General features: G+C 39.3%; 6 protein-coding genes across 9 annotated transcripts; 1 reads left to right on the top strand and 5 right to left on the bottom strand.

Moving 5' to 3' along the window:
• Positions 1-2392: 2392 nt before the first annotated feature.
• Positions 2393-11296, bottom strand: zgc:172076. The gene is made up of 9 exons (XM_052123588.1): positions 11179-11296; positions 10611-10657; positions 8690-8888; positions 6810-6970; positions 6350-6482; positions 5992-6148; positions 4100-4223; positions 2860-3049; positions 2393-2553 (listed from the first exon to the last, which is right to left on the bottom strand). Exons 1-9 carry the CDS (start codon positions 11210-11212, stop codon positions 2393-2395), a joined length of 1206 nt encoding a protein of 401 aa, XP_051979548.1. The 5' UTR covers positions 11213-11296.
• A 14497-nt stretch (positions 11297-25793) lies between these two features.
• LOC127640888 (TNF receptor-associated factor 5-like) lies at positions 25794-52303 on the bottom strand. 2 transcript variants are annotated; one of them, XM_052123587.1, is made up of 11 exons: positions 52185-52303; positions 44285-44508; positions 44121-44178; positions 43474-43575; positions 43137-43301; positions 42973-43050; positions 41132-41206; positions 40939-41031; positions 40725-40844; positions 38549-38717; positions 25794-27659 (listed from the first exon to the last, which is right to left on the bottom strand). In XM_052123587.1, the coding sequence occupies exons 2-11, from the start codon at positions 44500-44502 to the stop codon at positions 27094-27096; spliced, it is 1644 nt and encodes a 547-aa protein (XP_051979547.1). In that variant the 5' UTR covers positions 44503-44508; positions 52185-52303; the 3' UTR covers positions 25794-27093. The 2 variants fall into 2 exon arrangements, with proteins under 2 accessions (XP_051979547.1, XP_051979546.1); XM_052123586.1 differs by having other exon boundaries at positions 44285-44520; positions 52185-52301.
• Positions 52304-52664: 361 nt separating this feature from the next.
• LOC127641497 (REST corepressor 3-like) lies at positions 52665-68552 on the bottom strand. Its single transcript, XM_052124533.1, has 12 exons — positions 68355-68552; positions 68201-68257; positions 66021-66098; positions 65880-65932; positions 65319-65480; positions 61508-61632; positions 61334-61412; positions 60827-61045; positions 58205-58282; positions 58061-58118; positions 56010-56251; positions 52665-55925 (listed from the first exon to the last, which is right to left on the bottom strand). Exons 1-12 carry the CDS (start codon positions 68476-68478, stop codon positions 55584-55586), a joined length of 1617 nt encoding a protein of 538 aa, XP_051980493.1. The 5' UTR covers positions 68479-68552; the 3' UTR covers positions 52665-55583.
• Positions 68553-72128: 3576 nt separating this feature from the next.
• LOC127641149 (BLOC-2 complex member HPS3-like) lies at positions 72129-99113 on the top strand. 3 transcript variants are annotated; one of them, XM_052123943.1, is made up of 20 exons: positions 72129-72303; positions 72742-73012; positions 74578-74799; positions 76630-76917; positions 78074-78251; positions 78340-78422; positions 80387-80573; positions 81119-81200; positions 81481-81635; positions 85612-85713; positions 87183-87291; positions 87444-87631; positions 87741-87918; positions 88479-88712; positions 89291-89476; positions 90209-90403; positions 90527-90634; positions 95606-95812; positions 98739-98829; positions 98919-99113. In XM_052123943.1, the coding sequence occupies exons 2-20, from the start codon at positions 72796-72798 to the stop codon at positions 99044-99046; spliced, it is 3138 nt and encodes a 1045-aa protein (XP_051979903.1). In that variant the 5' UTR covers positions 72129-72303; positions 72742-72795; the 3' UTR covers positions 99047-99113. The 3 variants fall into 3 exon arrangements, with proteins under 3 accessions (XP_051979903.1, XP_051979902.1, XP_051979904.1); XM_052123942.1 differs by lacking the exon at positions 72129-72303 and having other exon boundaries at positions 72723-73012; XM_052123944.1 differs by lacking the exons at positions 72129-72303; positions 85612-85713 and having other exon boundaries at positions 72723-73012.
• Positions 99114-99304: 191 nt separating this feature from the next.
• On the bottom strand, positions 99305-118303 carry LOC127641147 (ceruloplasmin-like). Its single transcript, XM_052123941.1, has 20 exons — positions 118111-118303; positions 115407-115651; positions 114936-115148; positions 113640-113813; positions 113246-113500; positions 112608-112773; positions 108437-108576; positions 107368-107508; positions 107220-107264; positions 106403-106617; positions 104668-104818; positions 104353-104565; positions 103892-104099; positions 103180-103319; positions 102946-103074; positions 102086-102192; positions 101631-101850; positions 101353-101492; positions 100386-100548; positions 99305-99783 (listed from the first exon to the last, which is right to left on the bottom strand). The coding sequence occupies exons 1-20, from the start codon at positions 118266-118268 to the stop codon at positions 99743-99745; spliced, it is 3264 nt and encodes a 1087-aa protein (XP_051979901.1). The 5' UTR covers positions 118269-118303; the 3' UTR covers positions 99305-99742.
• A 4072-nt stretch (positions 118304-122375) lies between these two features.
• LOC127641292 (transmembrane 4 L6 family member 1-like) lies at positions 122376-128871 on the bottom strand. Its single transcript, XM_052124196.1, has 4 exons — positions 128651-128871; positions 126550-126621; positions 126320-126462; positions 122376-122972 (listed from the first exon to the last, which is right to left on the bottom strand). Exons 1-4 carry the CDS (start codon positions 128825-128827, stop codon positions 122777-122779), a joined length of 588 nt encoding a protein of 195 aa, XP_051980156.1. The 5' UTR covers positions 128828-128871; the 3' UTR covers positions 122376-122776.
• Between the last annotated feature and the right edge of the window lie 9419 nt (positions 128872-138290).

Here is a 138290-nt window from a genome sequence, read left to right as displayed (position 1 = left end):
GTGTATATTACAAAGTCAGATGGTTTGGATGTTTAAATCAGCTTGTTGGATTGCAGGTATTAGTACATGAGCATCTGCATTAACAGTCATTCCATACTACAGACTACAAGCTGAGACTAATGGTATTATGGGTGATGTTTCATACTGTAATTTGGTGCAAGAATGGGCCAGTTTAGTAATGCTGAGCCGTACTTTCCTTTCAAATCAATAATCGGCTTGAAATACAACTCTAAGAAATGTATTTATTAAACCATTTTATGCCTTTAATTTGTTTTATTAACTGTAGGAGTTCACCCAGAGAATGCATGACTTTTTGTTTCTTGTTGTTAAAATGTAACTTTTTAATTAGTGTTATGGTGATGATGATTATGATGATGATGATGATGATGGATTAAGACCACTCGTACTGGTACGTTTCTACTAGTTCTTTTGTACTGAGGTATCAAAGGTTAAATGTGCAATGCTGTCTATGTTGTATTACTGTAACGCTGATAAAAGAAGTTGCAACTGCACACTTTTAAGGGAAGATGAGTTTCCTTAGTTAAAGAGAATGAAAAAGTGTTTAAAAGGGTAAAGCTGTGATAAATTCAGAGAGGTGTCGAATGTTGACTGTGATGTTCCATTTTGTGACGGTACTTTACTGGGACAGATTTCTTTTTTGTTGTTGGTTTTTTATTTACGGCTGAACAGATGAAACTGTTCGGATGGGAAGCAAAAGATGACCGAGGTTCTCCAAAAAATGCAAATAACTAAACACATTTCATCCTTCTACATCCCCTTCCTGTTTATTCTCTTGATATAATACTGTACATTTCTACAGTAAATTCCTTGGGTCACTGTGGTTCAGTACCACTGGAGCACATTAAAGCTTACTTGAAATGAGTCTTTCAACTACAATGTCTTGTGTCCCTTTTTTAATTATATTACATGCTCTGCTGAATTTGTATTTATTTATTTAGCATTTTCTAAACTACATTTGCATAACATTTTGTTTGCAGCAGTCTGTGGTACAAATTATTGGCTGTAATGAAAGCCTGTAAATTTAAAGGCTACAAAAAAGCCAAAATTGTCGAAACTTCTACTGGGTGAATCTCACCAAAAATATCAAGAATAAAATCTAAATCACTACATCAAAAGAAAAAAAAAAGAAGAAATTAGATTTTGCATAAAGGCAAAGCCTTTTTTTTAGGGGCTACATTGCCACAGACCGGTCAGAATGCCCATGATGACCCCTGTCCACCTTCGAAAGCGGCAACAATATGCACACGAGTGTCGGAACTGCACCTTGGAGCAGTGGAAGAAGGTTGCCTGGTCCGATAAATCCTTTACATCACGTGGCTGGCTGTGTATGTGTGCAGTTTACTTGGGGAAGTGATGGCACCAGGTTGCACTGTGGGAAGACAACAAGCCGGTGGAGGGAGTGTGATGTTCTGGGCAATGTTCCGCTGGGAAAACTTGTGTCCGGCCATTCATGTGGATGTCAGTTTGACAAATGCCACCTACCTAAACATTGTTACAGACCAGGTACACCCCTTCATGGCAATGGTATTCCCTGATGGCAGTGCCCTCTTTTAGCAGGATAATATGCTCTGCCGCACTGCACACATTGTTTGGTAATAGTTTGAGGAACATGATGAAGAGTTCAAGGTGTTGTCCTAGCCTCCAAATTCCCCAGATCTCAATCCTATTGAGCATCTGTGGGATGTGCTGGACCAACAAGTCAAATCCATGGCGGCTCCATCTTGCAACTTTCTTGCCTTGAAGGATCTGCTGCTAATGTCTTGGTGCCAGATACCACAGGACAACTTCAGGGGTCTTGTAGACTCCATGCCTCTCCGGGTCGGTGCTGTTTTGGCGGCAGTTGGAGACCCAACAGCATATTAGGCCGGTGGTTATAATGATTTGGCTCATCATGTATATATTATTTAATTTTCAGTAGCCTACTGTAATTTTTTTAGCAACTTTTCAATACTGTAATGTGGAAAAATGTCATTCTTATTACCATAGTGTGAAAAAAAACCCTCCTTGTTATTACTCTAATGTGATCAAATGTAATTCTTATTAAACGTCATTACCGTAAAGCAAACAGTAGCCTACTGTAATTTGAAAAATAAAATCTATTTTTCATTACTGTAATATGGCAAAATCTTATTCTTTCTACCTTAGTATGAAAAAAATGCTACATTTGAGCCAGACTCATATTTCTTCATGTGATTCACACTTTTAGATTGAAACTACAACTGAAGAAACAACTCACATTCTCTACATTTCTGTCATATCAAGCAATTTACAATCATAAACGAAAAAGTGTTGCCCTTCTGTTTTCATTGCTCTGATCACCAGAGCTCAGATACTTCAGTTCTAATTAAACAAACAATGAAGATGAGTTGCTTTATTTCTGAGCAGGCACCAGGTCATCAATGCCGCCGTTGTTTTTCAGCCTCTTTTCCATACGAATGAGAAGTTTCACCCCATCCACTACTATCTGCATCAGCCCGACTTCATCAAAACCAATGGTCTGCAAGTTGCTGATTTTGTAAACACCCAGGCAGCCTGCATATTAATTAAAACAAGAAAACAATTACATTAAACCCACTAGCAAATATAACATACCATATTGAAAAAGAAGATGTAGTTGTTGTCAGATAAGGGCATAAAGTGCTAACAACATTTTTGAGACCTCTAAACAATCAGATTAGATAAATATATCTGCAAGCATCAAATAAGGGGCTAAGCACGGCAGTGTAAATTTCCTGACTTTTTACTATACGGTTACATGTTTTAATTTGGAGTGCCATGTTCCATGGCATGATTGATGCATGGTTAAGCATTTTTTTACTCTAGTGAGTTTTGCCGTACTAGTTGCTTCAATTTGAAGTCGTAGTCTGTCCAGTATAGAATCCAGGCGTTTGTTCTCTGCGAGGTGTAGCAGTTTGACTGTGACGCTGGCCTTTAGACCTGTGCCCACTTCAGCCGGTGAGCTGACCACCCAGCCCAGGTGAGGCTTCCAGATAAACGGATGCCTTAGTTTCTTATACAGAACCTCCATCTAAAAAGTCAAGTTTTAGATTTGGTTAGTTTAGGTGAGGCAGTTTACTATATTTATGGCATACCGCAAGGTTCAATATTAGGACCTTTTTAATTGAATTTTTCCAGAATAAAAAGTCAGTCAAAGCTCTGTTCCAAATGTGGCTACTTTTTAAATAGGCTGCTGCCTACTAATGTAGCATATTAACTACAATAACACATAATTTAAAGTTTTATAATGCTCTACATACATAAGGCAGCAGCTTCATGTAGTACACAAATAGTTCTCCTTACATAAAGCGCACAAGGCTTGACTCACAATTTGATTCCAATAGAGTATAATGTTAGCATGTTGCTATGCTAATAACACGATATGGAACCTTTTCACACGTTCGTGAAGCGGAAGTCATCATAGCTGGCTAAAATGTTTGTTTATCCATTTGCTCCAACACCAAGATATCGTAACTGATTTTTTATATTTATATTATAATACAAAGTACAATGTAATAAATTTACACTAAATATTAAAAACAATTTAAATATTAAAAAGTTAATGTTACATTTACATTGAAGGTGGTAACACGTCATAACAGTTGTGTGAATAGGGTCCATTCTGAGTCGATCCGGAATGCTCAAAAACAAAGTAAGAATAGGCCTTAAAATAAGGCCATAAGAATACATAACACCCATACAAATATTGCATAAAATAGTACATTTCACTACATATCTGTATCGATCATTTTTCGGTATTTAATGAAATGTATTATTATATATAATTATTATGTATTATGTAGTTGACATTTATCTGGACTTGTCCGCCATCTTGGATGGATTTTTTCATTGAGTTTGTCAAAGTTAATTCTAGTGTTGCATTCTTTGCAATAATACGTGTGATGCTTCCTTAGAATTAAGCAAAAAGAGTTATCTTAGAAACCAGAATAATGTTGCTGCCGCCACATCTGGAGCGTGTCTACGATACCTAAAATCCTGTCTACAGAGACAGCTCTCTAGGTTTCAGAACAGAGCCAGTGTGTTATCATTACATGGCATGAGATAGTCAATTGAAGGAAACCTTTAGCAGGTTGATACAGATAGTTTTAAATGCCTCTTGTAGGTTAGCATCACTTCTGCAAGACACCAGTTTTAGGTGGTCCTCCATGTTCACCCAGATGGCCAGGGTTCCATCCTTACTCAACCTGATAGATAGACAAATATATATATTAGGCAAAATCAAAATTGCTCTAACTCAGTCATTAGATATTAGACAACAGTTGGCACAGGGCCTTGTTTCTAAACTTGCTAGTCACACTTTTTACTCCTGTAAATATTTCTCAAGGTAGGTTTATTTTAGAAAGTAAAATTCTCTATAGATACATACCTTAAAGTCTTGGCTGCAAAGAAATTATAGACATTTAAACAATTTTTAATTCAAAACTGTTACAATTATTTAAATTACTTTTACTTGTGTGCATACAACTTCATTTGTTTCTGGGTCAAAGTGACTGAAATATGGGTAGTTGGTATTTTAGATTTTTTTTATTTAACATCAAAATTTTAGATACATTTCAATAGTCAATATTTAAGGTCCTGCAACTGGTTACCATTTTAAAAGTTCAAATGTTCCATGTAGGCTCTCAATTATTATGAGCTCATAAAAGTTGCATGCATAATAATAATTATAATCATTAGTAAAAATGCTTTAAAAAATAGTTTAAGATGAAGATGTATGTCACAATGAACAAGTCTTTAATGTCATCAACTACACATAGTATATTATTTTATAATGAACTATATGTATTATTTGGCATTAATATTTACTTTATATTATATATCATATTTAATAACACTAGAAAAGTTGTATATAGAGTATATATGAATATTAATAATAATAATAATTAGCTAAATGCTTTTTTTTTGTAGTATTGTAGTAGTGTAGTATTTCACACTGTAGGACATGTTATCTTCCCAAAAATATTTGTCATCTACATGTTTTATTTTATGAAACTATTTTTATTATTTGGCTTTATAATTTACTTTTTCTATATTATTTATATAATTTAAATAAAAAAATATATAGTTATACAGTATATTTATAATAATAATAATAATAATAAAATAATTAGCTAAATGCTTTTTAAAATAGTTTTTAATGCACTGAAATAACTGTATATATAGTTGTTAAAGGTGTTAAAAGTTAGTTAACCCAAAATTTTTATTTATTTTATCATTTACTCATCCCTCATGCTATCCCAGATGTGTATGACTTTCTTTCTTCTGCTGAACACAAAAACTAATATTTTGTATAATATCTCAGCCCTGTGAATGGTTACCAAAAGGTTGAAGCTCTAAATGCACATGAACGCAACATAAAAATAATCCATATAACTCCAGTGGGTAACTCCATGTCTTCTGAAGCTATATGATAAGTGTGGGTGAGAAACAGAGGAATATATAAGTAAGTTTTTACTATAAATTGTCCTCCCTGCCCAGTAGGTGGCAATATGCACAAAGAATGTGAATCACCAAAAACAATAGAAGAAGAATGTGAATGTAGAGATTGATAGTAAAAAAGGACTTAAATATTGATTTGTTTCTCACTCACAGCTGTCATATCGCATCTGAAGTTATGGATTTAACCACTGGAGTCACGTGATTACTTTCATGCTCATAATGTCCTTAAACATTTTGGTCTCCATTCACTTGCATTGTATGGACCTACAGAGCTGAAATATTCTTCTAAAAATCTTTGTTTGTGTTCAGCAGATGAAAGAAAGTCATAAACATCTAGGATGGCATGACGGTGAGTAAATTATCCAAATATTTTCTTTTTTTTAATTTTTTTTTTAATTTTTTTATTAATTTATTTATTAGGGACCATGTACAATTTCAAACATAAATGTTGCCATTTGATGCAGTTTTGGGTGAACTATCACTTTCAGCAGAGCTGTGTTCGATGAAACAAACCATAGGGCCCTAGCATCAGGCCAGTCCCGAGCCACACCAATCTTTATGAGAGATAATGGTGGAGAATCCATAACAACACTGCGATCTTCACTCTCATGACTGAGCTCATCGATGGAGTAAAACATTCCTGGAAGATCCTCACCCAGTTCACCCAGAACTACAAAAACAAAAAACAAGTTGTGTTACATTAGCATACAAATAATTTCTGATAACCCAGAGTATAAAAACAACAACAACAAAAAAAAACAATAATTAATAAATTAAATAACTAATTATTCTAAAAGTAGATTAATAATGTTACTTCCATATTGGACCCATTATAATGAAGTAGTAAAATGTAATTGAGTGAGTACAGTACCGGTTTTGGCCAGTGTGTGGAGCTGTCTGCGCTCTCCTCTGCTGCAGTGTGTAGGGAAGCAGTAATCCTCAATGCTGCGGCCTGCAGTCACCTCACAACTCAAAACATATGACCGGTCGAAGTCATCACCTCCCTAAACCCACATCAACATACATTTACACTTTCTCAGCATGCTACACTCTTGATTTAGTACCATGTCTAAATGCTAATTAATTTACCTAGAGGACCATTTTACTGCACTAGATTACTCTTTCATAACACTGGCGATTAAATGGTCTCAGTTAAATTTCATTTAAAGGTGAAGTGTCTATTTTTCATATTAAGATATGTCCAAATATACCAAGATTAATATGAATGGGCAGCTACTATATGCAATTTGTAAGTTGATTCTGCAGAAAACTATAAACACTCACTGTGAGTCTATTGAGATAAAGTGATCTCAATTGGGTTTTTTTCCTACCTTCAAGTTGTCATAATTGAAGTCGCTCTCTTGAACAGTGTTACTGGTGATCTTGTAGCCATGGTACCCCTCAATAATCTGATCAAAAAAGTCACAGAAGAGGATGTAGGACTGAGCATCTCCTGCTAAACACCCCACTCCTTTTGGTCCAGTGGGCTGCCCTGAGTTGCAAACAAAACAATCAAAAATATTTCCTCAACAGTGTCCTTGTCAGGTATATCTAAACTCTCCTGATGGTCAACCGTGGTGGTAATGTGTCAAATGATGCTGTTTGGAGATCAAGTTATGTTTGTGAACTCGCAACGGGAGAACTCTAGGACGGTGCACGTGAAGAAACTGCAAGGGGTTCGTGAAATGAAATAAGACTGATCTCATGAAAATGACATGACGGTGGCAGCATTTTTGCAAAATTATATGATGTGGTCACTCGTATCGTGGCATTTTCGAGGTGAATGGAGGGTAAATGTTAAGGGGTTTTTTTTTTCACCCCAATTTGGAATGCCCAATTCCCAATTTGCTCTAAGTCCTCGTGGTGGCATAGTGACTCGCCTCAATCTGGGTGGCAGAGGATGAATCTCAGTTACCTCCACATCTGAGACTGTCAATCCACGCATCTTATCACATGGCTTGTTGAGGGCATTGCCGCGGAGACATAGCACGTGTGGAGGCTTCACTCTATTCTCTGCGGCATCCACGCATGAGCCACGTCAAATATTATTTAGCAAAAATGTAAGTATAGTAATGTGATTCAATGAGACCTGGTTGAAAAAATTCTTATCAAAAGTATGTCGTTTTAATTATTTCCGCTTAACCAAATAATGTGACGATGTTGTGAAATGTATTAAAAGGTTAACTAATTTAACTCATAGGGGTTCGGCTGACAGTAAAAGTTGAGAACTGCTATTTTGCAGCATCGAGTCACAAATGAAGGTTTAAGGTTCAGTTCATCATCATGACGTTCATTCTCAACTGTGTTCTGCTTTGTCAGAGAGGTGCGGAAGATTATGGTACAAAATAGGGAACTTGAAAAGATTGTTTAGAGATATATTTAGTGTTTAAAAGAGAAAACTAGGGGATGAATCTCTTTTGACATGATCTTCCTGTGGTAATGTGTGTCTGTGTGGCTTAGATTTGACTGTGTGTGTGTGGGGGGGGGAATCAGCGGAATAAACATTGTAAATAATTACTTCATTAAAATCCAGAATTCCCAAAAGGTGTGTGTAAGGTCAGAGACTATTTTACAGAAATGGGCCATTTCTTTTAAAATGAATGGGAGAAACTGGAATGACCAATGTTCTACAAATGTAGAAAGGAAGTCCCACCTTACAGGTAAAAGATCCAATCACCTTTTAGATACAGATATCTCCTGTCAATAAACTCAAAACACTCATGCACATTAGCTATTCAAGCCAGGAATTTTTTTTTTTTTTTTAGCATAATCTGAGGTAACAAAGCACTATTTTTGATACCAGTTTTGTCTGATTTAATTGCTGATTTGAAATATGTTCATTGATCTTAATGTTGACCAACCACTTTGGAGATTTCGGTCTATCCCCATTCAAGTAGATAGGAACCGCGCTTGTATTCCGCTTGTTTACATAGACAAATAGCTGCCTGAGAGCATTCCAAAGATGGCCGCCAGTGGTCTGACTTGCTAAAAAGACTTTGGTAAGGTTTAGATTTAGGGTCAGGGTCAGGGTAGAGCATATAACATTAGCTTAATATTAAAACAAAAGAATTCAAATGAATGTTTTGGGACCACTGTATGTAACCACCAAATGCTGAGTTATTGAATACATCAGGCAGCACACGATCTCTGGCGTATGTTCCAATAGTTTTTTTTTTAACTGAAAGGTTTTATACAACTTCAGATGTCTCACCAGGATCCTCAAGGCCAGGGCGTATGATGTCGTCAAAAATGACCCCGCTCTCTGTGGCCCGATTGAACTGACGAGTGTACATGTGCAGGTTGAGGATTCGGCCCATGAGCGTGTAGTTCCTGTCCAGGTTTGGGAACTCATCTTTAGGGGATCCCCTCTTCAGATTGAACCTGCTCATGGGGTCACGAGGGAGCAAACTCTTGAGGAGAAAACCACATGAGACTGAGAGAAGGATGGACATGTATCATAAAATGTCAGAAATAAAAAACTGTCATCAGTTTATCACTACTCCTGTTGTTCTAAAGCAATATGACTTTCTTTGTGAAATATAGATGTTCACTGGTTCATATAGTCCTGGAATGCAACTGGGTAAACAGATTTGGTGTCCATGACGGAGATGCTCGAGCACAGGACTGGGCTTGAGCTTCAACAATGTGACTAGAGCAAGGAATAGAAAGACGATTTTAAAAATAATACTTGGGACAGGTGTTATGAAATATTAAGGTGGAGATGGAGAACTTTCATCACTAGAGTGGGGGAAGCAGCTGCTTTTATATCCTTGGGATATGATTGGTAGGCCTAGATGAACAATCTCGTCCCAAACCTACGTTTGCAACTTCATTGAGCAGAATGTTCACACTGCTCTGGTGTAAAAAAAGCATAGTGTGAGGAACAGACCGAACTTTAAGTCGTCATTCGCTCTCAAATCTCAGTCACGCTTCTGCATCAAGACACTCAAAAACCAATGACATTGGACACCATTGATGTCAAACATTTTTGAATAGGTTTCAGTAAATAACTTACATTTCGGCTTGTTCCTCACACAAATCTATTGAATGACTTAAGAAGAGGAATTGGAATTTAGCATATGGACTATGGACTACTTTTGGTCGTATGGACTACTTTTTTTGTGCCCTTATGGTGTTTTTTTTAATAGTTTTGGAGCTTGACAGCCCCTGGTCAACATTACTTATACTTCTAAAGGGGCACCCTTGCAAAAATCGAGAGTTCGTGGCAAATTTGCGGCAAACTTGTGGTAAATTGTCCATTGTTGCCAATGGTTTGCTGTAGGTTCACCACTACCAGGGAACAGCTGCAAAATTCTGGCGAACATTTGCGGCAAATCACATTTTTAATATAATATTATTTGTTATTTGCGATTTATTATTTACTTACACCCGAAGCCCTGGTCCGTTGCTCTGTCCGAAAACAAATGTGCATGCTCAAAGCCTAGTGTGACTGCCCCTAAGGAAAAAAATTAGCTAGGGCATTCTCATAACGAAATATATAACCAGTTCATAAAATTGCCCCAGATTGCCCAACTCTCATGGCAAGTCGCAATGTTTCATTCGAGATGGTGAAATCGTAAGATATTGTTTGAATTGGCTCGTATAAAAATGAATACCTTTAAATCCCGTAAAGAAAATTAACCAATAAACAATGTTATTAAAACATTTCTAAATTGAACCCAAACCTTAACCTGACCTATACAAAAAAACTTTTGTGTATCATGGAAGAAAGAAAACATCAGGGTTTGGAACTAGATGAGGAAAGTCTATTACAGGTTATTGACATACACCAGTCATTTGTATTGCATAAAAAAACATGGAACGAGCAAATTGTCTGTATTGTATCGATTTAAAATTCAATCTGTTGTTTGGTTGGTCTCTATGGGAATAAAAGTCATACCTTTTCATACAAGCCAAGTCATGCAAAATCTTATGATTTCATTATCTCGTTCAAACTATTACAAGCTGTCATGAGACTATGTTTGAGAGGACATTGTGATCTAGCAAAGATTAGTGAAACATGAACAGTGGAGCTACCACAGTTTTTATCTTCCTCAACCAGATGAAAGTACGGGACTTTCCAATCATGCTGGGCGTAAATGGGTTTGGTGTGTGTTTGTAAAGGGGAATACCTCAAGCACTGGCTTGTATTTTGACTCCTTTGGGTGCTCAGAAGGTGCTGAAAGAAAAATACCAAAAGGAAAGTAAAATTACGAACAAGGTCTAAGTTCTATCTTAGCTGTTTCTCCTAGACATCATTTAGTTTGAACGGAGAGCAAATGGAGACTTTGTCTCAAACAAGGCTTAGATTTGCCAAGATATCAAAGCCTGCGATCAAAAGTCAGAAATTTCAATATGAACTCATATTCAAATCATCAAATTCTTACAAGACCAAATTATCTGAGCTATGTTGTCCTCATTATTTTGTATTGTTCTATATTATAAACAGTAACTCTGTTCTCTACATGTTAATAGTTGTCTTGTTTGTGTTTTGAATTCACCTAGACAAAGTTGACTCAATCGACGCATAACTGAGATTCTCCTGCTATTTTTGGATTGTGTTTAGTGTTTTCTTATCTTATGTTAGGGGTTAATGGGGACTCTCAACACATCTCAACGCTTGCTTCTGAAGTTCAGTGATCAGTTCTTCTCCAACACTTGCAATTCTTTTGCAACATGCATGCAAGATGCGATACTTACGCTTGATCATCCACATTTTCTCTCTCTTCCACATCTTTGCAACTTCAATTGTGTGTGTATTCGCCCTGAGCTGAGTGCAGAAATGCAGAGACACTCCAGCTAGTCGTAACTGTTGACAAAAGCTCTATTAATAGCCATATAGTCATATGATCAGCTATTGTCCCATCACCCACCCCAACACATAAAGCACAAGCTTCATACTGGTGTCATGTTGCCTGTGATAATGTACCTATTTATATGGTTGTCAATGTCATACTTCATGTGGAGCTCAAGGGATGGGTGAAAACACTATCTATCAGCCTGCAATTTATATTGAGGAACAAGTACTGAGGGAAATTGTGGGATTTTGCAGAGGAAAAATATCTGTAGTAGGAATTAATCTCTGGATGTTCTTTGAGTGAAATAAATGGGACAACACTTTGAATCAGTAGCTTAAGCTAAAGGCTACTCATTACTTAAAGTAGTCACACTATGGTCAAGCTACTCTTTTAAAAAATGTGTTAGCTACACTGTTGCCCTATTTTTTAGAGGGCTAGTTCTAAGTGCAGCTCTATGCTTTATGTCATAAGTGCAAAGTCAGTGGGCATGGCCATGAAGTTTTGGTAGTTTTTATAGGCACAATTGGGTTTGGCGAAATTATGTGTGCAATGCACAAATGAGCTGGGTCAGGTGCAATTAAATTCTGTTCTTCTCCAGCAACGTCTGTGTCCTATTATACAGTGGAAAAAATGTATATGAACCCTTTGGAATTACCTGCGTGTATGTATACATTTGTCATTAAATCTGGTTTGATCATCTAGAGCAGGGGTCCTCAAACTACGGCCCGCGGGCCGGCCCCCACATTTGGACCGGCCCTCTGAACAATGCCATGCAGAGAAATATTTTTACAATTTAATTTTAAATATGTTTTAATCATATCATATTTGTGTTTGATAATACATATTGGCTTTCAAAATAAAATGTCTCTTAGTTATAATTATTAAAGTAGCCAAATTATTTGTTAGATTCACCCGGATTAACGTTCCATCGTGATCGAGCGGTGCACGCGATCCAGCAAGAAAATTTAAAGTGACAACAAAATGTCCAAACGGTTGGGAAAGAGAAAAGTTGATTCAGAATGCAGGGTATTTAACCAAAAGTGGACAAGTGATTATTTTTTGTTCAATGCAAAGAAATGGCTGTTTGCCTCATCTGTCAAGAAACAGTCTCCGTGTTCAAAGAATACAATCTGCGCCGACACTATGAAACCCGCCACAGAGACAAGTATGCGAGTTTACAAGGCCAAATGAGAGCAGACAAAGTGTCGAAGCTAAAAAGTGGACTATCTGCTCAGCAAAATACGTTTGTACGGCAAACCCAGTTGAACCAGTCATCCATTCGAGCTAGCTTTCAGGTAGCTAAACTGATTGCAACCTGCGGTAGGCCATTCAGTGATGTGAGTTCGTAAAGAAATGTATGAATGCTGTTGCGGAGGAGGTGTGCCCCGATAAGAAAGACGTCTTAAATGCGGAGATTGTCTGGTACAATCACCAGACGAATTGAAGAACTGGGGTATAATGTATATGCCCAGCTGAAGGAAAAAGTGAAAGAATTAGATTTTTTTGCATTAGCGCTGGATGAAAGTAATGACGTGCAGGACATGGCACAGCTGCTCATTTTTCTTCGCGGAGTTAGCTCAAACTTTGAAGTGTCCGAGGAGCTGGCAGCCCTAAAAAAGTCTCAAAGGCACTACGACAGGGGAGGATATTTTTGGTAAAGTGTGCCAAACGATAGAAAAGTTGGATCTAGACTGGTCTAAGCTGGCCAGCATCACGACTGACGGAGCTCCTAGTATGGTTGGCGCGTCAAGGGGACATAGTTCACACTGATTAGCCTAATACGCATGAGTAAGTAAATAATTTGATTTCAATAGCAATGAATATGAAAAAATGTCATTACGATAGTAATAATGCTCTTTTAATAGGCTATATATCACTTGATATGTATGGTGCATAAATAATAAATTAATCTAGCATTAGGAGGCATAATACTGTAAATCCATTTAAAATCATAATAAAATCTCCACAATAAATCACTCCGGCCCATGCCATTTTCTGTTAGACTACGGCCCTCCATTATAGAAAGGAAAAATGATGTGGCCCTCATAGAAAAAAGTTTGGGGACCCCTGATCTAGAGTAAGTTACAATAATGAAAAAAATTTATCTGTTTATCTAATAACATATATCTTGTACATATTGAATACATCTTTCAAACATTCATAGTGTAGGTTGGAAAAAGTATATGAACCCCTAATTACGTCAAAAAAAGCTAATTCGATTATTGAAACGAGATTGGAGGTGTGGGTTAGAGCTACTTTGACTTATAAAAAGCATTCAAACAAAGCATTTTGAGTTTGCTTTTCATATGATGCATTTGCAGACGTGGACCATACCTCACAAAAGAAAAAATCTCAAAAGATGTACGATCAAGACTCGTTGTTTTACATAAAGCTTGAAAGGTTTATAAAGTTATCTTAAAGAACTTATATATTCATCTGTCCACAGTTTGACACATTTTCAATAAATGGAGAGGATTTATTACTGTAGCTACTCTCCCTAGAAGTGGCCGTCCAGCTAAGATGACTCAAAGGGCACACCGCAGAATGTTCAGAATGCACAGCAGAGGTAAAAAAAGAACCCTAGAGTGACAGCTAAAGACTTGAATAAATCAGTGGAACTTGTAAACATCTCTGTTCATGAGTCTACTATATATGGAAAACACTATACATGCATGTTGTCCATGGCAGGGCACCACAGAGGAAGCTGCTGCTTTTCACAAAAACATTGCACACGTTTGAAGAGCACCTCTACGCTCCTCAACGCTACTGGGAAAATGTTTCGTGGATTGATGAAACTAAGGTTGAATTGTTTGGGAAGAACACACAGCACTACATATGGTGTATAAAGGGCACCGCATAGATAAAATCATCATCCCAACGATGAAGTACAGTGGAGGGAGCATCATGATTTGGGGCTGCTTTGTTGTTTTGGGGCCTGATTTGCTTGCCATCATTGAGGGATAAATAAATTCCCAAGTTTATCAAGATATCCTATACGATAATGTCAGGATGGCAGTGAGCCAGCTGAAGCTCAGTAGAATTTGGGTGATGCAGCAGGACAATGACCCTAAACATGGAAGTAAATCACTACAGAATGGACTCATAAAAAGAAAATCCTCCTTTTAGAGTGTCCAGATATTAACCCGAAAAAGATGCTGTGGAATAAACTCATGAGAGCTGTTCACACCAGACATCCTGAGAGTATGGCTGAATTGAAGAAGTTCTGTAAGGAAGAATGGTCCAAAATTCCTTCTGAACAATGTGGAGGTTTAATCCACAGCTACTGGAAACACTTGGTTGGGGTTATTGCTGCCAAAAGAGGAGCGACAAGTTATTATATCCACAGCACCGTGAATGTTTAATGGGATGTGTTTAATAAAGGCATGAAAGATTATAATTGTTTGTGTGTTGTTAGTTTAAGCACATTGTGTTTGTCTATACTTGTGACTTTGATTAAGATGACATCACATTTTATAACCAATTAATGCAGAAAACCAGCTAAATTGAAAAGGGTTCACATAATTTTTCTTGCCACTGTATAGTCAATGCTCGGTCAAGCACCAGCAATATAACAAAGACAGCAAATTCATAAAAAGCTGGTAGTGTTAATGGATGCACTGTATGCAATGAATTAGAAGAACATAAATATGGATTTACCTCTTTTATGCATTAATTACTTGTTCCCTATCGAGAGGTCTCTCCTATTGCGTAAGTAGCTTACGCTATGGGAATACTCTGTTTCTCGAGAAATATTGAAGTCTTTATGTAAAACGCATTGCAGCTGCACAGCAGAAAGTGATGAGCGAGGCAGCTCGGTCATTGGCTGTGCTGCGGCAACTGCTCGAACCAGTGACGGGGCGACTTAGAACGCGCGACCAATGGGGGCGCGTCCCACATTCGCGCGCTCAGAGCCTGCCGAAATTAGCATATGAGGGCTATATAATGAACGTCCCGTCATGCCAGTTCTTTTAGATTTAATCTCCTTCAGCGAAGACCTTCTTCCGGGCTGCCCCCGTGCTGCCACCTCTGTTCGAGCCGCGCAAGAAAAAGCGCCGCTCACAGAGGCTGCCAGAGCACCCCGACTCCGGTGATGTCACGCCGGCTCAGTCCCCGCGGGCATCACCGCTACCAGATGTCTCCCCGCCGCGGGTCCATTTCGCGAGAGCGGACCTGCACCCCTCCAACAAAGCGGTTGGGTGGGTCTCGTCTCATTCGGCACATCAGGGGACAACGACGGAAAGGATGACAGCCTCTCTCTTGACGCTGCATCCGACGACTGGCCGGGCTCGTTCGACCCCGCGCCATCGGCATCAGCGGACACGAGCACGGGCACCAGCATGGACTCGGAGATCGTCCGTATCCTGTCTAAGGCCGTGGAAGACCTCGGGCTCGACTGATCTTCTCCGGAAGAACCCGCCCGCAGCCGGCTGGATGAGTGGTTCCTGCAGGGGCGCCGGCAGGCCCCCCGACAGAGACCCTCTCCTTTCTTCCCTGAGGTGCACGACGAGCTCACAAAGTCTTGGAAAGCCCCTTTCGGCTGCGCCTAAAGCCTTCTTTCTCTTCTTCGCTCTCCTCAGTGGACGGCGCGAGAGAAAGAGGCTACGAGGCAACTCCGCCCCTAGAGGAGACTGTGGCCAACCATCTATGCCCACCCTCCACCGCTGGATGGAAGGCCAGAGCTTCTCACCCATCGAGCCGTGCAGAACCACATCAGCTCTCACCGGTCACGCATACGCTGCCGCCCGGTCAAGCTGCGTCAGCGCTGCATTCGATGGCGGTTCTACAAGTGTTTCAGGCCAAACTTCTCCGCTCTATGGACGAGTCTGGACCTGAACCCGACGCTTTAAGGACCTCGCGCAGTGCTACGGACGTAGCTCTGCGAGCCACAAAGGCCACCGCCCAATCCATTGGCCGGGCCATGGCTAATTTGATCGTCCTTGAGCGCCATCTGTGGCTAACGCTAACGGAGATGAAGGACGCGGATAAGGCACCCTTCCTTGACGCACCTGTCACTCCGAGCGGCCTGTTCGGACCTACGGTGAGAGATTTCATGGAGTGCTTCACTGAAGCAAGCTAAACTGAGGCACTGATTCGCAAGCTATGCATCACTTCCTGCCTAAGCGCTCCAGCTCATCTCAAAAACCGCCCCAGCAGCAGCAGCGAGCCAGGGCAGAGCCGCCCGTCTCCCAGCCGAAGAGCAGACCTGAAAAGGACGCTCGATGCCGCTCGCGTTCCGCTGGCCGAAGAAAGCCGCAGGAGCAACGAGGCCCTCGACCCAGAATCACCCTGAACACAGAGCCTCGTAAGTCTTCCTAGCAGCAGGAAGAAAGAGAGGGAGTACGCGTCTCGCAAATGCCGGACCGCTCCTCAAGAACATTTAAAACATTACCCAGTCCCCTTACAGGCGGCTGGAAATGTCTATACAGCAGTCAATGGGCCAGTCATAAAACTCGCTCACCTGCAATCAAACGCCGTTTTTCAGGGCGACACACAGAAATCACCAAAAGAGTCATTTTCTGCCTGTGTCACTAAGGGTTCACATGTCCACACTAAAGTGCGCATTCCCACATATCAATACTGTCCAAACAGTGCCAAACACCTCCCCAGCTCAGGCTGGATGTCTCAAAAATGTAGATCGTGTGCCTATTGTCATGTATGCACCACTACACACAAGCACTGTTCCCACAGTTATAAACACTTCCCCAGTAAAAACGGGAAGTGCTATAAGTGTAGCGCGTGTGCCTGCCGTATTGCACGCACCCCTACACACAGCTACCCACACAGTTTCAAACAGCTATGCCGCAAACATCACAGATGCAATGCGCGAGCTAAGAAACTCCCCGCTAAAGCTTTATGAATGTGGCGCGCGTGCCCATAATGATGAATGCACCCCCACTTCAAAACACTGTTCATACAGTTTCAAGCACCTCTCTGACTCATGCTGTGAGCATTTCGGAAATAGCGCATGTGCCTGTACTCTCACACGCACCTCTGCACTCGGCACTCAATACGGCTGCTCAGCGGCACCTGCGCCTCTGAGAGCCGTAGATTCTGTGTTAGCACAAAGCGATTCAGCCCATATCTGTGCGAGCAGAAGCCTGGGAAAAAATCCCCGACATGCCGAAATGGGTTTTGAACATAATAAAACACGGATACTCACTTCAATTCGCTCGCAGACCACCCCGCTTTTCAGCGGTGGTCGAGACGAGAGTGAGGAAAGATGTGTCACATGTTCTACGCACCGAGGTGCTCAAACTGATAGAGAAGGGCGCTATAGAAACTGTTCCTCCCTCTTTGAGCGAGGCGGGTTTTTACATTTTAAAAATGATCACGACAGATGCCTCCAAAATAGGATGGGGGGCCCTTTACGAGGGCAGGCCTGTTTCCGGCTTTTGGTCAAACCCGGAAAAGCGCCTACACATAAACTGTCTGGAAATGAAAGCGGTCGCCTTGGCTCTCAGAGCCCTGCTTCCGTACCTGCAAAACGAACACGTCCTGGTCCGAACGGACAACATGACGTTAGTTTCGTATATAAATCGCCAAGGTGGACTCAGGTCGAGCTCCCTGCACTCTATGGCCAGGGAGCTCATCCTATGGTCACAACACCACCTGCGCTCGCTAAGGGCAGCGCACGTGCCAGGCATCCTGAACCAAGGAGCGGACATGCTATCCAGAGACAAAGTTCTCCCAGGAGAATGGTCTCTCCACCCTCTGACGGTTCAGTGGTTATGGCGAACCTTTGGCGAGGCAGAGGTCGACCTCTTTGCCTCCAAGGAAAACGCGCACTGCCCTCTCTTCTTCTCAAAAAGCACGGACGCGCTCGCCCAAGTTTGGCCGAGCCGCCCCTTGTATGCTTTTCCCCCGATCGAGATGCTGCCTCAGGTCATCAGGGAGGTGAAATCAGTCGGATCAGGGAGGTGAAATGTGCAGTGCTCCTGGTAGCCCCACTCTGGAAAAACCAGACGTGGTTTCCAGAGCTGGTACAGATGATGCAATCTGCCCCATGGCCGATTCCGCTGAGGAAAGACCTCCTCGGACAGGCTAGCAGGATGATTCTTCATCCCCGCCCCGATCTGTGGGCCCTCCATGCATGGCCCCTCAACGGGTTCCCGAGAACCTCCCCAGTGGAGTTCTGAAAACCATTACTGAGGCGCGAGCCCCCTCTATGAGGTGCTTGTATGCCCAAAAATGGAAAGTGTTCAGTGACTGGTGTGATACCAAGAGCTTGAACCCCAAAACGTGCAAGATACCAAGTGTACTCGCCTTTTTGCAGGAGCTGCTGGAGGCGGGCCGCACACCCTCCACGCTCAAAGTCTATGTGGCTGCCATAGCGGCGTCACACAATCCTGATAAAGGACATTCATTAGGAAAAAACGATCTGATTGTTCGTTTCCTAAGAGGCGCTAGGAGGATGAACCCTCCTCGCCCACCTTCGGTGCCGATCTGGGACCTGGCCACGGTCCTGGACGCACTCAAAGGTGCCCCGTTCGAACCTCTCCGAACCGTGCACCTCAAGCAGCTCGCTCAAAACCACGCTCTTGCTGGCACTCGCTTCAGTTAAAAGAGTGGGCGACCTGCACGCGCTGTCATCAAGCACTGCTTGCCTGGAATTTGGACCTAACGACTGCAGAGTTGTCCTTAGGCCAAAGCACGGGTATATTCCTAAGGTGCTCTCTACACCCTTCAGAGCACAGGTGATATCTCTGGCAGCGCTATCGTCCTCAGCAGGCGAAGGTGATGCAAATTTACTCTGCCCGGTCAGGGGCTCAGAGTATATTTGGAACGTTCTGCCCTGTTCAGACAGACGGAACAATTATTCGTATGCTTTGGCGGCCGAACTAAGGGTCTCGCTGTCTCAAAGCAACGAATATCGCGCTGGATAGTGGATGCTATAGCGCTAGCTTATGGAGCCAAGGGCCTTCAATGCCCCTTAGGCATCAGAGCTCACTCTACGAGGAGCATGGCCTCCTCGTGGGCATGGTCGAGTGGGATACCCATTGAAGATATTTGTGCGGCGGCAGGCTGGGCCTCGCCTTCGACATTTATCAGGTTTTATATCCTACAGGTCCCCTCACTGCATTCCAACATTCTATCAGTCTGACTGTGAAATGAACTGGAGTATGTATATGCTGGGCATCATCTCCTCCCTTATAAGGTCCGTCTCTGACCGACTTAGAGGGTTTATTATGCGTACCAGTACACAAAAGCTCAGTACATGAGATATGTGCTTGTGTTTGTACAAGGAGCGCCCACCTTGAAGGCAAGGAGCCCTGTCATACCCCACTATATAGCTCGCAGCTGGCCGGCTCGTGGAATATCACTTTGCTTTAAGGCTCAGGCACCTGCCTCTGGCTTTATAGAGCGAAGTCAGCATGCACAGCGTTTTACATGGTGTTCCCATAGCGTAAGCTACTTACGCAATAGGAGAGACCTCTCGATAGGGAACGACTCGGTTACTAGCGTAACCTCGGTTCCCTGAGAGGAGGGAACGACAATTGCGAAAGCTGCCTGTCTGTGCTTGGTCAGTTCGCTTCAGTCGATTGAACCTAAAAGAACTGGCATGACGGAACGTTCATTATATAGCCCTCATATGCTAATTTCAGCAGGCTCTGAGCGCGCGAATGCGGGACGCGCCCCCATTGGTCTCGCGTTCTAAGTCGCCCCGTCACTGGTTCGAGCAGTTGCCGCAGCACAGCCAATGACCGAGCTGCCTCGCTCATCACTGTCTGCTGTGCAGCTGCAATGCGTTTTACATGAAGACTTCAATATGTCTCGAGAAACTGAGTGTTCCCATAGCGTAAGCTACTTACGCAATAGTCGTTCCCTCCTCTCAGGGAACCGAGGTTACGTTAGTAACCGAGTCGTTTTCTTTGACAATGACTTATTTTCTTCCACTGGCCCCATTTGCAGTGATTTAAAAATCACGCTATGACAACAGGTGGAAAAATACCAATATAAATTAATCATAAATATAATTGTAAATATAAACATAACAATAATAATAATTGAAAAATAAACCATGACCTTTAGATGGTTTAACACAAATATAATTGTATTTATTTATTTTTTTCATAAAACTGAAGTTTTATGAAGTTTTTATTTTCTGAGTTTGGAATCTCCAAACTGCAAATGCAGGAACTGACTTTAGACTTTGTGCTGAGATAAGACCTGCTTTTGAAAAGTCTTAGCGCTATAACCTATTTCAAATTGTACTCTTGACGCAGTAAATAGGAACAGCTGCTAATGAGGCATCTACATACAGTATGTGTGTATCTTCTCACATGATGTCACTTCCTCCCCTTCATAATGTCATTTAAAATGTCAGTTTACTATTATTTTTAGGTAAATCAGTGGTGTGTGACAGGGGAAAATCAAACCTCATGCACACAGATACTGTAAGTCAGTGTTTCTCAACTGGTTTCTCAACAATACCAAGATTGTTCCTCCATTGAAATGTTTTCAAGCGATTGAAGCCTTATTGAAGCCTAGTTGGCTTGCGCCACACTAGCATGAAAACCAGGATTCAATCGCATCGCATTTTCCAATGAGAAGCATATTTAGCGTGTATAAAGCGCCACACACAAGATGAATATCATTAAATATGCCTCGGTGGCCCAAAATTTCGCTTGGGCCAGTGATTTGATCTGCTCTTACCTACTCTATCTCTGGAGCTTGCACGGGTCAAACAGGCTTCCCTCGATTCCCTCGATACCACAAAATGTATGCGACTCATTTGAATTCTGGTGAGAATGTTCTAGTTTAAAGCACTATAGTGGAAATCAATGTTCTCAAACCGTTAGACATTATAAACAGCACTGACGAGGAAAAGAGACGACACTGTGCATGCACCACAATTAAGGTTTTTCAGAATAAACATCATTACCCTTACTAAAATGGATCACGATTTTACATTCTGACAGAAGTGTTACAGCTAATAATCTATTTGGTGGAATCTATTGGGCCTCATTTTTACTCTGGCAGGCAGCTGTAGTTAAAGTTTAGAAATGTTTTAGGCTACTATTTATTTTTATTTTTTTAGAAAAACTAGCTACATTGACCTAACCGCAGTAATGATGAGCCATCTGTGTTCTTAAATATGCTAATGGCATTACACTGTAAATATAATGGCAGTTACATAAAGGGCTTTAAGATCTGGACCTACAAGACTAATGGACAAATTATGGAAAAGATGTCCTCCTGCAATATTCGTTCTGTTTGAATTATGTTTGATATTAGGAAATTAACTAGATAATAAATATTATAGGCTCATATAAATAGGCTTATTAGCTAAAGTGTGTGTGTGCATGTGTGTGTGCACCTGTGAGGTCTAGGTGTGATGTGAATGCTAAGACTTCTCATTTTCAGGCAAATGTGTAAAAATCGACTTGCTCTTTATTAAAACTTCTTTGATCAATTGATCACCAAAACGGCAAGATAGTACAGTGATCTCATAACAGAAAAATAGAAATGAGAATACAAATTTAAATGTGTAAACATTTAATCTTGGAGAAAAACAAAACAAATAAAAATGGAAGTTAATTTATCATTCTAAAGATACTGCAATTTCAGTTTAAGACTAAAACAATCAGTGCACACACACAGTATCTTTTATATAAAGGTACACTCAGTACCTTTTGTCTTTGTGTCATCTTGGACTCACACTGACGTCTAGTGGTTTGGATGCAGCATCATTTAAAATCAATAGTTTTCAGTTTCAGATATCACTGTAGATAGGTATTATTCACAGTCAGTCATGATTACTTTAATTAATGAGTGAAAGTGTCAAATAACAGGACGGTTACTGAGATTAAGAGAGTAGTATTCAGCTGGTCATGTGATTTTAAAATGGCCGCCCCCATGTGTGGACTTTCTTCATGTAGAATAAAACAGCTTTTATAAGGTTACTTATATGACTGGAGTCTTCATTTTAATGTGAGTGCTCATGATTTCCTACATATGTTGCAAAATTACAATTTGTGTCTTGAGGAGTAAAACTTTTTAATGAGGAAAAAATGACTGAGTGCAGCTTTAAGACAAGTCGTTTGCATGTTAAAGATGTCCATGTTTTTGTCCACTAGATGTAAAGTAAAAAAGTAAAAGTGATACCAGTGAACAACTAAGTCGTGTTTGCTTATGTAAAACTCTCCACTGCTATGCTACGGTGTTGTGGGTGGTTGCCAGGGTGTTGCTATGTGGTTGCTACAGTATTCTAAATGTTTTAGCAAATGTCTAAGTGGCTGCTACTGTGTTCTGAGTGTTTGCTAAGGTGTTACGTGTTTTTAGCACATTTCTATGAATCCCTGTAGCTCCCGAATCTCTGTTATATTCTGTATTTAAATCTGTGGGATTTTTTGCCCATGTACTCATCTGTGAAGTAAATATTTTAAGTCTGATTGCTTAAAAAAGTAATAGCACACCTCTCATCAACAAACCACCTGAAAGGATTTTGCTAAAAAAACAGCTAAGACTTTCCAATTGCTAGATTCCCCTGCATTTCAACCCAACCATCAAACCCACTGTATAACAACTTCATATATTCAGCAATCCTCACCATCAGACCACTGATGTAGGCTCTAGGATGAGTGGCAAGAAGCCTTCAACAAAGTCCAGCTTGACTAAACTCTACAAGACATACAGTACAATGACCTAAATAGACATCATCACAAGTTTCATACACAAACTGTTTCTAAAAACAGCTCATTACAGGGATTACATGTAATTAGCGTTCCTCATCCAGCATGTTTTTGCTTCAGCTGTTGTCTTTACTCGCAAAACATTTTCACAAGACCACCCAACGTTGCAACCAATAATCCATCAATGATCCAACTGACAGCTCAATCGGAATAAAATTCCTTCATGTAATACACAATTAAAACAAATTCATTGTGATTCAAATTAAATGTATTTCAACTGCAGAAGTGGTGTAGCTCTTAAGTAAACAGTTAAATAAAATAATAATTTCTATTTAAATCTTTTAATCTAGGTACTTTCACAAAATGATTCAAAGATACGTTGCAACTTTAACTAACTTACTTAACAAGACTGAGAAAACTGACCATTGAAGAAGGTACGTTAATCCCTATTAAAGCGGCCCTTGTGGCAATGCAGAGAATGCAGTGCGTACTTGCACTGCATTATTAATTACACTTGGACGCATTTCAGAAATGTAATGATGCACAAAATCGAACTTGCATAGCTAGCAGCGTTTTGATTAATGTACTTTCAATTTCAAGTCTTTCAATGCTCAGAAATGCTGTTCAGAATACATGTGGTACACTTGTAGACATATATTCTCATTGGATTGCAGAATTGAGTACAAATTACATTCAGAACCTTCAAACTAATTGAAATGATTTGGATTGCTAAAATCTGTGCATGTAAATATAGCCATAATACAGCAAATATCTTCAGCCATGTATGGATCATTCTTATTATGCAGTACATGTTCATGTCCCCATATGTATTCAATATAATATTTCACTCGTACATTTTAAAGATGTAAATCATATTAGTTACTTTCTCATATTAGTTTCTCACGAAACCTGTCAAGAAAATGACCTTGTCATTACCACCAAATCAATATAAAAAAAATGCAGATTTTTTTTTTTTTGCATAAATACAATTTATTTTTTAATTTAGGACCATTAAGATTTTTTTTAAGCATTTAGCATTTTCAGAATATTTAAATTTAAAAAAATATCATAATGACCATCTTTTTTGCGTTGCAATAAATGAGAATATCATAATGATTATCTTTTTCCAAGTTGCGTTAATGAAAATATCATAAGGACCATATTTTTTGCATTGCGGTAATGAGAATATCATAATGACCATCTTTTTTGCGTTGCAATAAATGAGAATATCATAATGATTATCTTTTTCCAAGTTGCGTTAATGAAAATATCATAAGGACCATATTTTTTGCATTGCGGTAATGAGAATATCATAAAGACCATCTTTTGTGTGTTGAGGTCATTCAAATATCAAAATGGCCTTGTTTTGCATTTCGGTAATAAAAAATAATAATGGCTATCTTTTTCCACATTGCAGTAATGAGAATATCATAATGACATTCTTTTTTGCATTGCGGTAATGAGAATATCATAATAACAATATTTCTCTGCGTTGCGGTAATGAGAATATCTTAATGACCTTCTTTTTTCACATTGCAGTAATGAGAATATATTAATGACCATCTTTTTTTGAATTGTGATAATGAGTATTGTTCTTTTTTTGGCATTGCGGTAATGAAAATATAATAATAACAATATTTTTTGAGTTGTGGTAATGAAAATATCATAGTGACCATCTTTTTTCACATTATGGTACTATATTTCCAAGTAAAATGAAAATCGCTAAAGTAATTCCACTCTTCAAAAAGGATAACAAATACGCTTTTACTAATTACAGACCAATCTCTCTTTTGCCTCAATTTTCAAAAATATTAGAGAAACTCTTCAATTCTCGACTTGAAAAGTTTCTCGAGAAACATCATGTAATTAATGATGGTCAGTATGGTTTTAGGTCTAAAAGAACTACCTCAATGGCAATAATTGAAGCTATTGAAGAAGTTACTAATGCACTGGAGCAAAAAAAGTATGCAGTTGGTATCTTTATTGATCTAAAAAAGCCTTCGATACTATTAATCACTCAATCCTATTAAATAAGATGGAAAGATATGGAGTTAGGGGGCTGGCTGGAGATTGGTTAAAAGTTATTTAACAGGGAGGTTACAGTTTGTAAAAATTGGTCAGTATTTATCAGATACTCTTGGCATTGTTTGTGGTGTCCCCAGGGGTCAGTATTAGGGCCAAAACTGTTTAATGTGTATATAAATGATATTTTTAATATATCCAAAATACTGAAACTTATACTATTTGGAGATGACACGAATATATTCTACAGTAGTGCTGATTATAATGAGCTTGTAAATATGGTAAACAGGGAACTAAATATAATAAAAAAGTGGATGGATACAAATAAATTATCCTTGAATATAAATAAAACTAAGATAATGATGTTCGGTAATCGCAACAAAATGTCTAAACAGAGAATAAGTATTGATGGTACCCAAATTGAAATTGTGAGTGAGAATACATTTTTGGGAGTAAAAATTGACAGTAAATTGTCATGGAAACCCCATGTCAGACACATAAAATCAAAAATCTCCAAAAGCCTCTCAATTATAAACAAAGCAAAACTATACCTTGATGAGAATGCACTCCGTACTTTATACTGCACCCTGGTACTACCATACCTTATGTTTTGTGTTGAAGTGTGGGGAAATAATTACCGAACACAATAAATCCTCTGATCATATTACAGAAAAGAGCTGTGAGGATCATTCATAAGGTTGGTTTTCTAGAGCATACTCATAATCTATTTACACAGTCAAAGTTGTTAAAATTTGATGATCTTGTAAAATACAATACATCAATGGTCCTATATAAAGCATTTAACAACTTATTACCGCCTAACTTACAACGCTTTTTTCAAATTCCAGTGCGAGCTCATAACTTGAGAGGTTTTGGATATTTTTCATTACAAAGAGCCCAAACCACTCGTAAACATTTTTGTGTGTCTGTATGCGGAGTGAAACTCTGGAACAAACTGGACTTGCAACAAAAGCAATGTAAAACTATTCATCAATTTAAACTGATATATAAACATCGGGTCTGGTTAAGATACAGAGATGAGGATCTTTAATTTACATTGCTGTTGTACTCTGTCTTATAGTGTTAACATGTGCTCAATATTTCCTAACCATCGTTGGTATATTGTCCATTAATATCGTCGGTATATTGTCCATTACCATTGTTGGTATTGTTTCTTCTTCTTAATTGTTGGTACGGTTGTTATAATAAATACTTGTTACTTGTGGTAACGCCACCATGATACAACATTTGTAAACGATACGTAAGCAAAGTAAAATGAAGCTCAATGTATTAATTATTAAATGCATGGGGAACTGGGGTGGGATTAAATAAGTTGTCTTCTTCCCACTCCCTTTCAGGCAGATTTCGATCGTCATAGTTTAATACTGCATGTTTGTTTTATCCTGTATGACTTAACAATATTTGTTGCCTTGTACTTATGTGCCATTGCCTGAAATAAATGAAAATGAAATGAAATGAATGGTAATGAGATTATCATAATGACCTTTTTTGGGTGGAGGGCCATGAGAATTGGGGGGTAAATTGTGCATAACTGTCGTAAAAATAATAAACAAATGCATGACACTAAAAATAGGCTTCATTTTCTAAATGCAAAATATAATTTCGTATTTGTCTCTCTTTTTTTTATTTTGGAGTAAAATAGGACCAGGATATTTTCTTGACAGATTTCATGAGAATCAGCCACCTTTCAAACATAACAATAACTGAATCTGTAGACTGAAAAAACAAAAATTCTAATCAAAACAACATTTTAAAATAAAATGTTTTCTTGGGATTTGTTTTTTGGGGAGTGGGGGGGGGGGGGGGTATATGGTTTATGATATTGTAAATGACATCAACCTCCAGGAAGTGATTTCTTTAGTTATTTCTATGCTTAGGCATCTTGTTAAATTTCCCATTTTGACAAGGGCAAGTATAATATTGCCTTTTGTAGAAATTGTTCTTTAAATTAAAACTATTTTATTTAATTTTTTTTAAAGTTACAGAACTTAAAAGGTACTGCATAACAGGAACAACTCTTATAATGTTTTAAATATCTATAGGCAGCTTTAATAAGACACTATCTTGACTCCCAAGTTTACGATTGAAATTCGCCCCCCAATTCAGATGTTTTTTCCTAACATGAAAATGTGTTCCTAAGACTACAAGTCATCCAATCCTGTTGTGTCCACCTTCACTTTGATGAAAAGTGTGTCGTCTCTCACATAAACGGCATTCCGAGGTGCCTCCAAATCGCTATGAGAGATGAACCGTGGGAAACCAGTGGCCACATTAGCATCACATGTTGGACGCCGAAAGCTATCACAGCTAGTATCAGGGGTGAAAGCATTGGTCACGTGGTTGCGGGATCCGCTCTGGTCCAGCAATGTTAGCGTAATGTTCTGATGGAACGGCCATGGTAAGAGGGTGTCGAAGTCTCCGCGCATTATCATGACATAGAGTGAAAGATGGGTGCCTCTCCCTGAGCTGTCGCCGCAGAGGTACGCCCGCACGCTGAGCTTGTAGCCACTGCGGCTGCTGTAGAAAGGAATTGAGTTGAGTGGAGCACCGGCTTCTTTACGCCGCCAGTAGTCACGCACTTTCCAGATGAGCTTGCCGTCGTATGAGGTGGATTCAAGTTGGCGAAAACGCTGCTCATTACACTGCAGCTGTTCCACGTGGATGTCCAACAAACGAGAATGCCGCTGACACGTTTGCTCTAGCGCACCTGAGAGATGCAAACACACAAATACTGTTACTGAAGTGTTTCTACGAGGAACATTATTGTATGCTATTGTGTGGGGCTGGTAATAATTCTGAGGCCTGAAACATAATCCATTAAATCAGATGTGTTATTATTTGGGTAGATAGCTTTAAACAGGTTGACAATTTAGCTAACTTTTAGGGATGACAATTAATGTGTTAATTAAGGTATTTGTACTGATAATATTATTATTTTCATTCTGCTGAAATAAATGTACACCAGATTTGGCAGGATGGTCCCAAATCGAGAAGGGTTTGTCTATGTCCTGCAAGACAACTAACTGACATGCCCACTACACGTTGACACACACACACACACACCCCCCACACACACACACACACACACACAAATATTGCAAAAGTCTTTCAAGAGTTGGATGTCACATTTATACACCGTGTTTGTTGTGTTTATTAGGAGTCCTGCAGCAACCCTACACCCACCCCTTAACCTAACAACAAATATTTTAAAAAATTAAAGTTTGTAAAGTTGCTAGTTCTGTCAATTCTATAGTTCTATAAAGATAGAAATGAACTAAAATATAATTTATTCAATTAACATTAAATGTTTCCCAAAGTCTAAGTGGGAGTTTCACTAATTGAAAGAATTAGTCCCCACTTACAGTGCACTCAGGAAGTATTCAGAACCCTTAATTGTTTTCACATTTTATGTTGCAGCTAAAATACTTCAAATTAAATTCACATCAATCTACACTCCATACCCGAGTAATGACAACGCAAAAATGTCTTGGTTACTGTCATAACCTCCGTTTCCTGACGGAGGAAACGAGATGTTGTGTCGATGTAGTGACACTAGAGGTCTCTCTTGAGAGCCTCGGTTACCTCTTATCTTTGAGAAAAGGCCAATGAGAATAGGCAAACAGAATTTGCATGCCCCTCCCCCAGATATTCGGGTATAAAAAGAGGGAAGCGTGTGTCTGTTCTGACAGGTTTTGGGCTAAGGAGCCGAGAGCAAGTTCCCGGCAATTTCAGCGGCTAGTTCCCTTTAGTTGTGGCAAAAGGGACACAACATCTCATTCCCTCATCATTCCCTCCTCTGCCCAAGGGAGAAGCAGGTCCACTGACAGGGGGACTGTACCACAGAAAATACATCACAGGAGATTATTGGAGTAATCCTGTTCCAGTACAGGCAAGTCGGTGCCTGAAGTGGGTCTGGCTGCAAACTCCTCTGCTGAATTCGGAGCCAGAGGGCTAGGGAGGAAGGACATCCAGGGTCCATGACTTGTGAACTTGACTGGAGGAGTAGACCTACGTGTTCAGATCTGACAAAACACGGGATGAGAGTCGATTGTAAAATCTCTGGTAGGCCAAAGCAATGGTGTCCACAATCCAGTGGCAAGCCTCTGTTTGGAGACAGCATTCCCTTTCCGCGGTCCAGCAAAGCAGACAAAGAGCTGCTCAGAGCGTTTAAAGCTCTGCGTGCAAGCACCGGACACCGCAACGCTAAGGCTGGGTCTGCCTTCTCCCGGGGCAGCGCTTGCAGGTTCACTACCTGATTCCTGAAAGAGGTCGTAGGAACCTTGGGCACATAGCTCGGTCGGGGTCTCAGGATAACGTGAGAATCTGCCAGACCAAACTCCAGGAAAGTGTTGCTGACAGAGAATGCTTACAGGTCCCCAACCCTCTTGATGGAAGTGAGTGCAATCAGGAGGGCCATCTTCAAGGAGAGGGCCTTTAGTTCGACAGACTCGGTGCCCAAGAGGACCACGAAGAGATCCCATGAGGAGAACAGGCATGGTCTAGGAGGGTTCAGCCTCCGGGCGCCTCTAAGGAACCTGATGATCAGGTCATGCTTCTCTAACAACTTACCGTCCACTGCATCGTGTTGAGCCACTATGGCGGTTACATAAACCTTCAAAGTGGAGGGGGACAGCCGCCCCTCCAGCCTCTCCTGCAGGAATGAGTCACTGACCTGACTGTGCACCTCTGTGGGTCTTCAGATCGGGAAGAACACCAATTTGCAAATAAGCACCACTTTAGGGAATAAAGCTGCCTGGTAGAGGGAGCTCTGGCTTGAGTGATCATGTCTATGATGGCTGGTGGCAGACCGCTTAGATCTTCCGCATCCTGTCCAAGGGCCAGACGTAGAGGTTCCAGAGGTCTGGGCGCGGATGGCAGAGGGTGCCCCATCCCTGAGAAAGAGGTCCTTCCTGGGAGGTGCTGTCGTGAGGAGCGTGAGATCCGAGAACCAAGTCTGAGTGGGCCAGTAAGGGGCAACGAGAGTGACTTGTTCCTCGTCCTCCCTTACCTTGCACAGGACTTGTGCAAGTAGGCTCACTGGGGGAAATGCGTACTCGCACAGCCCCCGGGGCCAGCTGTGTGCCAGCACATCTGTGCTGAGGGGGGCGTCTCCGCAAGCAGGTTGGAGGTGTTTTCGCCCTGCACTGAGGTAAAGCGGATGCCGCTGAAGCGGAGCGGTGCCTGGCGAACTGAATCGCGTATCCGATTCGGATGGTCCTGGCCAGCCACTACGATGGGTTGGAAAGTGAAAGCCACACGTCCAAGCTCTGGGCGAGGGGCACAAAGTGGACGATCACATGTGACGTACATGTGACGTACCTGGAGAAGGCGATGTCACATCGGGGAGCGTTGCTTCGTCCCGAGGTGGTTGTGCTGAGGAGAAGCTTGAAGCACTTTCTTGCTCCGCGTACCCGGCCTGGGGCGGGTAGGCGACAGAGGAGGAGATTCTGTAGAGACTGTAATGAGTATCTATTATGTGATGAGTGCTGATTTATGCCTGCAGGTGGCAGTAATGTGTTATATAAAATGAAGTGCATTTGCTAGAGGAAGTGGTGGTAATGGAGACATGCTTGGTGTTCCACATGGAATAAAGACGCCAGTACCAGCCCTTCTTTGTATCTTTATTTGTTGTCTCTGGAACAATACATGGTACAAGAAGTGGGGTCAGAAAGGCTCAATGGATGCCATTAAACCACCGGGATCGTTGAAGTTGAGTGGAAATGTTGATGCACATTGGAGGACTTTCAAACAGCAGTTCGAGTTGTATGTTGTTGCTATCGGACAAACAGCGGCTGTGGATGAAAGAAAGATTGCCCTGTTACTTACCATTGCTGGAGCTGATGCCGTGGAGGTCTATAACAATTTTGATGAAGAGGCAGACAAGAAGAAACTGCATAAGGTACTGAAAAAATGTGATGCTCATTGTTTGTCAAGGAAGAACGAGACATATGAACGATATGTATTTAGAACACGCGTGCAGCATGAAGGAGAGGCTTTTGATTACTTTCTGACCGATCTCAAGATAAAGGCAAAGACTTGTAATTTTAATGAATTAAGAGATTCAATGATTCGTGATCAGATTGTTTTTGGTATCTCTGAGAAGAAACTGAGAGAAAGATTGTTACGAGAATCAGAACTCACTTTGGATTATGCTGTCAAATTGTGCCAGTCCAGTGAAGCAGCGAGACAGCAAGTGAAGCAGTTTGATGGGACTAATGGCGCCACTATGTCATTTCTGAGTGCAGAAATTGATGCCATTTCATTCAGAGGCAAGAGAAGAGGTAACTCTAGAAGATTCAGAGAAAATGACTATGAAATATTCTCAAGCAAGCGCTGTGGGACCAAACATAAGTTCAGACAATGTCCAGCTTTCGGTAAAAGATGTTCTCAGTGTAATGGCCCCAACCACTTTGCAAAAATGTGTTTTTCAAAAGACATGAAGCGGGAAAATAAAGTGCATGTAGTGGAGGAGGCAGATGACAGTGATTTGAGTGACTAATTTTATGTGAACATGATTTCTGAAGAGAAAGTAAATCAGGATGCTGCAACATGTGTATCAAGTGAGGATTCAGTCAAGTCTTCGATGTGGATTGTTCCTCTTGTGGCTAATGGGCCCGTAGTACCTTTTAAATTAGATACAGGTGCAAAAGTTAATTTAATTAACATCAGAGATGTGAAAGCATTGAAAGAAAAACCTCTAATTAAAAAACGTACCGTTCCCCTCAAAGCCTATAATGGACAACCAATTGAAACACGAGGAGTATGCAGATTAAAAATACAAGTAAAAGGAAAGATGAAAAGTTTGATGTTTGTTGTAGTTCCCAATGGTCATGAATCTCTGTTAGGAGATAAAGCGTGTGAAGACCTTCAGTTGGTTAAAAGAGTGTATCAAGTCAACAAGGAAGCTGTAGTTTTACAGACTGTCTGTGACAATATAACTGACATTGTCAAACAATTTTCGGATGTTTTTGAAGGTCAAGGCACATTGCCTTTTACCTATAAAATACAACTGAAGGATGATGCTTCTCCCATCATACATGCTCCTCGGCGGGTCCCTGCACCTCTGCGTGAGCCCTTGAAACAGGAATTGGATCGCATGACCCAAACAGGAGTTATACAACGGATTGAACAACCTACAGATTGGGTAAATTCTATAACTTGTGTGAAGAAGCCTAATGGTGACTTAAGAGTGTGCTTAGATCCTAAAGACCTCAATGATAGCATCAAAAGAGAACATTACCAGATACCCACCCGAGAAGAGATCATTAGTGACATGTTAGGAGCTAAGTTTTTTAGCAAATTAGATGCATCTCAAGGATTCTGGCAGATTCGATTGGATTCTGAGAGTAGCAAGTATTGTACATTTAATACTCCCTTTGGAAAATATTGTTTTCTTCGATTTCCTTTTGGAATCAAGTCAGCTCCCGAGATTTTTCATCGAGCCATGAAAACCCTTATTGAAGGTTTAGAGGGTGTTCGTGTATATATCGATGATATTGTGGTGTGGGGTCCACCCTTCAACAACATAATCAGCGACTAGTAAAAGTGATGGAAAGAGTTCGAGCACATGATTTAAAGCTCAATCAGAAAAAGTGTCAATTTGGAGTCACCGAGATAACATTCTTAGGTGACAAGCTGTCTGGGAAAGGTGTGGAGCCACACCCAGCAAAAGTGCAAGCCCTCCTTGATATGCCTCCACCTACTGACAAGAAGGGAATTCTGCATGCCATGGGAATGGTGAATTTTCTAGGAAAATTTCTATCAAATCTTTCAGCCAAAACTACCCATATGAGAAAGTTGTTACAAAATAATCAAGAGTTTGTGTGGACTTCAGTACATGATCAAGAATGGAAGCAGTTAAAGGAGATTCTTACTAATGAACCTGTCCTTGTTTTTTTTGATCACACACGATCAACTAAGATTTCTACAGACGCCTCTCAGGATGGATTGGGGGCGCGATCTATGACAGAGACTGAAAGACACTATTCTCAAATAGAAAAGGAGACCTTGGGTTTAGTATTTGGCTGTGATAAATTTCATGGATATATATACGGATTACCTACTTTTACAGTAGAAACAGATCATAAACCATCAAAAAAAGAACTTAAATGATATGACATCTCGCATTCAACGTATGATGATGAAATTACAAAGATATGATCTGAATCTTGTGTATACACCTGGAAAGTATATCATTGTGGCTGATGCACTGTCTCGAGCACCAATAGCTTCGGAGATCAGTAATATGGACGAAGTTGAACGACATGTGAGTATGGTGTATTCAGCTCTACCAGTTTCAGATGAGATGTTAAAATTGATCGCAGAGGAAACTGCAAAGGATGCTGAACTGCAGAGGGTTATTGAACATCTTCATCATGGATGGATCAAAGGCAAGTGTCCACAGTACTTTCCATTAAGGGCTGAACTGAGTGTGGTTGAGGGCATGCTGTTGAGAAAAAACTGAATTGTCATTCCAGTGTCAATGCGCCAAGGCATGCTTCGTCGAATTCATGAGGGACATCTTGGTATTGAAAAATGCAAGAGAAGAGCTAGACAAGCTGTTTTTTGGCCTGGAATTAATGTGCACATTGTGAAATACATCAGTCAGTGTGACGCTTGTCTGAGTCATCATTATAAACTGGCTAAAGAACCTATGATGATAGCTGCTTATCCTACTGAACCATGGCAAAAAGTAGGAACTGATCTTTTCCAGTTGAATGGTAAGGATTATCTGGTGGTTATCGATTATTATTCCAATTATCCTGAAGTTGAACAGCTCCGTCATACAACATCGAATGATATGATTCAAGGCATGAAAAGCATGTTTGCAAGGCATGGAATTCCTCATATTGTGCAAAGTGACAATTGGTCCTCAGTATAATACTCGTGAATTCAGGCTGTTTGCAGAACAGTATGGCTTTAAGCATACTACTTCAAGCCCCCTTTATCCAAAGGCAAATGGTAAAGCAGAAAAAGGGGTACAAATTGTAAAAAGGCTATTGAAAAAAGCCGCCGCAATCATGTCTGATGTAAATCTCTTCTGAGTTACCGTTCTTCTCCACTCAGTTGTGGATTATCTCCTGGTGAGTTATTGATGAACCGAAAACTGCGTGACACACTGCCAACATTATCCCTGAAAACAGAAAACAACAGCCTATCATTGAAAAAGATGCAACATCTTAAAGAGAAGCAGAAAGAATATTATGACAAGGGAGCTCGACATTTGAAACCTCTTTCTGAACGAGATACAGTTAGAGTTGACGAGCCTACTGGATGGAGAAAGAAAGCTACAGTTCTAAAAGTGGTAAACCCAAGATCATATCTGGTTCAAACTGAAGATGGCCAGACATTGCGGAGAAATCGACAGAGCTTGCTTAAGACTGCAGAGCAATGTCCTCCTTTGGATGAGCCAACCTTGTCTGTAGAAATGCAGTCTTGTGAAATGCCTTCTGTTGATCTGCAACATCATGAAATGCTATCTCCAGGTATGCTTTACTCTCCAGAACAAATTCCTGAACTTGATTTACCTGTACCAAAGACTGACATGCCTGTCTTACGGAGAACTAATCGAGTTCGAAAAGCTCCTGTTCGAATGGACTTATAAAAAAAATAAATAAAAAAAAAAGGGGAAAAGATGTAATGAGTAGTGATGAGTGCTGATTTATGCCTGCAGGTGGCAGTAATGTGTTATATAAAATGAAGTGCATTTGCTAGAGGAAGTGGTGGTAATGGAGACATGCTTGGTGTTCCACATGGAATAAAGACGCCAGTACCAGCCCTTCTTTGTATCTTTATTTGTTGTCTCTGGAACAATACAGAGACGACCTCTAGACTCATCACCACCTGCCGGCTTGAGGTGCGAGTGTGGTGCAGTTGGGCACATGAAGGCGGGAGGGGGCCTGACTGATGGGGGCCTGACTGCCAGTGCTCGGTGTCTGATCGCCGTGAGAACGGCAGTGACCCAGGGAGTGAGGAAACTGCTATGTTTGGTGACAATGTGGACAAACAAAGAAAAGGAAACAAAAGATTCTCCACCCAGCCCTCCACCGGGGGATGGAGTGGTCTGAACACCAGCTCAATGGCAGACTTCTCTCTACCTGGGCTGTCTGTCTTAAGAGCGCTTGGGAGACTTCCGGGTCCGGGATGTGGTTCGTGAGACGGGGGGCCTCCGCCTCCTGCGGGGAGCTCTACGCTGGGGCTGAGAGCTGGGTCCGGGATGGGGCGGAACTGCCTGGGGTTTCACCGCTGCAGGGGACGCCCTCGGCGAGCAGACGGGGTGCGGGATCTTGAGCCGCTGCAAGATGTGTTGGATGGCCTCCGTCTGTTTCGTTACTGCCGAGAACTGCTGGGCGAAGTCCTCAACGGTGTCGCCATTTCTACCCGTGGGTAGAAGGCGCAACGTGGGGGGCGGCTAGAGTGGCCTTCCCCCGGAAGAAGGAAAGCCGTGACCGCAATGTTGCCATGGTCATGTTATCGCAGTGAGAACATCCACATCCACAAACCCTGCCTCGGTGTGATCGCTGCCCAGACACGTGAGGTAGCACCCGTCGCCGTCAGAAGCGGAGAGGTAACGACCGCTTCCAGGAATGAAACAAAGATGGAAGGGCATCTTGAGAAAGATATGTCTTTAAAAAGACATTCAAAGTCAATGTGTACTCTTTTAGAGAAATATATACTCTTTTAGAGTGCTGTCAAAGTGCCCAGGGGCGTAGTCTGCACTGGCATGCAGCAGAAGAGAAAAGCTGCTGAAAGTGCGGCGTACTCCAAAAGCGTATGCTCTTTTAGAGGTGAGTGGAATAGCAGTTGGCAGCTCTAGAGTTCTGGCTGTTCCAAACTTCTTCCATTTAAGAATTATCGAGGCCACTGTGCTCTTGAGAACCTTCAATGAAGACGAAAAATTTTGTAGCCTTCCCCAGATCTGACACAATCCTGTCTCTGAGCTCTGCATGGAGTTCTTTTGACCACATGTCTTGGTTTTTGCTCTGATATGCATTTTCAGCTGTGAGACCTTATATAGACAGGTGTGTGCCTTTCCAAATCATTTACAATCAATTTAATTTGCCACAGGTGAAATACAATCAAAGTGTAGAAACACCTCAAAGATGATCCAGAGAAATGGGATGCATCTCTGTGCTAAATTTCAAGTGTCTGAATAATTATGACAATGTGATATTTCAGTTTTTTCTTTTTTATACATTTGCAAAGTTTAAAAATATTTATTTTTTTGCTTTGTCATTATGGTGTATGGAGTGTAGATTGATGTGGGGGGGAAAAAAATATTTAAAGCATTTTAGCATAAGGCTGCAACATAAACGTGGAAAAAAAGGGGTCTGAAACTCTCATCCTCATCAATATTAGTCTGCAGGTAGACTGTGACTATCAGCTTTGTTACAGCAATCGTGAAGCCACTTTCATGATTTGTGTTAGAGCATCAATGCCAGTGTCAAGGAACGCTTTGAACTTGCCATGAAAAGTGCTTGCAAATAAGCATTTGGCGTTTTGGTGATAGTTAAGAAATAGCATGCTTCTATGATAATTAAAATGCGCCTTGCATAGGCTGAAAAATATTTGATTTCACTAGTCCCATCTTAACTAGTTTTGTACCTCAAATAGTGCTAATAGCTCCTTTCACCATCATTTGATCACTGACAGGGAAGCGCTGTCAGAGATGACTTATTTACTGAGATAAAAACCTCTGTGGCTCTATGATAGTAGAGAGCATAACAATCAACTAGCATGTTACGACAGTAGCCTACCACCCATAGAATATCTATGGGGCCACAATGTGATGCTGTTTCATGTTAAGAGTAGAAAAAGCTAGCGGTGTGCTAAGCTAATAGGCTGACCGGTTAGCTTGTGAGCTCACTTGAGAAACAGAACCAGTAAATGTTTAATTTCACCATTTATAACTTTGGTTTAATAATATAATATGTTACATATCATTTAAAAGTTATTATTTCTTATATTAACACAGTTAAGACAGCATGAATCATACAGTGATTGCATAGGAATTGAAAAGTTGTTTTAGCCAATAGAATCACTTTATGATCCAAGGAGGCAGTCCTTGGAGTGGAGGTTGCAAACTGATACACCAAATCCCTGAGGTATATCTGTCTGCCTCCTGCAAGACTACAAGGAACACCCACTTCACAACGCACCCACTACACATAACGTAATGAGATTCTATTGGCTACAAGAACTTTTAAAATCCTATGCAATCGCTGTATGATTCATTTTCTCTTAACTCTTTAAACATGACAAAGAATAACTTTTAAATTATATGTCACATTTCATATTATTAAATGAAAGATATAAATGGTAAACTGAACTGCTACTATTATTGAACTGCTTGTTCAATAATAAAAAAGATAACCATTTATCTGTTCTGTTTTCTCCAGTTAGTTTTCAAGCTAAGCATTAGCCTATTAGCTTAGCATACCACTAGCTTCTTCTCCTCTCCACTTCCATTTTCAATTCACTTCACATTTATTCTCACTGTTGCCACCTAGTTTTACGGCAGTATGATTTATTTCAAAATAAATGTTAATATGCAGTATATTTATTTATTTTTACAAACTTTCATTTTTAAAACCTTTTCTATTTTTAAAATAGGTGTAGGTGTATGGTTGCTGCTGGACTCTAAATAAACACAACAAACAGTGTATGAATGTGGCATCCAACTGTTCCAAGACTTCTCTGGTTATTTGGAGAGGGCATAACGTTTAGTGGGCGTGTCTTGTAGTAGACTTGCAGGTTGCAGACAGACCCCTCTCAAATCTCTTCCTGTACTTAGGTGCACACACACACACACACCCATCCAACCCAAGGTGGTGCTATAATATGCACTTTTACGTTTTCACTAATATCTTCACAAATGTATGGGCTAGAATCAAAAGTCTAAGTGTTCGGCTTATGTTTAATTATATGCAGGGTTGTGTGTAATCTGATTACAAAGTAATTAGTTACTGTACTCTAATGATGTTTTGTCAGAGTTAGTGCAACACATTTTACATTTTAAATTCTTGTACAGTAACTTTCAATTTAAGGTAATTACTTTTACGTAACAATATATTGATTTTTAAAGCCACGTTTAGCCTATTTAGTGCTTTCGTCTGACATTTCTTGGAATAATTTTCATTTGGGGGCTTTTTTTATTAAATAAAGATATATGATTTATTGCATTGACCAGCATATTTAATTTATTAACCAGGATAATTTAATTATTTAACCAGCATATCATGTAAATTTCAATTACTGACAGCCCTACAAACTTTTAACTAACTTGCTCGGCAAGATTCTCTGCCATGACAGTAGTTGACCTAAAACAGAAAACTACTAAAACAGTTTATCCTAATACCCACTATTGTTCCCCTTGCAGGAAGGCAGATCATTTAACATATACTTGCATTGCATTATGAATTGTTCTTTGACTTATTTCAGAATGCAACAACACCAGAAATCTATTGTGTTTGTGTAGTTCACCATTTACACACACACTTGCATAGAATATGTTTTGGGCCTAAACCCATCTAGTCCATTAGCTTTTTTCTGGATGAACTAAATCAGCATTAATGTGTTCAATCAGGTGTGACTCACCCAGGTGTTCCCTGAGACTTTCGGTGACGGCCACCTGTTGTCTGAGTGAGTCCAGTGATGTTTGGAGTCTCGGGAGCTCTTCGTTCAGCTCAGACCCTAAAACACCCCGGAGATCGCACAGTTCACGCTGCACACTGCTAATGTGCACTCTCTGCTCCTCCACAGACCTCTGACACACAGACCATACACCAAACTATAAGATGCAATGATCACACACCTACCAAAATCACTAGTAAAGTCTCTACATTACGGGCAGGTGGGGACCACCAGATGGCGAGCTGGGACAAAATAGTACAAAGAAGAAGGAAAGTATACATTTCACATGAACTTCATTGGTGAGCCAATATGAGTTAATACTACTGCAATCTTGATTGTGTTGTAGTGAAAACACGGTTCATGTTTGATAATGTTTTTGAAGTGTTTTGGGGGATTTTACATTTTGTAGACCACAATAATTGCACAGTATTATTTATATTTATTTTATGTTTAGTTTTGTTATACTGTTATCGATGTGGATGATTTCAATGCACTGTTGATTGATAAAACAGCTAGGAGTGTTTGTACGTGCCCCACAGAGTGTTTGCCAATTGACTGATGGTGCCCCACCAGAAAAAAAGTGCCAGAGATGCCAATGAAACATTTTTTTTCCCCAAAGTTTGTCAAAAGAAAAATCACCAAGACAGATTGTTATGTATACCTTGTCTTGTCTCACTGTTGCCCTTTGTTTGTCATTTTTGTCACTTTTGGAGTTCCTTAGTTTTCACTTTTGTCACCCTTGTAGCTCCATAGTCTCCTTGTTAGCTTTCGTGTTCTCCGTTCATTGTTTTCACCTGCCCTCGTTAGTTTGCCATTGGTTTCTGTTTATTGCCCTGTCATCTTGTTTGAGTTCTGTTTGTTCATTGGCTCCCGTTTTCCCATGTCCATGTATTTTAACCCGGTTGTTTAGCCTGGTATGTGTTCCCTGCCCGAGTTCTCAGTTTTGTTTCATCGTATTCAAGTTTCCTGTTTTCCCATTGGGGGTTTTTCCTTTGTGTTTGTTTGTTTGTTTGTTTGTTTAAATAAAGTTAAGCTGCATTTAGATCCACTCTCCTCATCTGCCTTCGCTGCCTCCGTTCTCGTAACAGAACGATTGACCCAGGGGAGTGAAAACAACCGGGTTAAAATACATGGACATGGAAAACGGGAGCCAATGAACAAACAGAACTCAAACAAGATGACAGGGCAATAAACAGAAACCAATGGCAAACTAACGAGGGCAGGTGAAAACAATGAACGGAGAACACGAAAGCTAACAAGGAGACTATGGAGCTACAAGAGTGACAAAAGTGAAAACTAAGGAACTCCAAAAGTGACAAAAATGACAAACAAAGGGCAACAGTGAGACAAGACAATACATAACACAGATTTTGTGAAATATTCAAATGGTATTTTATGTTATTCACACTGATACTATTATTAGCTAGCTAGTTCTATGTACCATTAAATGCATGCCCCATTAAGATATTAATTAATGTTCCAATATATATGTGGATATTGTCATTTGGGTGTATTACTGTTAAGTTCTGCAAGTTGTATGTCTTTAATGAAACCCGTTCTTTAATATCTGAAAAATAAAACATCTAAATATAACAGAATATATTCTATTTAATTATTCTGAAATAGTTTCAAAACAACATTTGTGTTTGAATCCATTTGTGGTGGCCGGGTGTAAGGGTTTCTATAAAAAAATTTTAGAAGGGGAGATTCAAGACTTGAACGTTAACTTATTTCAAACTTGGCAAATATCTTCTATCAACATCAACATTTGATGATTTTTTGTCCTTTTTTTATTATGCTTTCTTTGTATGGATATTAACATTCTTTAAACAAAATCTACCTTTGAGTTTCAATAAAGTATGTCATACAGTTTTGGGACAACATTAAGGTTGAGGAAATGATGACAATTATTATTTTGGGGTAAACTTTTCCTTTAAAATGGTGGAATTATGTATTCAATTTCACAGTAATATCTGGTAGTCTACTGTATGAAAATACAACAGAGAATACAATCTTGAATGCAATCGTATATAATTGCTGGGTATAGTCCTCTGTTCTGTACTCTTTTGTAATGACGAACTAAATTCAGAATCACATTCTACCATACTACATATTTATGAGATTGTATGGTAGTCTTCACCTGTAAGACAGTCAGAGTGCTGTCACACAAGGTAGCCTCTCTGTCTAGACTGTTGACCAAAAGACTCTTGTCCTTAAGAGCCCCCTGCTGGATCAGCATGTCCTGCTGCAACTGCTCCACCTATTACAGAAACCAGTTTAAATGGCCCAAAATGCTTCTTAAATTTACATATAATTTAACTGACATAGTGTCACTGATTTAAACGGCTTTATACCTGTTTCTCAAGTTTGGTGTTACTTTCCAGAACAAGCCGAACGTGGAAACTGAACTCTGTGTTTTCATGATCTTGAACCTTCCTTCTTTTGTCCTGGAGGAGTTCAAAGATTGAAATCTTCAAATCATGCACATTTACAACAGCTCAAAACAAAAGTGACACATTTTAATAGAAATCTTATAAAATGTCTTACTCTGACAGTGCAGCCATAGTTTTTATACATGCAGTCTGTCTCCACTTCAGAACATTCATCAGCATGTTCCTGCAGCTGTAGAGGAACAGCATGCATGCAATAAGCACATGACAGTATCTTCAGTATCTCATGAACATCTTTGATATAAAATAGAGTATGAAATAACTAAAGAAGGAAAGCATGGGCAGAGGAATGATCTAAAACCTTCAGTTTGGCTCATGAATACTAATTTGATAATAATCAGGTATTAATTAGGTAATAATGTTTTTTTTTCCCCCTAACTGATCTATATTGCTATACAGCTATTGTTTGTTCTAGTAGCCATCATTCTGAAAAAAGTCTTGCGAGATTCACATGCAGTTTATTTGGAGTAAAGGTCTGCAACCTGACATGAGCCCAACAGGACCCAACAAATCGGCAGGTTTCAATTCGGGTTTGGGTCAGTTTTTCAAATTTGACTTTAGGCTCAGTTGAAAAACAAAATAGGCCCAAGTAACTTGTTTTGTGCTTGTTTTAGAGGCCGTTTGCACCAAACATGTTTTTGTACATGTTTGCGATGTTTTTCCATTGTTTTCTTATGTAAACACATGCTGGACGGATGTCTTTGACTGCTGCACCTCCCCCCGCATGTTTAGACACCGTGCCAAGTTAAAAAACACATCTGTTTAATTTGTTGTGTTGGGGGCAGTGGTGGCTCAGTGGTAGAGGCTCAGGGTTACTGACCAGAAGGTCGGGGGTTCAAGCCCCAGCACCACCAAGATGCCACTGTTGGGCCCTTGAGCAAGGCACTTAATTCCAGGTTGCTCTGGGGGGGATTGTCCCTGTAATAAGTGCACTGTAAGTCGCTTTGGATAAAAGTGTCTGCCAAATGCATAAATGTAAATGTAAGAAATTCAGGCTCAAAGAGGACTTGTAACATGTAACTGTTACAATGTTACATAAGATTCCAGATAGTTCTGCACCCAGTAAAGTTTCACCACTTGATAAATGGTAAGCCAATAATTATTTTCCTTCTGCTCTGGTGTAATGAGGGGCTGCTGTGCCTTGTTAAAACTGTGTATGTTCACTGTTGCTATACTGTTACAAATTTTGCATATGTCCTTACAAAAAACTTCGCTACTCATTATTTTCACATGCAAATTACCTTTGCGACAAACACTTCATTGTAACCAAAGGTTAGTTGCAGATTCACCACTACCATTGAAGAGCTGCAAACTTCCTATTGATCCTATTGCATCAAACTTACTTGCTTAGAGAAGAAATTATTAGGTTTCCGGCTTAAAATTTGACTACCCCAATGCTGCACCAACTTTACCCCTAATCCTAACTACTTTATCCCTAATCCTAACTCTACATTTAATCCAACCCTAGCCCTATCCAACAATACCCCTAAATTTATCCCAGGCCTACACCAGTCCTACCCCTGCCCCAACCCTATTCCTAAACCTTATCCAACCCTACTCCTAATCCTGCCCCAAACCCACCCCTAAACCAAACCTCACCCCAACAATACCCCTTACCAACCCTACTCGTAACCCTGTGCCAACCCTACCTCTAACCCTGCCCCAACCCTACTCTTAATCCTGCCCCCCCCACCTTTAAACCTACCTTTACCCCAGCAATACCCCAACCATAACCCAACCCTACTCCTAACACTACGCCACTATGCCACTACTACCCTGATCCTAACTTTGAAAGTAGCATTTACGAATTTTGTAGAACAAGATTTACTGTCTAGACACGACAGATTGGCAGAGGCCTCTGAAATTCTAAATGTATGCAGGTGTGGAGGTTATAATGTTAGCTATGCCACTGGAGGAAAGTATTTAATCATGCCAAACCTTGTGCCTTTTGATCATCTGGGGACACTTGTTTAAACACGGGACTTCAACTTCTGGGCATGAGGACTTCTGATGGTCCTGTTACAGTTTACAAGGAACAATAAAGACAAATAGACTTCAGATGACTTTATGCACTATTGAGATTATGAGGGAACATTTCTTACCAGTAGATGAGATATGGGATAGGACTGCCTGCAGTGTTGGCAAGATTCCAGTCGGAAAGAACAGATATTCCTCTGATGGTCCGACAAGTTTTTGCGTAATAAGATATCAGGACACCCTGAGTTGGAACATCTAAGTTGCTCATACTGACAAGTTTTGAGATGATCCTGAGAAAGACAGAGCGCGAGAGAGAGAGAGAGAGAGAGAGAGAGAGAGTGAGTACTGATATTACTCAGCTCTGAAAAATGGAAACAGACTGATAGTATATTTTTTCATCATCTCTGTTCTCTAACGCTTGGTTTCGGTTTACAGCATATCACGTCATATTTTGCTACTTACCTGCAGATTGCATAAAGTAACCCTCTGCGTGCAGTCAGGGGCGTTGGTGCAATAGACCTCTAAGTTTAGCAGTTCCCTTTTACAGCAGTTGTCTTGAAATATCTGCAAGCAGTAGAACATAATGGAAAATAACAGAGTTATTAATCTCATCCATAGCATTCATACAACCCCAATTCCGAAAAAGATGGGACAGTATGAAAAATGTGTGATTTGCAAATTATATTCTCCCTTTGCTATATTAAAAGTACTACAACTACAGATTATATGATGTTTTACCCTGTGAATTTAATTTTTTATATTTTTGTTTATATGTACAGTCATTTCAAATCAGATGATTGCAACATGCTCCAAAAATGTTGGGACAGCCGAGTGTGTTGGGGGTGCTTTAGTGTCCTGAAAATAGTGTCAAAATGTAAAAAATCTTAATGGTTCTAAATGCAGTCTTCATTTTCTCTACATGCAAAATACAATGTTATATTTTTCAGTTTTGTTTTGATTTGAGGTTAAATATGATCAGGACATTTTCATGACAGGTTACTGAGATTCTAAGAGTTACTGAGAATTAACTGAAATCTAATGAGATCACACTGAAAATATAGCTAACAACTGCAGAGAAATTGTCATTTTAAAATATTTTATAATCTCACCTCCTCAGGTTTTATAGAAATGTTGTCTAAAGGACATTTTGAAATTCCCCCATTGTCACTGAAAAAATATACAAAGAGGCATCCGTAAATCATGCTGATCTTTGCTGATGTTGTTTGAGGATTGTTGAATTAATTAAATTAATTTATTAATAATTTTTCCTTACATGTATGCTGTGATGCAGTGGGCACAGAAGATGTGCCCACAGCCCGTCTGGTGTGGGTTTAGGACAATCCCACCGCATGATGGACAAACAAACTGTTGCTCTAACCTCGCTACAAAGCACAACGTATGATTAGTCAGAACTGACTCCAGCTCCCATGACCTCACAGGCTCAGAGTTCTGGTGGATGAACCCAGGACACTCGTTCTTCTCTGCGGCCATGGAAACCTGTCAAAATGACTGCAAGGTAAAATTGGGCAGGTTTACAGAATAAAGGCACAGCAGAAGATACTTAAATTATTCAAAAAATTTTATGCTGTTTGATGTTCTTACTCCGAATTGCAAACATTTGGTTTTATAGTTTTTGCAGACGCTTTTATCCAGAGTGACTTTCAGTGCATTCAAGGTATACATTTAATCTGTATGTGAGATCCTAGGAGTAGATCTCATGAACTTGGTGGTACAAGTGCTGTGGTTTATCAGTTGAGCTACAGAAGCATCATTACTAATCAGGACCTTATGAAATCCAAAAGGGTGTCTGAATTAGTTTTTTCTAAAAAGTAAGTCTTTATCAATTACTATATGGATGATACCAGGGAGCAAAATGTCAAATATATGGATGAGCCAAAACATTATGACCACCTGCCTAATATGCTGTTAGGTCCTCTGTGTGCTGCCAAAACAGCACTGACCCACTGAGGCATAGACTCTACAAGACCCCTAAAGGTGTCCAGGCCAACATCTTCAACTCTTCTTCATGTTCCTTAAACCATTACCGAACAATGTGTGCAGTGTGGAAGGGTGCATTATCCTGCTGAAAGATCCCACTGCCATCAGGGAATACAAAAGCCATGAAGGGGTGTACCTAGTCTGCAATGATGTTTAGATAGGTGGCACTTGTCAAACTGACATCCACATGAATGTCTGGACCAGCAGAACATTGCCCAGAGCGTCACACTCCCTCCACCGGCTTTTCGTCTTCCCACAGTACCTGCCCCACTGCCTATTAAACACCCCCAGGTTGCCTAGCCTTCTATCTGACATTTCTTCAAATGCTGCCACCCTGCCTATCTTTGTGCACCACTGCCAAAATGAGTGAGCTCCAGCCGACCTCCATCCCCTAAGGATAATCTGTCTGCTGATCGTAACACTGGCTAGAACCCAAATTCTTATATATTTATCGCCAATATTAATGATAGCCCCATTGCCTAAAATACAGAGTCTGTGGCAAAATTAAATTTGAGTGCACAATAGTCATATATAAAACTCTGAACCCTCAACCAAAATTCTTGGATATTAACAAGCCACCATCTTCTGATTGGCATTGCCAGCAGGCGGGTGTGTCTATAAAAACCAAGCCTATATAATCTAGAGGGGTTCCAATAGAATCGATGTAAAATCTTAAATTGCATCAGTCGCACCCTTGTATCTCTAGATGCAGATTTTACATTTTTTGGAATCCTAGCCCACACTCCCTCCTCCAATACCAAGTTTAAACCTTTCTCTCATAATCTCTTGAGATAAGTTGAAGCTCAATCCCCTAGACTCTGAATTAGCAGAGAGTAATACACTGATGCCTCATGACCTTTTCCTAAAGCAGTAATCACCACTCCCAGAGTGTCTACCACTTTATGGGGGTGTATGTTACTCCCAAAAATTGTACAGAGCAGGTGGCGGAGTTGTAAAAACCTTGAGAGTTGAGACCTGTGAATCCCAAACATTTTTACCCATATTTTCAAAGGATCTCAACACTCCACTCTCATATAGGTCCCTCACAATCCACTCTGTCCAGCAGAAAGGGGACTTATCAATACATAATTTTGGATTCAGCCATAAGCTCAAAGCTCGCTTGCTGAGGTGAGACCGGCTCACCCCACGGCCAGTTTGATGTCTCCTTCGGACCCCCCGAGCTGGATGATGATGTCGCCGCTACATCGGAGAGCGTCGGAGCTTCTGAATCAGAAGACTCTTCTGGGCTGCTAACTTCGGGTCTGCCCACCCAGTTCGAGGCTGACGCACAGATGGCCAACATGCTTGCCTGGTCTGCCGCGAGCTTGGGGCTGGACTGGAACCCTCTGTCCTCCCCTCAACCCTCACGGCTAGATGATTGGTAGTCGCTCACAGCTACCCCCCCCCCATTAACCCCCCCGTTCCTCTTCTTCCCGGAAGTGCACAACGAGCTGATGAAGTCATGGAGGCCACCTTTTACTGCCCGAATCCTACCTCCTCGCTCATCCGCGCTCACTACCCTCGACGGCAGGGCAGTACACAGAGGTCCCCCAGTGGACAAAGTGGTTGTGGTGCACCTATGCCCGCAGAACACTCCAAGGCCTGTAGGACAACATCGTCCCTGACGGCAAAAGCCTACGGTGCCACTGGAAAGGCTGCCTCCGCCCTGCATGCCATGGCCCTCCTGCAAGTTCACCAGGCCAAGGCGCTAAAAGATCTGCACTTGGGTAGTCCTGATCCTGACGTGCTGCAGGAACTGCGCTCAGCAACTGACCTCGCCCTCCAGGCCACAAAGGTCACAGGTCCGGACAGGTGATGGCCACCCTCGTGGTCCAGGAATGACATCTGTGGCTGAACATGGTCTAGATGTGTGACATCGACAAAGCACACTTTCTCAATGCCCCCATCTCCCAGTTCGGCCTATTCGGCGACACCGTCGAGGACTTCACCCAGCAGTTCTCGCCGGTAAAGAAGCAGATGGAGGCGATCCAACACATCATGCCTTGGCGCCATTCCAACTTGAGCCGAGCCCCGCCAAGCTCGCCAAGGGCATCCCCCTGCGGCTGCAAGGCAACAGGCAGCTCCGCCTCAACCCGGGCCTAGCTCTCAGCACCCGCGTAGAGTGCCCCGCAGGAGATGGACGCCCCCCGTCTCCTGAACCTCGTCGAGGACCCAGAAGGCTCCCAAACATTCCTGAGACGGACGACCTGAGGAACGAGATGCTCGCCGTGGAGCTGGTAGACAGACCACTCCATCCCCCCGATGGAGGGTTGGGTGGAGAATCCTTGGTTTCCTTCTTTTTCTTGGCTGTACCCCTTTCGGGCTGCTGTACCCACATTGTCAATAAATGAGCAATTTCCTCATTCCTTGGGTCAACTAGCCGGTGCACACACACGCCCAACAGGTATGTCAAATGCGGTCGTCCCCTTAGTACCATTCATTTCCTGGGCAGCCTCAACATGCCAGCGGATGCGCTGTCACGACAGGCCACGCTCAGTGGAACTTGACCTCTTCCCGAACAGAAGTTTATAAAGACCACATTCCAACATTAGTGCATCCATCAAACCCTGAACATCTCCCAAAACCAAAAAAACAGAAAAAAGAAAAACAGCGCCAACTGGCATCCATCCCTCCACACTCAAACAGTCTATGCATGCCTTTTGGTGTTTCTAGTGAAATTTTATGACAGAATTGTACGGCAAAAGATCATCTACGAAACAAACTCAAGCCAATAGGCAGAATACACACAAAGAGCATGTAGATTAACCCATAAAACTGTCCTGAAGGTGTGTTACTCTACAAAATAAACTCCAGCTGCTAGGTTGATCCAGCACAAAAAAAAGCACTCAGTTTCCTCAAACAGTCAAGTGAATGTTAAGTGAGCCGGTCCAATTGGCTGCAACATGAGTACAAGATAACTTACTCACTACATTGACTTTATGAAGTACATCGCTTGCTGTGGGCATGTGGATGTTTTACGGACATCCTTAGCATCTATTCTCAATTTGGCCGGGAATACCATTGATATAAATGTTTCTTGCATTCCTTGAAGCGATCACGTTTCTCTATTGTCGAATTTGCAAAGTCTGGGAGCAAGAAAATGCCGTGGTTTTTCCAAGAAAGCCTTCCTTTACTCCTCGCATAACATAAAATCGGATTATCTCAGAAATTTGATCGGAGATTGGGGCCTGTCTCCCTCCACAGATCCCCCAGCCGGAACCCTGTGAGCTTGCTCGATTTCCAGTTAATGGCCTGTAATTTTGAGCAGATTCGGAAGGAGCCCATCCAGGAATTTCACCATATCCTTACCTTCTTTGGCCTCAAGAATTCCGACAATACAGACGTGATTCCACCAGCTACGATTCTCCACGTCCTCCAATTTCTCACAGACGTGCTCCAAATCCACTAGCAGATTAGCAGATAATTCCCTCTCTGATAACTCCAGTTAATCGATCCATTTCTCGATATCCCCCACTCTTCTAACCATGTCAGAGGACTTCGTCTCCATGGCAGTGATCGATCGTCATGTCACAGCAAGATCCTCCAAGTCAGCAACGACCTTCGTCAGCATTGCCGACATGCCCAGCATCTCTTCCCTCATCTCTCCGACCAAATGAGGGTGTCGGCTTGAGCATATAAGTGTCTTTTAATGTCTCCAGAGCTCGAGGATTTTGAATTTTTTGACATATTGTCCTCCTATAACAGTTATGGACCAGAGTTTATTAAAACTCACCAGTTTAAATCATTAATAGTGCTAAAACTAGCAAAGTGCACAGAGCTCACCATTCACATGTCTGATCCTCGCATGGTGTCACGTGACTCTCCCATAACCATCATGTTTAACATAACCATCAATTTTCTGTGACTCGTGCCACAGTAGACCTTCTGTCGGTTTGGACCAGATCATAGGATAGCCTTCATTGCCCTCTTGCATCGATGAGCCTAGGGTGCCTAACACCCTCTCAGCGGTTTGTGGTTTGTCCCTCCTCGAACCATTGTCGGTAGGTACTCACCACTGCTGACCGGAAGCACTCCACAAGCCTTGCTGTTTCAGAGATGCTCTGACCCAGTTGTCTGGCCATAATGATATGGCTCCTATAAAAGTCGCTCAGGTCTCTACTCTTTCCCATTTCTCTTGCATTCAACACATTGACTATGAGAACTGATTGTTTGCTTACCATCCAATCTTAATAGACTATGACTTTTGGCCTTGTTAGGAAATGATCAACATTATTTGCTTCATCTGTAAGTATTCATAATGTTTTGGCTCATCAGTGTATATTATTTCATATAATTATTAGGGGTGTTCATTTAATACAATTAATCATACAAAAAATAGTGTTAAAAATATAAACGTAATTAAGCATGAATAAATTCCTTAATAAAAGTGCATATTTTTCTACCAAAGCTATTCAAGCTTTAATACATGTTTTTACGAGCCGCATCAGCAGGAGGCAGTCAGCGCGGCTCAACAACCCTCACAAGGAGCACAGCCACAAAATAAAAGCCAACCAGGATGCGTTCTTGACAACTGGATAAAGCATAACAGAACACAGTTATCTCAAAACGTGATTATCAAAGTTTTCAAATTATCAAAACTACTTTTAGCGTGACAGAAACAATAAAACAAACCAATAGTATATTGACTTCTAAAGCCACTTTTTTATTGTCTATTCAATATAATTGTATAATTGTATAAAATTGTATATTTTAATCTGAAATTAGATATTTATATAAAATTATGTTTTATTTATATTGAATTATCTATATTTGGAGGCCTTTCTCAGCAAATATTGATATAAATGTGATTACAACCCCAATTCCGAAAAAGTTGGGTCAGTAAGAAAAATACTAATAAAAAAAAGGACTGATTTGTAAATTATATTCTATATTTATCTTTACAATATTTAAAGCACTACATCTAAACATTATATGATGTTTTACCATGTGAATTTCATTGTTTGTTTTTGTTTAAATGTACACTACTTTAAAATCGGATGATTGCTACACGCTCCAAAACAGTTGGGACAGTCAAGTGTTTACCAGTGTGAAACATCACCAATTCTTCTACTAACACTTTTTAAGCATTTAGGCATTGAAGACACAAGTTTGTTAAGTTTAGAAAGTGGAATTTTCCCCCATTTATCCATTATGTAGGTCTTTAGCTGCACAATTGTATGGGGTCATCTATTGTGTGCTTCATAATGCACCAGACATTCTCAATTGAAGATGGTCAGGACTGCAGGTAGGCCAATCTAGCACCCAAACTCTCTGCTTAATTATATTATATCTGTCTGCATTCATGGTGCCCTCACAGATGTGCGAGTTACCCATGCCACGGGCACTGACACACCTCTGGCCCATACAGACACTGGCTTTTGGACCTGATGCTGATAACAGCTTGGATGGTAATTTTCCTCTTTGGCCTGGAGAACATTTGAAATGTGGACACATCGGACCAAAACTAGGTTCTACTATTCTACTTTCCATCTAAGATGAGACCGAGCCCAGAGAAGTCGGCAGCGCTTCTGGACAGTGTTAATGTATGGCTTCTGCTTTGCATAGTAAAGTCTTAACTTGCATCTGTGGATTGGTGTTGACTAACAAAGCTTTACTAAAGTAATTCCAAGCCCATGTTCATGATATCCATTACAGATGAATGATGTTTTTTAAGACAGTAACGTCTGATGGATCAGAGATCACGCGCATTCAGAAATGGTTTTTGTCTTGCCCTTTACGCACCGAGATTTGACCAGATTCCTTAAATCAGATTTTAAAACTATATTGTGCACTGTAGGGTGTGAAATGCCCAAAATCCTTCCAATGTGTCTTTGGGGCACATTGTTCTGAAAGTGCTGGATTATTTGCTGAAGAATCTGCTGGCAAAATGACAAGTCTCGAATGATCCTTGCTCTTGAAGGACTAGGCTGTTTTTGGAGGCTCCTTAAATACTATGACACGATTGCTTCACCTGTTTAGCATCTCCTTAATATCTCATGTTTGAAATAAATGTGCATTAAAAAACAAAACAAAAAACAATGAAATTCACAGGATAAACGTCATGTTTAGTTGTAGTGCTTTCAATATAGCAAAGGGTGAATATAATTTACAAATCAGTCATTTTTATTTTATTAGAATTGTTCATACTGTCCCAACTTTTCGGTTAATTCATTGGCATGTTATGTAATTAATTTGATTAAAAATTGTAATTAACAGTCCTAATAATAATAGATTATTGTATCCATGATTTTATAACTACTTTAATTTAACATTAGTCAATATATATTCAACAACAACCAACAATAATATACAAATATTAAATTACAACATACTTTTCAAACTGCCCAGGCTTCAAAACAACAGTGTGAATGAACAGTGGATTGAGACCCTGAAGAGTTGCACTTTGAAGTCTACGTAGTGTTTGAACAAATTTTAATCAGTTCAGTTTTGAGTCAACTGTGATTTTGTTTCATTTAAAGACTTGGAAATTATGAAAGCATGAATTGAATTACAACTAATGAAAATAGTAATTGTTGATATCTGTAAATGTATTTCAACATGTTCGATTTGGTATTTCAGGTATCAATAAATTGAAGAGTGATTAAAGATATCTTAAAAGGCTTTCTTACTAGTTACAACAACATTACAGATATCTAAAATTACAGTTGTTTATTTTTCAGTTGCATTTTCATCTTTAATCCTTGATATCTGCAGCAGTAATGAGGTATGAGAAATTGCTTTTTTTGTCCAAATGTATCAAATCATAATAATAACAACAGTGTGATTTTGACTAAATTAGGCAGTCCTGTTTTTGTTTGTTATATTTGTATCCATAAATAAACAAACAAATAAAGTAACACAATAATACTGTCGTTTATTAAAGCAGCATTGTAAAGACAGCAGTTCCTGTGTGTGTATAAGTGCAGAACATGGGGATTCCCCAGTTCAAGAACATAACACTTTATACCTAAACTAAACTAGATTACTATTACATGCTCATTTAAACTGAGTTCATTCGTGACTCTTGTGCCACACTTCCGTTGAATTATCGTATAAACAGTTTACAACTCAATTAACCATGCATTTCATCTTTAAACATTTGCTTTCGCTTTACAGTATGAGCAATACTATTATTAGGCCAAAACTATTATTTTAAAATGCATGGAGCTACATACCTGATGACGCTTATTTTTTATTCCATGTGCTTTAAATCGAAGAGGTTAAATGCATACTGAGAAACATGATTTGACAGCTCTGTTAAGACTTAATAAAAGCGCACTGCCGATGTACTCACAACCTCATACTCAGGGAACGGAAAGCGAAATGACCAATTATACAACGGCGAAGGCTTGGCTCATGAATATTAATTACAGAACGTGAAAGGACTCTTCAGAAGGGTTAACGAGTATGATACCGTTGCCTAATAAATATTCATGAGCGCGGCTTTCGCTTGTAGTAGGATTTTGCTAACGGAAAGTTTCTATAACTGAACAATGGAAACAAAGCTCAATCATTCTGAAACGTTGTGTGCTTAAGAGGTCGAGAGACACGTTTAAGTGCATCTTAAAAGTTTTCTCACCGTATTTTACTTTGAAAACTATCGTGAAATTCAGTGTAAAGCGAAACAAGAGTCTGTTCAAAGTGGAAGTGTTTAATACTTCAATATGACAAGCACATGACAGAGCATTACACTTTACATAATGAACATGCTTTAGGCACAACTTGTAAGAGACTTTACTATTTTTTTACACATAAAATGCCGCCACACCTCTTGTAGCCTTCGCTGTTTAAAAAAACAAATCTTGAGGAATATCCATCATAAGATACATAAACAATGCTTAACATCGTCCAACTGAATGGTTTCATATTGTTTGAGACATTTCAAGCACGTTCCGATCTGCAGTCAAAATGCACACAGTAGAAACAGCAGTTATGAGCAGAATCTTCCTCGTGTTTAGCTTTAAAATGAGCTTTTTAAGTGCCAAGGTTTGCACACAGGCAAAGAAACATGTACATAAAAACTGACAGATTAAATAGAAATATCACAAATAATCAGGTCATTAAACACCTAAAGAACAAGTACTCCGATAAAAGAGAGAAAATGAAGTCATAATGAGAAAATTGTACAGGCTGACACAACTGAACAAGTTCACACAGTAATCTCCATCTTCAGATGTTTATCCTCTTGTTAAATTGCAGAATCCCACAACTTGGAATTCAATGGAAACTTAATGTCTGGTTGAAACATCTGGACCATTCACACTTCAAAGTACTTCAAACAGGTTCATAAATGGACCCAAATAAATAATAATAAACACTACAAAAACATTTATTAGGCTGAAATGAGAGTTGTACTTTTGAAAAGGACCATATCATTTTAATTATTTGATTATTGGAATAATTTACCAACAATGGAAAAAAAGATTTGATAAAATGAGTTTGTAACAACTTATGAACATGTATGACAGAAAACTAAGATTTCTTCTTTGATCTTTATAAGCAATTGTAAAGATTGAGATGATTTCCACTTATTTTTTAAGAGCACTTTGATGGCAAGAAAATTTGGACAGGCATTTGTTCACCTGTCAGTCCATAGCACCAAGATTCAAAATATAAAAGCACAGTATGGCAAGCCCGTTTGACATTTAATCACATGTAGGATGCGAAATATATATATCTCCAGTCAAATATTCACTAGTTAAAATACACCAGGAATGGAAAAACTAGTAAAAATGCTAATTTATGATATCAGTAATTACATCTGCACTAGTGACATTTCAACTATTAAATCATTACTGATATCTGTAACTGCATTTTTAGTATAGAATTTCACTTTAGAATCTGTCATTCAATCGTGTTAAAAAAATGACCGATATCTATAATGTTGTGCTAGTTGAAATTCCAATTTTATATATCAGAAATTACTAATTATATATGCTAATTATATATTAGCAATTAAAGTACTTAAATGGAATTAATATTGCTGCAAGCAGCAATGACAAGCCTAAGCACAACTGGTTCATATTCACCCCGTAGCTATTGGAAAACAATGCAAGGTGGACACATGCATTTGTCATTATTCTAAAAAAATTTTTTTTAAATGTGGGTAAATATAAGAGGACTATTTTAAAGTCTGTTGTAAGAGCCACACTTCTTGGTGCCAGGTGGTGGCGCTATGACAATGACCCAAAATAGTCAAATCCATGTGATTAGCCCCCCCCCAAGTGTAAACATACATATCAATTTTGATCTAAATCACACACTTCCCATTTGCCATTAATTGAATGCCTCAATATGGCAACACCATTCGATATATCATAATCTGTTGGCACTTTAGCATCATCAGTGTCTTGGCATAATATTGTGTAAATGTGGTGACAGTCCCATGAATGACCTAGGAGGAGTATTTTAAATTTCAGAGACTGCAGTATTAAAAAAAAATCCAAAATTGCCAACTTCCTGTTGGGCTGAGCTAATAAGTACAATTATGAAAGATTATATTATACATTTTTACCCATAAATTTATTGCTTCGCCATGGCAACACCATTCAAAATATAAAAAGTCCACTCGCAATTTAGCATCTGCAATGTCTTGGCATGATGTTGCACAAATTTGGTGCAAGTCACATGAATCCCCAAGGGGTATTTAAAAGTTCAGAAATCCAAAAGTTTAAAAATCCAAAAGTTTAAAAATCCAAAATGGCTGACTTCTAGTGTGGCGCAGCTAATACTACCATTTTCAAGGTTGAGCTAGAGCCACCTGCACTTTCAGTGCTTGGAACCTACTAAGTAAACATGCTAATTTTTGATATCTGTAACTTGGTTTTCACTAATGACAATATTGATTTCAACATCTGGAAATGGATTTCAGATATCATTAAATCGAAGAGTAATTAAAGATATTGATTGAAAGCATTAGTACTAGTTACAATAACATCACAGTTATTATTAAAAGCCAAATTAGATTAATACAATTTTTCTAGTTGTAATTCAATTGTTGATATCATGAATGGACATTTGCACTAGTAACAATTATTAATATTTAAAAAAAAAAATTTATAAGTGTATTAATGACGTGAATTTGTAATTTCAAAAGTACGAAATGAATCAAAGATATCTGTAATTGCATTTTGAACAGGAGTGAATGACAGATTCTTGTAAAAGTTTTACTAGTGAAAATTTAATTTTAGATTTCAATACTTTATATCCTGCACATGATTAAATATTGAAATGGCTTGTGATAAACAGAGTAACCAAGACAAGAGAACAACCACAGACGACAGAAGATCAAAACAACAGGCAAACCCTTTTTCTAAGAGGTATGACATTACACTGTACTTTGAATGCATTGGTGTCAAACAAAAACCAGGTAAAAGTGCAGAAATATAGCACATAATATTATTTTTTTGTTTTTAGAAGGGAGTTACAACATTACAAAATCTAAAATGAAACAAATCTGTTGTATTTCAAATAAATAGAAACATACCTAACACATGCCGAATATTTACATTTAACAATAGACTATTATTTATTCTAATATTCACAATGACCTAACTAATTCATATATAAACCTGTCAGTGCAGAGAAGAGGGGGGCGTTTCAGACTGGATGCCCACTAGAGTGGGGAGTTGCTGGCCTGGGGCAATGGGGACAGGCGCTGCGGGTCTGGGGTTGAGGCGTGGAGGGAGGGTGTTAGAGGGTCGAATGAGCGGCGGTGGCTGGTTGAGGGCGGGGCGCGGCTGGAGGAAGCGGGCTTGCTGCTGCAATGGTGGCGGTTGGCGATGTAGGGCTGGGGTGGCAGGCAGGGAGGGGCGCAGAAGGGGCGGGGGCTGGTTGAAAGAGGTGGAGGTGATGGTGGGCATTAAAGCTGATGATGTGGCTACAGGAGATGGACCAGACGCTGGAGTCACCTGACCCTTAATGAGATAAAATTGGAAAGAAATGTAAGTAATTGCTGTTCTTTGTGAAGAGCATTGCTATGTTTGAACTTTTTCCCTTACCTCCTCCTCTTCCTCATCTGTGCTCTTTCCTGAAGAGGTGTTGCTGTTCTTTCCTTCCTCACCAGAGTTGGCACCGTCTCCATTGGGGGCTCGGGTTCCCTGTTCCGCCTCCCACTCCTGAAGCACCTCATCCAGGTTAAAGCGCCGCCGATAGTTCACAAAGAAATTTTTCATCTGTCCCACCGTTTTATTCCCGATGACGTCAGCGATAGCCTGGAAATCCTTCCCGTACTTTCGCACCCCTGAATGAATGGAACAAACAAAACAAACTGAACATACATGGAATAATTTATATCCCTATTATTCCCAACCACCCCACCCCCATCATCACTTCAAACTTAATTTCTTGCCAAATTTTACATTTAAGAAAATAAATAAAACAAAAACAAGATTATTCCAACATTAACGCAACAATCAAACCCCAAACCTCCACCAAACCAACAAACAGAACCCGCCATATGACAGCGCCAACTAGCGTCCATCCCTCTAAACTCAAACGGTCCATGTACACCTACAAGAGCCCCTGTGACAATTTTGCCCCTGTGACAAGATTGCTCAAGTCCAGTGTTTCTATAAACATTTTGTGAGACAGAATGACATAACAGAAGAAAATCTATTATAACAAACTCCAGACAATAGGCGGCGGGATAAACACAAAGAATGTGTAGCTTTATCCACAACACTGTGCCGAAGGAGTGTTACTATACAAAACACACTCCAGCCGCTCGGCAGAACCAGCACAAAAAGAACCAAAAAAGGCACCCAGCTTCCTCAAATGGTCATCTATTCTCATTTTGGCCAGGAACATCAGTGCAAAAGTGACCATTGATGTAAGAGTTTCTTGATTCCTTTATTCGATTACGTTTCACTCTTATCAAATTTGCAAAGTCTGGGAACAAGAAAATGTTGTGGTTTTTCCAAGAAAGCCTTCCTTTACTCCTCGCGTAACACGAGATCTTTATCGGATGATCTCAGATATTTGGCCAGAATTAATTGGGGCCTGTCTCCCTCAGCGGATTGGCGAGCCGGAACTCTGTGAGCTCACTCGATTTCCAGCTTATGGCCCATTATGTCGAGCAGACTCGGAAAGAGCCCATCCAGAAATTTCACCATATTCTGAACTTTGCACGCTCAGGAATTCCAACAATTCTGATGTTGTTCCGCGAGACTACGATTTTCCAACTTTTCCAAGAGAAGCTCCAAGTTCGCTTTGGTCGCTAGCAGATAGTTCCCCCTTTCTCGATATCTGGCACTCTTGTACCCTCATCAGTGAATTTCGTCTCCATGGTAGTGATCGATCGACGTATTGCAGCAATGTCCTCCAAGTCAGCAATGACCTTTGTCAGCATTGCCGATATGTTCAGCAATTCACGCAGAATCTGTCACTTTTTCAGCCAAACTGACTCCCTGGTCCGAGGCCTCCGGAGAGGCGTCAGCTTGAGCACGTAAGTGTATTTTAATGTTTTCAGAGCACGAGGATTTTGAAATCTTTGACATGTTGTCTTCCTAAAACATTTATGGATCAGGTATATCAGTAAAAGTATCAAAACTAGCAAAGTACAAAGAGCTCGCCATTCACACTTCTGAACCTCGCATGCAGTCACGTGACTCCACTGAAAGTGTTTATTAAATATCTTGGCTAATTTGATCAAATGTTTTCAGCTACCAACAGGAGTGTAGCACTTTCAAATATAATGATCCGAATATAAAAATGGGCATCCTCAATTAAACAGTTCCTTTGTATGCTGAACACCTGTTGGATGCTTTTCCTTCACTTTAAAGCGATGTAGCATAAGCCTTTAGGTTTGTTAAAAAAGTTGGTAACACTTTATTTTACAGTGTTTATGTTGCCGTGTATTAATTACTGTGTAAAGCTGCTTGTACTTACATATTGTTATTAATGACAGTAACACAGACACTTTAAAACAAAGTGTTACCAAAAACCTTTTAAGATGAGAAACAAATTCAGTCAAGTGTCTAAAGTTTTGACTGGTAGTGTATATGATTTAAATGTTATGAATGTTGTAAAATACCTTATGTAAACTATTTACCTTGTACGGCCAAGAGCTGCTCGTCTGTTGTCCAGCGGGCATTCATTTTTTGGGTGCACTGGAACAAAAACTAAACAGTTGGCAAAAAGCTGACAACAATATGGGAGCAGAAATGAACAAGTTCCAGATCAAATCATGCTTCACCTCAGGCAGCCGGAATTCATCAACTCCATCTTCAATCGTCTGTTTAAGTCCACTATTTAACTGCTTGGCGTTTTGAACCTAAAACAAGACCAGGTAAAGAGAAGAAAACGCAAAAAATCCTTATGTCATTAATTAAAGGTACAGAGAGTATTTTATGTTGCGCTTCCACCTAGCAATCAAAACGATTCACAGTCAGCCATGATTTATTCATTTCACTAGTAAAAATGTCCAATAACAAGGTGATTCGGGATGCATCGATATAGAATTTCTGATACAGAGACCGATACAGATAACGAAAATTCTTCCTTTTTAGAAGTTTATACGCTGTGTTTGGGACGTTACTCAAAGTAATCCACTACCAATTACTTTTATAATCTTATAATTAGATTAATTTTAAGTTACTTTCTGAAACGCTTGTTCATTGTTACATGCAATAAACGCAGCACCACGTTACAAAAACTTGTTAATGACTCTTCAGCTGTCAAATATGTAAACAGATGTGCATACGAATAGGGCTGAAATTATTAGCCGACAATAAAGAAAAAGTCCACAAAAATGTTCGTTGTTGAATAGTCGTCTGATTTAATTTAACACATGATTTATGTCTACGTGATGCTACACACCTGGCCCCAATCAGGCTAATTAAGCATCAGAGAGGGAAAGAGGCAGACTGGAGACTGCAGTGGGACAGAGCGAGAGAGAGATTTACAGGAAGCTGCCCTGTATGCGTTTATGTGTGTCTTTAATTAAATATGATTTATATTATTAAGCCGGTTCTCGCCTCCTCCTTTCCCTTACATTGGTGACGAAACCCGGGAAGGAGGAGAGATGCCTGTCGCAGAGTCCTCGAAACTGCCGTCCACCCAGGGGAGCGCCGCTGCCATCCGCCGGGTGACAGAGTAGCCTGACTGTAGGGAACGGCCGCCGTCCGCGGGGCGAGTGGGAACTGGACTCCCGGACCGCCTGGAGTGATTGAGCCGCTGCCAGGGGCGGAGTGCCCTGCAGTCCCCCAGAAACGCAGAGTGGTATTTTTAAAAGATGATTTTGTCCCCTCGATTTTTAGTAAGCACGATTAATACAACCTTAAGTCGGGACACAAGCTGAATAGTCAGTTAAGAGCTAATGATTAATCGATTCAAAAATCGCCCAAATAATAGTTCTAATAATCGTTAGATTAGTCGATTATAAAAATAATCGTTAGTTGCAGCCCTACATACGAACATGTTTTAAATATATTTTAAATAATTTTAGAAATGTGTAATCCAAGTAATGTACTTATTTGAAAGTCAGTAACTGTAATCTGATAATATGAATTTAAAATCTAATGTCACACCAGCTTTTTTGTCTAAAAAGTAATTAAGATTACAGTATCTATACATTACTTATTACTCCGATTACAACCAACACTGTTAATAAGTGAAAACGACAGTAAATCATTTTTTTTGTTTAAAACACGTTAATGGAGGAAATGTAATCTTGTTTCCATGTTTGTTTCCCAATTTTTGGAGAAACGCAACAATCAATTTCAAAAATGTTTTCAAAAATATTTTTCAACAAACATCATGAATTTTTGAGTCAAGAATATCAAAAATTTGATCAGTGTTACATCAAATGACCAAAACAAAATATTGATATTAAATAATATGATATATATATATATATATTACCTTATCACACAGTATTGAAGATCTACAGGGATCCTTTCTGTTTTATTTGATTTGTCCCATGTCAACACAATGGCTGCATGTTGGTTACACCACATGACTTAGGTTTGAATTTCAGTGATTCTCTGGACGGTTACGCCCCATGACATTTTTACATTAAGCCCCCGAAGAAAAAAAAATATCAAGATGACTTCAAACTTCGTAAACTTGTGATCAATGCCTTTTTCATGCATCAAAACATTTTCTAGATGATTCTCAATATATATATTGACAGTTTTTTCAGATATAAATGGGCCACTTGTTGCTACACCGAACCCCTAAATCTACTGCAAAGGCTTCCCAGTATTCAGTGTCATTTAATGAACCCCCCCTACACGGAGCCATAACAGCCTGCATATTTGAGAATGAGCTAGTGAGTTGTCAGGTCTAATTTTACATCATAACTAGAGGGTATGCTTAACATTTTTATCCATCACTCTGACAGATCCATAATACTTGTTTTCATGTCATAATTACTAGGGCATTCAGGGGTATAGCATCCATTATAATGGTATTCACAAATGACAGTGTATATACATTAGATATCTGGCATCCCAAGCAAGTGTGGTGACCGCAGTGCTAAAACAAGATTTTTGAACTTTGCCAGTTCCGTGTGGCTTAAACCATCTGATCTGCAAAGCACATACATCCATGCACAAGTTCACAGAACTTTTTTTGGTGTGCCTGATATCAACAAAGATATATAACAGCATTAAAAAGAGGCCGCTTGGCAATTCGTTTTTTTGCTGGCTTCACATGCACTGAACATCCGCCCGCACCTTCTTTGCCAGTGGAATTTTGCCATGCAAAGGTAAATGTGACCATGCCTTAAGTACGATTTATTTTTGTAAACTTTTTTTTTTTATAAGGTAAAAATGATTGTGTGCACCTTTAATTTCAAACATTGTCACATTCATACCTGCCGTTTGAGGGACACCAGCTCCATGTCTAGCTGACGCAGGACAGTGTTTGCTGCACTGGAGCTACAGGAGACGGCCACCACGTCCTCCTGTGTGAGGTACATGCCTTTGGGTGGGCGGCACTTTGACCGCTGGGAGTGATGGCGGTGCTGTAGGGTCTGATGGTCTCGCCGTCCCATTCCAATCTTGGAACTCAATGTCTGAGGCTCAGTGTGACTCTACCAAAAGCAAGCAAATTAACCCCACACCTCCAGCCACCTGTCCTATAGAGCCCACTTTTCGCCATCCAGTCAATTCAAAATGTATAAAATTGTACTGCCCACATTTTTTTGTTGAATATACTGTTTCATGCAGAAATAAATCACATAATGGAAGTAAAATAGATTGCAAATGCCATTTCATGTTGACTTTGTCATGTTTGCTAAAGGAGAAGGCCATCACATCCCCTTGTGTCAGTTACATGAATCAAAGTATGTATTTCCAATAAACTCATGTCAAATTGTTACCTCTTTCTTTGTCTCTTTTGTAGGGTCATAATCACTGTCGTTTGCCTCAATGGGGTTGGCCTCTTCCATTTCCTCCTCACTAACACAAAAGCAACAGTATAGTGAGCTTCAGAAACATACAAACTTTAATAATCAATAATGATTCAAACTAGAGCCTGTAAATGGACAAATGACCTTTCATCTTGATTACTCCGGTTTGCCAGCTTCCGTGCTTGACGATCCATCAGGCTTGTCCGGGACCGTGTTTTTTTCCATGAGTAGTAGTACTTCACAAGACTGGATATGGATTTGTCCGGCAACTACAATCAATGATAAAATTCTATAATTAATGCTGAATTTTTTTATACATTTTTAGTAAATGATGATGATTTACTGTGCCACTTTCAAAAGAAGTGACAAATCTGATGACTTCAATTAGGTGAATTTCACGAAACCTGTCAAGAACATGTCTGACTCATTGGTGCTTTTTGAACATCAGGCAATTTCATGTCTTTGGATGAATTTTTATTAAAACTAAAAGATTTCAACTTTTTTCTTTTTGTTAAATAGAAGTAATATTAAAACTTAATTGGAAACTTTTTAACAGGCCTTCGTTGTTTATTTTTGGTACTTTTCAAATGCCTTTTCTGTATTGATTTGACCATTTTAGTCTTGTCCCAGACTTTGAATATTAAACTACGAAAATCCAAATTAATACATGTTTAATACTGATGACAGATGATCATCTAAACAAACCCAAAAAACATTTTAATATTTATTGTTTGAAAATTATTTGTAAATGTTTTTTTTAATTACAACTATCCCAAAGATGCAGCTTATTACATGGTTACTTACCAAAGAAATACATAATTCCTCAAAATATTGATGTGAGATTACATTATTTGAACAGGGTAGAAGAACGTGGAGCGGAATGAAAAACAATGAAGTATATGATAATAAGGCTGCCTGCTTTCTCATCCGTCTCGTATTTGCCATGACGACCCATAATTTGGCCGTAATGAACGCATTGGGAACACATATTTTCATAAGGTAGCAATACACAAAAACAATTTCAGACAGAGAGCCAGAAACAGGGTGAAAATGGTCATGTAATTCTACATTATGACAATATTTACTAACAATAAGTGAACTTCAAGGAAGTACAGAGCTCCTTTGAGGACAGGGTGGGAATTTTTTTATGAAATACGTTTTGCATTCCCTCACAATAAATGTACCATGGGGTTACTACAGTAACCGTATTTTAACCATATAAACCATAGTGATGACTATGAAAACAAGTTACTGTTCAAGACTTTTAAAACCCCAGGTGTATGCAAACATATGATGTATTTGACGATGGAGGTCTTTAAATGTTTAGTTGTGTTTCCAGCGATGTGCACCACAGTGCGCCTTCAGTATGTATGTGCACTTTTTCGGCTCATGTCAGCGTTGATCGTTTGTGAACCGTCATAATATGCTTCAAGCTTTGCAAAGGAACTGTTATTGAAGGATGGGGCAGTTAAAAACACTTATAAAACACAAGTAAACCTTTTCATTCATGCCGATTTCAGATTTCATGACTGTTTGATCGTATTAATAGTTGTGCTAGAGATGAACAGTTAAATATATTAAGATTCAATGTGTTGGATTTGCGTTGTGTAAACCCTGCAATTTTGTTTTATGTTGAGGGGCTTGTTCATTCTCTTCCAATTAAGCTTGCTAAATTTGAGAGACTGCATAATGTTAGCCAATCAGATCAGATTGCATTCAAGTTGAAGATTTAAGGAGGCACTTGAGCCAAAACAGAGCGTTTCAGACAGAGGGCCAAAAACAGGGTGGAAAATGATCCTTTACACTGATCAGCCATAACATTAAAACCACCTGCTGAATACTGTGCAGGTCCCCCTCGTGCCGCCAAAACGGCACCAACCCACATCTCAGAATAGCATTCAGAGATGCTATTCTTCTCACCACAATTGTACAGAGGGGTTATCTGAGCTACTGTAGACCAGTCTGGTCATTCTCTGTTGACCTCTCTCATCAACAAGACGTTTTCATCCACAGAACTGCCACTCACTGGATGTTTTTAGTTTTTGGCAACATTTGGAGTAAATTCTAGAGACTGTTGCGTGTGAAAATACCAGGGGCCTCATGTATAAAACTCTGATTTATAAAACCGTACGTACGCCAGAACATGCGCATGGTTCCTTTACTAAATCCTGTCTAGCAGAAGATTGTGCATACATGCACGTGATTCATTCCCCACCCCGTCTACTCCCCAAAATAACCATATATGGAGTGTACAACACCTGTTTTTACTATGCATAATCCTCATCAAGACATGTGATTACTGCGTTTAACAGTACGAGAAACTGTATTATAAGAAATACCATGACTGTAAATATCATATAAGGTTAGATACTGCTCCGTGAAAAAACATCATTTATTAATATATGAACTTGTTTTAAAGGATATATCTTGAATATCCCTTGGCAAAATGTTTTTATCTTTGCAGATATAAATCTAACTTAAGCAATTTTGCTTCTCAGAAAAACTTTTAAATCATTTTAAGGGCGTTTCTATTGAGAAGTTAAATATTTAGTACTGGAAACAAAATGAAAAATTTTAAATTCTTTGTGCAGCTTGTCTGATATCATCAGATTACTTGTATTTTATATTAAAAAGCAGCTGAATGGCAAATGTATATTTCATAATGTTTTTATTTGACTAGAACGGGGATTTCATTGCGATGAGGGTCAGGATGAAGAGGAGCAGGAACACATTTGTTGCACATTTTATGTGCATTGCTGTACAATACTGTTTCTGATTAGACATGTCAGTCTAATGGTCTGTTAGATTACTGAATGTGGCCAGCAGTTCCTATCTTAAAGCTACTGTCCATTTTACAGAGCCATTTAATATCAGTCATAGTCAAGAGCACAATGCATCATCTTTATTCAAAGGTTGTACTTATCTCAGTACAATTATAATAGAACACAAAATATGTCAAATTAAGAAATCTTCACTGTAATTTTTATTTAGGCCTACTCTGTATGTTCCTTCTCTATGATGGCATGGGAAAGCTCTCCAAACGCAGCGTATTCCAAACCAATATTTCCCTTTTACAGCTTACATTTGAATGCATTTTCAATTAGTTACATAAAAATAATATAGGCGACTATTGGCTTGATAACGATTACTTCTGTTTCAAGTGCTTAACTACATACTTTTTTTATTCTAAAAATGTAAAATAAATGAAAATCAAGAGTTTTTAATCAATCTGTTCATTTCATTATTTGTCCAGATGGAGTCGCCAATTCACACACAACAGTTAAAGAGTGCGTACGCAAAGTCAAGAGTGTCCGGACGGTGCACAAATATTTACGGCAAGTTTATTTTTTATAAATCCTGATATGTTCGTGAGAAATTGCTTACGCACATTTCAATGCCCATTTTCTGAGTACGCAACGTTTATACATCAGGCCGCAGGACATCAGCAGTTACAGAAATACTCAAACCAGCCTGTCTGGCACCAAATATCATCCATGTGATCTAATCAGCCAATCATGTGGCAGCAGTGCATAAAATCACGCAGATACGGGTCAGGGGCTTCAGTTAATGTTCACATAAACCATCAGAATGGGGAAAATGTGATCTGACATGATTGTTGGTTTGAGTATTTCTGGAACTCAAGTCCTCTGAAACGTTCACCTCAGAAGAAAACGTACCTGTACAAGTTTGTCTAGAACGCATAAAGGACTTTTCATAATCTAAATGGCGGTTCTTTTTCTGACATCTCATTTTATGTTTCACAATATCAAAATATTGGTGACTTGTACTTGAGCAGTGAGGACTCAAGACTCGAGATCTAGTTACTTGACTAAAACACTGCCACTAACGTTATAAATGCAGCACTGGCTTGATCGGGCAAGTGAAATTTTTTGCAAATGGCCTGAATCTCTCACACTGGCCCCGGGCCATCGGGCAGCCCTGAGCAGGAACTCACCATCTGCTGTATCCTATGGAAGCTCTTCCCATGAAAACTGAATGCTTGTTCAAACAACACCTTGTCCTCCACAGTCCACTCATCAGGGAAGGGGGTGAAGTTCGGGAGATCGGCCAGGGATTTCTCGATGTTGTGTTTATGCCAGAAGAGCATGCCAAGAGCCTGTGGCGCACACAATGGAAGATATCCATTCAGAAACCACCAACAGCAAATGCACCTTTAGCTGGGTTTCCATCCATGTATGTTATGAGCATTTTGGAATATTGCAAAAAAACTGCTGAATGGAAACACCACGATTCTAATAAAATTTCTAAAATGTGCATTAAAAAACGTATACACTCACTTGAGGTGGATAAAAAAATAACAATTCTCAAATTTACAGAATAAACTAATATTGAATTCATTAGAAATACAAGATGCACTTCAAAAAAAGTCAAGTGACTGAATGAACACATGGAATGGAAACGTGCAGAATTTTTGCGATATTATGGTTTTTCGCATAAATTCAATATGCAACTTGGATGGAAACACAACTTTTGAGAGCATGTTCCGTTAACTCACCTGTTCAACATTGTACCCATGCTTTTCTTTTGCAATGGCAATGTACTCATCCACTGTGGGGGGAATAAAACACGTTAAGTGTGACAGACAGCATTATACATTTCCAATAAAAACATATGACACTGTTCATTGCATACTTACATTTCGAGTCAAATATTGTGTGATGTGGAGACCAAACGAGCATGCCACCACTGTCTTTATCATTGTATTTTGTGGAACCTACAATATCCCAATAAAACAAAAACAGATTTTTACAGAATTTTACAGTGTGTGTGAACAATATGTATGTGAACACAGTATTAATTATATTAATATTCACAGGTGAATGCTATTGCTATATGTTTTTATTGTTGTACTCCGATTAATTGGCTACCATTGTGCAAAAAGGCAAAAATAAAGCATACCAATTATTTGTGTACATGTCCGAGAACCGATATTTAGTATCGTATCGGTTGTTAAAAATCAGTTTTGTTCTATATCTAGTGTTAACATGATTTGTGTGTGATAAAATCTAGGGATGGGCATTGAGTCATTTTTAGTTGAGTACTCAAATACATAACACAAAGAAATTATTAATCAATAACTTTAAATTTAGAATTTAAGTTCAACCTTCAACTTTTTAACCTGTTTTTCCTTACTAAAAACAATTAAAAAGATTTCAAAATTAACAAAAATAAAATAAAAATAAATGGCACACACACAGAACATACAATCGAAGTCCTCTGAAGCGATACAATCACTTTAAACTTACATTTTGAGTGAACTAATAGCAAGATTTAGGTGAGAGAAGCAGTTTTAATGTTGCCCACAGCAAGCAGAGGAAACAAAGGTAAATCAAATTGCAACTCGAATATTTACAGCTGTACTCGATTAATCGGTTACTTGTTACTAGGGATGTGCTGGAGAAGACTTTACGGAGTGATTCGACTCTCCCGTTGTCAATACAAGCTCTCAGCCAAAAATGTATGCAACTGTGGACAGAAATAAATGTTGTGACGTTGCATAAGGTTGTCAAAACAATGCCATGATGAATATGCACAATAATCAACGCTAAAGGCAGCACTGAGTCGAACCACTCCGTAAAGTGTTCTCCAGCACATCCCAAAGACTTTCAATGGGGTTAAGGTCAGGACCCTGTGGTGGCCAATTCATGTGTGAGAATGATTCCTCATGCACCTTGAACCACTCTTTCACTATTTATACCTGATGAATCTTGGCATTGTTGTCCTGGAATATGCCAGAGCCATCAGGGAAGAAAACATTCATCAGTACATTCAGGTAGTCTGCTGACTTCATTTTATTGCTGCATAACGTTATTGAGCCTAGACCAGACAAATTGAAGAAACTCCAGATCATAACACTGCCTTAAATCCAAAAGGCAAATTTATTTTTGGCCAGGCAGTGTAAAATGCCATTTTATTTGGTTATTTGTAATAATATAATAGCTTTCAACTGTGTTTGATATAACGGCAAGTGATTTTCTAATACCAAATTATTAATGTAGCATGATTACTCAAGGATAAGGTGTTGGAGTGATGGCTGCTGGAAATGGGGCCTGTCCAAATTTGATAGTGATTATGCTGTTTTTTGTTTTGTTTTTTACATCAGTAATGTCCTGACTATACTTTGTGATGAGTTGAATGTCACTTTGGTGAATTAATGTACCAATTTCCTTCTGAAATGGCACAGTCTGTACATTGTTCCAAACTTTTGGCCACCAGTGTGATTTCCATAACAGAATGAAATAAAACAATACATAATGTGTTGCAAAACTCACATTTTGGTTAAAAAAAATTACAATTCTCTTGTGTTGCATGTATATCCACTTTTGGGAAATTATTTGTGGACAAATTAAGCCAACAGTGCCGAAAGTGCTTTATTATACAGCATATTGTAAATCACAATATGTGCATAACATTTTATTACAAAAATATTTAAAAATATATATATTTTTTTAGCAACGTTTATATAGACAACTGTCTATTTGTACATTAACACAGCCAAAAGTATTATTATTATTGGGGTTTTTTTACATTTTAAACTACATGTCATAAAGTTGTTGTTTGTTAGCTGATGGGTGGCTAAACGAGGAAGCTAACAGCCGTGCACAAATAGCTTTTAGTGATTAAATAAATATACGCTGACACTATAGAACAATTTAAACTACTATAATGTATCACCCGACACCCAGAGTAGTTGGAAAAACACGTTATAATGTTGATTGTTTTTTATGTAATACGTTATATCGGCGCGATAAGTGTACCTAGGCTACTACAGTCAGTCAGGTTATACTGTAACTCACACAGAGGACGATTTCCTACCTGGATCAAACTCAGGAATATTAGCTTGGTAATCAGATCCCACACGCATGCCCACATCTGAAAAGTAAGAAAAACGTATTACCATCAAAACTGGATTGACTAATAGTATATTACCGCTTAATGAGAACCTCCGCAGGGTTGTTCGAGGCTATACCGTGCTCGTCGTCACTGCCGCTCTCGTCTGAAAAATGTCCATTCGAGGCGGTCGACGGGCTTTTCGTGCCATTTGACCGACCTTTTCCCAGATATTCCGACCCTTTCCCCATCATTCCCGGCATAATCAAAGTCGGCGTGGTTGCGTTAAGTAATAATTTTATAATATGTAAGCCGTACAGCACTTACTGAGTCGCTCTCTCTAGTGACACTGCGCAGCTGCGCCGCTGTGCACTCAAGTATCACTCCGCTGGACCGCACTCATGTTCCCTCAGCTCCTCTGCCTGTCTTCACACCAGCAGCATCTAATATGTATTTTCATCGAATGTTTAATGTAAATGTACATGTTTATTGCTATTTTATCTCTTTTTTGTGTTTGTCCACAAGGCAATCGAGTCTCGAGGTCTAACTTTCCTCGCGGAAGGAATGATTACGCACGTCAACAGAGAGTAATGCGGCTCTTATGTGCGCCAGTATTGCAATTATGTGTTGTTTTTTATTTCCTTTTCAATATATCATCATTTTGTACTTCATTACTATAATAATGTAAACTTACGGGGCAAAAAAATATTAAACAAATAAATAAATAAATAATACAAATGAAGAGTAGGCTGCCACATGAGTGTGTTTATTTGAAATTAACATTATTTGCATCCTTCCCTGTTTTCTAGGCCTATTTTAATAATGTTTAGTTTGGGATTTTATTTTTGTAATTACATAAGAATTATACAAAACTATTGATAAGAGCAGGAAGATGAATATCTCTGCATTTGGGATTTAGTTCATACAATATACAATATGTTTTTTTTTATATAAATATTATATTTTATGAAACATTTTTAAATAAAAAAAAAGAGTAAATGACAAATCAGGCACTGTTTATGAAGGTACCTCCTAAGGAAGCAGACAGTTCATGTCTTTAATCTTAAACAAATTGAAGCAAATGTTTAAAGGTGCATTCAGTAACTTTTGTCTTTGTGTAATCTTGGACTCACACTGACACCTAGTGGCTTGGATGCAGCATCATTTACAATTAATAGTGTTCAGTTTCAGATGTCATTGTAGAAATGTACATGTAGAAATGTTTTTTTTCACCAAATACATTTGAGTTCGGAGCACATCTAGAGAGAGATTATTTACTCATGTGCTCAAACTTAATATTACAATGCTTTCATTTTTGAAGAGTTAATTCCCTATGGGCTGAAATATGTGCCACCAGAAACTGAATTTGAACCATTTATATTTGAATTTGAATGGCTAAACTTGAATAATTGCATTGAAAAACTGAATTTGAATCACATAATTTGAAATTGTATTGTTTAATTAAAATTGAATTTATTCAAAAACTGAATCTGAATTGTATCATTTGAAATTGAATTTATTCGTTTGGAACTGAAGTCCAATAAAATTTGATCCTCACTGAAAATTAAACTCTCTATATATCTTCACATTCACTTCTCACAATTCAGATTCAGTTCTCAAATTCAATTTCAAGTTACTGAGACAGACATCATTCATGTTAGTTTCATTAATGTTTGCTTTTATTAAAGGAAGAAGGTGAGACTCATTTACACCTGACCATAGATGCACTGGAAACACGGTGCCATGTTATCAGCAGGAAGAAATGGAAATCTTGTGCCATAAAGGCCATTGGTTATGTACCGGTACACATCTTTGAGTTAATCTTAATAAGATTACTGTCTCTGTCAATTACTTTGTGTTTCTTTACTATCCTAAGAAATCAGAATCAGAAAAAGCTTTATTGCTAAGTACGTTTTTTACGCATAAAAGGAATTTGTTTTGGTGTTGTAGGTGCGTTCACACAGTCTCTAAATGAAACAAGAATTTAAATATAAGCAATATAAATATAAATATAAATATGTCCCCGCAGTATCAATTTAAATTAAGTATAAAATAAAAGAGAGCAGAGTAGTGCAGTGAAATGTAGAGCCAGAGGTGGAGTGTGGAGAGTGTCAGGGTGGGTACCGGGCATTGTTGATAAGGCAAGTGGCGGATGGGAAGAAACTGTTCTTGTGGCGTGAGGTTTTTGTCCTGATGGACCTCAGCCTTCTGCCAGAGGGGAGTGATTCAAAGAGATTGTGGCCAGGGTGGGGGAGATCAGCCACAATCTTTCCAGTACGCTTCAGTCGACCTCCCACCTGTAGGCAGACTCGTCACCATCAGAGATGAGTCCGATTAGGGAGGTGTCGTCCGCAAACTTCAGAAGCTTGACGGACTGGTGACTGGAGGTGTAACTGTTAGTGTACAGGGTGAAGAATCCTGTAATTTATCTTGAATAAAATGTTTGTTCTCTAAATTGTCCTGTCCACTATAGGTGTTTGGGACGTGTAAGGCGTCTGTTTCCATTCAGAGCAGTGTCAAAGTTCACAGTTACAACTGCACCATCCAACAAGGTGTGCTGAGTCTGAACCACTTGAAAGCTCAATACAACTTCAACTTTGGAGCAAATGTACAGGAAGGTTTAAAAACAGAATTGTAAACGGTATGTGAACATTGTATTTATTCTTCTGTAAAGTTGTCTGTATTGGACTTTTAATGGTGGGACTACTTTTCTAGGCGGATGAGCTCCAAGTTATGTGTTATTAATGTAATTCTGGGGTTAAAAGGATGTATATGATTGTATAAGGTTGTATACAGACAATGTGATTCCATGAATTAGTCTTATTTTAATATGTACAGTATGTATAAGACTTGTCAAAAACATTGTGTACATTAAAGGGATAGTTCACCTAATAATGATACTTCTCTCATCATTTATTCACCCTCATGCCATCCCAGATGTGTGTGACTTTTATTCTGCTGAACACAAATGAAGACATATATAACCAGATCCACGCATCTTATCACATGGCTTGTTGAGTGCGTTACCGCAGAGACATAACGCATGTGGAGGCTTCACGCTATTCTCTGAGGCATCCACACACAACTCACAACGCTCCCCACCGAGAGTGAGAACCCCATTGATCACAAGGAGGTTAACGCAAGGGTTTCTGCATGGGTTCGCACACCCCCGTTGAAAACCGACTGCAGATGACAGTTCCTGTTGAAGTCAAATGTGACATTTATGAACCAGTGGAAAGTATTTTTTTAACCTTGGATTGAAATATCTGAATCTCTGAATGAAATATTACTTGAAGCTATGTGATCCAATCTGTCAACTTTGACATGTTCCAATAGTATTTATGCTCTTTGTGTTTAAAATATATTTTACACAAGTGTTTATCTATACATAATATGTCAATAAAGTTATGTCCTACAGAATCACAATATTATAATTTTTTTCATTGATATATTATTTTCATGAAAATTCATCATTACTCTTAACCTAAATTGATCAAACTGTGTGTTTACTTGCCATGAAAATAATGTGATAAAGCAAAAAAACTTAAAGGTCCTAAAAATATACATATATTAATGCAAAATAGTGGAAATTAAAATAATATTGATAAAGAAACACTTTGCAAATGAGTAGCTGACTGCAGGAACAAACTGAGTGTATAATATTTTGATTCTGAAACAAGAATATAACAAATGTGTGATTATTTCGAAGATGTGGTGTTGAAGCTAATAAACTGTACTTGCCAGTAAAATAATAAACAATACAAGCAACCAATCAAAAGCCACGCTGCTTGATTGACAGGTATAAAAACCAATGTACGATCACTCTGTCACATTATATGACTTTTATTTTCAGGAAGTTTCTACTGTTTACGTTTCAGATTTGCACGCCAGTGAATTTTTAGTTCATTGTTTATCTCTCCGGTATTTCCAGCGTCTGCAATTCATAAAATCGTGATTTTTTTCTGTGGGAAAATGAAATAACGGCTCGCAGTGTTAATGATTTTGGCCTGATCATCACAAGACGTTTAGGCATGTGATATTGATCAGACTGAGATGGACCTCCAGCATTGGGCGGCAAATCCAACTAGGTAATAACTGTGTCATAATGGTTCCTCCTCCAGGGGTCGCTTGGCGGCTCAAATGTCGAATCCTCCGTTGAGCCTCATTGAAATCGTACGGATGGGTTTTTTTATTTAATTTTTTTTATTACAGTATCGTCGTTTAAATCTATTAATTCCTAGAAATTATGCCTTGACAGACAAATATTAATCCACCCAATTAAAATACAAGGCTGTAGGGGTTATATTATACAGTATAAACCCACATTGGCTTGACTATTTTCTTAATTTGTATTTTATTTTATTTTTTTTTAACCATTTTAAGGCATAATTATATTTGGACCGTTCTCCGTTTTTTTTTTTGTGTGCTAAAATCTGCGTTTGCTTGTCCATTAAGCCACGCCCTCTTGTACTACTGCCATTTAATTCTAACTGCCTTTCCACTGCTTTCTCCCGTTCTACACACAGCAGCTTACGCTTCCGTGCTTTACAAGGATGTAGTGTACAGTTGCCGCCGCAGAAATGGTTCATGTTTATAACTGCCACCCGTTCGCGTCGCAGCAGATCGTTGCGGCGGAACAGGAGCCCGGGCTGGTGTGCTGCGGCGGCGGGGCGCTATTCGTGGTGTCCGCCGGAGGCTGTAAGATCGAGGCGTATGACTTGCAGCGGGAGGGATGTCCGCTCATCTGCCGCTTCAGTAGCATGGGATCTGTGCACAGCATTCGACACAGTGCCGTGGGTCAGTGACAGATAAAATATACGTGTTTTTATGGTACAAGTTTAAAATGCATAGTATTACCATGAGATATGTCCAAAAACATGCTATTGGCATTACATTTGTTCAAAACTCATACTGTCATGATATATCTCCTAAAATAACACTGTATTATCATTGTTACATGTTTCCAAACATGGTATTACAATGAAACGTCCCAAAACATGGTAGTAACATGAGGCATGTTCAAAATCATATTAAGCATAGTGCATGTTTGAGGAATAAAAAAATGATATTACAAAGGCACTGCATATAAAAATGCATATAATAGCTTGAATGCAGTTCACTGTACAATTGTTAAAATGGAGTGAGATTATTTACTTTTCTATTCACAATGCTGTAAAGAGTCCAAATGATGTTACTTTTTAAGTGTCACAATTTTAAGCAATGGTACATTTTTAATAATCATGTGTTGACCTGCTTGTATGCTTGATGTGTAACACAGCTTAATAGTATTTATTTTTGAATATTTTATATATATATATATATTAGTTTTTGGTAATTAAAACAAGTTAATATTTAAATATATTTTTTGCTACAATTAATTAAATATATAAATTCAACAGATTGTGTAAATATTATGATGCTGTTGAATGATTTTAATAGCTACATAAGAATAATAATAAAAAAAAAAACAAACAACAAAAAGCATGTCATTTGTGCCTTCAATGTCTTTAAAGGGATAGCTACCCAAAAATGAAATATCTAATTTATTCACCCATATGCCATCCCAGATGTGTATGACTTTCTTTCTTCTACTGAACACAAATTAAGATTTTTAAAGGAATATCTCAGCTCTGTAGGTCCATACAATGCAAGTGAATGCTGGCCAAAAAAATGTAAGCTCCAAAAAACACATAAAGGCAGCATAAAAGTTATCCATACTACTCAAGTTATTAAATCCATGTCTTCAGAAGAGATATGATTGGTCTGGGCGAGAAACGGATCAATATTTAAGTCCATTTTTACTATAACTTCTCCTCCCTGCCCAGTAGGTGGTGATATCCATGAAGAATGTGAATCCGCGCATCTTCTCACATGGCTTGTTGAGCGCTTAACGCAGAGACATAGCATGTGTGGAGGCTTCACGCTATTATCCGCAGCATCCATGCACAAATAGCCACACGTCCCACCGAAAGCGAACCACATTATAGCGACCACGAGGAGGTTATCCTAAGGTGACTCTACCCACCCTAGCAACCGGGACAATTTGGTTGCTTAAGAGAGCTGGCTGGAGTCATTCAGCAAGCCCTGGATTCAAACTTGTGACTCCAGGGGTGATAGTCGGCGTCTTGTTGAGCTACCCAGGCCCCCGAGCTGAGGTATTCTTCTAAAAATCTTAATTTGTGTTCAGCAGAAGATAGAAAGTCATACACATCTGTGATGGCATGAGGGTGAGTAAATGTTTAGAGCATTTTCATTTTGGAGTGAACTAACCCTTTAAAAAAGTAATTGGACACCAATTTGTACCTGATTCATGGAAAGTGCCAAAACCTGCTAAATGCTTGTGTTTGCCTTTTTATTTCTAGGGGACTATCTAGTGACCATTGAGGAGAAGAACAAAGCGACGTATCTCAGGGCATATACTAACTGGAGATACCAGGCTGCAGAGAAGACCCGTGTCGGAGTGCGTCTGCTGGGTCACTTCTTGCGGGGCTCGTCCTTCCATGGAGCTCCTAAAGAACAGATGGAGATCATAGAGATCCCACTGTTTGAACCACCGCTGTGTGTGTCGTGCTGCACGCTCACAGGTGAACACTATTCGCAGAGCACTAACATAACAGCACATGTTGTCAAAGGTCAAGTGTGTCAAGTCTTTTGCACCAAATGGAACTGCAAAAATGTTTTAAAAGTCCTCATTGAGCAGTTCGAAGAACAGAAAAACAGGAGCCATCAAACATTTTTGAGATACACAGCGTTATAGGGTTAAATATCATGTTTACCGATAAATGGCGCCATCTGTCATGTCTGTGAAATGATCAGTTTAGTTGATTATCTCTGGTTACTAAGAGGTTACTTGCTGAGTTAAAGAACCCTTTGCCTAGTCTGTATTATTTTCTGGTGTCTAGATACTGTATGATGTGGTTCTAGGGCTGGGAGATGTTTTTTATTTTCAGATTTTATAGATGAATTAAAATGTAAATTTTGACAAATGTTGTATTTTTTTTAAATCGAGGAATCAAGATTTCGCATAAGAATATTAGCAAACGCTATAAATAGATTCATTTATCCACCAAAGGTAGAAAAAGGAAGAAAAAGAAAAGTTCATAGCACTTGGCCCAATCTGATCAGCGGCACGTGTATGCGCTCCAAATGAATATAACATAGGTTTAAGCTGAAGTATGCAACTTTTTTGCTGTTAAAATACTTTCTCCTATCCCAGCTTAAACTGCAGAGACGGCCATTTACTGTATAGGATAATGTTCTTGAAAACTGTAAACATTCCTCTGTTTGTTTTTAGCGACCCGTCTCAAGAGAGACAATAACAAAGAGTTGGTGGCAGGACCATCTGTTTTTTTTGATCAACTGCCGAAGGGAGGTGTATTCAGAAAGCTGTTTTGAAAACAATGTTTATTTTTGCAATTCCATTTGGAGGCACTAGTTGTGCAGAAATGACAATTCACCTTCAACAATGTAGAAATCGATATAAAAGCTGGTCATATTTTCAGTGTGATTATAGTTCGGCTTCATCCATCATGCATGTATACACCGGCTTAATCAGACTCTAACTTTCCTCACCGTTGTGCGCATTTTCATGAATGGTCTCCTTTTCTTTAAATACCCCCAATAAAACGTTAGTAATGTTACTGTTATGGGCATTTCATATAAAATAATATGGATAGGCTATAAATGGGAGAGTCAAACATCCACTAGTCCTTTTATCATGATGATTCAGATAGATCTGTAATTATTGCTTTGATCTGTGAAGTGTTTCAACTGTACTGCATCCATAGCCAACACTTGTGAAGCGATCATTTTGACAAACTTTGCGAGTTGAATTGTAATGATATAATCATTTATGATTTCATAGTGCTGGCTGCTCAGCATGTACCGCACACACCTGCTAGAGGGCGCCGCATGCTCACACAGAGCTGACTGATGTGGTGAATGCAGACTGTCAGATTTTAAAACACAGCCTTTTGTTGTTTAGTTATGGCTCAAGGACGTATTGCGACTTTAATCTTAATTCAATCAATTGTCCAGCCTAAATGAATACCATACCGATGTCTCAGAGGTCAAAGTCTGCAGGTTTCACTGCATGTTTTTCCATTTACATTTGTTTTACGTCTGTAATGCACACCTATGTTTTCTATAATGAATAGAACTTTGATTTCTCAAACCAGGCTACCTGGCAAAGAACATGATATTTGGATCATGTTGAAGTTACTTTTTAGTTGAGTACATTTAAAGGTTGCAAAATCGACATGAATCGTGAATAGTCCTTAAGTTTGAGAAGAAAAAAATGCCTGATTACTTTGAAAAGAAATAACCATATCACAAACGGTGCAAAAAAAAAAAAAAAAAACGAAAAATGTACTTGAACATGTAATTGAATCCTCTTTTTTTTGTCTCTGTTGCAGGTGATCTTCTGGTGGGCTGTGCCAAGAGTCTGGTGGTCTTCAGTCTGAAGCGACAGATACTGAGCGAGCAGCTCTTTGTGCTGGACTTTGAGCGGGTTCTGATTCTTCACCTGCAGGGCTGGAGCCCATCTCAGGTGGCCTTCTGTGGTGGATATGTGGCTCTGCAATGTGAGCTAGAGGTGCTGGTGGTGAAACTCACACAGCAGCAGAAGAACAGTAAGGCCGCTGGGGAACACGCACTGCTGCCAGAAGATATCATGACTGAAGCTGGCTTAGATGAAGATGCAGGTATTACTAGCACAAACACCCACATGCCTTTGTTACTCACCCGCATCTTGCCTGCTATGCGGACTTTCACTCAATGGAGAGTGAAATTCCGAAAAAAATTAAAAATGCATAATATTTAATACATAATGGTTAAAATGAAAACTGATGCACTTTGTTTTCTTTCAGTTGTATATGTCAAAATGACAAACATTATTCCGAATTACTCGTCAATGCTTTAAAATTTCATAATTAGCTGAAAAAATTTCAGTGTGGTGTAATCTAATCACAAAGTAATTACTCAGTTTAATCAAATTACTTTGTCATGTTTTACAATTTTGTAATCACATTGCAGTTACTACCTTTCAGTTAAGTTAATAACTTTTAACTGTATTACTTGGGTTACACATATTTCTAAAAAATATTATTTAAGTAAAATGGATTTAAAACATGAATTGTATTAATATGGCTGTTTGTGTTTCTGTTACAGTTGAAGGGCGTGCGCCCTTGTAGGGTGAGGACCTTACAAGGAGAGGGTCCTCACATGGGGCGGCCATGTTAGAATCACATGACCAGCCAAATAATTCTCGCTTAATCTCAGTAACTCTCCTGTTATTTGACTCTTTCCCTCATTAACTGAAGTAATCATGGCTGACTGTGAATAATACATTTCAATTTGTTGTACGGAAAATAACTATTTTTCTGTGAAAAGTAATCTAATTACAATTTAAGAAGTAGTTAGTAAATTGTATTGGATTACTTTCTGGGTAATTTATCCAACATCGATCCCACTGAACATTTTGCCAGACTCAGACACTGTGAATTCAAATCTATCTGTTAATCACTGCCCCCAGTGGCTGAAGCTGGAAGTGTTGTTAACCAGTTTCTATGTGAAATGTCCACAGATTGGCACCAAAAGCTAGTTGTATTTTTAGTTGTATATGACATTATACAGTCAACAGGAATGCATATCTTTTTAACTCTACCCCTAACCCAAACATCAACCCTAAACGTCAATGGAGTAAAAATGTCATTTTATAGCAAAAAATACAACTTCCGTATCGTACTCACCATTGTTTATATGAACAAGATTAATTCCTGGTTTACACCTAATCTGTGTCTCTTTCTTATAGTTGCTACTCTGTGTTAATTTGGCTTTCCATATTTTACTTTCTTTTAGAGAAGAAGAAAGAAGGCTTCAGCCCCCTCTATGAGCAAGAGGACTTCTTTGTGTTCCCAAAGCATCAGGAGTTGTTGGGCAGTGAAGCCCAGGACTGTGGCGTCTCTATAGTTCTGGAGTGGACTGGTATAGAGGCAGAGAGCCGAGGGGACATGAATGTAGTTTATGTCTTATACAGGTACAGTGAACTCCTAAAAGAACATCAGCTGCTTTCTGAAAGTGCTGTATCTGTTGTTAGGTGTTACCTCTCCTGTGTGCCCTTTCAGGAGGTTTGCACCTGATTTCTTTCAAGGTTGCAGCGTAGAGGAGACACACTTGCAGTCCCTACAGCTCCACCCCTTGTTTACTGGTAAGTGAACAGTATGAGTACTGTGATCACTTGACATTCAGAATTGGAGGTTATGTGTAGAGATGAACTGATATAGATTGTGACTGATACAATACAGATTATTGTTTAAAGCCATTATATTGTTATAAGTCATTATTTGCAGATAATCTTCCCCTCTGCTGTTACACTTAAATCAAATATGGCGGTTTACTCACATGACAAACAAGAACAAATAGCAATTTGTGACAATGATGACAACATTGCATATTTGTAGTCCATGCGACATTTGAAATATTTCCTGAGAAAGCCCCTCATATAACAATAATTAAATATATAATGATGAAATAATTACACATCAGTTATCATTAACTATTTAAAATTATATATATATATATATATATATATATATATATATATATATATATATATATATATATAAAAAAAATATTCAGATAATTAAAATGCTTTACGTTCTTGTAGCAGAAGAGTTAATCATTGATAAGACAATATAAAAAGCGGCTTTAGAATACAATGTATTGTTTACTACCATATTGCTGTGAACAGTATTGTCATACTGTTCACAGTAATCCATTTCACAAGTGAATTTGTCAATCAGTTTGAGATTTATTATTAGGGACCCGTCAATGAACACCTGCATCAGATATGCTTGTGTAGCGTCTTGGATGCGTTGCATCATAAACAAACTTTTTAGGTCACTGTGTCAAGTTAAATATAGTTTAACACTTAGAACACATCTTAATATCTCTTAGTTCGAATTTGCGCTCCATCAGGTGTTTTTAACGCAAGAACATAACGAATGTCTGTTTTGTGCTGTCTGGTTGATTTCTTCACTGTATAAACTGTGTGTTGCTCACACAGTTGAAGTTTCACTTACTGCCCTCTGGAGTAAACAGGTGGTACTACAAGCTTGAATTTCTCAGGAATTTTCGTTATTACAGTCTGGGGGCATTGCGATTAATTGCGTTAATTTTTTTAACACGTTGTTTTTAATAAAATGAATTGCACTGAATTAACACGTTAAATCGACAGCCCTAGTTAAAACCTTTTTTTGTTTTTGTTTTACAAAAATGTTAAATACAAAAGTTGTGGAAAATAATTTTTAAGGTTTAAGTTCAGAGGCTGCTTAAATATGCATATAGGGATTTTTCCCAGCATGTTAAAAAGTTATTCACATTTTAACTAATATTTTCACACCAAAATATTTGGTGTTGTACCCCATTGAACCCTCATTAGTGTTAACTTGCTTCATTTATGAAACAAAATTAAATAATAAAAGAAAGAACAACAGCCAAGTTGTCCTTCATGTATAAAAATGAATGTCGATGACATGTTGTAAAATGTTGACCCTCAGCGTTTATACTAAATGTCAATATTTTGTAAGTTGGAAAGTCACATTTTTGAGAATGACCCATTTCCAATTTGGGTCAGTTCCTCACATAAATCTGTTATGTGACTTTAGAAAACATGGAACACACAGCACATGAGTCATATGGACTACTGTTTACGAACCCAGTTATTCACTTTTCTTAGAAAGTGAAGTGCGTTTTAGGAGCACACTACAACTGCACATCAATTTCATCATGAATGAACCAAGAATTGTTACTGTGATAATGTGTAGTTAAAGATATTGAGATGTTTTACTTGTAAAACATGGTGTTTTATAAAAATTAATTAACTGAATGGTTCAAATATTTTTATTTAAAATGAACTAATAAATAATTTGTTTTAATGACATCTTGAGCATAGTCCTTGAAAACAAATAAAAAAGTGCTTGAAAAGAAAAATGTATCTTTTTGTACGAACCCTGCTTTTAGACATTCACAAAATAAAGCCATTTATAGGTAGACTTGATATCAAAGATCAAAAGTGTGAATATCAGTGAAAATATTAGTCTAACCAGTTATGTGTTACGTGAGTACACCCCTCTCGCTGGATCTGAATGGTTTCTTCCTGCTTTTGAACAGATAAGGAGGAAGAAACCACCATCTCAATACGGAGGGAACCTACTTGTATGTTTGTTTTCTTCTCGTTGCCGAACACCGGCTACATTTACAGCTTGAAGAACTCAGTAGAGCTCGTGTCCACATACCAGTACCCAGAGAAGGCCCTTCAGTCTGTGCTCACTGACCAGTTCCTCTACGTCATCACCAGGTACGATGGGTAGTGTGGTGTAGTGGTGAAGGTTTGGGGATTGGGCACTTGGATTGTCCCAACGACAGAAATGTCAACCAGTAGATTTTTTGTAGTAACGTTTATATTATAGTACATTTCTTTTGGATAGCTTTCCTTGGGCTGGACTGCTTTATGTCATTTACATTTGAGAGTGCCGAAGAAACGTGGAGTAATTTAAAAATGTTATTTGACTACTTGAATAATTTCACGATTCTTCAGGGCTGAACAGTTAATCAAAATATCATCAGAATCGTGATATGGTCATATGTGATTATTAAACCACAAAAGTGTGTGCTTTCTTAGTCAACGGGTGATGCGATGTTCTGTGTGCATGTAGCGAGGCTCATAACACTCTCAGAGCAGTTTGCGTGCATTGTGAAAGTTTTTAACCAATGTAACCGATTTACGTTATTATACAAATCTACAAATGTAACACAGTCTCACAAAAAAGGACGAGATGACAGCACTTCACCAGATTTGAAATGAGAAACATAAACACTGCTTTTGTGGTTGCGTTATGGCAGGAATGCTCTGCAGTGTTTTACTGTGAGGTGCAGTGCCGTAGCAGCTCGGTTGGATGATCCGTACATCGACACCACCATGAAGGTAACGTCACTCATCGTACGATTTCCTGTTGTGTCCTTGTCAGTTTTATTTTGAACATACACTGGTCACGTTCCTTATTTCTCCTGCTCAAAAATCTAGTTAGCTGCCTACGCAGGCAGTAGACAGTAAGGAAACCCGCTAGGTTTTGGAACAGAGCTTCAGTAATGAAAAAATTTGATCTTACTGTATGTAGCTTACATTAGACTTGAAGGACCAGAGATAAGACAATTCAGTATTAAACATGATTGTACAGTTTATTAAACATGTGGTGTGAGTTCAGGCCTGTCCACCCTGCACAATGGAGGTTTGTGCTCTGAGGATCCAGCTCTTCATCGGCCTGAAGCTTCTCTGTCATGATGGGAATCACATTGTTCTCCTCACAGCTGCAGATGTGGATAGCAGAGAGGACATAGACAGAGCTAACCGCAAAAACATGTACGTATCTTACCATAATTATTCACAATCACTTCATACAGTTTTACAAATGTCAATTTTACACATCTTTCCTGTTTACATACTTGTACATTTTTACTGTAAAAGTAGAAACCTTTATTCTGTTTCTTTTATTCTGCCCATTTTGGGTAGTTGATATGAAATACTTTTGTCAATTTTAAACAGCATTTTTCTAATTCTTTTAAATCTTTTAATATTATGCATGTTGCTTTTATGACCTTATGTTTCTTGAGAGACAAGATGTAATTTTGTATTTTTAAGAATTCATTATCCACACTGTATATAATAAACTAGAGAAGGCAAAAAGGTGATTTAAAAATGGTAGTTAAGAAATGTTTTATACTGTTCACACACACACACACAAGGAATACAACAAAAAAAAGACATACAAAAACAAATAATAAAAAGGTACTATAGGTGCAATGCAGGAGTATGTACAGTTATTTAATAAAATATGAGTGAATTTAGAAATGTACATGACATATTTATACATTATTGCACTATGGGAATCATGAAGGCAGTTTAATTGTTCATGTGGAAAATGGCCTGAGGGTAAAAACTGTTCTTGTGCCTGATTGTCCTGGTGCTGATTGCTCTGTAGTGCAGGCCAGAAGGCAAGAGTACACGTCTTGGAGGGTGGGCAGGGGGGCACCAATAATCCTCTCAGCAGTACTGACTGTCCAATGTAGTTTCCGTCTGTCTGATTTAGTGGCTGAAACAAACCAGAGAGTTAATGATGTACACAGGAGCGACTCAGTGAGGGCTATTATACCTTATCTTCAACTTGTTCCAAACCCATTTGACTTTCTTCTTCCATGGAACATGAATATAAATCATAAAGACTATTCGGATAACAACTTGAAACACTTCTTAAAATGAATTATATTCCTCACACAAGGCTATCATCAGGCATCTGAAGACTTGAAATATAGCACACAAGTCATATGGACTACTTTTGGTGATTTTTTTTTTGTTATTTTGGAGCTTGACGGCTCAAGTCCACATTCGCTTACATTTTGTGGACGAGTGGATACAAGATATTCTTCAAATGTTCAACTTTTGTGTTCAAGAAGAAAGTCAAAGTGGTTTGGATTGACATAAGTATGAGTAAATAATTTGATGAGCAATCGGTATGGGTAACCCTAGTTACCCAAAAATGAGGGAACAAGATGCTGCATCAGTTGCTGATGCTATTGTGAAGCTCTACGCAGGAGTGACAAAATCTGAAGCCATTAAAATCATACCAATTTATTGGCAGGTGGCGATTGACGCTCTGCCCCCAATGTGCGTTTCATCGCCAGCATTTAAGGCATAACTCATCTCCATTTCAGCAGGATTTTGGACTGAAGGGAAGAGCGCATCTTTTGAACCCCTAGCAATGAGAAATCAGTTGTGCTGCCAGAGTGTGCAACGTCTCATTCCCTCCTTTCAGGGAACCAGGGTTACAGTCGTAACAATACCCTTCCCTTTAAAGGTGGTCACTTTGACGATATGGAATCAAATACAATAACGCACTAGTTAGCAAGGTAGTGAACATTAAGGAATCAACCCCCCTTTGCCGTACAAATCTGGGAAGAGAGGGAAGAGACATCCAAGTTGTAAAACCTGGCAAATGTGTTAGGGTAAACCCAGCCCACAGCCAGGCAGATGTCCGTGTGGACACAAACAGAGGAGAGAAAGCTTGTAAGGTTAAAACCTGAGCCCTGAAAGTAATGGCCAACACTTTGGGCACAAAACATTCCCTTGGCTTGAGAATGGTCTTTGACAAGCCCGGTCCAAACTCCATGCAAGAGTCCTTGACTGATAAGTTTTGGAGATCCCAAAAAAAAAAAAAAACTGAAGCCAGAGCGAGCAGCAGCAGCACAGTCTTTAGAGAAATATTTTACGACCAGGGGATGTTTGCCCAGCAACAAACCACCCAAGGGGTCATGGCCAGTCACTATAGCAGCGATATAACTTTTGTGAGTGGATCTACACCGAAATGCTCTTATAAGACGGGACGTGTCGACTGCATAGGGCAACGTGCTGGGAGGAACACCAGTCAGCGAAAACTCGCCATTTCAAGGCATACAACCACCTGGTAGAGGGGGATCTGGCCTGTAATATGGTGGCAGACGAGCCATATTTCAGACGAGCCCCACTCAGTGGCCAAACATGAAGCTTCCACAGCTCCTGTCCGGGATGCCAGGAGCATCATGCCTTGCATATTTTCAAGAGCAAATCCATCCCCAGCTAAATCCTCCACGGGAGGGCATCCAACAGTTCTGCCAGCTCTGGGAACCAAGGGCCACTCCAGTGCAACCAACATCACGGTTTACCTGTCTTCCCAGACTTGGCACAACACTTGGTAAAGCAAATTAACTGGAGGGAACGCATACTTCAAGGCATTTGTGGCCATGAAGCCGAACAACAACATATCCCTGACATAATCGCCACTGAGAACGATTGCAGTGAGCCACAAATTGCCATGGAACAGGTAAGGCCACTGGAGACAGAGAAGAAACGCATGCTCAAGGTGGCGACAATCACCCTCAAATTCTCTGTGCTCTGTATCCTGTCCTCGCTTAATATAGGGAGTTGAACGGACCGGCAACAGCCTCCTCAGAAGCAAGCAAAGGGCTTTGTGTTCATTGCGAACGCTTGACACTCAATCAATCTCAACAAGTGTCGTGTGCCTGGCAGGGATAATCATTAGCGATATAGCAACCCTCTCATTATAATCTCCACGGAACATGATCATATCATGCACGACGGTGCACAGATCTGCACGGCCGTACTGGAAAGGTGAAGCCACTTTAGATGGAGAAGAGGAGAGACGCAAGGCCTGAGCCTGCGACAAATCAACCTCAAACTCTCCTTTCTCTATATCCCATCCTCACAGCAGTCCCTCAGGAGCCACAGAAGGAGTAAAGTGGGAGGAGAGGGGAGCACAAAGCATTTAGAGTTTAATGCACCAACAATTAACACTCAGCAAGCGCTGTATCAGCGTGGGCTCAGCCCAGGGAATAACAGCGCTTGTGCTGAATGGGCGAAGCCTTGTTTTGGAGGAGAGGATGCACGTAAGCCTAGGCTCAAATCTCTGTTCACTATTCCCTGTCCACATGTGCCTCCTTAATGCGGTTTTTCGGATGCCGCAGAAGGAGTATTTTGCTCTTAGAGCGGAACGGCTTTGGCTTTTAGAACGAAAGCGAGCCGAGAGCAAGTTTCATAAATTTCAAGTGAATGCAATCAGTTTCAATGAGCATCACTTATGTAAAACAGTGCTCGTGCCTGTCAGACATAGGGATATGCTGCTTTCGTTTTCATGTGCTTGTGGAAACATTTGCAAAACGTCATCTTTTATAAAGATGTTGCTCACTTTGGCTTCACTGAAAGAAACACACAATACAATACAACACATAATATTAAACACGAAAGTGTTCAAAGGATACGCTGTCCGTTGGAACACAATAGGGAAGTAGAAAATAATAGACTATGAATAGAACGTGTGCAATATCAACTGTAAAGCAAGACACGTCCATCTATCGAAGCTATGCAGGGAAAGTAGTCCACACGCTGAAGATGTACGTATCAATGGCGAAGCGAAGTCTTGTACATTCATCGGAGCACAACAGGGAAGTAGAAGACGGTCCACTGGCTGTGAAGGTGTGCAGTATCAATTACGAAGCGAATATTCGGGTGTTCAGAGTACAAGATAACATTTTTATGAAATGGCACTGTGTTTCACCTTATATGCTTGCGATGACGTGCGCATCGGGGGCGGAGTATCAAGCGGCATCTGCTAAATAATTGTCATGGTTTTAAATGGCTTCAGAGATCGTCACTACTGGACGAGCTTCCCATAGCTTCAGCAACCGACGCAACATCGAATTGACCGTCTTGAAAGGGATCTGTTAATACCTAATAATAACCCTCTGTAAATATTTGCTGTGTAAATGGCCTGTAACTCTGATTGTAGTGAATCAAGGGAACACAGAACCCTGACAGGCATTTTAGTAGCTGTAGGTCTAGAGCCATCCTCAACACCCGCTCTGGAAAACCTTCTGTCCAGATCCTTCCTGTAAGTTAGTCAATAACGTGATTCTAGTAGTTGGCCGCTCTGAAATGAACCCTTAAACTCCTTACCCACCTGTGTGTGACTGTTACCTGCATGTGACCTTTTGTAATTCATCTAACATCTCAATTCTGTTATTTTTTTAACATTAAGATTAGCTGTTTTACACAGACAACATGGGACAAAAAAAAAGAACAAATTTACATTACAGAAACATTCTGAAAAAACACAAATATTATCACATGATAACCATAAACATCCATTATAATGACTCTAGTCAAATATGGGGTATAAATGGGTCTCATGTCAAGTTTATTGCAGACTTCACTGGAGACTTGTGTCTCTGCAAAACAAAAATGGGCGTTTCCCAATCAGTGGGTGTTTTCAAATCGGGATGGACATTTTTCTACTACTTTACATGATTTGCCTACTACATTAAGATTACTTACTTTCATTGGATAGTTGAGAAATGCCATCCTGGTTTGGAAATGCCCACTTATTACTACTTTAAGATTCCCTACTTTCTTTGTGTAGTTGTAAAAGGCCCATCCTGTTTTGAAAATGCCCACAGATTGAGAAACGCCCATTATTGTTCTGCTGAGACGTATTCCTTCTCTGAGGTCACAGGGCATCTTCTCATTTAGAGAAGATCAACATCAGCTGAATTTAACCCAGCACAGCCACACTAACCCCACAACCCCTCTCAGTTCCCTGCTGCATTAACAGTTCACCGGATTGTAATCAAGTGACCTTGTTTACTGACATGCTAAACAGAGAATAACTGGGTTTCCATCCATGTATTTTTATTCGGGATATTGCATAAATATGTTGGATTGAAACATCACAATGCGAATAAAAACATTGATAATTTTACTTGAGTTGGATACAGTTTTATTCAGTTGCTGGTAGGCCTGTCGCGATTATTAAATAATTGTTTGATTGCGGTTGTTTGATCTAACCCCAATTATTTGAGTTAACTGCAATTTATTGTGCACTTCAAATTCCAAACAAATTTGACTGTCTAAATACGAGAAATGTAAGCGATTTTGGAAATAAATTTCCTGGTGTTACCTAATTATTAAATAAACTTAACCTGACGCATTGACTCGGAGCAGCTCTTGAAGAGTGCATTAACCGCTTCGGAAGCGCTGTGAAGTGTGTGCCGTCTGCGGAGGGTCGCTCCAAACTCCTGTGAAAAAGCAAAGATTTTGATAGTGAATGCAAAGCGCTCCGGTTTCACAACTTCCATTTCTATTCTTTTTTCTCTTAAACACATGGGATGAAAATGCTGCTCTATACACAAATTGTTTTTTGCGATATTCGATGTTTCGCATGGTAAATTTGCAAACCTGACTAACCTCAACTAACTCGAGAAAAAAGCTGAAATTTTGAAAAATGCAACAGTGTAGAGAGTAAAATGAAGTGAATAACCAAAAGAATCAATGTTCTCTGACATGTTCTTCAATGTTCCTCAGATCCAGAAAGACCTCCATGTCCAAATCCACAGAGCCAGTTGACAGCGCTCATGGCTGGAACCTCTATGTCATCAGTTCTGTGTCCACACTGCAGCTCTACAGAGAAATAGTACTGTATCTAAACTGTTTTTTTATAAATAGGCTTATAGTGCATATTTAACGTGTCGGGCCTTATGATTAACAGTATAAAACCTGTTTTAACATATACTATTTTCCACATGCTCATATTACGCATTTATTTTATTGTCATTGTTTGCGCAGGTGGAATACAGCAGGAGATACGAGCAGGCGAGTCCTATGTCTCAGAGCTGTGTTCATCTGCTCAGTGAAGCTCATCTGTTGCTGCGGGCGGCACTGCTCACACGACAGTCCTGTGAACCTGGTGAGAGAGCTCAGCTGCAGGATGCCTTTCAGGAGAGCTGCGCTCACTTAGGAGACTGTTTCAGCAGGTGAACACTCACTCTTCAGCTGGATCTTGTGATTTTTTTTTATTTTTTTTATTTTTTTTTTTTGTTGTGAGATGAGTAATTGTTCATATATTTTGCGTTTGATATATAGGTTTGACAAGAAGGAATTTCATTTGGCCCTGCCGTACTATAAGATGTCTGGTCTGTCTGTGACTGAAGTTATTCAGAGGAATATGGCCATGTGCAGGCCCTCCTCTCAATATGGCAAAGGATTCATCTTCTTCCTCAAACATTCACTGTATGAGGAAACTGTGGAGGAGCTCAGTGAGGTACAGAAGAAACTGCAGTGTCTCTTACAGATTAGAGAATCATGTTAGATATAGTAGCTTGGAACATCCTATCTGCCATCAAACAAGAAAAACTGTATCCAGGTGTACCTAGGAGAATTTTGGCTGTTTTAAAGGCAAAGGTGGTCACACGGAATATTGATTTAGCTTTTTTATGTTTACTGGATTTAGTATGATGTTAATTGATAAATGAAAACTATTTATGGCATTATTTTTGAAGACATCGTCACTATGTAACATTTTTCACAAGTGCCTAAAACCTTTGCACTGCACTGTAGATCTGAAATTTAGGTGGTGCTCTAATGCAGCTGAGCACTTACACATGTGCATATCATCCATAGACCTTCATTCTATTTTGTGATCCCATGTGCTTCCCCAATGTATAATTGAATATCTTGGCCTCTGAGTGGACTAGAAGCTTAATCAAGGTGTAAATCTGAGATTCAGGGGGAAGCGGTACGAGAAACTCTGAAGCTTATCAGGCCAGTATGAGTAACTTTTTTGATGTAAATGTTTTCCTCTTGTGCTATAATGTGTTGTAGGACATGGCCACTAAAGTGCTGGAGATCTTTAGTGTAGCTGAACCTGCTCAGATTCCTCATGTGGTGAGCAGTCCGTCCATGCTGAGAGCAGATCCTAACATCGCCATGACCCACCTGAGACAACTGGAGGGCTCTGGTTCCTCTTCCATCACCCTGTCCCTCTGTATGGCCTCTCTGGCTCTGAGGAATGGCGACTTGCACAGTTACAGGCAGCAGATGGACTGCCACTCCGAGGTACAGTGCAACAGTCCTTTATTAACAGTTATTAATTTTCTACATAGAGGAAAAAAAACGTTTTAAAACTGAACTACCATAAGCTCTGAGGTTGTCAAAAGATGATATATGCTTCTTTAGAAGCCACAAGTCAAGGTCATTTTTATTTAGTTTTTTAAAATCGTGCTTAATAATAAAGTCTAGGTAAAGTACTACACTGCCCATAATGCTTAAGAGAGATCCACCAATCGGAGAAGCTGCTCTTGCCAAAAGAAATTAACAGTGACGGCCCACTCCACACTCTGATTACATCTATAATTCTTCATATTGAAATATTTTGCAATGTTTTTTATACTTATTTATGTTTATAAATCAATAGTTTTTAATTGTACTGTTGTTTTTTTATTAAAGTCATTTGTTAAGTCATTTGTAGTGGTTCATTTTAGATTTCCTCATAAAAATGATTTAATCGCATAATTAACACTTCCATAACCAAAACTGCTGAAAAAGTTACTCACTGTTGTGCTCAGTCAGAATGTACTACAAATACTGAATTTTTTAAATCACTGAAACTATGCGTTCATTTGTCCCCGTCTCAGATGCTGCAGGTGTACGGCTTCATAGAAGAGCCCAAACTCTTGTTGCATGGCAGAGGAAAGCGCCTGATGCCCACTATACTAGCACAACACCTGCGCGACACACAGGAGGGGCTGCTGGTGGCCGCAGTCGTAGCGCTGCTCGAAAACCGCAAAATCCGACTGGAGGAGGCAGATTGTTTCTTCCAAGTAAATTTAAGATAGGAGTAGTAATTGAGAAAGAGGAAAACCGATAATAACCGATAATGTAACTGGTCAGTATGTTTCTCACCTTTTTAATAAACCCTTTTGCCTTTTTTATTTCATTTGAATGGTTCTGTGGTATGACAAATAAAGTTTTAAAAGCACAGATATTCCATGTAGTCCAAGAAAGCTGCATGTGCACTGATGAGCCAAAATATTATAACCACCTTCCTAATATGCTGTTGGTCATCTGTGTGCGCCAAAACAGCGCTGAGGCATGACTCTTCATGACCGCTGAAGGTGTCCTGTGGTATCTGGCACCAAGACATTAGCAGCAGATCCTTCAAGTCTTGTAAGTTACGAGGTGGAGCGCCGTGGATCGGACATGTTGTTTCAGCACATCCCACAGATGCTCAATAGGATTGAGATCAGGGGAATTTGGAGGCCAGGGAAACATATTGAACTCTTCATTATGTTCTACAAACCATTCTCAAACAATGTGTGCAGTGTGGCAGCAGGGTGTGATACACTGTGTGTTGTGACACATTCCACCCATTAAAATCATTACAAATTTCAGAGACTTGTCCCATAGTAGACCTTCTGTCAGTTCAGAACAGACGGGAAAGCCTTCATTGCTCTCGCACATTGATTATTTTGTTCATTCTTCACCAAAATGATCCATACTTTGGTCTCTGAGTGTTAAACACAATTTTTAATTTCTTTGTCTCTTTTTGTCAGGAGTTGTGTAGTGATGGTGCTGAAGTTCAGATTAGCCCTCAGTTGCTAGTGGATTTCTGGGAGGCACTGTTAGTGGCATCCACTCATGACTCCATCATACAAGAGCTGCTCTTCCGCCTCACATCGGTCTACATCGACCGCATAACACACAGAGATCACGACACTGTCAAAGCACTCAAAACCGCAGAGGACCTGGTGAGCAACCTCATTCTTTATGCTAAGATGGATTACTCACACAGTTCAGTCGAATCATTTCATTAAATTGCTTGAAAGTTGATCTTCAAGTTTTAAATGGATAAAACATTTCTACATGTGCAGATAAACTCATGCTCTCATTATGGGATGTTGCATCCGTGGGTGAACATCATGACACCGGTGCAGTTCAACATCACCGATGACCATCAAGAGGACCTACGCAAACTTCAGGTGTGTACTGACAGATTTTTTGGGGGGGGGAAACTGCACCATTAATGACGTAAATTCAAATCAGGGATTTTTAGGACGTGCTGCTGTTTCAGGTGACTTAAAGCATTTGGCATGCTGTAACGATCTTATATCGATTCTCTTAGCTGATGTTTGCTGATACCTCAAAGTCTGCCGCTATGCAATTTCGATTCGAATCAGGGGACTGCATTCAATGTGAAATAATATAAGACTATGTTCCTATTTTGCTTTATAAGTTCCACTTCTATTAACTCACAAATTCAACCAAAATATAATTTGAAAATATTATTGAGCTCTCTGAAAGTGCAAATCCAGTATCCACATTGGGACATCCACAACAAAATTAGGTACTTTTTTATTTTACTTATTTTTCTGTACTATTTCATTTAACAACTAAAGTCATAGACATGTGATCAGTCATGATGACATCAAATGACATTTGTTTTGTCTGTATGTCTAACTTTTTTATTAATCCAAAATACTTTCATACCCACAACCTGTTTCCGACAGGAAAGTATATGTTATGCGTAATTTCTTCTAGGTTGCTGAATCGCCTGACGTTTGTACAATTTGAAGAGGATGCATGCCTTGATGGAGATGCGTAGTATGGTTGACGTACATGCATTAAAAACAATATATACATCAATGTTTATGCATTGCATCTATGACATCGCATCTTTGCTTATTTGAACTATACATAAATCCAGATCAATAGATCGTTACACCCCTAATGTACAGTGGCAAGAAAAAGTGTGTGAACCCTTTTGAAATTGCATGCATTTATGTATAAATTTGTTTTAAAGTCTAGTTTGATCTTCATCCAAGTTACAAAAATGAACAAACACAATCTGTTTTATCTAATAACACACAAATGATTGTATTGTTCTTGTACATATTGAATACATCATTCAAACATTCACAGTGTACATCAGAAAAAGTATGTAATCCCATAGGATAAAGACGTCAACAAAAGCTAATTAGAGTCAGGAGTTGGCAAACCTGGCATCCAATTAATGATTTGAGATTGGAGGTGTGGGTTATAGCTACTTTGACTTATAAAAAGCAATCAAACTGTAAAAGGTTTAGGATGGGCAAGGAGGAGGTGAAATGCTTAGACTAACAATTGTCTGAAATTAAATGCTTAGACTAACAATTGCCAACAAAAGCCTTCATCAGCCAACTAACAAGGACAATTACATCTATGTGAACTTCTGCAGTTAATCCAGGATGGACTTCAAAGACATTGGTCATTAATCTTACAGTTCAAACACAATCAATGTTTAATCAATGACCCTTAATACTTACTTAGTTTAATAATTTTAAACCATGATTTTACCTATACATAATTAATATTTACATTACATTCATAATGTTAGTCAGAGGGGAACTGGCCCCCACAGTGAGTCTGGTTTCTCCAAAGGTTATTTTTCTCCATTAATCTACATCTTATGGAGTTTTGTGTTCCTTGCCACAGTCGCCTACAGCTTGCTCACTGGGGTTATTAATACAATTATCATTTAATTATTTATAAACACTATTAAAATTCATATTTTATCTAAATTACACAATGATGATTAATCGACTTTATAGACATTACAGTTCTTATCGTCTGTTAATGCAAATATTCTGTAAAGCTGCTTTGAAACGATGTGTGTTGTGAAAGGCGCTATACAAATAAAATTGACTTGACTTGACTTGAGGTGGGAACTGGCAGGTCAACATAACTGTAATGACGTAACTGAACTTAAAGCAATGCATGTGTCTCTCTCTCTCTCAATCTCTCTCTCTCTCTCTCTCTCTCTCTAACTGGTGTCTCCAGCTCCCCTTTTTCTCTCTCTCCAACTGATTAATTGACTCAGCGCCCGCCATGCACCCTCACGGCCACGCCACACTCCTTCCCTGGCCTACCCCCACCCCCCAATTCTGGAGGGGAGACGCTGCCCTTTCGGCTGTTCCGCCAGCCGATGGACACCCTGCCTCCTGGAAACTTGGGGAGAGACAAGTGGAGGGAGAGGGTAGAGTGAAAGGACGAGCGGGAGAGACACAGAGAGAGAGGAAAAAATTGCTCACCTGTCACTGGACATGCCATCCCCTGGACCTTAGCCACTCAGATGACAGCCGCTCCTCCCCAGGCAGACGGAAGTGGTTCCTTCGACTCCCGGCGGCCTGCAGCGGCGACTCCGTCCCACGGTGGATGGCCGCAGCTTTTCCCCTGGCGGATGGCAGCGGCGAGGACTCAACGACAGAAACATCTCCTTGCCCTTCCTAAACCCGTTACATTGGTGCCAAAACCCGGGAAGGAGGAGGGGAGGCGGGAACCGATAGGACAGTTAACATTACTATAATGACGTATCTTAACTTAAAACAACTTAACATGTCTCTCTCGTGTGTGTCTCTCTCTCTCTCCCGAACTGGCGTCTCCGGCTCCCCTTTATTTCTCTCTCCTGCTGATTAATTGACTCTGCGCTGGCCGTACACCCTTACTGCCTGGTCATGCCCTCCTTGTCACACAAACATTTTGAGTTTGCTATACAAAAGAAGCATCTGTTGATGTGGACCATGACTCGCTCGAGATCTCAAAAGAGAATTGTTGACTCTACAATCAAGAATTGTTTCTTTGCATAAAGCTGGAAAGGGTTACAAAGATAGCTCAAAGCTTAAATATTCATCTCTCCACAGTTTGACAAATTGTCTATAAATGGAGATGATTTATTACTGTGGCTACTCTCCCTAGAAGTGGCCGTCCAGCCAAGATAACTCAAAGGGCACACCGCAGAATGCTCAATGAGGTAAAAAAAAGAACCCTAGAGTGACAATTAAAGATTTAAAGGAATCATTGGAACTACTTAACATCTCTGTTCATGAGTCTACTATACAGAAAACATTAAACAGATATGGTGTCCATGGCAGCACACAACAAAAGAAGATGCTGCTTTCAATCAAAACCATTGCTGTGCACCTGAAGTTTGCCAAACACCACCTTGACACTCCACAACACTACTGGGAAAATGTTTTGTGGACTGATAAAACTAAGGTAAAATTATTTTGAAAGAACACACAGCACTACGTATGGTATAAAAAAGGGAACATCATCCCAGCGGTGAAGTACAGTGGAGGGAGCATCATGATTTGGGGCTGCTTTGCTGCTGCAGGGCCTGGACCGCTTGCCATCATTGACTGAAAAATAAATTCCCAAGTTTATTATTCTCCTACAAGAGAATGTCAGGGTGGCTGTGCACCAGCTGAAGCTCAGTTGAAGTTGGGTGATGTAGCAGGACAATGAACATTGAAGTAAATCCACTACAGAATGGCTTTAAAAAAAGATCCACCTTTTGGAGTGATCCAGTCAGAGCACAGACCTTAACCCAGTAGAGATACTGTGGAATAAACTCAAGAGAGCCGTTCACACCAGACATCTTAAGAATATGAAATAAAAGCTAAAAATAGTTCTGTAAGGAAGAATGGTCCAAAATTCCTTCTGAATGTTCCTACTGGAAACACTTGGTCGAGGTTATAGCTCCAAAAGGAGGATTGACCAGTTATTAAATCCAAGTGTTCACATACATTTCCACAGCACTGTGAATGTTTAATGGGATGTGTTCAATAAAGACATTAAATATTATAATTGTTTGTGTGTTGTTAGCTTAAACACATTGTGTTCGTCTATACTTGTGACTTTGATGAAGATGAGATCACATTTTATAACCAATTAATGCAGAAAATTTGCTAATTCCAAAGGGTTCACATACTTTTTCTTGCCACTGCATACGGGGGTAATGAGAATGCAGCATTCTCACAATAAAGGGCTTTCTGGTATCAATGTTAACGAGCTCAATGTTTCTGTTACCAGATTATAAAGTAACAACTACTGTTCAGATTTTCTGCCTTTTCTTCAGCGGCAAAAATTTCAGTGTATCCCTAGTTGTAGAATTAGGCCGTGTTCACATTCATTTGTTTTAAAATGCTTTGTTTTTGTTGGCGTAAAAAAATGCTGTTCTAGTGCAAATGAGAGTCATAAACGTAGTGAAATTAAAGTGTTTCAAAAATGAAAACGGAGTTTTCAAACGAGAATGGATAAGTGTGGACGTGACCTTAAGAAATATCACAAGCAAGTGTGCTGTTGTTCTGAATATCAGCATGTTATCAATATATTAGTACTCACAGCTGTGCTGATATTCAGACCAACTCCACAATTGTGAGTTTTTGAATTCATCTTTTAAGTAAACAAATCATTTTCATTTATTTCCATTGTGTCGGTTAGAAATTGCTGTTTTGTTTAATGAATCAGTCAGTGACTCACTTATAACATAAATTATGCTAAATTCTTTGCCACCTACTGGTGTGAAGATGGAATCTACAGAAATGATCTGTGAGCAAATCATTTTCATGGATTCAAAAGGCTCTAGTTTCTAGGATCAATTACAATCCCCACCACTATCTGGAACGCTGCGAAAACCAGTAAGAGAACAAATGGTGCTGTTATACTGACTGTTCTGTAAGTAAGGGATAATGTGAAGTCAACTGGTCGTTGTCAGAAAAATAAACCCCAGCAGGTTGATCAGGACCTTGTATCACCTTGAAGGGGTTTATTTCATGAAAATGAGCAGCTAACTTTACATTATCCCACTTATACATGGGTACCTACCAAATAAATAAATAAATGGATATTAAATAATGATTCAAGCTTACTTATAGAGATCTCAGAGTGATTCTTGAAGTAGGAATAATTATACTAAATACTCTTACCGTTGAAATATCACTTTATCCTTTGTGTGTCACTAGATGTACGTTTGACCGGAATTAAGTATTCCAGAAAGCTGTGTAATAATCTACACACACCTGTGATGTCACATTTTTTATTAATATATTATGTTGCATTGTTGCATGGCAAGATTTCCTTTTTTGATTCTCTAGTCTCTTTCGTGATGGTAAATATTGTGGATTCTCCTGCAGTCTTTGCTATGTGGGCCATCGCTGGAGGTTTTGTCCATCTTGCCTCTGTTGGAGCAGCTTTCTGAGACTGATAACAGCGGCCTCAGTGTGCACGTGCTCTGCGCCACCAAACTGGGCCAACACGAGAGCTCCATTGACAGACTCCTGGAGCGCTGTCCGCAAGCCATCATCTCTTATGCAAACCACGAGCTACAGAATGACAAACTGGTAACAAACTTGATGAGGCTTTACTGATACTAAGGCATGAAATGTATGGTATTCAAGGGCTTAAACTTAGATGCATTTAGCAAAAGAGCAGTTTAGTGATAGCGCCAACTACTGGTCATTAACAATTGAGACAAAAACTATTATACATTTGTTATAATTTGGCCTAAACTCAAGCTTCATGTCTCCAAATATTCCAGAATGCTCATAGAATACAATGCATTTTAAGGTTCTGGCTTTCTGCCGTTGTTTCCACTGTACGCCCTACAAATTTGATCAGTTTTCAAAAAAATTGGCACACATCATCTTTAGATGGCCTCACCAACATAAATAATTTGATTTTTGTTGTATGACACTGTTTTCTAGAAAATTGCTGGCAAAGATGCCAAACAAGACATTAGTTATTATCTCTAACACTTTTGTATAATGACACCAAACCTTGTATTTATGATTGTCACATTGCCCTGAGAAGTAATTTAACATGAAAAACATGACAAAAGACTATCAGTTAGCAGCCGAGGTGGGACAAAGTCATTGTTTTCCAAGTCACAAGTAAGTCTCAAGTCATTGCATTAAAGTCTCGAGTCAAGTCCCAAGTCAAGGCAAGTCCAAGTCAATTTACGAGTCCTCAACTTTTAGCTTCAAGTCTTAAACAAGTCATTAGTGCGCTTTGAGCAAATTAGTGTTAGAGTATTAATTACTATAGTAAATTTATAAAAATTTTATCTCGAAGTTTCTAAATTATAATCAAATGTTATCTTTTTTATCGATATCTACCTGTAAAGACCAAAGAGGGTAATAAAGATGATACATGGATCTTATCTTTGGACACACATTAAGGCAAACCAAACTTTTACTCTAAACACGCAGTGAAAGGACGCTGAACGTGCTGAACTGGTGAATGAAATCTGAAATATTACCAGGCAGTGGCTAATTGCAGACATTTAAGTTGCATATACGAGTTATATACTGTAAAGGGCTGCGAACAGAGTAAATGATCGGATTTGTGATTTTTAGAACCATAACCAATATAATTAAATAAATATAGCTAAACGCATAACAGAGGACCAGGACGTCCGCAAAAAAATGAGTGTGTTTACATGCACGTTCTAACCAGTTATGCTCAAAAAGCACCAACGTGTGTGGTCACAATAAATGGCGTTCCTTTATCGAGGTCATATACAACAGCATAATAAAACACTGGGTAGATTTAGTCCATTACACCAATTGCTATAACAGGTTAAATGCTACTGACCGCAGTAAAAAATAGTTTGCGGTTCGATATGCAGACTTTGTTAGCCTGTAAATTTGCCATGTGCTGCCATAGACATGTATGTTACTGAACCATAGCTGATGTAAATTAGTTAACAATTTACCTCTGTCTGTGGATTTTCAGATGCCTCACAAAATCGGATGTTGTCGACGAGGTGTCTGTAATTTTGGAACCACAGGTTCTACATGTTGCAATCCTTTTGTTGCCTTTAACGCTGTATTCAGTATATCCCAATTATATCACCTTTAGTATAATTTTTGCTGTGTCCTTGTCCTTAAATGTGCGCCGTAGCCTTCAAACTTGGTCCAGCTTTCGTGGAAGCTGATTGGTTGGTTGTCTGATTGGTTGAATAAGGAGTGTTGACATGCAGATTTGTAAATCAAATTAATCGTTTATTTGAGAAAATAATTGTTGATTTACTGCACATTTTTAATTATACAACTCTTATCTTTGGTTTTAAAAAGTATAAGTATTTCCAAGTCAGACGGCTGAAGTCCAAGTCAAGTTGCAAGTCATTGCTGTCTAAGTCGAGTCGCAAGTCTTTTTTAATTCTATCGAGTCGAGTCGCGAGTCATCAAATTAGTGACTCGAGTCCGAGTCAAGTCCAAGTCACGCGACTCGAGTCCACACCTCTGGTTAGCAGTAACTATGGGGCCCAAAAACATATTTTTTTAAACATTTCATTATGTTTTTATAGGAACAATTTCTCAGGTACCTTCGGGCCATGGTGTCGATGAGACATGTCAATTTTTGTAATGATACCCCAATGCATTTTTTTTTTAAATGCAGCATTTTATTTAAATTTTATCCCCTTTTCTCCACAATTTGGAATGCCCAATTCCCACTACTTAGTAGGTCCTCATGGTGGCACGGTTACTCACCTCAATCTGCGTGGCGCAGTTGCCTCCACTTCTGAGACCGTCAATCCATGCATTTTACACGTGACTTGTTGTGCATGACACCGCGGAGACTCGCAGCATGTGGAGGCTCATGCTACTCCCCCACGATCCACACACAACTCACCACACACCCCATTGACAGTGAGAACCACTAATCGTGACCACGAGGAGGTTACCCCTTGTGACTACTTTTGGTTGCTTAGGTGACCTGGCTGGAGTCATTCAGCACACCCTGTATTCGAACTCACGACTCCAGGGGTGGTAGTCGGCGTCAATACACGGCGAGATACCCAGAACCCCATCAGCATTTTATTTTTACTTGTTGATGACCTGTGCAGCATTTGGTGCAAATGCAATTAACGCTCTAAAAAGGTTTTTTGAAGAACCAGCAGAGAATCTAGTTGGGCAGAGATTGAGCCAAGAAATCGGAGGAAAATTATTTTGTTTCTAGGCCATTCAGTTCAAATGTTATAAGCATAATCATTAGTGCAAATTAAAATGGTTGGTAGCTTAAAATTTGCCACGAGGAATGTTCAGACTCTCCCCTACCAGTGTCCCAAACTTTTTAGAAGATGGATCTATGGGCTGCCATTTCACTCCCAGTCAAAGTAATATTACGAAGAATAACATGTATGTTTCTGGAATGAAAATTAAATGACATAATTGATTAGTTTGCAGACAAATCTCAGTTTACATCAAGAAATTTGATATAAAGTTATGATTTTTCCACAACCAATTGTCTGGTCTTTCTCACTAGTGTCTGTGGTGGCAGAAGCTTTTCCCCGAACTCTGTGAGAGAATCAGAATGACAGGAAATGACAACACTATTCTGCTCTCAGCACTCAAAGGTTAATTTAAGCTTCTGGCTTTATAAATACAACAAAACTGACTGAAGTGAATTCTTCTATTAATGATGCATTGCTTTTGTATCTCGCAGAAACTCTACTAGTGGTGTCTGTACAGTTGAACCCATTAGAGTTCCTGGACTTGCTGCCAGATGATGGAACGGCTCATTTCTTCCTGCCTCATCTCCTTAAATGCAGTCAAAGAAATGTCATGACATGAGTCGTCATCCATTGGGATATTTTAGACAATCAATAAATATTGCATCATTCAACACAAAATCTATTTAAAGATGAGTGCCGTTTGCTTTGTTACAATAAATTATTTACAGCAAAAAAAAAATATACATATTATAGATATTTATTATGTATTATCTATATAAATAAATATATAATATACTGTAACCAAAAATATTGTATGTATTATAATGATTGACAATTTGATGTACAATTTAATTTTTTTTATTGATTTTTAGGTTTGCACTGAATTTGTGGAAATGTTATGTATCTTCATCTCATGATGTCAAATGTTTGTGCAAATTACCCATAATGCATATATCATCTCATATTTTAGATTGAATCACAATATGTTTAAAAGTCTTATGCAGTTTTTGTTCATAAATTACATTGATTTACAGCATCTTGTGTACTGCTCATATCTGAAATATTCTTGTGTACTCATTTATTATATTTTAATAATTATTCTAGTACTACGATAACTCACTTTTTAGTCTTACCTTAATTTAGACAAATATTTTTTAAATATGCTTTTTAACAATTACTTTAACCCAGGATAGGAAATTGTATTCTTTTCTTTTGCATACAGAGACAATGAAAGCATCATGTACAATTACAATTGTTCATTTAGAAAAGTCAGGTAAAAAAAAAAGCACACTTCCTGTTACACACAAGGGGTTATTTAACCTCTACCAAACAAACCCAGGAAGCCCCTCTTTTTTCCTGAAAAAATAAAAACACATGTATATATAAATGATTTGTTTTGTACATTTAGACACTAAAGTCACACTTAAAAATGTTTGAATGAGACCAAAGCAAGTGTCATTTATTTTAAATATTATTTGGACACTTTGTGATTGTCAAATGTTAGTGGAACATGTTCATAATTTATCTGCTGAACTCCACCTTTGGTTCTTCTTTTTAGACTCCTGTATAAACTTGAATAAAACTGCCTTCATACATCCACTGAAATCACCAAGAAACCAGTTGATTAAAAGTCAAATTCAAGTGTAGTTCTGAGAAAAGCTCTAGAATCATTTGTTTGCATATACCACTTGCTTTATTATTTTGTTCTGTAATGCGGTGAAATCCATACATTTAAAAGTATGACTTTAGTGTTCCGCTCTAGCATGATTACAAATGTAAAGACTGATATATAACAGACTCATTTATGATCTGTGTCTTAAATGTAATTATAAGCTAAAATATATGCTTTGCAATGTGTTATTTCTTGTGCTTTAAAATACTTCAATGAATCACATTTTACATGAAGTAATTTAACAGACACTTTTTTTCCAAAGCGTCTATCCAAAACCTAAACTCACCATCTTTGTCGAGTACTGTGTATGTTGTCGCCATTCCGGCCTGTATGTGGTCGGTCACATGACAGTGTAGCAGCCATGTGCCAGTATACAGTGGACGCATGATCACCGTCTGGAACATTCCGGGGAACAGATCAAACACGTCTGCTCGATGAGTACCACCAATCTGCAGGATTGACACACAGTCATCACACTGCTACTCTTAAAGATATCATTGTAGACAAAATCTCTATTCTAAATGTTTTTTGGACGAATGGACGGACGGAGAGAAACAGATGGATGGATGGATGGATGGGATGGGAATGGATTAGATTATGAAAAATGGATGGATGGGATAAATGGATGGATTGATTGATGGATAACCCATTGGAATTGGTAGATAGATGTATTCTTTACCTTGTCTAAATTTTTAATGTTTTTTAACCCATTGTATTGGGATGTATGGGATTGGAATTGATTTATGGAATGGTGGTTTACCCATTGTATTCTATTGTATTGTATGAATGGGTGGAATGATGGGTATATGGATGAATGAATGGATGGCATAAATTGAATTAATGGATTCTTTACGTTGTTTAAATAATAAATGTTTTTTCAACCCATTTAATGGATTGGGATGAATGGATGGAAGGATGGATGGATTGGGATGGGACTGGAATCAATGTATGGATGGGATTGGGATGGGATTGGCATTGATGTATGGATGAATAGTTAACCCATTGTTTGGATTGATGGATGGCTTACCCATGTATTGGATGGGATGGGATGGGATGGGATTGGAATCGATGGATGGATGAATGAATGGATGAATGTTTAACCCATCTATTGCATTGGATAAATGGATGGATTGGTAGATAGATGGATGAATGAATGGATGGATAAATTCCAAATGTTTTTTAAACCATTGGATGGATAGGATAGTATAGGATATGAATGAATGAATGGATAGACAGATTGACAGATGCTTTACCTTGTAGTCAAAGCTGTGTCCATGAAAGTGTGCAGTGTGTATGTCCACCTCATTACCCATCCCCATCAGATACCAGTATACTTTATCTCCCACCCGCATGTTGAGCCCTTTAAGATTTCCATAGACTAAGCCATTGATGCCTGTATTGGACAAATGAATGGCCAATGATTTACCATCAACACAGCAGACCCACATTAAATAGCATTTGGAGGTTCCAAAAGACACCTAGATGCTAGGTGTCACTAAATGTATTGTTTCACAAATGGTTTGACCCTAACCGTGCATCTTGTTGCTTTCAATAAACTCCTTATCCTCCTTCAACGTTTTAGGAGGATTTTTAACATGAGTTTTGATGTTGTCATCCAGATACCAGGATTGATTCTCATCAAACACCATGAACAGCAAAGCAAACTCCTCAAGCTCTTTCTTGAATCCCAGTTTCCGTGCCAGATTTTTTCTGCAGATGACCAGAGGCCCGATCAAACCACTGTACATGTCCTGCAGAGATTCAGATTTCAAATTTGCATTGCAAATATATGAATCATTATAGTTGTTTTCTTAGATAGGGAGTAGACATTTATGGATTTTATCAAAAGATTAGATTTAAACTGGTTCTGACATAAAAATAGCCCCATGATACATTTGGTTTCATTGGTTGTAAAAGGAAGTATATTCTGTGAAACGGATACTTTTTAGTCAAAAGATATGAGAGTTTGAAATTATGTTTAGATACCTTGATAACATCTACATTAGAGTAATACGCTCCAACACTGCATTCTTCTTGTTCTTCTGTCGGCCCAGCAGTCTTTGGTATGTACCATGTGTATGTTTGAGTTTCACCTTGGGTAAGCAAAATATATATATTTTTAAACTTTATTATAAACAATACATGTATTAAAAGTTGTTGAACATCAAATAGACTGAAAATGTTGAGTAGAGGTCATGGGTCATTTTTGACCAATGAATTTCCATGTCTTTTCTAGATGTTCATTATTACTGGATAAGGATTTTTAACACGATTTTATAGAGCTATTACTAAAAAAGAGCAGTTTCTAACTGATATTTTATTTTAGAGCTGAGCACTTTGAGGAAAAATATAATTCACTATAGGAATTTTAATTACTTTTCCACAATTTATTTTAAGTTTTTATTTGTTCTCATTACTTAGAACCCACAATTTTTAAATTCTCTGATATTTGAACATAAGAAACCCTGAATATACTAACATTCAAAGGATTAGACACATCTATTAGATGCCCCTGGCAGCCATTTTGAGTTTTCTGAAAAAAAATTATAATTAAAACTACTAGACTATTAGTCCGATTTGCACAAAATTTTGTATGTATCATGTAGAGTCCCTCATGTAAAAAAAAGTATCAAAATAGTATCAAAATAATTTTGATTCATCAAATCGTTCAGAAGATATAAGCCAATAAACTTTTTGGCAGTGGCCCAATTTACCTAGCAACTCTTCTGAATGATTAACATTTTTTATTTTAATTTCGTTCAAAATGGACTAACGGTTTAGGAGTTCGAAAAAGTGCCTTGGTGTTTTTTTTTTTTAAGATCTTGTCATATCAGCACAATATTTACCTGGACGTGTTGGAGTGATCCGAGGACTGTCAGTTTTAACCCCATGAGCATGTATAGAGTACAGCCTCTTAGCCATGTTTTTAAACACAATCTTCACTTTTTCCCCCACGTCACCATGGATCATGGGTCCTGAGGTGAACAATATCACAATTTAGCATATTTTGTAGGTTTAAAAACATTTACAGCAAATGATGAATTAAGCACTTGTCTACAGCATGAGCTGCAGATACTTACCCATAATCCCCAAGTGTTCCATATCAGCTGGTCTGTCTTTGGGTTTGGTGAAGGTTTCATCAGTGTACTCTCGGTACAAAACCTTCTTGTATTTTGAACCGATAAATTTACCCTCTTTCTTGAGGAATTCATTGCCTGGGCTGAATATTTATTAATTAATATGATTTATACATGAAGGTACTTTCACATTTTACAAATAGAGCACAACAGAGCGCAACTGTCGGGTTCTGGAAGTAAAAATCCTCCAGTGCATTAATTGAAGTTTTTTTTTATAATAGCGGAATTCCTGGTAATGAACTACACTACCCATGATCCTGAGGTGAAAGGATCCACCAATCAGAGAATCGCATCCAAAAAAGCACACTCCCATCACATACTGTGAATGATGCAATCAAGTCGGTCTTCCTACATTCTCAAACTACTTCTAAGATTTTACGTAAAGCACACACTTTGTATCTTTTTCTTTTCATCCAATTTTTAAACCTTTTTTCCTTCAAATCAAAGTTTGTAATGTTGGGATTCACTCTAGAGCTGGTTGGTTTTGTTCATGGCTTAGAACCAATTTTTCTAGGATTTTATGAAAATCCTTTGGAAAAAAATGAGAATGAATGGGAAAAATACTTCCAGGACCAAGACTGTTAAAACAGGTGGGTGGGCACTGTTGGGTGAAGACACCTTTCAGTGAACAAACTGTTAAGATCTTAGTATATACCTGTCCTTCAGATTATGGTTCAACTGCTCCTCCCATGTGCGGCTAGGCGAATAATCCCAGTCCATCTCCACAGCAGCAATATAATACTTCTTCTGATGCATCATCATATCAGATTGACGGTTCCAAAAGTGACACTTCTCCACGGTGTAGTTGGCTCTCATTCCAGCATGGTAATGATCCGTGGTTTTACACACCACCTCAAACTGACCTGCAGACACCGCACACGACATTATCAGATCAGCAAAATGTGTTTATTACTTTGATGATGTTACTTCAATATGCATGTCTATGCAAAATATTAAGGTAAGCAGTTTTCTTAAACGCATAGTTCTGACTCTAAATTCTGACTGGATGAGCTGTAAAGTGCCTTGATGCAGTCACATGTTCCTGTTTGGTATAGAACATAATTGCTCTTCGCCACAATGAGATCATAGAGAGAAAAGGGAATGATGGAAGGTTACCCATGCTGTCAGGCTCCATGATGACAGTGTGAGAGACATGAGGAAACACATTGATGGTATCTTTCCTGGTTCCTTTGTATATGAATCTGTTGCCTTCAAAGTAAAGTCCATGAATATCTGCTTCTGATCCCAGACCAGACAGATGCCAGGACACCTTATCACCTTTACACATATTCAAGCCTTTCAGATTTCCATACATGAATCCATTGAGTGCTGTGGATGAACAGTAAATGTTTAATTGGGTGATAAAGTGAAGGATATGGTTTGTGTCCTAAAGAAATAAGCATTTGTTTGAGGATTCTGACTAGTGCTCACAGTGCATTTTATTGGACTCCTGAAAGTCTTCATCATCTTTCTTGACAGATTTTGGCCGTTTTACGGATCTGTTGATGTTGTCATCCAAATACCAGCTCAAGTTCTCATCAAACACGGTTGCGAAAAGGTGAAACTCTTTTTCCACATTTTTCTGGATCGCAAAGAAAAAAAAGGAATAGAATAAAACAAACGTTGGCCAAGTTATTACCAAAGCGGTGTTACTAGGTTTGGTCCAACAACTTCCTTGTCAATTAGTAAGTTCAACTAGTAAGTTTATGTAGATTTGATCTAGATATGTTTTGACAGTGCAGTGTGCTTAAACTCACTAGCAGTAACTGTAACTCAGATAAGATGTTACGTCTCTAAATACATCCCTGTAACAGGGTTTACAATGGGCAAGAAGGAGGAGGGAACTGGTTGAACAGTCAAAATTATGTTTAATGAGAACTTACAAAGACATATATAAACACACATGGCAGCTGCTTCTGTGGCTCTCTATCTCTCTCTCTCTATCTCTCTTTCTCTCTCTCTCTCTCTCTCTCTCTCTCTCTCTAACAAGCGCATCCAGCTTGGCTTTTTCCCTCTCCTTGGCTGATTAGCCTGATTGGGGGCCGGCTGTGCACACTCATGTCCCAGCCCCACCCTCCTCCTCATCACACTCCTCCCTCTTTTGCCTCAGGCCGGGGAACCCTGGCATGACGTACATCCCTCCTACTCTTTTCCAAGGGGGGACGTCGCCCTTCCGGCAGTGCCTGACTGCAGGCTTTCCCCGCCTTTCGAGACCTGGGAGGGAGACAAGGGGTGAGTGAAAGTGCAAGGCAGAGTGACAGTGCAAGAGAGAGAGAGAGGAGAAAAAAAAATTTGATCGCCGGTTCCCAGACACGCCATTGCCCCGTCCTCGACCACTCCTCCACCCTCTGGCGGTTGACAGCCGCTCCTCCCTGGGCGAACTGGAGTGAGTCCTCCGACCCCTGGTGGTTGGAATGCCCCTCCGCATTCTGGTGGCTGGGACCGTGCCCGTACATCCCTGGCTGCGGCTCCACCGTTTCCAGGCGGCCGGCAGCGAGCCCCCCTCCCCTCGCAGATGGTGTGGCGAGGACTCCATGACAGGATATCCATCCTCCCTTGTGGGTTTCGGAACCAATGTAACAGGGTTTACAATGGGCAAGGAGGAGGCGGGAACCGGCTGAACAGTCAAAATAATGTTTTATGAAAACTTAAAAAGACATAAACATAATCTGCGTGTGTCTCTCTCTCTCTCTCTCTCTCTCTCTCTCTCTCGAACTGCCACATCTGGCTCGGCTTTATCTCTCTCCTCGGCTGATTAGCCAGATTTGGGCCGGCTGTGCAAACTCACGGCCCACCCCGCCCTCCTCCTTGTCACAATGCCCTTTAAATCCATCAAAGCAGTACTTTTGCAACAAATCCACCGGCAAAATATATGAATCCAATTACTGTCAGTCTTATGTACACATGCAGATGGATGTCATTAACCATTGCATTGCCTCTTGCTCTGTGTTCAGCTGCTTGACCATTGCATTTTCTAAGGTGATGATATTACATTCTGTCTAGCTGTTAAACAGCAAGGCCTGATTGATGTCTTGTGGAAACGTACTTAAACTAGCGTAATTATACAGGGCTTTGACAAGACCGACTAGTCAAAAATATGTAGTTTTGCAAATCCCTAACTGTTACAGAATAGATTATTTTTAATAGTTCTGCGTCCACCTCACACCTGCTTCCCTGATTTTAGGGTTTTGGGTTTGCAGATCAGAAGGGGTCCAACAAGCCCTGAGTTGGTGTCACGAACGGGATCCACTGCAGAGTAGTACAGGTAGGTGATGCAGTCAGGGTCATTTTTGGTAGGTCCTCCACCCTTGGGCACCACCCACTCATATTGATAGGTGGTGTCAGGACGGACCATTGCAGCAGGAAGTGGCTTGACCACTCCTGAAAGAGATCAAGACAACTCAACTTAATTTAGACAAATTATACTTTAAAGATTATTTATTATTATATTTTCCAGAATTTAGTTTATCCTGTGTTAAGTATTACTGTATAAATATTAAATACAACATGAATGAGTATTTACAAATAATTTTACTTCTATAAATATTCAGAATGAAACATAATATTCAATGGAAATGTAGGGCAGGACTTAATTTGTATTTAAAATTAAATGTATGTCCAATTCAGCAGTGGATTGAGGAGGACACCCACTTATAGGAGGCTTTTTGACCTGGGTGTGGAGTCTGTTTGATTAATTTTGATATGACATTGACATTAAAGTTTGCACACTTAAAATTGATGAATTTCTTTGTTTACTCTGCAAATCCAGTCTTGCACTCACTAATCAGTCAGATTATACAGAGGGCGAACTTCGCTCCCTCATAGATTTGTACTGATTTGTTTGAGTTCTGCCTGGGCTGTAAAATACACTTTTACGAAATAAACCCTGACTGTGATGCAACATTAGACTCAGTAGACAGTCTGCTATCACATAACCCTTCATTACTCGAGCTTTCTCAATATCATTGAGATCATTCTCTTACTTGCTTCTTTCTTGAGTTCCCGGAGCTTTTTGGCAGTGTATGACTCTGCGTTAGAACATAAATCAAAATAACAGAATAAGATCATTGTTTTCAGGTGTGTGATTCCTGTATGTTTTTACGTATTTATGTAATAAGGACCATTCGTTACCTTCAAGGACATTGTGGTAGAGTGTGCCGTCCATTTCGATGCTATATTGCACTCCATGAGGTTGAATACTGTAAGGCCTGCTCGCTTTATTTCTAAATGTCACTTTAATTGTGTCCTCTTCCTCCGCTCTGATGATTGGACCTGCAATACAAATTAAAGAGGTTCATTTGTGTTTTCAGTGATCTCAACATTGTAAATAATTACACAACGTGTTTTGATTTCTCCTGAAGTCACAGCTAATAAAGTAGTTTCTCTGCGATATACTGCTAAATGTGCTAAATTAATTAACTTTCAAAGTTAAAGCCATGGAGTATTTAATACAGCATATGTACAACTTAAGTTCTATGGACAGCAGCATCTATAAGACGAAGGCAGATTAAATTAAGTTCAGTCATAAAACTCTACATGTAATCTATTAGTCAATTGGCTTGCATATTCTATGGTCAAAGATGATAGGTTCTTTGACATGTAATCTCTTGGCCAATCAATTTGTGTACTCTCTCTTTGTCTAAAATTGTAATTGCTTTGTTGTTTGCAGATAAACCAGTTTCCCTGCAGTGTGCTATGAGAGTTTTCTCTCTGAAACCCTCCTCCTCCTCAGCACCACAGGTTTAGATCTGGTTCACAGGGATTTTACAGTCCTGTGATATCCTCCATGCTTGATGCACCATGTCTTACGAATGTCTAATTGTGCAGCAGCAGCAGTGTGTCTTTCAAGCTCAACACAGCGTGTCTGTGCATTTTCTAGCAGTAACAAGTTTTCATACTTGCTCTGCAGCAGCAGCAGCTGCAACAGCGTAAGCAGATTTAGTCTGCCAAGACCAACCCTACCATCTTTACATAACACCTTAAATTTATTCAGAGAGTTATCATGACTAAACATCTAATTTTATGTTACTGACGGGTTGAGTTTGCCCCATGTAAATGTGTCTTTGTGTCAAGAAACTCTAGTTGGATTCACCCTAAACCAGCAGCAAATGTAGGAAGCAGCAAAAGTACTCTCATGTGTGTTTCCACAGCACAACACTTACCATCTAGACATTACCCCTGTAAATAGCAATTTTATTACCTAAAATGCCCAGGTGTTGCTCCTCAGGCGTCCTCTCTTTGCGCTTGGTGAATGTCGCATCAGTGTATTCCACATATTGCACCTTTTTGTATTTGCCCCCGATGCGGTCATTATAGTTATCAAAGTATGTGTCAGATACACTGTGAATATGAGAAACACAAGCACAAATTCAAGGAACAAAAGGACATGCCCCATAATTTCAACATGAATCTAAGCTAGGGTTCTTTAAACCTTTTCTGGCCAAGGACCCCTTGGTGGATAAAGACAGAGCCAGGAGTTACATATTAAATAAAACCAAGTGTTGCATTAAGCCTGGCTTAAAATTACATGCATATAGTACCATATCAATGTACCTGTATTTATATACTTTGTTATGATGGATACACTGCAAAGCAGTTAAAATAATGTATATTGATGTACAGTCATATTGTATATTACATTTTATATTTCAATTTTCACATGTAAGGGATGGTAAACATTTAGCTGTAGTTTAGCTTTAAAGTTAACTATACATTTTATTTTTGTTTAATGCATCTTTTCATTTTTTCACAAAAATAGTTCAGTTGATCAAACAATAATTTCCATACCCCTGTAGTACCGCAGCAGACCCTGTTAAAGAGTCCTGTTCAAAACAAAGATTTTAAAGGGATAGTTCATCCAAAAAAGAAAATTCTCTATATCAATATGCCCTTTTTTGCTATAAATTCTCTTCCCTACCCAGTAGGTGGCAATAAGCACAAAGAACATCTAGGTTACTGTCGTAACCCCCATTCCTTGATGGAGGGAACGAGATGTTGTGTCGGTGAAGTGACACTAGGGGTCTCTCTTGAGAATCGTGCTGAATTAATATGTAGCCAGGAACAGAATCGTGCATCTATTTAGTCAGGTTTTGCACTGAGGAGCCAAGAATAAGGTTCGGCCGTTACAGTGGTTGGTACAGTATTGTGACACAACGTCTCGTTCCCTCCATCAGGGAACGGGGGTTACGACAGTAATCTAGACATTCCCCTTCGACGTTGTGTCAGCGAAGTGACACTAGGGGTCCCTATCCAATAATGCCATGACACTGAACCATGTTACGTGAACTAATGATGTGGGTGCAAGCAAGCTGTTGCGTGCCAAAGGAGCTGCCCGCACCAGGCTGCATGTAACTTTCCCCAACGCCCCAAAGAAAAACGTCATACTCTTTTTAGGTTCCCGGCATCCCTCTGCTCTTGAGGGGACAAAGCGACGTGCCAAGCATGGGAGCAGGCCATGCCAGATGCAGCCTTTTCTCTCTCTGGGTTTTCCATAGGGCTATTAGATACGGCTGGGGCCATCTAATGCTATAACATGCATCGGGGAAGGTGTTCTTTTCCAACTCCTATTCTTTCAGGGGGAAAAGACCTCGTGGAGACCACATCCTGCCCAGGCTGGGGAGGTCACATGTGGCAAATATGTCACATGGGCTTATGAGCCACACATGGAAGTGGCGCGGTGGGTAATTCCAATCTTATCTCTCGGGTCGTACTTTCAGAGTAAAGCTAGGAAATTGCTCTTCGTCTGCTGCGCATCTAACTTGTGGCCTTCCTCAAGGTTCTATTTTAGCGCCTTCTCTCTTTTCCCTCTACATCTTACCACTGGGCACCATTCTAAGAAGACATGGGGTATCTTTTCACTGCTATGCAGACGACACCCAATTGTATGTTCCAATCAAGAGAAATGATCCCTCTGCCCTTTCATCATTGTTAGGTTGTCTGGATGAAGTAAAATTTTGGCTGGATAAATTATTTTTTTTTTAAATGAAAACAAAACAGAGATCATTGTTTTCGGGTCCACTGGTAATCCCCAGGCTGTTACCTTTGACCTAGGCAGACTAGCGGCATTTAGTTCTGCAAGTGTGCGGAACTTGGGCGTTTGTCTGGATGAGTCTTTAAATTTTGAAAAGCAAATCTCTTCTGTAATAAGCTCTAGTTTTTATCACCTGCGGCTGTTGTCAAAAGTCAAACCTTTTCTTAATCACAAAACTCTTGAGATGGCTGTTCATGCTTTTATCACCACACGTGTAGATAACTGCAATTCACTTTACTGCGGTATCTCGAAACGCAAACAGCTCGTCTTCAACTGGTGCAAAATGCCGCTGCAAGATTCCTCACAAATGGTCGGAAAAGTGACCACATCACCCCAATTCTGAGGTCTCTTCACTGGTTGCCCATTCATTTCAGAACTGAGTTTAAAATCCTGTTATTTGTGTACAAAGCTCTATGCAACCAAGCCTAGCTACCTAACTGAACTGCTTCAACCTTACACGCCGTCAAGAAGTCTGAGATCAGGTAAAAAAATCTGTTACAAGTCCCTCAATGCAGACTTAAACGTAGGGGATCGAGCCTTTTCTGTGGTTGGGCCTCGGTTGTGGAACAATTTGCCCTTGGACGTTCGGATAGCCCCTTCTGTGATTTCTTTTAAGTCACTTTTAAAAACGCACTTGTTCTCTTTGGCCTACAAATAAGGTGCATATACGTGTATATGTATGTGTATATGTGTACATATATGTGTGTGTATGTATGTGTGTGTATGTATATATATATACGTATGTGTATGTGTGTGTGTATGGGTGTTTCTATAGATATATTTATACTTATATATTTTTTTCTGTCTATTTTATATTTCTCTCCTTCGAGTATGATACTAGTATTAAACCTGTTACTGTTTTCTCTGTTTTTATTTTCTACTACTGATAGTCTCTGAGACTGCTTGGACGTCTCCCGTTTTAAGGTGTTCTTAACCTTGTTGTACTGTTTTATGATGTGCTACTACACATGGTGTTGGTGTCTTTTAATTTTGTAGTTCTGTAAAGCACTTTGGTCAGTCAGTGGCTGTTATAAAATGTGCTATATAAATAAAATGAACTTGAACTTGAACTTGAATTGAGTAGGTGGATGCCCACTTTCCTTAGCGGGGCAAGGGCTGCCTTTGCAACCTTTGTGAAGGCTGTAAGTGGTGCCCTAACCCGAGGAACCAATCGTCTAGCCGTGAGAGCTGAGGCGGTATGGGGAGTTCTGGTCCAGCCCAGCACACACGGCGGACTGGGCAAGTATACAGGACATCTGCGCGTCGGGCTTAGACTGGGCGAGCAGACCTGAAGGCGGTTCCGATGCAGCGCCGATATTCTCATCCAGCTCGGGGGGTCTGGAGGTGACATCAGACTAGCTGTGAGGCGAGCTGGTCTCGCATTGGACCCGGAAGGGGGCAAACGAGCGTGCTGGGGGCGGGTGGTTCGTGGGGATTCACCCGGTGAAATGCTCCCGCTGTACTCCCCAGATCGTGTACATCGCCAACCGGAGGAAGGAAAGCCACGATCGCAATGTTGCCATGGTCATTTTCTTGCAATGAACCATTCATAAATGCTGCCTCAGTGTGATCGCAGCCCAGACATGTGAGGCAGTGCCCATGACCGTCAGAAGCGGAAAGATATCTGCCGCATCCAGGAACTACACAAAGGCGGAAAGGCATCTTTAAAAAGACGTTCAATGCCGGTGTGTTACTCTTATAGTGAAAATATTCTTTTAGAGGGTGTTTGCTCTTTTAGAAGCGCTGTCGAAGCACCCAGGGGCGTAGACTGCACTGGCGTGCAGAGAAGAGAAAGCCGCTGGTAACGTGCCACAAGATCCAACAGCAAAAACTCTGTAGAAGTGCTTAGTGGAACAGTAGTGGAATTGTAGCTTGCTGAACACACAACCGCTCGGCTTCAAAGAAAAAATCTGACTAAACAGATGCACGACATGCAAATTTTGTTCGTCAATTCTTATTGGACTTTTCTCAAAGCTCAGAGACCCCTAGTTTCACTTCACAGACACAACTTCGAGTGAGTGACAGAAGGGGAATGAGAATTGCCAGAAACAAAAGAAGAATGTGAAAGTTAAAGTTTAAAGGTTTATAGTAAAAAAGGACTTCAAAATGTATCTGTTCCTCACCCACACCAACCATATCGCTTCAGACGATATGGATTAAAACACTGGAGTCGAATTGATTTATTTTATGCTTCCTTTATCTGCTTTTTGAAGCTTTACAATTTTGGTCACCATCCACTTGATTGTGTGGATTTACAGAGCCGAGAGGATGACATGAGGGTGAGTAAATGATGAGAGAATTTTCTTTTTTAGTGAACTATTCTTTAAAAAAAATTTGTTACCTGTCATCAACAAGTTTCTTTCCTGAATATTGGTTTATCTCCGTCGGCCCATAATCCCATATGATTTCCTCAGCGGCGATGAAATACTGTCTCACTTCTCCAAATGGTCTGGGTTTATGCACATTTGGGAAACACTGCTTAATCTCAAAAATGGCTTGCATGCCAGCTAATAGGGGGAGAAATGTAATTAATTCAACACATTAAAATTTGTAAGCATCATTTATGACTTTACGGGGCAATAAGCGTTAACATCTGACTTTTATCTGTTAAATGCAAACACGCAAGATAACTGACAGGTAGAAAGCATTTCTTATTGGAATTGGCCATTATATGTTCCGTAAACTTGCAGCAAATTTGCCAGTGATAATTTTCAAATTAAATGAGCTTTGCGGCAAACGTGCAGAAAATTGTCCATTGTTACCAAAGGTCTGCCGGAGGTTCACCAAAACTGGCGAACAGCTGCAAACTTCTGGCAAACATTTGCGGTGAATCAAAAGCTCATTTGCTTGTGAAAATAACAAGTGGGAAATTTGCTGCAAAGTTGCGGCAAGTTTGTGGCTAGTTTAGATTTTTTATTGTGAAATAAAACCCCAAAATTATAACAAGACTTGAAAGGCGCTGATCTAACCCCACTGTACCTCCGAGATGGTCGTTAACTTGACAGCTTAGCAGCCATTGGCCGGGATTATCCGCCACCATCTCCACATTGACAAATGTAGCCGGGAACAGACTGACAGTGTCAACATGGTGCTGTCTGTCCGTCAACACCTGTCCGTGGAAGTATGCTGAGTGAATGTCCACCTCGTTCCCCATCCCAAACAGGTGCCAGTGGATCTTATTGCCCATACACATACTGAGATCCGGCAAATTTCCGTAGACATAACCGTTAATAGCTACAACAAAGTGGACACAGGAAATGGATATTTCTGCCTCAAGATTTACTCATGGGTACAGAGTAGTTTTCAGAAGATTCTAGAACAGGATTTGACCTACATTGACCAGAATCATCTGGGATATTATTAGTGTACTCACAGTGCATTTTATTGCTCTCCTGAAAACCCTCATCATCTTTGTTGACTTTGGCAGTCGCTGAGCAGTAAGTCTTGATGTTTTCATCCAAATACCAGCTGAGATTCTCGTCAGACACCGTAAACATCAAGGTGTAAAGATAGTCACCTGACTTATCGCCATGGACATCCAGAGAGCCTGAGAATTACACAAACAAAAATGATTCAGTCATTTTTGCTGGTCTATGAAGTATTACTCAACATTTGTATAATATTCTGTACGAGCAAAAACAAGAAATTGTTGTTATATTGTCAGCCTGATCTTATGACAATAATGTGACTATGGTGGCATTTTTGCAAAATTATATTACATTGTTCCTTACATGAAGTGGGTCAGTTCTAAGATGAAATGTCCACTTTGTGGCGTTGAAAGCAAGTTAAATGTTCTCCCAAACAGGGTAGTAAAGATGTAACTCACTGCGTAACCACCATAGCAGGATACATCGTTGTAGAAATTAACTAGCAAATCACAACTGTTTCTCAAAACTGTAGTAGCTATGTCACACATTCATCACTCAAACCACATTGGTTGAGCTGTCGTTAATGACGTAACTCAGGGGGTGGAGTAATAAAAATAGGTTGGTTTCCTTAGACTTCGGTGTTCCCCTGATGCACTTGAGCATATGCACTCGTAAAAAACATATTAACTGCACACTTATGCATTATCATAAACACATAAAAGCAGTGTTCCCCGACAGAAATCGTATGGGATAAAGCACTTTCTCTTCTCAGCCTTTGTCCTTAAAAAGGCTTCAATCGCATTTACGTGACATTTCAGAATGACACTTTTTGCCAAACCCCGGAAATGTTTTTTTTTTCTTAAATGCATGTATCGAAAGTTTAGACAGAAATAAACATATATGGAATGAAAGATACAGAAGCCTCAGCGATGTCAAATGATGTCCACACAACAAGGAACTATACTTCTAACCACAGGTGGAGAACTTTCAAAACACAGAATGTTCGTTTGAACAACGGTTTCGGGAAACATTAAATCGTTAACTATGTTGGTAATGATGGAACGTGGGACCATAGTTGGCTAACTATGCTTTTGGGAAACACTCCCCAGATGAGGGTTTAAAGGTTAATGCTCTATCGAATTTTAAATCAACAAAATAGTGTACCTCCCTACCCTAAACCTTAAACCTAAACCTAACCGATAGTGTGTCAAAAACCAAATGTTAGGGTTAGTCTTAAGGTTAGATTAGTGTTAGGACTTTGCATTGTGCCTAAAACCAAACCCAAAGAAAATTACTTGTACCTTTTTTACATATGATGAGAGGTCCAATGAGACCTGAGGCGATGTCTTTAGGGGCTTTAACATGAGAGTGGTATATTCTCGTCAGGCAGTTAGTGTCATCTTTAGCAGGACTGTGGGAAGCAGGTAGAGTCCAAATGTATGTGAAGGACTTCCCAGGGGCTACAGAATCATCTGTTTTCTCCATCTTCTCTGATGAATCGGGATACAGAGCTCCTGGAAAGACAATTTCACAGTATGATAAATTCAACAGAAAAAAAAAAGATTTATTGTGAATCATTTTAATGTTTTATTTAGCCAAAGTATGAAAACATTTTGAAAATAATATGTAATTGTTAGTATTTAGTATACATAAAATATGTTAATGATTCATTCAAGCTTGGAAAGAAAAAGGAGTTTGCCATTTCATTCCAAAAATGTCCACAGGGCCAAAAGTAGCCACAATTGTAGAAACATCCACCAATGGACGCAAACCTTCATGAGTCTTGTTGTAGCTCAGGCCGTGAGCATGAATGGAGTACGCTCGTTTGGCCATATTTTTCAGATGTACAATAACCGTGTCATCTTCCTCTGCACTGATGAGGGGCCCTAGGTAGCCCAGCCACTTCGGCTTTTCTATCTCCTGCCTGTAGGTGGCATCAGTATATTGATGGTACACTGCCTTCTTATACACCCGCCCAATCCGACGCTCGCCCCTCTCCAGAAACACCTGTGCATCTCTGTCAAACACCATAACAGTTCTGTCTGTGAAGATTTCTCATATAGAACAGCTTACTTAATAATTTACATCATTTAAGAAAGTGTTAATGCAAGTAACCTCTTACCCAGGTTCAAATACATTTTTGTGAAAGTCAAGCAGCAATAACAATTACATTGCAGACATTAAACCTTTAAATGTTTAAAACCAAGACATTCTAATAAAATGTTCATTTGTAACTTCTTCTATTCAGGTTGATTTTGTCTATGAATGTTTTAGGATAAATTTAACTGAGAATTTTTTTTTACAGTGTTATAGACCCCCAGTGGTCATGGTATAGGAAAATATGGCTCAAAGCTATGAGTAGATTTACCAATATTTATAATATTTATATTATATTTGATTGTGAGTGTATGTCTGTCTATGTGTGGCCCTGCGATGGACTGGCGACCTGTCCAGGGTGTCCCCCGCCTTTCGCCCAATGTTAGCTGGGATAGGCTCCAGCCCCCTGCGACCCTGTACACAGGATAAGCGGTTGACGATGGATGGATGGATATTATATTTGATCACTATGAATTTACATGGTATTCTCAGTTATTGCGAGTGAACATAAAGCTTAGTGCGAAGTGAAGCAAACTAGTGTGAGTAAACGCAAAACTTAGTATGAGGGAAAGCAAAACTTTCTGCGAGGAAACGCACACTATTGTAGGTTAATGCAAACTTTTGCAAAGAAACTCAAAAGTCATTGTGAGGGAACGCAAAACTTAGTGCAAGGGAACACAAAAATGATTGCAAGGATACCTAGAACTTATTGCGAGGGAAAGCACACTATTGCGATGAAAACTCTTGCAAAGGAACTCAAATCTTAGAGCGAGGGAAATAAAACAAAACGTTTTGCGAGGGAACGCAAACTATCGCAAAGGAACTCGAAACATATTGTGAGGGAATTCAAAATGTATTGCGAGAGAATGCAAACTATTTCGAGGTAATGCAAACTCTTGCCAAATAATTTAAAAGTTATTGCGAGGGAATGCAAACTTAATACGAGGGAAAGCAAAACTTTCTGCAAGGGAACTCACACAACTGCAAAGGAACTCAAAACCTATTGTGAGAGAACGCAAACTACTGCAGAGGAACTAAAAATTATTGTGAGGGAACACAAAACTTAGTGCAAGGGAAAGCAAAACTTTCTGCTAAGGAATGCACACTGAGTTTTGCATTCCCTTGCTGTAAGTTTTGTGTTCCCTTGCAAATGTTTGAGTTCTCTCACAATAAATTTTGCATTTCCTCACAATAGTTTTCTTTCCTTTGCACTAAGATTTGAGTTCTATCCGGAAGACTTGAAGACTTGAGTGAGATTGAAGATGACATTTATTTGATGAATATAAAACAGAAAAGTAATGTCTCTCTTTGGCGTATGGCGGTCCAAAGAAGTTGTACTCGGAACCGTCATATCCTGACGGAGATAGGAGGCAGGGGCGAGGAGCCTACCCACGTGCAGGACGGGACTCAACTGGTGGTGGTGGAGGTTGCTGTGTTAGCACACTGAAACAGCAATGTGATAGATTGTGAGAAGACTTATAAAGCAACGGCTTACATGTGATTGGCTGGGAATTACCCAGCTAATGGTGCGATGATGTACAGCTGCTAGTCTTCCCTCTAGAACTACGCTGCGCTTACATTTCCCTCGCAATAACTTTTAAATTATTTTGCAAAAGTTTGCATAATTTCCCTCGCAATAAGTACTTTCTAGCAATCAGTTTTGCATTTCCTTGCAATAGTTTGCATTCAATCACAATACAGTTTGCTTTCCCTCATACTAACTTTTGCATTCGGTCACAGTAAGTTTTGAGTTCCTTTGCAAAAGTTTGATTTCTCTCACAATACATTTTGTTTTCATTCGCAATAAATTTTGCATTTCCTCACAATAAGTTTTGAGTTCCTTCAAACTATTGCAAGAGAACTCTAAACGTATTGTGAGGGAACACAAAACGTATTGCTAAGGAACGCAAACTATTGCGAGGGATTGAAAATCTCTTTTAGAAAATAAATTCCACCCCTGTCCTCTAAGTGGCTCCTTAGAAATTCCCTAATTGCATGCATGTTTCTGGGTGTATTATTAATTTATTCCTCAATAAAAAGTGTCGGTTTCAAAAGTGAGAGGGAAATTACTGACCTAAAGCGAGTATTTATCAGGTCATATGATCTCAGCTTGGCAACACCCATGAGGGTGCACCCGGTTCCATTTACTGTAGAACAAATCAGCTTTTTCTAGAAGACTGATTTAAGTGGAGTCTTCATCTCATGTGAATGTACATCATTTTTTATGTATTATTTTTAAATACCTTTTATTTCTTTATATTTAGCAACAAATTACTGGGTGCACATTTAAATCATATATACTGTAAACACATTTATTCCAGACAGAACTCGTAACTCATGTTGTGAAGTACACAACTTCTCAGAAGTGTTTGTACTCACTCATCCTCCTTTATGGTTTTGTTCCGAATCAGATTTATCCCACTAGGAGCATAATCCCACTGAATCTCCTTAATGGCAATGAAATATTCCCTCGTGATGCAGGATGCAATTCCAGCACAACACAAAACCACGAGTAGCGTCCACTGCAGCCCCTTCATTCTGCATCAGTGGGATCTGGATATCAAAAAAGAGCAGAATGCTTCACTGCTTTAAATGTTACATAGTGACATCAGTCAACCAATCACAGCAGATGAGGACAAGTGACAGTGGACTAATACATAGAAGTGGGCTGTCTTGCAGTATGTGACCTGATGAGTTTACTGGAAATATGTGACCCCATTAACTCTGGGAACTTCTGTCTATCAGAAAAGCCAGGGTCAGTTGTTTTCAACAAACTGTCTGATAATTGAGATTTCAATTCAATATTTAATGTTAAATTTAGACATTATTGTCATCAAACCTGGCACAACCTGTCTTGCCATTTAGGTGCCAACGAGAGAACTAAAATGGAGTGGAAGATAAGTAAAAATGTTTGGTCTGTTTCTCACATAAAGAAATTGTACAGCTTCAAAAGACTTGCAATATAGTGTACAAGTTATATGGACTACTTAATGATATTTTTACACAAGTGTGAATAAATAATGACAGAATTGTCTTTTTTGCTAACAAATGTTTTACTATTCTGCATTTGTATTTGAATTCGGTACATAAATTGTTTGGACAAGTGAAATGGGATAAAGATGGGATATTGTGTGTAGTTTTCAATACTGCAGAGTTTCGATACAGTAATACTAATAAGAATAGTTATTCAAGTATTGTTTGAATGTGTTTGCGGATGGTTAATGTGAAAAACATTGCAGAACTGAAAAAAGTCATCTTTTTTACATTATGTAAGTCTGCACTTTTTGTTTAATCAATAGTGTTTTGGGAATGTATGTCATGTTGACTTAAACCTGAATAAAGGTCAGAAACTACAGAGAAACTATCCAAATTCTTGATACCAAGAGTGGAATTACTACTAGTGAATGTGCTCATTTCTGATATCTGTAATTACATTTTTACTAGTTAAAACATAAATTCTTGATGTAAAAAAATTATGTAATTTCTCTCAGCATTACACAGTTAGAATGTGTATTTCTGAGAGTAATGACATCTTGTGACATTATCAATATAAAAATTGAGAATTTCACAATTATCTGTCATTTACTCAAAGCGCAACTACAAACTTTTTATTTGTACTAGTCAGCAATGCAATTCTTACTAGTAAAAATAATTTTTATATACAGTAAATAATTACACTAGTGCAAATGTCCATGCCTAATATCAACTGAATTGCAACTAGTAAAAATGCTAATTTATGATATCAGTAATTTGGTTGGTTTTCACTATAGGCAAGCCTTGCCTCACCGCCAGCCTTGCACTTCCGAAGCTCGTGAGCCTGACGCAATGTTGATTGCTGCATCGGAGAGCGCCTTGGTGATGTCAGACACCGAGGATTTGACCTGGCTGCCACCTTCGGGTGTGGCAGTCCAGTCCGAGCGCCGCTTCCGCCCTTCACGCCATGGCCGTTCTCTAGGTCCATCAGGCCAAGGCTCTAAAAGAGCTACACGAGGGTAGTTCTGATCCCGGTGTGCTACAAGAACTGCGCTCGACTACTTACCACGCCCTCCGAGCAACTAAGGTCACCGTGCGCACACTCGGGCAGACGATGTCCACGCTTGTGGTCCAGGAGCGCCACTTGTGGCTGAACCTGGTCGAGATGAGGGATGCGGACAAGGCACGCTTCCTGGACGCCCCCATTTCCCAGGTCGGCCTCTTCGGTGACACTGTTTAGGACTTCGACTAGCGGCAGTGAAACAGCAGACGGAGACGATCCAGCACATTTTGCCCTGGCGCGGCTTAAGAGTGCGGACCCCATCTGTTTGCAGAGGGTGTCCCCCTGTGGCAACCCAAACCCAAGTGGCCCCAGACCGAGCCCAGCTCTCTGCCTCGGTGTAGAGCCCCCCGCAATAGAGGGACGCCCCCGCTTCTCGGCCGGCTGTGAAGACCCCCAAGAGGGCTCCTAAGCGCCCCTGAGATGGGTGACCCAAGGATAGAAATACCTGCAAAAACGCCAGATCTGGTGAACAGACCACTCCGTCCCGTAGGGCCGGGAGGTAAATCCTTTGTTTCCTTCTTTTTTGTTCGCCACACCCCGTTTGGGCTGCATCACCCACATTGTCAAAAAAGAGCAGACGGTGCCCACTATATTTTCACCGTATTTTCCACTATATGGTCTGCCTTCTCTGTTTCGGTTGACCCACGTCTCCCTTGGCAGGCTGCTGTGCTTGTAGAAAACTCCTCCCCCACGAAGGGTTGGACCTACCACCGCACCTCTCCCATGTGTGGCCCAGTGGGCCCATATGACGTATCAGCCACTTTCATACCTTCCCCCCAAGAAGGGCAGGGTTTGGCCTCCACTGGGTCTTTTCCCCCTGAAAGAGTAGGAACGGAAAATAATGCCTTCCCCTGAGCATTTTATGAGCATTAAGGGCCCCAGCCGATTCTAATTTATAAGTGGAGAGAAAGACTTAGAGAGACTTACGGTGCGGCCTGCTCCCATACAGGACACATCTCCTTTCCCCACCTCAGGGCTATGGGGAAGCACCCAATGTTTTGGGGTGTCTTGGGAGGCTCCGTGCAGCCCGAATGCATCTGTTCTTATGCTCGTAGTAGCTTGCCTACACCTGCTTCGGCAGTTCACGTGACCAGTTCAGCCTTTGTGGCGTCCATATAGAAAACTAATGATATACTGTCGATTATGATTATGGGACTCTTTGATATGGAACTGCTGGAAAATCCAAAATTCTGATTGGTTTGATATGTCTCATGGTGTAAATAGGGGGGCAGTGGTGGCTCAGTGGTAGAGGCTCAGGGTTACTGACCAGAAGGTCGGGGGTTCAAGCCCCAGCACCACCAAGATGCCACTGTTGGGCCCTTGAGCAAGGCACTTAACTCCAGGTTGCTCTGGGGGGGATTGTCCCTGTAATAAGTGCACTGTAAGTCGCTTTGGATAAAAGCGTCTGCCAAATGCATAAATGTAACTGAGTAACATTTTGTGTTGATACGACAAAGCAATCAAAAGGTATAGCATTACAAAAAAATGTTATCCTAGTGTCAAAAAACCTCTCCAAACAAATAATGCATAATAATTGTACATAAGAACTAATTACACATGCAAATACAACAATGACTAAAGGTATGCTCTCAGGCATGCAGGCATGAGTAACACAATCTCATTCAATTCCATTCTGTCATTTGTGTCATCATTGAATCTGTGTCATGTTTTGGTGCCATCTCCTGGTGGCCATATGTAATTACAGTGAACGATCCTCTCTGCCCATATTTGGATGACTTTCACCTCAGATTGCAGTGATCTGAATCCTAATATGATTGGTTTAGCATTCCATGATACTGGACAATGTACTACATAATTTCTGATGAAGTAATCTGATCCAGGAAAGATAACATGTTTTTAGCCACATAGCACATTATGTGTTGTGTGCACACTGTGCTTCATATGGATTATCTAATGATCTATCCATCTGAGGATGTTGTGTGTGGGATCATTTTAATGGGAATAAGTTTTGATCATAATGCCTACATGCATTGTAAAGTACAGCTTCTTAGCTTTAAAACGATACCTATTTTGTGTTGGTCAAGACTGTAGTTATTAATATTTTAATAATACATTTTTATCGGCAGGCCAATCCGAGCTTAAAGGGTTAAAACATAGAAAATAGTTAAACATGATTATGCATTCACAATGGAAGTCTATGGGCTAAGTTCACAATAGTTGCCTAACAAACGTCCATGGGAAGCCCATTTCTGTTCTCACGTTTTTGAGGTACAAGTTTAAATGATCTTCTGAGGTAACTGACAGCATGCAACAGCTAGAAGTGAATGCATTAATATCTTTCACACAGTATTTTTTGGCCTAAATCTTTCTCATAAAAATGTGCATGTTTTTAAAGTTGAAATATCAGTCAAGAGGCTTTTTGGCAAGTGCTATGGTGTGATACAGCTTTATGCGAAGGGATTATTGCTGTAATGGGATAATAAAGCTTTAGGAAACATTTCCCAAGGATTGATATGTATTTGCCATTCCCTGGTACCTATGCGCATGTTGGAAAAAACATGAATTAATCAAAAGAGGTTTAAGAAATTGTAAATGTAGTCTAAAACAAGACATACCTGTATTTATTAATCAAAGGCAATATTTAAAGCATATTGCAACTTTTATAGGTATTCAAAACAACACTGATCGAATGTATTTCTATCAATAATTAGAAAAGAATTTACAAAACTTCTTATACAAAACAAACAAAGGTCATAAAAAAATACATTTATATTTCAATATAGCATTTCATTATATTTTTTCTATATAGAAAACTGCTAATACAAATTCGGCTGCAGATATGTGAAAATGTCCCAATAAATTCAGCCAGCAAAAATGTGTTTCATTTTTTTTAGTGTTCACATTTACATTTATTTATTAAACAAATTCTTATATCCAAAGTGTCAATGTGACATGTAGTGTGACCCGCAGATCTGTGCACTATTTAGGGAAGTTTGCTCCATCTCGGATGACTTTTTTCTGATGGCTGATCGGGCTGGCGGTTGATCCTCATGCGTTCAGGCTGTACTCTTGTTTGTAGCAGCACGGCCTGCACACTGCTACCAATCCACTGATGAGCTGCAGGAAACAGATGATAAACTCGAGTGTGCTCAGACCCAGCAGTATGGACAGCAGGGTCACGTTCCACTCTACGATGTGTTCTGGCTGAATGCAGTCAGACCACTGCTCACGAGTGAACAAATACCTGAATAAAGGAAAAGAGATGGCACTTCCAAATACAGTTAAAACTCAAATGCTGATTTATTTGTGATGAAATCACTCCCATTCTGCTGAGTTACTGACAAGTGGCATCTCCTATTCGAAATGTTGGCTTTCTGTGGTGCTATTGATAGAATGTTGTGCGAGAAGCCGAGACATGGATTCTGGTTATGTGGAAACCAGGAAGTAATTGTGTTCACATAATCAATGACGAGTGTGCTTCGTAGGTTGCATTTTTTCCTCCACTGATGGTTAGGTTTGGATTGTGGTGTGGTTAATAAAATATGTATTCTTCTTCACTCTATTACATCATTAACAACTAAAAACAACTCGCTTTAGAACTCGCTTTTAGCGCCACTCTGTGGACATTTCACCTGAAAACTGGAGCTCACATGTGCCCATACGTTCAACACTTGCAGCTTCTGCCACTGAACTGGCTTACTTGTTCGCTCATTCACTAATAAATGTCACATAATTCACTTTATGCTCTAAAGAATATTGCACACTTTACAGTATATGATGTTATATACAGTTGTGTCTTGAATGGCGAAAAAACTCTTGAAATTGTATTTCAAACCACATATGGATGGGTTTGAAAAGATTGGATTTCAAGAGTTTTTATTTTATTGCTCAAATTACGTGACAGTGGCGACATATTTGCAAAATGACATTACATGCATTCTTACACATTATGCAAGAGTTTCGAAGTGAAATGTCCACTAAGTGGTGCTAAAAGTGAATTAAATGTTCTCCCAAACAAAAAAAAGCAAATGTAAAATGAAAAGCGCAATTACTGAGGTAACCACGTCATTTTGTGGAGCTCCTATGACACTTCCGGCTTTTGTGTAGATTTGCATGCTCTTCAGAACTCATAGCCCGGTCCTTTGCATCACAAGTGCAACGCTCTATCAATGCTCTAGCAATTTGATCATGCTTGAACAAGCTTTAAATATAGTTGATTATTTTATGCAAACATTAAAATGTATCGCCTTACAAGTCATGCGCTCTAGTTAAATTGTTTACTTACATGATACCATTGTGTGAGAAATATGGCAAAAAAAATACATATTTATGAACTGATAATCTGCCATTTTAATCATGATTTGAGTAAAAGTTAATAAAAGTAATTGTAGTTCAATATAGACATATTGACAGTATTTAAAATGTAAATATTTTTACATATTTACAGCTTTAGAAACATAAAAATATTTACCAATATTTTAAATGATATATGCTGTATATTTCTATAGTTACATTTTTACTATTTTTATAGATATTTTAGATCCCTTAACCTTAAACATAACACTTTTCAACAATTCAAAATATTAACAGGCAGATAAATTTACAGTGAAACTCATTTAGTTTGTCATATGGGTTTTGAAGACTTACATTATAGCGCATGAATAGAATGGATTACTTTTATAATTTTTTGGTGCTTCAAAGTTTACTTTGAAGTCTTTTTTTTTGAGCCATGGCATATTGTGAAAACTCCTTTTGTGTCTCACAGAAAACAAAATAAAAATGTAATAAGTAACGATTAAACAATTATAGATTTTCTTTTTCATTTTATAATTTGAAACAATCAAAAAACAAAATGGGGCTAATATGATCATATTTCTTGGTTCTCGTCAGCACTCTGGCTGCTGTATTTTTAACCAAATGAAGTTTATTTATTGAACTTGCTGGACATCATACCAGTAATGCATTACAATGCATTATAATCATTGAGATAATTTTTTTTTTTTTACTCGCTTGCCATTGCCATCATATTTATTTAACACAGTTGATGAATTTACCTAATTTGACATTACAAAGTTTTTATTCTGTTCTGTATTATTTCTGGTGCCGCATTGAACGCGTTTCAAAGGATTGTTTCAAATAATGTAAATATTACTTATGTATAGTTAAAGTCATGGTTTAAAATGATTAAACTAAGTAAGTGTTAAGGGTCAGTGTTTAAACAAAAGATTGTGTTTGAACTGTGTTAATTGCCTGAACATTGGATTTAGGATAGACCTCACCGAATAACCTGCCAGTTGAACTGCGATGCACCTCACACCTGAATCACCTTTGTCTATTGATGGATTACAATCTTGAAATGGTATGCATAGACTATCAATTGACAACAAAAGCCTTCATCAGCCAACTAACAAGGACAATTGCATCTATGTGAACTTCTGCAGTTAATCCAGGATGGACTTCAAAGACATTGGTCATTAATCTTACAGTTCAAACACAATCGATGTTTAAACCCTGACCCTTAACACTTATTTAGTTTAATCATTTTAAACCATGACTTGTACTATACATAAGTAATATTTACATTATATTCATGATGTTAGTCAGAGGGGAACTGGTCCCCACAGTGAGTCTGGTTTCTCCCAAGGTTATTTTTCTCCATTAATCTACATCTTATGGAGTTTTGTGTTCCTTGCCACAGTCGCCTACAGCTTACTCTCTGGGGTTATAAATACAATTATTATTTTTATTTATTCAATTAAAATCATTATTCAAATCATATTTAATCAAACTACACAATGATGACTCTAAGACTTTATAGATATTACAGTTTCATTTTCTGTTAATTCATGATTTTCTGTACAGCTGCTTTGAAATGATGTGTGTTGTGAAAAGTGTGACTTGACTTGATTATAAATACAATAAAATCAATCGATTAATTCCACAAATTGAGTATGGATTCAATAAGGATTCTTAAACACTTGTATGTCCGTAAAGTAGTAAAAATGTAAAATAATTTACATTTAGATGCTGTCAATTCATCAATATTGTACGTTTCAGTGTATAAGCAAGTGTACATAGAACCACACTTTACGTAAGAATACATACGTATACTCATGAGATCGTGTTGCGCATTAAAAACAGGTGGGCTTGATCATGCACATACATGATACTAAAAGCTAAATGGCTTGATAGGTTACCTCTGAATACGATTGGTTATTAATTCTGAAAGAGGCAAATTACATTTAGCTAAATTTTTGCACTTTTCTGCCCCATTTTCAACATAAGTAAATGACCTTGCCTCATTTGGATATCCATTTTGATTGGTCATTTTACTTTCATGTGCAGTGATTAAAACTTGCCTGGGCTACCGTGCATAAATGTCAAATGCAAAATACATTTTTACATTATCTGCACCTGAGTTATGCATATTAGTAGGTATATTGATTAAAAAACAGTTAATTTGATCACTTAAGTTTTAGTTTTGAATACATTTATGAGGAGGCTCAGCCTCCGTGCCTCCTCTGATGGACCGCCACTGGCAAACAGTTAAACAAACAGTTGCATTAATGCAATTTCACGAAGAGCTCATACTGTGCCTCGTCGTTCTCGAAAGGATACCTCCATCCCAACCTGGTAAAGCAGTACGGCCCCTTTAAGAGCGCCATCACAGAGATCAGGAAGCAATATCCAGAGCCGGCGATTCCCACCAGAGCAGCTATCACTGAACCACACATCTATAGACACAACATCACATTTATCAATATGGCTGAACAGTAGAATAGTTATATTAATCAGGGCTCAATAAAGGCTTTAACAATCACTGCACAACTCTCCGTTCCGCAGGTATTAGCACATTTCCCCATTCCTAGAAACACGGCGGCCGGAATCAGCATCTGAACACAGACAGAGAGTTTCATTTAGTAATCTATGTCTAACACACTCACAGTAAGCATCTAAAAGTCAACATGAAAACGTAGTTTAAAATTCATACTTTCATAATCTGACATAATTCTGAGTCAAACAGGATATTCAATGAGATTAGAATGTAGGGTGGTTAGGGGGCATTCATGGATCATGAAAAGTGGGCGTTATGTAATAGAATGGAGCCAGGTGATTGTAGAAAAGGTGTTAAAAAAATATTTCTTGCTGACATCTGCTGAAAAAAAAAGAAGCTGTTTCGGAGGCAGAGCACGTTATTACTCTTTGGGTCTTTTTTTCATTTGAAAGAATATGCACTGATGCATTCGCAATATGACAAGGAGCATGTATTTAAATAGTGATAATTTCAACATTCTCATGTAAGGTTGACAAATGTCGCATATTATTTTGGTCGAAATGAGTGTGTTCTGTGAGGGATGCATATTGTCCCACATTTTAGCATCGAAAAGCTCGAAGGGCCCACTGGTGCCAAACAATTTAGGGTGACCCCCATCCCATATCAAAGTGCTCAAAATGCTCAAGTGTTCCGTATTTGCGTTGTAAATGTTGGCAGCCCTAATTTAATGACAACTCTTTGTGAGAGATGGCGAAATCATAATATATCATAGGACTTGGCCTCAAACTAAAAGGTAACAAACAGAATTTTAAATCGATACAATACAGGCAACTTGTATGACTTCTTTTGATTTCAACATATCGTACTATTAAACAATCAGAATTGTTGGTACGTTTATTTTTCTCAATGGGATTAAAACTCTACTTGCACGACTTCTTACGATTTCACCATCTTGTAATATTATTATGACTTCTCATGAGACAGAGTTGGTCAATATTGATTTTATGTTGACTTTTGATTGCAGACTTTGGTCTCTTGGAAAATCTCAAACCAATTTGAGGCATTGTTGGGACCTCAGTTGAAACACTAAAGGAAATGCATTACTAAGGCTTTTTCTCAGGATAAAATATAAAAAGCTGTACATTTGCTCTACATTCAATTTCATCGCCATCTAGTAGAAACAACTGAGATTTGTGTAGTCACAATCTACTGGCTGATTAATATGGTGGGGAATGAGAGTTTAAGAGATTTAATGCCTTGAAAATGCAACCCATGTGGGGACTTGTTCTTTCAATTAGTCAAACTCCCACTGAGACTTTAGGAAACATTTAATGTTAAATGAATTGGTGCTATTTTAGTGCATTGGAGGGATTTGTTTGGGGCATTATATTGCTACATATAGTTTTATTTTATTTTCTAAGGAGGAAATAAATGCATGTTGACAGGAAAAGAAGTATATATTAACTGTAATGAATTCCTTATTTCATATTTGTAACATCTGATCTGTGCCTAATATTCCAATTAAGGCCTAGTTATACATATTATGGCATACAATATGAGTTAACTTTTATGAGTAAGAGGTAATACATTCTCTACATTCTTAGTCTAATTGCTGAGATGGAGAACTAGGTCAATTAATGTACTAATTTAAAGTATTTTAAATAAAAGAGTAATACATGGTATATGAAAAATGTCCCTCATAACTGTACATGTCCATAGAAAAATCGAATTACTGCCCATTAATGGAAAAGTTCCTTTCTAACACAGAAACAACTGCACCCAAAAGCTGTTCAGCGATGAAGGCAGAACACAGCCTACCCCCAGCCCCCCACTTCCCATTTACTTACATTGATTTTAAATTTTGCTCATTAAATTTGCTACACCCTAACCCTTAACCCTACACCCTGACCCTAATCCCTGAACTTTACACTTACACAAACCTGTTATTTAGGATGTTTATTCAGCTTTTACACTTGCGTGGACCATTGGGAGGTCCCATAATGCAATTTCAGGTTTTAGTTTCCTTGTGGGGACATTTGGTCACATAGAAAATACCAAAATCTGACCCATTTTTCATGCAATCCACCACATATCTCTTCAAAACCATTGCACACAAAGGCCTTTGCAAATATAAATCCAATACTCACAGCCACACCACCTCCTCCAATTCCCATGAAGTACCAGACATATGTAGTCAATAGATTTTTCTGAACATAGGTCACCTGTCCATCAGGGATAAAGAGCAGGACATTTGTCACGATGCAGCAGGTGGCGAGCGGTATGAGCGCGAAACCCAGAGACCTGGCAAAACCCAGAGAACACATGTTCACACGGAGCAACAGGAATGAGATCAGGCGACAGTAATCCGTGACAGGAAACTGGGGTGGTGGGTGGATGAGTGGAACGGTTTTAAAAGGCCCCCGATCCCCCCCTTGAGCTGTAGGGAGGAGACAGGATGCAGAGTGACATAATACTGTATGAATAAGAGGGCTCTGACATGTAGACATATGTTGGGGGGAGGTGGTGGGAGAGATATGGAGGATGTTTTCCCACAAAACTGTTGTATACTTCTGTGATTGTGAGTATTCAGGGGTAAATGCATTAGATTGAAACTTGGCACGTTCTATGAATAAGGTGTACTTTGGAGATTTTTGAAAGAATTACATGTACAAATCCCATTTCATTGTAGTGAGAAGTAATAGATATTTTAGATAAAGTGCCCTGTCCGACGTTAAGCTGTCTTGACTATCCAACAAGAAAACTCTTACAGTGATGTCATCATTTTGACATCATTAGGACCCTTTCTACAGCATAACGGGAAGATACGTCATTTTTTTATTATTTACACAAATGATAGTGTTGACTGCATTCATCAAGCTCAACCATTCAACCCTGTTACCAAACTTATTGTGTGAAAAATGATCAAACTATTTTTTTATTTATTGGGAAATATGGGTTTATCATTCACTAAAAAACAACATTTGGTCCCAAGCAGGGTTATTGTTTAATTTAGGCTAAATATTCAACCCTGTTACTTGCAACTATGTTATTTTGTCTGCTTAATTTTAATGTTTAATTTATATACAGTATTTTACAAAAAAAAAGTGTCAGTTATTGGGACATTTTTTGAAACAGGTGCCTTTTCCATTTTGATGAGGTGATTTAAAGTACATTAAACATTATTTATCTGATAAAATGTTTAAATAGAATTTAAGTGTTAATACATCGCATTGTGCCTGTCACGATTCATGAATTCGCTGTTTCCTTCATGTCCCGTGTTATTGTTGTTCTGTGTGTTTGAGCGTGTGTTAGTGGGCGTTACCGCTTGTTCCATTGATCAGCGTGCCAGCTGATCTCATTCACTGCACCAGCTGCTGCTTATTACCACCATGTATTTATACTCATCTCTATTTCCTCTCTTTGTCAGATCGTTGGTTTGATGTCCTCAGTGTTTGTTCGGTTGTTTTCCTGTCCGCTATCTTTCTGGTTCGTGTCCCTGTTCGGTGTCTTCATAGTTCATCTCATCCGGATTCCACCTGCACTGGATTCACTCCTTCACTCTCTCCAGCCCCTCCCGTTATTCTGTACTGTTTCGTGTGTTCTGACCTCTCACATTAAAAGAGTGACTTGCATCTTTGCTTCCGTTGTTTTACTGTGACAGTGCCATCTTAAGCTAAATGATTAAACCCTTGTCTTTGTTTTTTCCCCCTGTATTTTGTCATTCACTGTGTGAAAGCCGTCATTTAAATCCGTTTGAAAAGACGTAGCACATCATTCCAGAACAGTCTGAAGGTCTGTACCATGTTTGGTGGAGGTAGCTTGACAGCTCTTGGAGGAGTTCATGTAAATAATTTAGGTTTCGGTTTAAGGATTTTGAAAATGTGTGAATACATTGCATTGTGCCATCCTAAGTGAAATTATTACATTTTAATATATGATGAAACATAATTATACCTTCAGAAATATAACAGGGTTGATAGTTACAGGGTTAAAGCTGATGTGTGCAATTGTTTTGGTATGTAAATATCCCACCTTCATATTCAGAGTAAGCCTTTTATAGGCTGATTTACTACTGTATGTACAATCATGGAAGATGGGGAAATTTTCTGGAATCTGTTTGAAAACAGTGATTATTTTTGCTATTCCGTATGGTGACAGTTTTACAGTTGTATTTGTGGTTGGGCTGTGAAACTACAAGGTGCTTCTTGGAAAGAGAATATTTCTGATAGTTTCTGACATATAACGTTTCCGATATAATATGCTGATATTCCTACGAATATTTATCAATCGTTTAAATGTGCACACAGTAACTTCTGACTTTGTGTCATCTTGGACAGTGACATCTAGTGGTTTGGATGCAGCATAGTTTAAAATCAATAGTTTTCAGTTTCAGATGTCATTGTAGAAATGTATTATTCACAGTCAGTCATGATTACTTTAATTAATGAGTCAAAGTGTGAAATAACAGGATGGTTACTGAGATTAAGCGAGTAGTATTCGGCTGGTCATGTGATTCTAACATGGCATTGTAACATTGTTATAGTAATTATTTTACAGACTTATCTAAATGAAAGACAATAAATGTTGTCCGTATTGTAGATTGACCCTTCTGTCTTTAAAGTGGCATTTAATCCAGATGATCTGCTGATGGGTAATGTTTCAGCTTTTAACACTTCTAGTCTATAGACTACAGATGGCATCATAAACTTACTCTTAGACTGTGTGCACAAGCACACCTGTGCTGATGACAACATGGGGTTGATATTGATAGGACCCGTAGGAAAGAAATATCACAAATGTTTCAGTAAAACAGCAACGAGATTTATATGAGAGCAAATTGAGACTTAAAGTATCCTGATTTTTCTACTGAGAAAAAGACTCCAGTGTTCTTGCATATGTTGTTTCAACCCTCCCAGAGATCTCAGTATGAACTCATCATCATTCTTCCAAGACCAAATGATCTGAGCTATGCTATTCACATTGATTTGATAGCTTTATAATCAAATTGTATTGTCTAGTGTCTTATTATTTTTCTCAGAAACATCTGAGGCTGTGTGTACTGTGCCGATGTATACAGAACAGCAGAAACTGGACGGCAAAGGTTAACATTTCTGCAGCGCTTGTTTGATCTGGATTAGCTATTGGAGTAATCTAGCTTTGTAAAAAAAAAATGGTTTGTTATGAGGGAATATCGCAAGTCTATTAAATAATTCATCAGTATTCCACAGAGAGTGTTTGCTGAGCTGTGCTGTGTGGAGATTCAGTAACAAACACTAGCCTTGTTCCCTGGAAAAAAAGCCTTTAATACGATAAAAGTGCATGTAATGTGTTTTTCATGTAATATATTTTTCTCTCTCAGTCCTCTGGTGGGGCAAGTGCATTTTTGACCTCATACTTGGAAACTTCTATTATGAGAGCAAATTAATCAGACTAATGAACAAAGAAAACAGCGGAAGTGCAATGACACGACTTCCTGATTAATCTAACGGCTTTATTCTTGTAGCTGGCCATTTCAGCCTGTTTCACGAAGATACACAATTTTCCACCCCTTATTTCCTCTTTTTTCAATGGGTGAGTAAATTCCACTACAGTGACACATGTAGAGGATATCTCTACTATGAAATATATAAAAATATCATTACACATTCTGTAATTAGTTTGGGCATGTGTTGCAATATCACACCCAGCAACCAGCATTGCACTTCATACTATCAGTATGCACTGAATTAGAGGGAAAGAATAAAAAAAGCTTATTTATAAGAATCATTCATTTCTCAGTTTGAATGAATCATCTTTTCATCTGTAAGACATTCTTTATTCAGTACCAGATGAAAATACACAAAACATTTATATATATATATATATATATATATATATATATATATATATATATATATACAGCTCTGTAAAAATTAAGAGACCACTGCAGAATTACAAATTTCTCTGGATTTAATATTTATATGCATGTGTTTAAGTAAAATTAACATTTTTGTTTTATACTATAAAGTAATGACAACATTTCTCCCAAATTCCAAATAAAAATATTGTCATTAAGAGCATTTATGCCCTACGGAGATTTCTCCCACTAATCCGGGGCATGCACATCTTGATCCGTTCAGACAGCACCGCGATGGTAGCATACATAAATTGCCAAGGTGGTGTGCTCTCTCGTCATATGTCACAACTCGCCCGCCATCTCCTTCTTTGGAGTCAGCCGTGACTCAGGTCACTGTGCGCCACACACATCCCTGGCAACCGCAACACGATGCCGGACACACTGTCGTGGCAGGTTTCGCCCAGCGGAGGTGGAAACTCCACCCCCAGGTGGTCCAGCTGATATGGGACCAATTCAGCAAGGCACAGATAGATCTCTTTGCCTCCAAGACAACTCCCACTGCCCGCTATGGTACTCCCTGACAGGAGCTCCTCTTGGGACAGACGCACTGGCACACAGCTGGCCCCGGGAGCTGTACGCATTTCCCCCAGTGAGCCTTCTTGCACCGGTGCTGTGCAAGATCAGGGAGGACGAGGAACAGGTCATCCTGGTGGCCCCTTACTGGCCCACCCGGGCCTGGTTCTCGGATCTTACACTCCTCGCGACAGCACCTCCCTGGAAAATTCCCCTGAGGAAGGACCTTCTTTCTCAGGGACGGGGCACCTTCTGGCACCCGCGCCCACACCTCTGGAACCTCCACGTCTGACCCCTGGAAGGGATGCGTAAGATCTAGTGGATCTACAACCTGCAGTCGTAGACACAATCAACCATGCCAGAGCTCCATCCACCAGGCAACTTTACGCCCTTAAGTGGCGCTTGTTCTCGAATTGGTTTTCTTCCTGAGCCGAAGACCCGAATGTGCAGTTTGTTCAGTGCTTTCATTCCTGCAGGAGAGGCTGGAGGGGATGCTGTCCCCCTCCACCTTGAAGGTGTATGTAGCTGCTATCGCAGCCCACCACGACGCAGTAGATAACAAGTCCCTAGGTAAGCAAAACTTGATTATCAAGTTCCTGATAGGCGCCTGGAGACTGAACCCTCCCCGGCCTAGCCTATTCCCCTCCTGGGATATCTCAGTGGTCCTCTCAGGCCTTCAGAGACCCCCCTTCGAGCCACTTGATTCAGTTGAGCTCAAGGCCCTCTCCCTGAAGATGGCCCTCCTGATCGCGTTAGCCTCCATCAAGAGGGTTGGGGACCTGCAAGCGTTCTCTGTCAGCGACACCTACCTGGAGTTCGGTCCGGCACATCCCTGGATGTTCTCCTCCCTAGCCTTCTGGCCTGCGAATTCAGTGGAGCAATTCGTGTCCAGACCCACTACGAGTCACAGGTGCTCTGTACTGGGGTCAGGCTCCACGGGCAGACCCACGTTTCCCTTGGGCAGCCTTCTGCCCCGGTCGCCGTGATTGTAGAGTCCCCCCTCATTAGGCTGGACTTACCACCATGCCCTTTCCCAAGTACGGCTTCTCAACACTCGTGGTGTATTTGCCACATGTAACCTCCCCCTAGACTGGGCAAGATGTGGTCTCCACAGGCTCTTTTCTCCCTAAAAGAATAGGACCGGGAAAGGCCGCCTTCCCCGACGCATTTCATAGAGTTGAGATAGCCCCAGCTGCTTCACATCCTATGTGAGAGACATAGTGAGAGAGAAGGCCATGGCTGCATTATAACATGGGACCCCTTGTGTCACTTCATTCGACACACGTCCCATGAAGTGGAACGACCGTTACCCGAGGGAAGGAACGAGACGTTGTGTCCCTCATGCCACAGCACTAGACCTACCACTGTAAACGGCCGCTCCTCAGAGCAAAATCTTGACTGGCACTCGCAATTACCAAGTGCCAGTCAAAATCCTGACTGGCACTTGGTAATTGCAATTTGAATTGAAAGGTGTCTCTGCAACAAGATTGACCCACACAGACAAAGTGTGTAGCTTTTCTCTACCAGGTAATTGCAATTCGAATTTCTTATGTTTGGTAAATGTTTGAATGGAATTCAACTTTAATTACATTATTCATTGATGACTTTGAGTTTGATTTATTATTTTAATTGGATTGTTTGAATGCATTACGATTACCTGGTAAAATAAATGGTTACTTTTTAATTCATCCTGAAGGACTGTTTTTTAGTATATTTCTTATTAACTACAAACCTATGATCAGAGTTACAAAATATTACAAAATATTATCATTAAATACAGCAGATAATTTACAGCCATATACTCTCAAGTGTGCACGTTGGGATAAGAGGTTTGACAGTAAATTCTTTGCTGTTTTGAACTACTTGTGAAGCAATGATTCAGATTAGACTGAAGTGTGGTAAACTATGCATAGGCTCATCTGGAGGTTTATAAACATGGTAATTCTTAGTCGATCATTGTGCTTTAAGGTAAACTGTCATTTTCTCTTCTCAAGTGCATTAAAACAAACAAAAAATTCACTTTGATTACTCTTTATCTATATGTGGCTTGTTCCCTCGGGTTGGGAGTTAATTCAGTTTAAGAAATTAGTTCAGTTGAGATTTTCAAAACATTGCTCTTCTGTTTGTTTGAGCTGTCTCACATGTCAACATTAACCAAGGGTGTGATATTTGGTCATTAGAATTATAAGTATCTCACCTCTGAGAAATGTTCTGTCCCTGTAAGGTGTAGAGTCCTTGTGCATTTGTATTTAGCAAGTTAGAAATGTATCTGAAAAAAAAAATAATTCTAAAGGTTTTAAAAATACAATCATGACCGTGGCACATCCATAGTCGCTTTCACATATACAACTTTTTCCAAAAATGTACCTGCTATTTTCAGTTTAGAGGTTGTGTGTGAACATGCCCCATTCAAAAGTACTGGCAAATTTAGCACTGACTATTTCACTGAATGGAAGCAATGGAAATCGACCGCAAGTGGCCATGAAACTGGACCACGAAGAAATGGAGATTGCGAACCACTACTCAAAGTGGAGAAAAGATTTAACGCCACTCACTCTCAACTCACGTCGCAGTCTCCACTCTCCCCCAAGACCACACCCAGATGTGCTCTGCCTGTTTCTTTTGAGACTAGGAACAGAGTACCAGCCACATCAATGGCAGCACTCTCGTAATTCCATGTTTGTTTACATCGGTCATGCGTCTCCTAAAATGGGGGCATGTAAATTTCCACATAAGTTTGTGATTGGATCGACAGCCGGAGTGAGCCTCAGTTGTTTATTGTGAGATGCCCAATTTATGTCTGTAGCCATTGTAGTCGGTGAGTGAATGATACCTAGTATTTTTTTCAGATTAACATTTTTATTGGTTGCTCCTTCAGCATGACACATAACACAAAAAACATTAATGTCAACAGAGTCAACTTTTATCCCCCTTAAATCCCATTATTTCCCTCCAAATCCCCAACCCCCAACAAACAAACCTGTGGCCCATGCAGATATAAATAAATACATAAAAATAAAATAAATAAATAAATACATATATCTAAATACACACATTTAAAAGTCCCTCTCCACAGCCTCTCCCAAGAGCCCTCCAAAAATACTAAGTAACTGCCACTTTCAAAAGACTCCCGGTTTCTTGGATCATAACACACCAAAAAACATGGGTTGTGCATGCATCTTCTGATGGCATCTCCAGCAGGTGGGTGTGTCTTTAAGACCAAGCCTATAGAATCTATAGGGGTCCAATAGAATCAATGTAAAAATATTAATTGCATCAGGCGAACACTTGCATCTCTAGATGTTTTTAGAATACTAGCCCACACTCCCTCCTCCAATACCAAGTTTAAATCCTTCTCCCATAATCTTTTGAGAGAAGTTGAAGCTCCATCCCCCAGACTCTGAATTAGCAGGGAGTAATACATTGATGCCTCATGACCTTTTCCAAAAGCAGTAATCACCACTCCCAGAGTATTTGCCGCTTTAGGGGGGTGTATGTTACTCCCAAAAATAGTACAAAGCAGGTGGCGCAGCTGTAAATACCTAAAGAATTGAGACTTGGGATTTCCAAAACATATTTTCAAATGATCTCAACACCCACTCTCATAAAGGTCACCGAGTGAAATAACCTCCCTCACAATCCACTCTGCCCAACAGAAAGGGGACTTATTAATACATAACTTTGGGTTCAGCCATATGCACGAGGCAACATTTAAATAAATGTCTGAATTAAACACTCTGGACACCTTTGTCCATACCGTGTGCAAATGCGAGACAACAGGATGTAACTTAACATTTCCGGTTAGTTTGATAGAAAGGTTTTGCAATGGCGAAATAGGGGCAATATTTTCTTGTTCAATACAAAACCAGGGAGGGGCTGTCTCAGGTGGAATCGACCAATGAGCCAAATGTGTGAGAACAAAAGCATGATAATAAAACAAAATCTTGGGTAGGCCTAGCCCCCCAATGTCAATCGGCCTTTGCAACTTAACTGAAATGTAATATGGGACATTTACCATTCCAAATGAAGGACTTTGCTATGCTATCAAATTACTGGAAATAAGAGAGGGGAGATCTATGGGGAGATATTGCAGAAGGTAGATTAATTTTGGAATACAATTCATTTTAATAACATTAACCTTCCCAATCATAGATAAATGTAATGAAGGCCACCTGCTCATATCACTCAAACACCTTTTTATTAAAGGGTCAAAATTAACAGAATAAATCACACAAATTTACTGGGAATAAAATGCCCAAATACTTAATGCCCTGTTTGAGTCACTGGAAGGCACCTGGCTGAAAAGCCGTTACTGGATAGTATGCTGTCAGAGCCAAAGTTTCGGATTTAGACCAATTGACTCTGTATCCTGAGAATTTAGAAAAGGAATTAATAATTCTGTGGAGGCAAGGCCACCACCATTGTGTACTTGAGCAAGGCACTTAACTCCAGGTTGCTCCGGGGGGATTGTCTCTGTAATAAGTGCACTGTAAGTCACTTTGGATAAAAGCGTCTGCCAAATCCATAAATGTAAATGTAAAATGTAAATGTAAATGCAAGGCATAGACCTAGTAGGGTCAGAGACGAATAATAAAATATAATCTGTGTAAAGGAAAAGTTTATGCGCCATGCCTCCTGCCACCACCCCTGGAAAATCATCCTCCTTTCTTATCGTGGCTGCTAATGGTTCCAGGGCAAGACAGAACAATAAGGGGAAAGAGGGCAACCTTGCTGGGTGCCCCTATTCAGAGTAAAATCTGAAATTAATCCATTTGTTTGTACCTCCACTACAGGGTGTCTATAAAGTAACTTAATCCAACCAATAAAAGTATTCCCAAACCCATATATTTCCAAAATCTTAAAAAGATAATCCCATTCTACCATATAAAACACCTTTTCGGCATCAAGCGAGATGGCAGTGACCGGGGTCTGATCATTCGCCACTGACCAGACATGTTATCAGAAGAGCTACGGCCCTGAATAAACCACTTCCTGATCTATATGTATAAGAGATCATAACTTTACTTAATCGGTTAGCCAAAATTTTTGACAATATTTTAATCTCTAGCTGGATCAGGGAAATTGGACAGTAACTCTTACACTCATTTGGATCTTTGTCCTTTTGAAGAATCAGACTGATTCGGATAGATAGGGTGGCGGCACCAGCCGAGGGGGGAGGGGATGCTGCTGATGCTGCCATGGAAAACCAATAAATGAGCGGACTATGCCACCCTGTAATTAACAGGGAAATACTAACCCAAATCACAAATAGGAAAGGGCACACAGTTTCATTGTTTCAAAACAAGAGGGTGAGAGACGTGATTACCAAGGTACAAAAATATTTAATTTATTTTAACAGAATGGGCACTGCACGCTCA

The sequence above is a fragment of the Xyrauchen texanus genome, chromosome 50, assembly GCF_025860055.1.
Source record: "Xyrauchen texanus isolate HMW12.3.18 chromosome 50, RBS_HiC_50CHRs, whole genome shotgun sequence".
Lineage (NCBI taxonomy): Eukaryota > Metazoa > Chordata > Actinopteri > Cypriniformes > Catostomidae > Xyrauchen > Xyrauchen texanus.
The sequence above is the reverse complement of the archived record's forward strand: the minus strand, read 5'-3'. Positions and strand labels throughout refer to the sequence as shown.

Bases quoted from the DNA above. Each gene is read 5' to 3' on its own strand.
- LOC127641497 (XM_052124533.1), bottom strand. From the start codon at position 68,478: ATGCCGGGAATGATGGGGAAAGGGTCGGAATATCTGGGAAAAGGTCGG. The intron at 61,413-61,507 runs GTCATTTGTCCA...CTTTTGTGTTAG, and splicing joins CGGAGTAATCAAGATGAAAG to TGAGGAGGAAATGGAAGAGG. The intron at 58,119-58,204 runs GTGAAGCATGAT...TTTTTGTTCCAG, and splicing joins ATGAATTCCGGCTGCCTGAG to TGCACCCAAAAAATGAATGC.
- LOC127641147 (XM_052123941.1), bottom strand. From the start codon at position 118,268: ATGAAGGGGCTGCAGTGGACGCTACTCGTGGTTTTGTGTTGTGCTGGA. The intron at 102,193-102,945 runs GTAAATATTGTG...TGCTTACCCAAG, and splicing joins GATCACTCCAACACGTCCAG to GTGAAACTCAAACATACACA. The intron at 100,549-101,352 runs GTAAAGCATCTG...TCAATCCTGCAG, and splicing joins GACACAGCTTTGACTACAAG to ATTGGTGGTACTCATCGAGC.
- zgc:172076 (XM_052123588.1), bottom strand. From the start codon at position 11,212: ATGTGGAAGAGAGAGAAAATGTGGATGATCAAGC. The intron at 10,658-11,178 runs GTAAGTATCGCA...TTTTTCTTTCAG, and splicing joins GAAAATGTGGATGATCAAGC to CACCTTCTGAGCACCCAAAG. The intron at 6,483-6,809 runs GTAGGAAAAAAA...ATGTGGGTTTAG, and splicing joins TCAATTATGACAACTTGAAG to GGAGGTGATGACTTCGACCG.
- LOC127640888 (XM_052123587.1), bottom strand. From the start codon at position 44,502: ATGGCCGCAGAGAAGAACGAGTGTCCTGGGTTCATCCACCAGAACTCT. The intron at 44,179-44,284 runs GTAAGGAAAAAT...ATATTTTTTCAG, and splicing joins CACTGCATCACAGCATACAT to TGACAATGGGGGAATTTCAA. The intron at 38,718-40,724 runs GTGAAGACTACC...TCTGTGTGTCAG, and splicing joins GCACTCTGACTGTCTTACAG to AGGTCTGTGGAGGAGCAGAG.
- LOC127641149 (XM_052123943.1), top strand. From the start codon at position 72,796: ATGGTTCATGTTTATAACTGCCACCCGTTCGCGTCGCAGCAGATCGTT. The intron at 74,800-76,629 runs GTGAACACTATT...TCTCTGTTGCAG, and splicing joins GTCGTGCTGCACGCTCACAG to GTGATCTTCTGGTGGGCTGT. The intron at 89,477-90,208 runs GTAAATTTAAGA...TCTTTTTGTCAG, and splicing joins AGGCAGATTGTTTCTTCCAA to GAGTTGTGTAGTGATGGTGC.
- LOC127641292 (XM_052124196.1), bottom strand. From the start codon at position 128,827: ATGTGTTCTCTGGGTTTTGCCAGGTCTCTGGGTTTCGCGCTCATACCG. The intron at 126,463-126,549 runs GTGATTGTTAAA...TTGTGTCTATAG, and splicing joins GCGGAACGGAGAGTTGTGCA to ATGTGTGGTTCAGTGATAGC. The intron at 122,973-126,319 runs GTATGAGCTCTT...TCCTTTATTCAG, and splicing joins TTCGAGAACGACGAGGCACA to GTATTTGTTCACTCGTGAGC.